General features: G+C 51.6%; 4 protein-coding genes, 1 long non-coding RNA gene and 1 other non-coding gene across 12 annotated transcripts in view; 5 read left to right on the forward strand and 1 right to left on the reverse strand.

Annotated features, from left to right (window-relative positions):
- Positions 1–9,082: 9,082 nt before the first annotated feature.
- On the reverse strand, positions 9,083–24,447 carry LOC104003447 (uncharacterized). Its single transcript, XR_002940706.3, has 3 exons — positions 24,039–24,447; positions 13,024–13,110; positions 9,083–9,812 (listed from the first exon to the last, which is right to left on the reverse strand). It is a non-coding gene; the product is annotated as an uncharacterized LOC104003447 (long non-coding RNA).
- Positions 21,304–31,425, forward strand: MYADM (myeloid associated differentiation marker). Of its 4 annotated transcripts, none has more exons than XM_063802264.1 (3): positions 21,304–21,567; positions 24,891–24,975; positions 28,539–31,425. In XM_063802264.1, the coding sequence occupies exon 3, from the start codon at positions 28,541–28,543 to the stop codon at positions 29,507–29,509; it is 969 nt and encodes a 322-aa protein (XP_063658334.1). In that variant the 5' UTR covers positions 21,304–21,567; positions 24,891–24,975; positions 28,539–28,540; the 3' UTR covers positions 29,510–31,425. The 4 variants fall into 4 exon arrangements, with proteins under 4 accessions (XP_063658334.1, XP_063658333.1, XP_016792252.1 ...); XM_063802263.1 differs by having other exon boundaries at positions 21,520–21,567; positions 24,827–24,975; XM_016936763.4 differs by lacking the exon at positions 21,304–21,567 and adding an exon at positions 22,690–23,092.
- A 2,680-nt stretch (positions 31,426–34,105) lies between these two features.
- Positions 34,106–62,615, forward strand: PRKCG (protein kinase C gamma). 2 transcript variants are annotated; one of them, XM_063802261.1, is made up of 20 exons: positions 34,106–34,323; positions 37,370–37,477; positions 37,976–38,007; positions 38,992–39,074; positions 44,470–44,581; positions 44,718–44,849; positions 46,514–46,670; positions 47,348–47,482; positions 47,829–47,916; positions 48,203–48,232; positions 52,809–52,961; positions 53,295–53,483; positions 55,212–55,303; positions 55,398–55,460; positions 55,590–55,728; positions 58,051–58,131; positions 59,622–59,729; positions 61,294–61,434; positions 61,674–61,858; positions 61,962–62,615. In XM_063802261.1, exons 5-20 carry the CDS (start codon positions 44,569–44,571, stop codon positions 62,002–62,004), a joined length of 1,749 nt encoding a protein of 582 aa, XP_063658331.1. In that variant the 5' UTR covers positions 34,106–34,323; positions 37,370–37,477; positions 37,976–38,007; positions 38,992–39,074; positions 44,470–44,568; the 3' UTR covers positions 62,005–62,615. The 2 variants fall into 2 exon arrangements, with proteins under 2 accessions (XP_063658331.1, XP_016792245.1); XM_016936756.4 differs by lacking the exon at positions 34,106–34,323 and adding an exon at positions 34,492–34,609 and having other exon boundaries at positions 37,274–37,477.
- Positions 62,616–64,246: 1,631 nt separating this feature from the next.
- Positions 64,247–94,441, forward strand: CACNG7 (calcium voltage-gated channel auxiliary subunit gamma 7). Its single transcript, XM_001174727.8, has 6 exons — positions 64,247–64,486; positions 67,781–68,005; positions 69,489–69,575; positions 70,345–70,485; positions 91,975–92,120; positions 92,541–94,441. The coding sequence occupies exons 2-6, from the start codon at positions 67,810–67,812 to the stop codon at positions 92,796–92,798; spliced, it is 828 nt and encodes a 275-aa protein (XP_001174727.1). The 5' UTR covers positions 64,247–64,486; positions 67,781–67,809; the 3' UTR covers positions 92,799–94,441.
- A 14,675-nt stretch (positions 94,442–109,116) lies between these two features.
- The window catches only part of CACNG8 (calcium voltage-gated channel auxiliary subunit gamma 8), a 31,565-nt gene continuing 1,850 nt past the window's right edge, over positions 109,117–138,831 (forward strand). Inside the window, exons 1-5 of one of the 3 annotated variants that reach the window (XM_054672938.2) lie at positions 109,117–110,350; positions 113,144–113,613; positions 128,323–128,406; positions 130,035–130,175; positions 132,521–138,831. The exon at positions 132,521–138,831 is cut by the window's right edge and continues 1,850 nt beyond it. In XM_054672938.2, coding sequence (XP_054528913.2) covers positions 113,433–113,613; positions 128,323–128,406; positions 130,035–130,175; positions 132,521–133,299 — 1,185 coding nt within the window. In that variant the 5' untranslated portion in view covers positions 109,117–110,350; positions 113,144–113,432 and the 3' untranslated portion in view covers positions 133,300–138,831. Of the gene's footprint in view, positions 110,351–110,436; positions 111,229–113,143; positions 113,614–128,322; positions 128,407–130,034; positions 130,176–132,520 lie in introns of those variants that run through there. The other 2 variants (XM_063802265.1, XM_063802266.1) reach the window with 2 other exon arrangements.
- Positions 132,749–132,838, forward strand: MIR935 (microRNA mir-935). The gene has a single exon (NR_036011.1). It is a non-coding gene; the product is annotated as a microRNA mir-935 (primary transcript).

The raw sequence follows: 138,831 nt of genomic DNA on the forward strand, positions 1-138,831 counted from the left end.
CCTTTATATGCATTAAGTTACGTAATCACTCAACAGCCCACGAGGTGCGTATTGTCATCAGTTTCGGTCCACAAAGGAGGAAGCAGAGCGGAGAGGCAACCTGCGCAGGAGTGCGCCCAATACCTTTTGCTGTGTAACAAGCCTTCCCCTCCTGTGAAAGGGCCCTATGTGCAAAGCAGCCCCCAAATGCACATGGAGTTAAGAAACTGAAGAATGAGGCAGACAAATCCAGGTTATCAATATAAAGTTTTGTTTTCTTCTTTATTTGAGATGGAGTCTTGCCCTGACGCCTGGGCTGGAGTGCAATGGTGCGATCTCGGCTCACCGCAACCTCCACCTCCCGGGTTCAAGAGATTCTTCTGCCTCAGCCTCCTGAGTAGCTGGGATTACAGGCGCCCACCACCACGCCCAGCTAATTTTTGTATTTTTAGTAGAGATGGGGTTTCGCCATGTTGGCCAGGCCGGTCTCGAACTCCTGACCTCAGGTGATCCGCCCCTCCTCGGCCTCCCAAAGTGCTGGGATTATAGGCATGAGCCACGGTGCCTGGCCCGTCCCTCCTTTCTTTCTTTCTTTCTTTCTTTCCTTCCTTCCTTCCTTCCTTCCTTCCTTCCTTCCTTCCCTCCCTCCCTCCCTCCCTTCTCTCTTTCTTCTTTTTTTGGAGAAGGAGTCCTGCTCTTTTGCCCAGGCTGGAGTGCAATGGCGCCATCTTGGCTTACTGCAACCTCCACCTGCCGGGTTTGGCGATTCTCCTGCCTCAGCCTCCCAAGTAGCTGGGACCACAGGCGCCCACCATCACGGCACGGCCAACTAATTTTTGTATTTTTAGTAGAGACGGGGTTTCACCATATCGGTCAGGCTGGGTCTGGAAATCCTGACCTTGTGATCCGCCCGCCTCGGCCTCCCAAAGTGCGGGGATTGCAGGCGTGAGCCACTGCGCCCGCCTAGTTCCTGTTCTGAAGTTTTTAATAAACTTTCACTAATGCTCTAAAGCTTGCCTTGGTCTCTTCTGCCTTATTCCCCTCAGTGGAATTCTTTCTTCTGAAGAGGCAAAAATGGAAGTTGCTGCAGACTCATACGCATTCTCAGCTGCTAACATACTTTGGTGCTCTGTGACTCAGATACTTTCCCTACTGACATTCAAGTACAATAAATAAATTAATTAATTAAAATAAAATAAAAGTATGCTAGGTCTCATCCGAAGGCTCTAGGAGAAAATCAGATTAAAAAAAAGAAAAAGGCCGGGCGCAGTGGCTCACGCCTGTAATCCCAGCACTTTGGGAGGCCGAGGTGGGTGGATCATGAGGTCAGGAGTTCGAGACCAGCCCTTATCAACATGGTAAAACCCCATTTCTAATAAAAATACAAAAATTAGCTGGGCATGGTGGCACGTGCCTGTAATCCCAGCTACTCAGGAGGCTGAGGCAGGAGAATCGCTTGAACCTGGGAGGTGGAGTTTGCAGTGAGCTGAGATCGCGCCACTGCACTCCAGCCTGGGCCACAGAGTGAGACTCCATCTCAAAAAAAAAAAAAAGAAAAATCATAAGAAGGAGAAAGTAGTATATTCACTGTTCATTAAGTATAAGTGGATCATCATAAAGGTCTTCATCTTCATCATCTTCAGGTTGAGTAGGCTGAAGAGGAAGAGGAAGAGGAAGGCTGTCTCCAGGTGGCAGAAGAGGAAGAAAATCCCTGGATAAGTGGACCCACACAGTTCGGACCCGTGTTGTTCAAGGATCAACTGTATACACGCTTATATTTCTCAAAAACACCCTATGAGTTCAGAGCTTGCCAGATGTAGAGGACCTCACAGTTGACAACCTGAGTGACAGCTGTCAACTCATGCGCCCCATGTCTCCCAGGTATTTATGGAGAGCCCAGCTGGGCTCCATAACCCAGTCCTTGGGGATCTGTTTCCCAAATGCCTCTCTCCAAACGTTGCCGGCTGCCAGATCTCATGTTTTACTCCTCTTCCCCTCGTTCACTCTCCTCCAGCACAGCGTTCATTTTACTCTTTTTAGAACAGGCAAAACACACTCCCACCTCCAGGCATCCGGATCTGCTATTCCCGCCACCAGAGACGCTCTCCTTGGAGGCATGCGGGCCCCCCATCAAGCACCGTCTCCGGAGAGGCTTTCTCTCGTCGCCTCTCCTAGAATTGCATTGGTTACTCCTGCTCTCATGCCCAGCTTTTTTTCTTTATCACACACGTCACTGTTTGACATAGTGTGACATGTCTGTGTGTTCCTGTGGGTAATTATTGGTCTTCCCTTAAAGTGCAGGAATGCCATGAGGACAGGGACTTTTTTTGTTTTTGTTTTAAGACAGGGTCTGGCTCTATCACCCAGGCTGGAGGGCAGTGATGTGATCACTGCTCACTGCAGCCTTAACTTCCCTGGGTTCAAGCAATTCTCCTGTCTCAACCTCCTGAGTAGCTGGGACCACAGGCACATGCCACCATGCCCGGCTAATGTTTGTATCTTTTTTTTGTAGAGACAGGGTCTTGTCATGTTGGCCAGGCTGGTTTCGAACTCTTGGCTTCAGGTGAACCACTGCCTCAGCCTCCCAAAGTGCTGGGATTACAGGCATGAGCCACTATGTCTGGCTAAGGGGACTTTGTTCTTTTTTTTTTTTTTTTTTCGGAGACAGTCTCACTCTGTCACCCGGGCTGGAGCGTGCAGTGCTGTGATCTCGGCTCACTGCAACCCTCTGCCTCCCGGGTTCAAGCGATTCTCCCGCTTCAGCCTCCCGAATAGCTGGGACTACAGGCGTGCACCACCACACTCAGCTCAGTTTTTGTATTGTTAGTAGAGACGGGGGTTTTGCCATGTTGCCCGGGCTGGTCTTGAACACCTGGGCTCAAGTGATCCTCCCACCTCGGCCTCCCAAAATGCTGGGACTACAGGTATGAGCCACCACGCCTGGCCTAGAGGACTTTATTTTCTTCATGGCTCTATCTGCAGTGCCCGTCTGTAACAGGGCACAATGCACTCTAGGATACTTGCCGAGTGAGGGAATTTCCCATTAGCTAGTGTAGCTTCATCTCTCCTGCTGCCGCCCACCTCCAGGCATCCGGATCTGCTATTCCCTCCACCAGAGACGCTCTCCTTGGAGGCATGCGGGCCCCACATCAAGCACTGTCTCTGGAGAGGCTTTCTCTCGTCGCCTCTCCTAGAATTGCAAGACCACCAGCGTCTTTCCCAAGGACCCCCGTCTTCTGTACCCTGTTCACTTGACATCCTCACCAAGTTGATATCTTTCCGCCACCCAGCAAGATTCTTTTTATTTATTTATTTATTTTTTATTTTTTTTTGAGACGGACTCTCGTTCTGTCTCCCAGGCTGGAGTGCAGTGGTGCGATCTCGGCTCACTGCAAGCTCCGCCTCCCGGGTTCACGCCATTCTCCTGCCTCAGCCTCCCTAGTAGCTGGGACTACAGGCGCCTGCCACCACGCCCGGCTAATTTTTTTGTATTTTTAATAGAGACAGGGTTTCACCGTGTTAGCCAGGATGGTCTCGATCTCCTGACCTCATGATCCGCCCACCTCGGCCTCCCAAAGTGCTGGCCATCGCGCCCGGCCTAAGATTCTTTTAAAAACAGAAACCATATTGTGTCATTTCCAATCCTAACAACCCCTAATTGCTTCCTTTTCCACTTTGAACAAAAGCCAGATTCTTTACGGTGTCCTAAAACGCCTTCCATGATCTGGATCCTGTTAGCCTTGGCTGCTTTCCTTCCTACCTCCAGGTTCCTCAGCTCTCCCTGTCTGATCCACCCCATTAGCCGCTGCGCTGTTTTTCATACACTGGAAAGGATGCCTTTACTCAGGGCTCTTACGCTAACCCTTCCCTGTGTTGTAACATCCAGGCTTCCTTAGGATCTCCAGGTAGCCCCTCCTCCTCATTCTGTAGTTCTCAGCTGAGACATTACAACCGCAGCTTCCTCAAAAAAGTAAAAATAGAAACGTCATGTGATCCAGCAATCCCACTGCTGGGTACGTTTCCAAAGGAAATGAAATCAGTATGTGAAAGAGACGCCTGCACTCCCGTGTTTATGGGAGTACTGTTCCCAGTCACCAAGATGTGGAATCCACCTAGGTGTCCACCAATGGATGAACGCACCAAGAAAACGGGGTGTGTACGCACAATGGAATACTAGGCAGCCTTAAAAAAGAAGGAAATCCTGGCAGGGCGTGGTGGCTCATGCCTGTAATCCCAGCACTTTGGGAGGCCGAGATGGGCGGATCATGATGTCAGGAATTCGAGACCAGCCTGGCCAACATAGTGAAACCCTGTCTCTACTAAAAATACAAAAGTTAGCCAGGCATGGTGGCACATGCCTGTAGTCCCAGCTACTCAGGAGGCTGAGGCAGGAGAATCGCTTGAACCCGGGAGGTGGAGGTTGTGGTGAGCTGAGATCACACCACTACCCTCCAGCCTGGGTGACAGAGCTAGGCTCCATCTTAAAAAAAAAAGAAGAAGAAGAAGAAGAAGGATGTCCTGTCATTTGGAACAGCATGGATGAACCTGGAGGACATAGGTTAAATAAAGTCAGCCAAGCACAGAAAGACATATACTGCATGATGGCACTCATGTGGAATCTGAAAATGTGGCACTCATAGAAGTAAAGAGTAGAATGGGGGTTCCCAGGGGCTGGAGGGAGTCCGGGGGTGGAGGAGGAAGAGAGGGAATGGGAAGTTCTTTTTTGAGACGGAGTTTCGCTCTTGTTGCCCAGGCTGGAGTGCAATGGCATGATCTCGGATCACCGCAACCTCCGTCTCCCGGGTTCAAGCCATTCTCCTGCCTCAGCCTCCCTAGTAGCTGGGATTACAGGCACGCACCACCATGCCTGGCTAATTTTTGTATTTTTAGTAGAGATTCACCATGTTGGCCAGGCTGGTCTCGAACTCCCAACCTCAGGTGATCCTCCCGCCTTGGCCTCCCATAGTGCTGGGATTACACGTTAGCCACTGTGTCAATGGGAAGTTCTTAGTCAGAGAATACAATGTTTCAGGCTAGGCACAGTGGCTCACACCTGTAATCCCAGAACTTTGGGAGGTCAATGTGGGAGGACTGCTTGAGCTCAGGAGTTTGAGATTGACCTGGGCAACATGACAAAACCCCATCTCTACAAAAAATACAAAATTAGCTGGGCGTGGTGGTGCGCACCTGCAATCCCAGTTTCTCGGGAGGCTGAGGTGGGAGCATCCCTTGAACCCAGGGAGTTCAAGGCTGCAGTGAGCCATGATCACACCACTGCCCTCCAGGCTGGGTGACAAAGTGAGACCTTGTCTCAAAAAACAAAACAATACAAAAAGATACAAAGCTTCAGATAGACAGGAGGTATAAGTTTTGAGATCCATGGAACAAGAAGGTAACTAGAGTTAATAATAATGAACCATATTCCGCCGGGCACGGTGGCTCACGCCTGTAATCCCAGCACTTTGGGAGGCCGAGGTGGGCGGATCACGAGGTCAGGAGTTCAAGACCAGCCTGACCAACATGGTGAAACCCCATCTGTACTAAAAAAAATAAAAATAAAAAAATTAGCTGGGCGTGGTGGTGCGAGCCTGTAATCCCAGCTACTCGGGAGGCTGAGGCAGGAGAATCACTTGAACCTGAGAGACAGAGGTTGCAGTGAGCCGAGATCGTGCCATTGCACTCCAGCCTGGGCAATAGAGTGGGACTCTGTCTCAAAAAAAAAAAAAAAAGAACCATATTCTTGAAAACCACTGACAATAGATTTTAAGTGCTCACACCACAAAAAAATATGTGAGGCAATGCATGTGTGAAACCGCTTGATTTAGCCACTCCACAATGTATACATATAGCAATACATTATGTTGTACACCATAAATACATACATTTTTATTTTATTTATTTATTTATTTATTTATTTATTTATTTATTTATTTTTTTTTTTTTTGAGACGGAGTCTCGCTCTGTCGCCCAGGCTGGAGTGCAGTGGCGCGATCTCGGCTCACTGCAAGCTCCGCCTCCCGGGTTCACGCCATTCTCCTGCCTCAGCCTCCCGAGTAGCTGGGACTACAGGCGCCCGCTACCACGCCCGGCTAATTTTTTGTATTTTTAGTAGAGACGGGGTTTCACCATGTTAGCCAGGATGGTCTCGATCTCCTGACCTCGTGATCCGCCCGCCTCGGCCTCCCAAAGTGCTGGGATTACAGGCGTGAGCCACCGCGCCCGGCCTATTTATTTATTTTTTGAGACAGAGTCTTGCTCTGTCGACAGGCTGGAGTGCAGTGGTGCAATCTCGGCTCACTGCATCCTCCACCTCCCGGGTTCAAGCGGTTCTCCTGTCTCAGCTTGCCAAGTAGCTGGGATTACAGGTGTGTGCCACCACGCCTGGCTAATTTTTTGTATTTTAGTAGAGACGGGTTTCACCATGTTGGCAGGATGTTCTTGATCTCTTGACCTCGTGATCTACCTGCCTCAGCCTCCCAAAGTGCTAGGATTACAGGCATGAGCCACCGAGCCCGGCCAACACATACGCTTTTCATTTGTCTATTTAAAAAAATCACTACTGGCCAGGCAAGGTGGCTCTCGCCTGTAATCCCAGCACTTTGGGAGGCTGAGGTGGGCGGATCACTTGATGTCAGGAGTTTGAGATCAGCCTGGCCAACATGGTGAAACCCCGTCTCTACTAAAAATATAAAAATTACGTGGGCGTGGTGGGCGCCTGTAGTCCCAGCTACTCGGGAGGCTGAGGCAGGAGAATCGCTTGAACCCAGGAAGCGGAGGCTGGCAGTGAGTCAAGATCGCGCCACTGCACTCCATTCTGGGCAACAGAGCAAGAATCTGTCTCAAAAAAAAAAAAGGAAAGAAAAAGGAAATCCTTGCCAATCCTGATATCCCAGAGATGTTTCCCAATGCCTTGCTCTTGAATATTTATAGTTTTATCTTTCACACTTAGACATGTGAACCATCTAGAAATGTATTTGGGGTACGGTGTAAGGTCGGGGTCCTGGACCGAATACAGCTCCACAAAAATGTCTGTTCTCGACTGCAAAAAAGCAATGTGACTTTGTGCACAGATCAAGTGCATCTGTTTCTGAAATCTGTAGTGTTCTGTGTCATCAGCCTGCATTTCCATGGTTGCGACAATACCACATTATCTGCCTCATTTCCTACCGCAGTTCCTCAATCACCCTGAAGTCAGCGGCACTAGCCTCATTGCTCTCGGATGAGCACACCTATTGTGTACCACTCAGGGCGCCTGTGTCTGGACCGGCAGCCTTTCTTAGATGCTTTGGGTGGTGGTTCTGTCTTATCCTTCAGCCAGCAGCTCAGACTCCTCCCCTCAAAAGGCCTTTCCCTGACCACTCCATCTAAAGTAGCTCACCCCAGCCTCCTATATCTTTTTTTTTTTAATAATGCAACAGAGAAGGTGATATAGGTGCATTGACAGGCCTTCTTTTATTAGCTTGAGCCATTATTATTATTATTATTATTATTTGAGATGGAGTCTTGCTCTGTCATCCAGGCTGGAGTGCAGTGGCACGATCTCGGCTCACTGCAACCTCTGCCTCCCAGGGTCAAGCAATTCTCCTGCCTCAGCCTCCTGAGTAGCTGGGATTACAGGCGTACACCACCATGTCCGACTAATTTTTGCAGTTTTAGTAGAGATGGGGCTTCACCATGTTGGTCAGACTGGTCTCGAACTCCTGACCTCGTGATCTGCCTGCCTCAGCCTCCCAAAGTGATGGGATTACAGGCGTGAGCCACCGTGCCCAGCCTTCTTCTTCTTCTTCTTATTATTATTATTATTATCATCATCATTTTGAGATGGAGTCTCTACCTGTCACCCAGGCTGGATTGCAGTGGGGCGATCTTGGCTCACGGCAACCTCCGCCTCCCAGGTTCAAGCAATTCCCCTGCCTCAGCCTCCTGAGTAGCTGGGACTTGTATTTTTTAGTAGAGATGGGGTTTCCCCATGTTGCCCAGGCTGGTCTCAACTCCTGACCTCAGGTGATCCACCTGCCTCGGCCTCCCACAGTGCTGGGATGACAGGCATGAGCCACCACGCCCAGCCACCAGTCCCCTATATCTTATGTTCTGGTACATTTTGCTATACAAAAACAAGTTATGTGTGTGTTTGCTGACTCATTGTCTCTCTCTTGCATGTGTGAACAGAGCAGCAGCAATAATGTTTGCATGTCTTGTTCACTGGCCATGTCCCCTGGGCATAGCATACGGTAGGGAATTCACTTTGGATGAAGAAAAATGATCCTGTTGCATCCATTCAGCATGAATGCATTCTACCCTCAGAGTCCTCTAGGGGGCACCCGCACATGAATGCGCCCCTGCAGGGCACAGTTCTTGAGTTGTTTTTGTTTAACTGGCCTGCACCTGTTATTTTGTTTGTGTGTGTGTTTGGGTTTCTTCTTCTTCTTCTTTTTTTTTTTGAGACGGAGTTTTGCTCTTGTTGCCCAGGCTGGGGTGCAATGGCGCGATCTCAGCTCACAGCAACCTCCGCCTCCTGGGTTCAAGTGATTCTCCTGCCTCAGCTTCCTGAGTTGCTGGGATTACAGGCATGTGCCACCACACCCAGCTAATTCTGTATTTTTAGTAGAGATGGAGTTTCTCCATGTTGGTCAGGCTGGTCTCGAACTCCCGACCTCAGGTGATCCGCCCACCTCGGCCTCCAAAAGTGCTGGGATTACAGGCATGAGCCACTGCAACCAGTTTTTTTTTTTTTTTTTTTTTTTTTTTTTAAGATGGGATCTTGCTCAGTTTGTCCAGGCTGGAGTGTAGCGGTGCAGTCACAGCTCACTGCAGCCTCGCACTCCTGGGCTCAAGTGAGCCTCCTGCCTCAGCCTCCTGAGTAGCTGGAACTATAGGCACAACCACCTTGCCTGGCTAATTAAAAAAAAAAATTCTTTTTTTAAAGAGTCAGGGTCTTGCTATATTGGCCAAGCTGATCTCAAATTCCTGACCTCAAGTGATTCTCCCACCTCAGCCTCCCAAAGTGTTGGGATTCCAGGCATGAGCCACCATGCACCAGGTCTGGCCTACAGCTTTTAACTACACATTTAGAAAGAGAAACCACAAGTGGTAAAAGCCTGGGTTCTGCCCTAGATTACCCGAAATGAGCTATTTTTATAGAAGCCTCCTGTGTGCAGGGGCTCATGCTAGGCCCCAAGGGCAGGCAGAGGTTGTTTTTTGTTTTTTGTTTTTTAATTTGTTTCTTTTTGAGACAGGGTCTCACTCTGTCGCCCAGGCTGGATGCTGTGGTGCAATCTCAGACCTGCAACCTCTGTCTCCCAGGTTCAAGGAATTCTCCTGCCTTGGCCTCCCGAGTAGCTAGGACAACGGGGACGCACCACCACGCCCAGCTAATTTTTGTATTTTTAGTAGAGACGGGGTTTCACCATGTTGGCCAGGATGGTTTTGAACTCCTGACCTCAGATGATCTGCCCGCCTCAGCCTCCCAAAGTGTTGGGATTACAGGCGTGAGCTACCGCGCCTGGCCTAAGGCAGAGGTTGTTGACTGGTCTCAGTTGCTGCTTGGAAGGGCCCCAGTCTCCTGCAGGGAGGGAGGCAGGATCCCACTATGGCTCCCAGAACTTTGCTTCCCAGCAAGAGGCACTAAATCAATCCCATGCTTGAGGATGGTGGGCCCTGAGAGAAATGAATCTTGGCCTCCAAGTGTTCAGACTGTGTGGGGGACACCTGCTATTTACATCTGTGAAATGGGGCTGGTGACCTTGGCTCAGCGATGGGCTCCATCTCATCTCCTCCTGGAAGCTTGACGGAGAAAAGCATCTACAGCCATTTGTTATCACTGGGCTCCTTGCCTGAAAGATTATAAATACTTCGTTAAAATACATACATCCATAGTGATGTGTTTTGACTTGGTAATAGATTTCAGGGTAGACGCAAGCCTCCTCAGCCACCCCTGTTTTCCAGTTGCCCAGAGTTCCTCCCTTTCTGTTTTTACTGATTTCTTCTGTATCTTTCTGGAAATATCCATTGCATATATATACACACACAGATATATATATATATGCACGTATAAATGTGTGTGTGTATATATATATGTGTGTGTGTGCCGATATAAGACATTGTTTTAAGTATTTTACGTGCATTGAGTCATGTAATATAAATATACTTTTATATTGCTAATACATTAATATGTTTAAAATAAGAAAATTATACAGGCCAGGTGCAGTAGCTCACACCTATAATACCAGAACTTTGAGAGGTCGAGGCAGGAGGATCACTTGAGGCCAGGAGTTCGAGACCAGCTTGAACAACATAGAGAGACCCCTGTCTCTACAAAATATAAAATGAAATATAAAAAATAAAACCCTGCTAGGCACAGTGGCTTACACCTGTAATCCCAGCACTTTGGGAGGCTGAGGTGGGCGGATCACAAGGTCAGGAGTCCGAGACCAGCCTGGCCAACACAGTGAAACCCTGTCTCTACTAAAAATACAAAAAAAAAAAAAAATTAGCCGGGCGTGATGGTAGGCACCTGTGATCCCAGCTGCTCGGGAGGCTGAGGCAAAGAGAATCGCTTGAACCTGGGAGGTGGCGGTTGCAGTGAACCGAGATCACGCCACTGCACTCCAGCCTGGGTGACAGTGTGAGACTCTATCTCAAAAAATGAAAAATAAAAATAAATAAATTAAGCCCGCCTGGCGTGGTGGCTCATGCCTATAATCCTAGCACTTTAGGAGGCCGAGGCGGGCAGATCACGAGGTCAGGAGTTTGAGACCAGCCTGGCCAACATAGTGAAACTCTGTCTCTACTAAAAATACAAAAATTTAGCTGGGCGTGGCAGCATGCGCCTGTACTCCAAGCTTCTTGGGAGGCTGAGGCAGGAGAATTGCTTGAACCCAGGAGGCGGAGGTTGCTGTGAGAGCCGAAATTGTGCCACTGCACTCCAGTCTGGGTGACAGGGCGAGACTCTGTCTCTAATAAATAAATAAATAAGTAAAACAAACCCTAGCCAGGGAGACAGCTGTGGTCCCAGCTACTCAGGAGGCTGAGGTAGGAGGATCTCTCATACTTAAGAGGTCAAGGTTGCAGTGAGCCGTGATCATACCACTGCACTCTAGCCTGGCAACAGGGTGAGACCCTGTAATAAAATACATAAACAGTGATGTGTTTTGACTTGGTAATATATTTCCGGGTAGACTGTAAGCTTCTCATCCATCCCAGTTTTCCCATTTTCCAGCGTTCCTCCCCTTCTGTTCTTATTGATGTCTTCTGTATCTTTTTGGAAATATCCATGGCATATATATATATATATATACACACACACACACACACACACACACATATACATGTGTGAATATACATGTGTGAATATATATGTACTGATACAAGGCATTATTCTAAGAATTTTTATTTTTATTTTTTTGAGACAGAGTCTCACTCTGTTGCCCAGGCTGGACTGCAGTGGCTGAGGCTCACTGCAACCTCCCTCTCCCAGGTTCAGGCAATTCTTGTGCCTCAGCCTCCTGAGTAGCTGGGATTACAGGCACCAGCCACCACGCCCAGCTAAATTTTGTATTTTTAGTAGAGAAGGGATTTCACTATGTTGGCCAGGCTGGTCTTGAACTCCTGGCCTCAGGTGATCCATCTGCCTCAGCCTCCCAAAGTGCTGGGATTACAGGCATGAGCCACCGCACCCAGCCTATTCTAAGAATTTTATATGCATTGAATCATGTAATATAGATATAATTTTTTTTTTTTGAGACTGAGTTTCATTCTTTGTCCAGGCTGCAATGCAATGGCATGATCTCAGCTCACTGCAACCTCTGCCTCCCCGGTTCAAGCAATTCTCCTGCCTCAGCTTCCCAAGTAGCTGGGATTACAGGTGCCTCCACCACGCCCAGCTAATTTATTGTATTTTTGGTAGAGATGGGGTTTCACCATGTTGGCAAGGCTGGTCTCAAACTCCTGATCTCAGGTGATCCCCTGCCTTGGCCTCCCAAAGTGTTGAGATTACAGGCATGAGCCACCATGCCCAGCCTGATATAATTTTATAAAGCTAATACATTAATATGTTTATTTTTTATTTTTTATTTTTTTGAGATGGAGTTTTGCTCTTGTTGCCCAGGCTGGAGTGCAATGGTGCGATCTCGGCTCATCACAACCTCTGCCTCCCAGGTTCAAGCGATTCTCCGCCTCAGCCTCCTGAGTAGCTGGAATTACAGGCATGCGCCACCACCCCAGCTAATTTTGTATTTTTAGTAGAGATGGGGTTTCTCCATGTTGGTCAGGCCGGTCTCGAACTCCCAACCTCAGGTGATATGCTAGCCTCGGCCTCCCAAAGTGCTGGGATTACAGGCGTGAGCCACTGCGCCCAGCCAATATGTTTAAAATAGAAAAATTATACAGGTCGGGTGCCAAATTTTTTTGTAGAGACAGGGTCTCGCTATGTTGCCCGGGCTGGTCTTGAACTATTGGCTTCAAGCAATCCTCCTGCTTTGGCTTCCCAAAGTGCTGGGATTACAGGCATGAGCTGCCCTGTCCGGCAGGCTCCTTTTAACAATCAGCTCTCATGGGAACGAATAGAGCAAGAATTCACTCATTACCCTAAGAAGAGCGCCAAGCTCTTCATGCAGGATGGGCCCCCACGACGCAAACACCTCCCACAAAGCCACAGGCCTCCAACATTCAGAATAAATTTTCTTTTTTCTTGAGACAGAGTCTCACTCTCTTGCCCAGGCTGGAGTGCAGTGGCGCAATCTCGGCTCACTGCAACCTCCACCTCCCAGGCTCAAGCGATTCTCCTGCCTCAGCCTCCTGAGATCACAGGCACTCACCACCATGCCCGGCTAATTTTTGTATTTTTAGTAGAGAGGGGATTTCACCATGTTGGTCAGTCTGGTCTCGAACTCCTGACCGCAGGTGATCCACCCACCCTGGCCTCCCAAAGTGCTGAGATTACAGGTGTGAGCCACCATGCCCAGCCCAGGATCAATTTTCAACACGAGATTTGGAGGGGACAAATAGGTAAACCATATAAATATCCTTATTTTTATGTTTTCTCACCTGTAAGATTGCATCCTCATGCATCATTGTTCACTTACGACTTCCTCCTAGAAAGCTTTTCATTTAGGTAAACAGAGCTTCCTCATCCTTTTAAGAAGATACAGACAGGTTTGCATTATTGAATCTGCCATCGTTCATCTCACCAGTCCCCTATAAGATGGAGTCTTGATCTATTTCCAGTCTGAGAAGTACATTCAGCAAGGGAGTTTTACAAATCAAATAGATTTCCTTCGTCGTTCCCCCAAAAATGCAGCCTACGTCTTCAAAACCGAAGACTTCAGTCTATTTTGCTTAAGGATGACAAAAGTCACCATCTGTTAATCCAATATGCATCAGGAGAAAAACGAAAATCATCTCATGCGCATGAAACCTCCTCTTGGGCTATGTGAAGGGGAATTCCTGAGGGTCTCTTGCCATGCAGCAGGGAGAGCCTCTGGCTGTGGTGGCTCTTGTTTGCAGACCACAGACATCCTCTCTGGATCCAAGAAGCAGAGGAGGAATGTGTTGAAGGACTTTGAGTAAAAGCAAAAGAGCCGGGCGCGGTGGCTCACGCCTATAATCCCAGCACTTTGGGAGGCCGAGGCGGGCGGATCACGAGGTCAGGAGATCGAGACCATCCTGGCTAACATGGTGAAACCCCGTCTCTACTAAAAATACAAAAAATTAGCCAGGCGTGGTGGCAGGTGCCTGTAGTCCCAGCTATTTGGGAGGCTGAGGCAGGAGAATGGCCTGAACCCGGGAGGCAGAGCTTGCAGTGAGCAGAGATAGAGCCACTGCACTCCAGCCTGGGTGACAGCGAGACTCCCTCTCAAAAAAAAAAAAAAAAAAAAAAAAAAAAGCAGAAGAGCCAGGTGCAGTGGCTCATGCCTATAATCCCAGCACTCTTGCGAGGCTGAGACAGGTGGATCATCTCAGGTCAGGAGTTTGAGACCAGCCTGGCCAACATGGTAAAACCCCATCTCTACTAAAAATACAAAAAAAAAAAAAATTAGCCGGGCATGGTGGTGCATGCCTGTAATCCCAGCTACTCGGGAGGCTGAGGAAGGAGAATTTCTTGAACCCAGGAGGCAGAGGTTGCAGTAAGCTGAGATCGTGCCACTACACTCCAGCCTGGGTGACAGAGCAAGACTCTGTCTAAAAAAAAAAAAAAAAAAACAGCAAAGGATACATGGAAAGGCTACGGAATCCGGCTCAGGAATGTGGCAGGAGGCCAAGAATAGACAGCAGCGAGAATGTTCCTAATATCAGATGCAGCCACACCCCGGTGGGGAAGCCACCATTACCACCACCACCACTGGGCACTGCCCTCCTGACATTGACTAGTGACACCTTTGCCCTTGCCACTGTACTTTAATTTTCTTTCTTTCTTGTTTTGAGACAGAGTCTCACCCTGTTGCCCAGGCTTCAGTGCAGTGGTGCGATCATAGCTCACTGCAGAATTGAACCCACGGGCTAAAGAGATCCTCCTATCTCAGCCTCCCAAGTAGCTGGGACCACAGGTGTACATGACCACACCCAGCTAGTCAGTGTTTTTCTAAAAAAAAAATTCATAGGGCCAGCCGAGGTGGCTCATGCCTGTAATCCCAGCACTTTGGGAGGCCGAGGCAGGCGGATCACGAGGTCAGGAGTTTGAGACCAGCCTGGCCAAACCCTGTCTCTACTAAAAATACAAAAAAATTAGCTGGGCATGGTGGCCAGAGCCTGTAATCCCAGCTACTCAGGAGGCTGAGACAGGAGAATTGTTTGAACTCGGGAGGCATAGGTTGCAGTGAGCTGAGATCACACCACTATACTCCAGCCTGGGTGACAGAGCAAGACTCCATCTCAAAAAAAAAAAAAAAAAAACCCAAAACCAAAAAACACAGATACTACATTTTGTCAAATATTCTTTTAGCATATATAAGATGATCATACTGATTTTTTTTTACTTTGTTAATATGATAAAGCTCATTAATGGTTTTTGAATATTAGCCATTCTGGGCTGGGCACAGTGGCTTATGGGTGGTTTTGGGAAACTGAGGCAGGAAAATTGCTTGAGCCCGGGAGTTCAAGACCAGCCTGGGCAACATGGCAAAACCCTGTCTTTACTAAAAACAGCATGCTGGGCATAGTGGCACACACCTGTATTCCCAGCTACTCAGAAGGCTGTGGAGGGAGGATCGCTTGAGGCCGGGAGGTTGAGGCTGTAGTGAGCTGTGATCACGCCACTGTGATCACGCCTCTGCATTCCAGCCTAGGAGACCCAGAGAGACTCTGTCTCAAAAAAAAAAGAAAAAAGAAAAAGAAAAAGAAAAAGAAAAAAAAGGCATTTTGGCATTTCTGGAATAAACCCCAGTTGGTCACAATGTATTTTTTTTATTCTACCGCTGGAGTCTGAACGCTAATACAGGCTGACACGCTCCAAAACCCAGAGCTCTATTCTGAGCCTAAGGAGTCCACACGAAATGAAGGCTGTGCTACCCGTGCCATAGCCACAAAGAGCACTTGAAACCTGGCTAGTGAGACTGAGAAACCGAATTTTAAATTTTATTATTATTATTATTATTATTATTGAGACGGAGTTTCGCTCTTGTTGCCCAGGCTGGAGTGCAATGGCGCGATCCCGGCTCACTGCAACCTCTGCCTCCCGGTTTCAAGTGATTCTCCTGCCTTAGCCTCCTGAGTAGCTGGGATTACAGGCATGCACCACCACACCCAGCTAAATTTTTTTGTATTTTTAGTAGAGCCACGGTTTCTCCATGTTGGTCAGGCTGGTCTCACACTCCTGACCTCAGGTGATCCGCCCGCCTCGGCCTCTCAATGTGCTGGGATTACAGGCGTAAAGCCCCCGCCCGGTCTATTATTATTATTATTATTATTGAGACAGAGTCTCGCTCTGTCGCCTAGGCTGGAGTGCAGTGGCGTGATCTCTGCTCACTGCAATCTCTGCCTCCTGGGTTCAAGTGATTCTCCCACCTCAGCCTCCCGAGTAGCTGGGACTACAGGCATGAGCCACCACATCTGGTTAATTTTTGTATTTTTATTAGAGATGGCGTTTCACTATGTTGGCCAGGCTGGTCTCAAACTCCTGACCTCAAGAGATCTGCCCGCCTCAGCCTCCCAAAGTGCTGGGATTACAGGCATGAGCCACCGCGCCCAGCCAATAGAGTTTATTTTTAAAAGCATTTTTAGGTTCACATAAAAAATTGAGCAGAAGGTACAGAGATTTCCCTGTCCCCACACATGCACAGCCTCCCCAACTACCACCATCCCCAGCTAGTGGTAGATTTGTTACAGTGGATGAACCTCCGCTGATCTGACACATCATCTTCACCCAGGGTCCACGGTTTACACTGGGGTTCACTTGGTGTCATAGAATCTATAGGTTCATACAAATGTATAATAATCAGTATTTACCACTATGGCGTCATAATACAGTTTCATTCTCCTAAAATATCTCATACTCTGCCTATTCATTGCAACCCCAACTCTCCTGACTTTTTTCTTATTTTTTTTTAAACTTTTTAAAAATGTTGCTACTACTTCTTTGGGAGACTGAGGCAGGCGGATCGCTTGAACTCAGGAGCCTTCGTAACTGAGTGAGAACCAGTCTCTACCAAAAAAAAAAAAAAAAATTAGCCTGGCATGGTGGCGAGCACCTGTAGTCCCAGCTACTCTGGAGGCTGAGGCAGGAGGATTGCTTGAGCCCTGGACATCGAGGCTGCAGTGAGCCGAGATCACGCCACTGCACTACTCCAGCCTGGGCGGCAGAGTGAGACCCTGTTTCAAAAAAAAAAAAAAGAAGCAGAAATGCATTCACAGGCTTTGCTGCTAGGTGGTTATTATTTTTTGTTTGTTTGTTTGTTTTTTGAGAGAGAGTCTCAGTCACTCTGTCGCTCAGGCTGGAATGCAGTGGTGTGATCTCAGGTCACTGCAAACTCTGCCTCCCAGGTTCAAGTAATTCTTCTGCCTCAGCCTCCTGAGTAGCTGGGATTACAGGCATGCACCACCATACCTGGCTAATTTTTGTATTTTTAGTAGAGACAGGGTTTCACCATGTTGGCCAGGCTGGTCTTGAACTCCTGGCTTCAAGTGATCCACCCGCCTCAACCTCGCAAAGTACTGGGATAACAGGCGTGAACCACTGCACCTGGCCAATCACTACTTTGTGTGTCCAGAAAATTTTCTTCCTCCTAAAAAGAAATCTTCTACACTTGTATCATCCCCATCCCTTGAGTGTGGGAGGAATGTGTTACTTTCTTCTAACCAATACCACATGGCAAAGGTGGTGCTTATATGTTGCAGAAGATTTCTTGCTAGCTGACACACCCTAGAGTCTCTCATCACTGACTTTGAAGGAGCATGCACTGATGAGTTGATGAGGTTTTTTTGTTTTCTTTTGAGATGGAGTCTCGCTCTGTCTCCCAGCCTGGAGTGCAGTGGTGCGATCTTGGCTCACTGCAAGCTCCGTCTCCCAGGTTCACGCCATTCTTCTGCCTCAGCCTCCCAAGTAGCTGGGACTACAGGTGCCCACCACCATGCCCGGCTAATTTTTTGTATTTTTAGTAGAGACGGGGTTTCACCGTGTTAGGATGGTCTCAATCTCCTGACCTCATGATGTGCCTGTCTCAGCCTCCCAAAGTACTGGGATTACAGGCGTGAGCCACTGTGCCCGGCTGAGTTCTTTTTTTTTTTTTTTTTTGAGACAGGGTTTTACTCTGTCATCCAGAGGCTGGAGTGCAGTGGTGCGATCTCGGCTCACTCCAACCTCTGCTTCCCAGGCTCAAGTGATTCTCCAGCCTCAGTCTCCCCAGTAGCTGGGACTGCAGGTACCACCAATACCTGGCTAATTTTTGTATTTTTATAGAGATGTGGTTTTGCTATGTTGCCCAGGCTGGTGTCCTGAGCTCAAAACAATCTGCCCTCCTTAGCCTTCCAAAGTGCTGGGGTTACAGGTGTGAGCCACCGTGCCCAGCCCCTGATGAGTTCTAAAGTCACAAGGAAACAAATTCTGCAGCAAGCTGAATGAATTTGGAAGCACGTCCTTTCCCAGTGGAGCCTTCAGATCAAAACTCAGTGCCGGGCCGGGCGCGGCGGCTCACGCCTGTAATCCCAGCACTTTGGGAAGCCAAGGTGGGCAGATCACTTGAGGTCAGGAGTTCAAGACCAGCCTGGCCAATGTGGTGAAACCCTGTCTCTACTAAAAATATGAAAATTAGCCGGGGTGATGGCATGTACCTGTAATCCCAGCTACTCAGGAGACTGAGGCAGGAGAATCGCTTGAACCTGTGAGGCAGAGGTTGCAGCGAGCTGAAATCGTGCTACTGCACTCCAACCTGGGCGACAAGGTGAGACTCCATCTCAAAAACAAACAAAAAACACAAAAACAAAAAAACAAACAAACCCAAAACTCAGTCCTGGCCAATACCTTGATTACAGCCTCACAGAGAACCTGGCTAAACTGTGCTAAGCTCCATAGAAACTGTGAGATAATAAATGCACACATATATATGCATATATATAATATGTGTGTGTGTGTGTATTTTAAATCCAACGAAATATTCTTTGAGTGGGAACACTGACTATCAAAAAGAGAAGAATTGTAACAGCATAGTAAGGTTATGAGAAGAATGTCTTTAGAGATGAAAAAGAGGAAAAGAATTGACGGCTGGGCATGGTGGCTCACGCCTGTAATCCCAGCACTTTGGGAGGCCGAGGCAGGTGGATCACCAGAGGTCAGGAGTTTGAGACCAGCCTGGCTAACATAGTGAAACCCCATCTCTACTAAAAATACAAAATTAGCCGGACATGGTGGCCCATGCCTGTAGTCCCAGCTATTCGGGAGGCTGAGGCAGGAGAATTGCTTGAACCCAGGAGGCAGAGGTTGCAGTGAGCAGAGATCGCACCACTGCACCCCAGCCTGGGTGACAGAGTGAGACTCCATCTTAAAACATAAATAAATAAATAAAAAGAAAAGAAGAATTGACCTGAGATTAAAAAAATAACTTATTTGTTGTTAGAGGACAGTCCTAGAAATGTAGCCAGGTGGCCAGACGCGGTGGCTCATGCCTGTAATCCCAGCACTTTGGGAGGCTGAGGCAGGTGGATCACCTGAGGTGGGGAGTTGGAGACCAGCCTGACCAACATGGTGAAAACCCCGCCTCTACTAAAAATACAAAAAAATTTAGCTCGGCATGGTGGTGGGCACCTGTAATCCCAGCTACTCGGGAGACTGAGGCAGGAGAATCGCTTGAACCTGGGAGGCAGAAGTTGCAATGAGCCAAGACCACCTCTTTGCACTCCAGCCTGGATGACAAGAGCAAGACTCCATCTCAAAAAAAAGAAAAGAAAAAACACACACATTGGTGTCAGACGTGTTGCGAGTGGAAACCACTTCGTAATCTTTATCCCAAGTGAACTCTCCCCCTAAAACCTCTATTACAGGGAATGCTATGATGCCATGTGGTAGATCAGATGACCACTCTGTGGCTCCGGATCAGCCTCTTTCCCTGGCATCCTCAGGGCTTGCTCAATGGGCTCAGGAGCAAAGTGGCTGAGGTGGACTACACCAACTACGTCACTGATGAATGCCCACCTAGCTGGCAGTAGCAAGTGCTGATCCCCCAGTGTGTTACAGTTTCCTAGGAAGACCAAAAAGCCAAATACCTGGGCCCGTGAGGATTACACTGGAGCCCTTTCATCCTGGGTTGGGCAGTGAGTTTTTCCTCCCTCGAATAAACAACTCTGGGCTTGTTATTTGCTTTTCTTGCCCTTTGCACTTCTGCCAACAGCAGCATCTGTGTATGCACTGAATGGCCCTATTCACCCTCATGTTAACCCGCAGAGTATTGCTTCTGATCAAGGAGCTCCATATATTAGGAAGTCAGTGGGGGGCAGTCCATGTACCCCATTACCCCAAAGCAGCCAGCCTCATGGAACAGCACGGCCTGTTTGAGACTGGGTTACAGGGCCAGTTTGGAGTCATCATCTTTGGGGTTGGGGTGCTGTTACAGGACGGGTAACCACTCTGAACCAGGGGTACATCCCAGATGATCCCAGATTACAAAGACCTGTGAACTCAAGAGTGCCATTTCTTTCTTTTATTTCTTCTTCTTTTTTTTTTTTTGAGACGGAGTTTTGCTCTTGTTACCCAGGCTGAAGTGCAATGGCGTGATCTCAGCTCACTGCAACCTCTGCCTCCTGGGTTCAAGCGATTCTCCTGCCTCAGCCTCCCAAGTAGCTGGGATTACAGGCACATGCCACCACGCCTGGCTAATTTTTTGTATTTTTAGTAGAGACGGGGTTTCACCATGTTGGCGAGGCTGATCTCGAACTCCTGACCTCAGGTGATCCACCCACCTCGGCCTCCCTCCCAAAGTGCTGGAATTACAGACATGAGCTGCTGCATCGGCCAAGAGTGCCATTTCTTAGGACCACACCCGATTACTCACTCTTCAAATTTTTATTTGTTTTGTTGTTATTTTTTGTTTTGAGACAGAGTTTCGCTCAGTCACCCAGACTGGAGTGCAGTGGCAATCTTGGCTCACTGCAACCTCCACCTCCTGGGTTCAAGCCATTCTCCTGCCTCAGCCTCTGGAGTAGCTGGGATTACAGGCGGTGCCACAACGCCTGATTAATTTTTTTGTATTTTTAATAGAGACGGGGTTTCATCATGCTGGCCACGCTGGTCTTGAATTCCCGACCTCAGGTGATCTGCCTGCCTTGGCCTCCCAAAGTGCTAGGATTACAGAGGTGAGCCACCGTGACCGGCCTTCACTCCTCAAATGTTTGCTTCCTGTTCCTGCTACCCTGAACCCTGCTGTTGAGGGGTTCTAGTGTCTACAAGGGAACCGCTGCCACCACAAGGAATAACACAGTAAGTTGTGTAAGTGGAGACCACCTCTGGGCCGTTTGGGGTACCTTGAGTGTGTCACTATGGGGTTAGGCAGTGACTAATTTAGGCAGGAAGGGGAAAGATTTGCTGCTACACTTGGGGCCAAGGAGGCCTGTGAATAGAACCTAGAGGCGTCCCAGGGGAGTCTCCAACTAACACCATGTCCCGACTCCCTATCTGTCCACAGCCCTCCCTCCTTGGACAAGGACAAGGCCTGATCTGGGTGCACTGGGACCTCCCTCCCCTATGCAGGGCCCAGAATGACAAAGAGGGTCTGTGTCCCCTTCCCTTTGCAGAAGCACATCAAGCCCGCACACAGGCTCTACCTTCCTCTACCCAACCCCCTCTCCACTCCTGCAGACCCCCGCCTTCCTGCAGGTCCCCCTCCGGCCCCTCCCTGCTCCGTAGGGCACGTAGACCCGGATCCCCAGCTCCCGGACCCCTTCCGACTGCTCCCTTCGCCACTCGCGCGGCTTCCACTCCTGGACTCGGCCTCCACCCCTGGGCTTGGCCTCAAAGCCTCCTCAGTTGTCGGCCCTGGAAGGTGCCCAGCGGCGGCAGCGCCAGACGCGCCCCGTTAGCTCAGCGTCGCTGAGCATCCGCAGCCGCCACCAGGCCCCGCCCAGCGGCCGCAGCCAGCCAGGCCGCGCCCGGGACGACTGCAGAGCGCGGTGAGTGAACGCGGCCAGAGGGAGGGACTCAGGCGTCCCAGGTCCCCGCCCTGCCCCTCCCCGGGGGCCCGACATCCCGACCCTCAGCTCCCTCTTTTTCTTTTGGCTCCGGCAGTCCGTTTTAGGGCCGCAGAGCCGCCTTTTAAAAACACACCCTGCATCCCTTCCCTGCCCTGGGCCTTCGGGCCCACCAGCCCCTTGGATCCCTTCCCCTCTTGCAGGATCCGTGAATCCAGAGCCCCAAGCCCTAGCCCCAGCCCCATCCTCATTAAAATTCTGAGTCCCTCCCTCCATCCAGGAGTCAGGAATGTAGGCCAAAAATATCGCTGCCTTCCAGACCCAGGCAGCTAGGCTTGCAACACCTGCTCGGAAAACCCGAGTCTGAGCTTTAATGGTTCTATTATGATGATCATGATGATTTATTTTTAATAGAGCAGAGTCTCCTTATGTTGCCCAGGCTGGTCTCGAACTCCTGGGCTCAAGGGATCCTCCCTCCTCAGCCTCCCGAAATGCTGGGATTACAGGCGTGAGCCACAGCGCCCAGGCCTGATTGTTCTTTTGAGCCAAGAATCTGGGCCTCAGCCTAGGCATCCTGTGGAGCCCAGGAATCCGGGCCCCCAACTGCTACCGCGCTAGCTCCCAGGAATTTTGCCCCCAACACACCCCACCCCTATCCACTGTGATATCTGAGACCTGCGTCCAGCCCGAGTCCCTTACCCTGCGGCGCCCGGTGCCAGTGGGTACTAGGGGAGCATTTTGCCGCCCCTTCAAGTCCTTAAATACAGGAATCTAGCCTCTGTTTCTTGGGGAGACCCATCAGTCAGGGATCGTAGCCCAGAACCACCTAAAGCCCAGGAATACTGCTCTCAATTCTGCTCTCCCTCAGGGCTCCAAGAGACAGAGATCCTAGCCCCCCCATTGAACTGAGGGGCCCGGTCCCCCAATCCGCTGCGACCCAGGTGTCTAAGGTTTCATCCAGCAAGGAAGGGGTGGGGGCGGAACAGACCAGGAAGGAGGGGGTAGGAAGGGAGCGGAAGAAAGGAGTGAGGTGAGACGGGGGCGGGGACCTGAGCTGGGGGGCTCTGCACTAAACAAACCCTAAACATGCGGGGTTTCTATGGTAACGGTCTTCCCTGGCCTACCCGGGAGACTCCTCTAGGGCTGTGTCGAGGAGGGCAGCCCCCAGGAGTCTCCACGCCGCCAGCTGTTGTGTCTTCCTGTTTTGTCACCACGGCAACGGTGACCTCAGCCCTCCACCCTGCTCACTGGGGTGGGGCGGGAGCTCCACGCTACTTTTACTCTGGGGGCGTGGTCTGCTCTTGGCCCCGCCTCAGGGCGGGGCTGGGATAGCCCAGGCTCGGGGAAGTCCCTGTCCACCGCCCTAGCTGGAGCTGCGCCCCGCCCCGGCCCCGCCCCCGTCCCGCCCGCGCTGGCTCCCCAGCCCTCCAACCCCACCCAGCCCTCAGACCCTTCCAGCTGCCGCTGTCGTCTTTGCTTCAGCCGCAGTCGCCACTGGCTGCCTGAGGTGAGGTTGTGGGGACCCCAGAGGGCATAAGCAACAGTCTAGGGTCTTTATGGCCAGAGGGAGGAATGGGCTGGGTCTCAGAATGTCTGGGTCCCTAGAAAGACTGGGGCTGGGCCAGGATTCTTGGGGTTCTGCAGAGGAGAGGGCTGAGGACCTGGACTGTGGAGGTCATACGTCTGGAAGAGTGGGGAAGGGGACCTGGACTCCGGGGTCTGAGGGAGGAGGGGCTGGGGGTCTGGACTCCCGGGTCCGAGGCAGGAGGGGCTGGGGGGGTCTGGACTCCTGGGTCCGAGGGAGGAGGGGCTGAGGGCCTGGACTCCTGGGTCTGAGGGAGGAGGAGCTGGGCCTGGACTCCTGAGTCTGAGGGAGGAGGGGCTGGGTCTGCGGGAGTAGAGAGATGGGGACTCGTAGGTGCCCTAGTTGGAGGCTGGAATCTGGTACGTGGAGGTCCTTTAGGAGGGGAAGCGCTTAGGGTTAGGTGTCCTGGGTTTGGGAATGAGAATGGAAGGAATTCAGAATTACTGACCCCTCCCCATCCAGGGGACAGACAGAATCGGAACTTTGGGCTCCTGAAAGGCCGAGGGAGGGGGGTGTTAAGATCAGGCCCGTGCTCCCAAAGTGCAGAAGGAGCTGGGAAAGGAGGAGAAGACAGGGCTGCGTCCCGCACCTCTGGGTGCCGAGAGCCGAGGCTGGGGTTCCGGGGCCCGTTTCTCAGCGTGAGCGATGGGTGTGGCGTCTGGAGTGGACGAGGGAGGACACTGAGGGGCTGGGTGTGGCCCGGAGAGTCGGGTGCGCTGCGAGGAATCCCGGAGGGGTGTTTCCTCACCCTCCAGGGTCTGGCTGCGCATTCCTGAGCTCTGATCTCGGGCGATGGCTGGAGGCCCTAAGGGCGGGGTGGACCCCTCCCCTCCCCTCCCCTGCGCGCCCCCCTCCGCGGCTAGCCCACCTTCCGCGGGGGACAGAATGAGTGACGCCCTCGCTCGTCCTCCTCTCCTGCTTGGGACGGGGCAGTAGCCCGCCTTCTAGAGCACGGGACGCTGGGCCAGTCCCGATTTCCTTCTCCTTCGCGGGTCCTGGAGGGGCGTGGGGGCAGGCAGTGTCTGGCTCCGGGTGGAGCCTCCCAGGTGCTCCCGCAAGCCCCGAATGGCGATCAGGGAGGCCGTGGGAGGCGTGGCTGGGCCTCGGGCCTGACTCCAGCACCGCGTGCAGTTTCCGGCCTGGAGCCTGAGCCCCTCAGAGGCCCAGGTCCCTGCCCACTCCGGTCTTAGAGATGCTCTTGGGGGGGCTCTCAGCCCATGTTTATAGGGATCCAGAAATGCGGGCCTCCAACCCTAAGACCTGAGAGTCGGGGTCCCCACCCCCCGGAAATCCGGGAGAGGGCGGGCAGCCCCGGAGGCGGGCGAGGGTCCGGGCACCGCCTCCTGGTCCCTGACACATTCCAGATGCCTGGGCCGACTCGAAGCCCTTATAAGGCGCGGAGACACCGGCTCTGGCTGGGCCGCCCGCCTCCGCAGCCGCCGCCCAGGGTTCTCCCGCCACTGCCGCCCGCACCCCCGCCCCCGCGGGGTTAAGATCACACACGCGCCCACGCCGGCCCTCGGGGCGTGCACTTTCGCTGGGTTCGGTCCGCCGCAGCCCAAACAGTTAACTGAACGGGGAGGGGAGGGGGCGGGGCTTACCCGGGGTCACCGCCAGGGCCCTGCTGGGTTCCACGCCACGTTCCTGTCTCCGCAGGGCGTTAGATCCCTGGAGGGAGGAGCCTGTCCAAACGGACGCTAACGGCCTACCTACCCCTCAGGTGCTCTTACAGCCTGTTCCAAGTGTGGCTTAATCCGTCTCCACCACCAGATCTTTCTCCGTGGATTCCTCTGCTAAGACCGCTGGTGAGTAGGCAGCGGGCCTGGACTCCGGGGTCCGAGGGAGGAGGGGCTGGGGGCCTGGGCTCCTGGGTCCGAGGGAGGAGGGGCTGGGGGCCTGGGCTCCTGGGTCCGAGGGAGGAGGGGCTGGGGGCCTGGACGCCTGGGTCCGAGGGAGGAGGGGCTGGGGGCCTGGACGCCTGGGTCCGAGGGACGAGGGGCTGGGGGCCTGGACGCCTGGGTCCGAGGGACGAGGGGCTGGGGGCCTGGACTCCTGGGTCCGAGGGACGAGGGGCTGGGGGCCTGGGCTCCTGGGTCCGAGGGACGAGGGGCTGGGGGCCTGGGCGCCTGGGCCCGAGGGAGGAGGGGCTGGGGGCCTGGACCCCTGGGTCCGAGGGAGGAGGGGCTGGGGGCCTGGGCGCCTGGGCCCGAGGGAGGAGGGGCTGGGGGCCTGGGCCCGAGGGAGGAGGGGCTGGAGTCTGGACTCGTGGGTCTGAAGGAGGAAGGATTAGGTCCTGGGCTCCTAGATCCTTGGGAGAAGGACCAGGAAGCTTGGGCTCCAAGGAATAGGGTCCCAGACACTGAGGTATCTGAGGAAGAAGCGAGTCCAGGCCCTGGCTCCTTTGTCTCAGGGAGCTGCTGTCCTGCGACTGCCGCGAAGAGGTTAAGGCCTGTGCTACTGCCCTGCAAAGTGCCTGAAGCTGAAAGGAGGAAGTTACTTTCCTGTGGCTAGGAGAGGCCTTGGGTTTAGTCCTGTGGCTGCTTTGAGACAGTTTACACGGCTGCGTTGAGACAGTTTACAGCCTAAGGAAAGAACTGGGCACCTGGTTTCTAAGAGGACGGGCACTTGATTCCTGGGGGCCATTAGGACAAGGAGGTGAAAGCTGTAGGTTTTGCAAGGACTAAAGAAGCAAATTGGTTTTCTGCAGTCTGGGGCATCTGGGATCCTTCAGGCTAAGGGTCCAGGGCCAGAGGTCTGACCCCTTATAACAGGACGGTGATGGCCAGGTGCAGTGGCTCACGCCTGTAATCCCAGCACTTTGGGAGGCCAAGGCGGGCGCATCACTTGAGGTCAGGAGTTTGAGACCAGCCTGGCCAACGTGGCAAAACCCCATCTCTACTAAAAATACAAAAATTAGCCGAGCGTGGTGGAACACGCCTGTAATCCCAGCTACTCAGGAGGCTGAGGCAGGAGAATCGCTTGAATCCGGGAGGCAGAGGTTGCCGTGAGTCAAGATTGCACCATTGCACTGCAGCCTGGGTGACAGAGCGACTCCATGTAAAAAAAAACAACCACCAAAAAACAGGATTGTGAGGCCTAGAGAATGTTCAGTGGAAGGGCCTGGGGTTCCTACTGGACAGTTGGAAATCTGGGGAGCTGAGTTTCCCAGAAGCTGGGGGACCAGCTGGCTGGGTTTTGGGGCGAGAAGGTGGAGGTAGATGGACTCAGTATGCAGGAGTGTGGAGGGGGAGGCTGAAACTAGCTTTTTTGGGTTGCAGTACTCCAGTCCTAAATCTCAGGTGGGAGTTAGACTGAGAGTGAAGGTTGCCAATCTCCAAGGTGGGGGGTAGGGAGAGGAGGAGGCCGCTGAGACTTTAGGCTCCTCGTCAGAAGGCAGGGGAGATCTCTTGGTTTTCCACGGCTGGGATCTGTATGAGAAGATATCGTTTATGGGGAGGTCGGAGCTCTTATTAGATGTGGGTCCCTGAGAGTGGAAGCCCGGGGAGGTTGGGCCGTTTAGAGGCTGCAAATGTCTAGGTCACTGTTCGATGGAAGAAGGAAGTTTGCTCACAGGGTCTGGGGTGCAGAGCTCTGAATACTGAAAGAAAAGGAAGTTGAGAGATGGGGTTTTCAGAGCCTGTGGAAGACAAGCATTTTGTCCTGACACTTGGGTTGTGGCAGGAGGCAGAAGGAGGACGCTTTATTTTTTATTTATTTTATTTATTTTTATTATTTTATTTTATTTTTTGAGATGGAGTTTCACTCATGTCACCCGGGCTGGACTGCAGTGGCGCAATCTCGGCTCACTGCAACCTCCACCTCTAGGGTTCAAGCGATTCTCCTGCCTCAGCCTCCCAAGTAGCTGCAATTACAAGCGCCCACCACCACACCCAGCTGATTTTTGTATTTTTAGTAGAGACGGGGTTTCACCATGTTGGCCAGGCTGGTCTTGAACTTCTGACCTCAAGTGATCTGCCAGCCTCGGCCTCCCAAAGTGCTGGGATTACAGGCATGAGCCACTGCGCCCAGATTATTTTATTTTTTTTGAGGCGGAGTGTGGCCCTGTGGCTCAGGCTGGAGTGCAAGGGTGCTATCTTGGCTCACTGCAACCTCTGCCTCCCGGGTTCAAGTGATTCTCCTGCCTCAGTCTCCCGAGTAGCTGGGATTGCAGGTGCATGCCACCACGCCCAGATAATTTTTGTATTATTAGTAGAGACCGAGTGTCGCCACGTTGGCCAGGCTGGTCTCCAACTCCTGACCTCAAGTGATCCACCCACCTTGGCCTCCGAAGTGCTGGGATTACAAGCGTGAGCCACCACACCCGGCCTATTTGTAATTAAAAAAAAAAATTTTTTTTTGAGTCAGGGTCTCACTGCGTCTCCCAGGCTGGAGTGCAGTGGTGCATCACAGCTCACTGCAGCCTTGACCCCACAGGCTCAAGCAATCCTCCCACCTCAGCATCCCGAGTAGCTGGGACCACACGCACACACCACCACCCAGCTCATTAAAAATTTTTTTTTTTGGTAAATGAGGTCTCCCTAGGTTGCCCAAGCTGGTCTCCAACTCCTGGGCTCAAGCAATCCTCCTGCCTCAGCCTCTTGGAGTGCTGGGATTACAGGCATCAGCCACACCTGTGCCTGGCCAGAGGGGTGGTGCTGTAGAGTACAGAGTGCTAAATGGCTGAGCTACTGAGTCCCTGGGGGAGGGAGGGAAAGAGGGAAGCACGGTATCTGGAGTGGGAAGCAAACAGTGTAGTTGTACAGTAGTTAGGTCTTGAAAGAGAAAAGGATCTCTTGAGAAGGAGGAAAATAGGGGCCTAGACTCCTGGGTTCTGATACGGGTAGGGGAGGAGTGAGCCTTGAACAGGAGGGGACAGGCTCATCCCTGTATGCCCAGGACTGTCCCCATTTGAAAACCCAAGGCTGGGCCCGGTGGCTCACGCCTATAATCCCAGCACTTTGGGAGGCCAAGGCCAGCGGATCATGAGGTCAGGAGATCGAGACCATCCTGGCTAACACGGTGAAACCCCGTCTCTACTAAAAATACAAAAAAATTAGCCGGGCGTGGTGACACATGCCTGTAATCTCAGCTACTCGGGAGGCTGAGGCAGGAGAATCACTTGAACCTGAGTAGCAGAGGTTGTAGTGAGCTGAGATTGTGCCAATGCACTCCAGCCTGGGCCACAGAGCAAGACTCTATCTCAAAAAAAAAAAAAAAAGAAAGAAAAAAAAGAAAACCGAAAGCCCCACATCTTGGGAACTCCCTAACTAGAGCTCATATTATTTGTCCCTGGGGTAGGCAATGGCTAAGGGACCTGGATTCTTATGTTTGTGACCGTATAAGGACACTGTCTTTCCCCTTTCTGCAGCCATGCCAGTGACGGTAACCCGCACCACCATCACAACCACCACGACGTCATCTTCGGGCCTGGGGTCCCCCACGATCGTGGGGTCCCCTCGGGCCCTGACACAGCCCCTGGGTCTCCTTCGCCTGCTGCAGCTGGTGTCTACCTGCGTGGCCTTCTCGCTGGTGGCTAGCGTGGACGCCTGGACGGGGTCCATGGGCAACTGGTCCATGTTCACCTGGTGCTTCTGCTTCTCCGTGACCCTGATCATCCTCATCGTGGAGCTGTGCGGGCTCCAGGCCCGCTTCCCCCTGTCTTGGCGCAACTTCCCCATCACCTTCGCCTGCTACGCGGCCCTCTTCTGCCTCTCGGCCTCCATCATCTACCCCACCACCTATGTCCAGTTCCTGCCCCACGGTCGTTCGCGGGACCACGCCATCGCCGCCACCTTCTTCTCCTGCATCGCGTGTGTGGCTTACGCCACCGAAGTGGCCTGGACCCGGGCCCGGCCCGGCGAGATCACTGGCTATATGGCCACCGTACCCGGGCTGCTGAAGGTGCTGGAGACCTTCGTGGCCTGCATCATCTTCGCGTTCATCAGCGACCCCAACCTGTACCAGCACCAGCCGGCCCTGGAGTGGTGCGTGGCGGTGTACGCCATCTGCTTCATCCTAGCGGCCATCGCCATCCTGCTGAACCTGGGGGAGTGCACCAACGTGCTACCCATCCCCTTCCCCAGCTTCCTGTCGGGGCTGGCCTTGCTGTCTGTCCTCCTCTATGCCACTGCCCTTGTTCTCTGGCCCCTCTACCAGTTCGATGAGAAGTATGGCGGCCAGCCTCGGCGCTCGAGAGATGTAAGCTGCAGCCGCAGCCATGCCTACTACGTGTGTGCCTGGGACCGCCGACTGGCTGTGGCCATCCTGACGGCCATCAACCTACTGGCGTATGTGGCTGACCTGGTGCACTCTGCCCACCTGGTTTTTGTCAAGGTCTAAGACTCTCCCAAGAGGCTCCCGTTCCCTCTCCAACCTCTTTGTTGTTCTTGCCCGAGTTTTCTTTATGGAGCACTTCTTTCCCCCGCCTTTCCTCTGTTTTCCTCTTCCTGTCTCCCCTCCCTCCCACCTTTTTCTTTCCTTCCCAATTCCTTGCACTCTAACCAGTTCTTGGATGCATCTTCTTCCTTCCCTTTCCTCTTGCTGTTTCCTTCCTGTGTTGTTTTGTTGCCCACATCCTGTTTTCACCCCTGAGCTGTTTCTCTTTTTCTTTTCTTTTCTTTTTTTTTTTTTTTTTTTAAGACGGATTCTCACTCTGTGGCCCAGGCTGGAGCGCAGTGGTTCGATCTCGACTCACTGCAACCCCCACCTCCTGGGTTCAAGCGATTCTCCTGCCCCAGCCTCCCAAGTAGCTGGGAGGACAGGTGTGAGCTGCCGCACCCAGCCTGTTTCTCTTTTTCCACTCTTCTTTTTTCTCATCTCTTTTCTGGGTTACCCGTTGGCTTTCTTATCTGCCTGTTTTGCAACCACCTTCTCCTGTGTCCTTGGGAGCCCTGAGACTTCTTTCTCTCCTTGCCTCCACCCACCTCCAAAGGTGCTGAGCTCACATCCACACCCCTTGCAGCCGTCCATGCCACACATTGCCAAAGCATGCCTGCCCACCCTCGCTGTGCCTTAGTGTGTACGTGTGTGTGTGTGTGTTTGTGTTTGGGGGGTGGGGGCTGGGTAGCTGGGGATTGGGCCCTCTTTCTCCCAGTGGAGGAAGGTGTGCAGTGTACTTCCCCTTTAAATTAAAAAACATATATATATATATATTTGGAGGTCAGTAATTTCCAATGGAGGGGAAGGCTTTAAGCACAGACCCTGGGTCCCTAGGCCCCGCCTGGCACTCAGCCTTGCCAGAGATTGGCTCCAGAATTTTTGCCAGGCTTACAGAACACCCACTGCCTAGAGGCCATCTTAAAGGAAGCAGGGGCTGGATGCCTTTCATCCCAACTATTCCCTGTGGTATCAAAAAAAAAAAAAAAAAAAAAAAAGGAGTCGGGGCCGGGCGTGGTGGCTCACGCCTGTAATCCCAGCACTTTGGGAGACCAAGGCAGGCAATCATCTGAGGTCAGGAGTTCAAGACCAGCCTGGCCAACATCGTGAAAACATGTCTCTATTAAAAATACAAAAATTAGCTGGGCGTGGTGGCGGGCGCCTGTAATCCCAGCTATTTGGGGGGACTGAGACAGGAGAATCCCTTCAACCCAGGAGGTGGAGGTTGCAGTAAGTCAAGATGGCACCACTGTGCTCCAGCCTGGGCGACAGAGCGAGACTCCAGCTCAAAAAAAAAAAAGGAATCGGACGAAGAACCACAGGATGTTGAAGAGAACTGTCTGAAGTATTTGTGAGGGACAGTGATGTGGCCCTCTGTGTTAAAAATAACGTGTCCTGCTTTGGCAGAGAGAAGAAAATGGCCACTGCCCGCTTTCAAGGCAAGATCAACCTTTTTTGTTTTGTTTTGTTTTTCTTTCTTTTTCCTGGCCATGAGGACAAAAATTACTGAGTGGCCCTTAAAGAGGGAAGTTTGTTTTCAGCTGTTGTCTTTTGCCCGTAGGTGGGAGGGTGGGGATTGCTGCGTCCTAGCTAGAAGAATGGCTTTGCTTGAATGTGTAGTGCACACGCACGGGTGTTTCTGTGTGCTAGTTGCTTCTTGCTGCTGCTTCCTGCTTGTCTGGGACTCACATACATAACGTTATATATATATATATATATATATAAATGTATAAGTATATATTTTATTTTTTTTTAATTCCCTGGAGCTTCTGGTTCCTATCAGTTCCTGTTGTTAATTGTAAAACCGTTGTCCCTTCCCCCATTCCCGTATCCATCATGTTCTTTTTCTTTTAAATATAAATATAAAGATAAAAGAAGGACTCGTGCTTTCTTAATGAGGAGGGCGGCCGAGCACGGCGGGCGGATCACTTGAGGTCAGGAGTTTGAGACCAGCCTGGCCAACATGGTGAAACCCCATCTCTACAAAAAAAAAAAAGAAAAAGAAAAGTGGGGGAGGACCCTCGGAGAGGGGCAAGGGCCAGATTCTTGGGTCTAGTGGGAGAATGGGGTTGGTGCCAAGACAACCTTGGCCTCATCATAAGGTACTAGCTGAATCTAGGTCTTCTAAATGACTTCCTCAAACCAGGAGGGCTGGGTGGGAGAGGAATGAACTAGACTTCTCCCTCCTTGGAGTCTGTACCCTGAGCACCTCACAAATACAATGTCCTAATTTGAGTGAAGGAGCTTTCCTCCCCAGTCACCTCGTACTCCCAGGTTCCCCATTTCAGTAATAGCCTCTCAGAGCTGAGAACCCAAGCACATGGTGGTACCTTCCCCCCTCTACTCAGTCAGTCCCTCATCAAACACTGTCTATTCTTCCTCCTAAATACCATTTCTACCGCCCTCTTCTCCAGGTTCCTGGTCCAGCTCAAGTTCCATTTTGTTTCACCTGAGCTACTGCCCCAGCCTCCTCCTCCTCCATCCCACCCTGGCTCCAGAGGGATTCTTTCATCATGCAGATCTGATCCTGCCCTTCCCTGCTGAAGTCCTTCCGTAGCCCATTGCCTATAGGCACTATCAAAGCCCCTGGGTCTGGCCTTCACGATCTGATCCCGCCTCCATTCCCACTATCAGCTCCCTCCTTACCCTCCAATCTAAGCCTCTGAATATACCTGGTCAACAGAAGACCTTCATAAAGATCAAATGAGCTACTGCAACCAATCTCTGTCCCACAGAAGGCCATCTTGTCCATTTCTGTAGGCTCCAACCCTATGGGGCTTAGCAGGTGTTCTCCCCATGTGCAGAGATGAGAGATTGTAATAAATAAAGGCACAAGACAAAAATAAAGAGAAAGCAGCTGGGCCCAGGGGACCACTACCATCAAGACGCAGAGACCGGTAGTGGCCCATAACGGCTGGGCTCGCTGGTATTTATTGCATACAAGATAAGGGGGCAGAGTAAAGAGGGTGAATCTTCGAAGTGATTGACAAGGTGAAGCAAGTCACGTGATCACGGGACAGGGTGCCCTTCCCTCTTAGGTAGCCGAAGCAGAGAGAGAAGGCAGCATACGTCAGTGTTTTCTTCTATGCACTTCTAAGAAAGATCAAAGACTTTAAGACTTTCACTATTTCTTCTACCGCTATCTACTATGAACTTCAAAGAGGAACCAGGAGTATGGGAGGAGAATGAAAGTGAACGAGGAGTGTAAGCATTGAAGCACAGCACCACAGGGAGGGGTTTAGGCCTCGGGATGACTACTGGCAGGCCTGGATACTATCCAGCCTTCCACAAGAAGCTGGTGGAGCAGAGTGTTCCCTGACTCCTCCAAGGAAAGGAGACTCCCTTTCGCGGTCTGCTAAGTAACGGGTGCCTTCCCAGACACTGGCGTTACCGCTTGACCAAGGACCCCTCAAGCGGCCCTGATGCGCGCGTGACAGAGGGCTCACCTCTTGCCTTCTAGGTCACTTCTCACAATGTCCCTTCAGCACCTGACCCTATAACTGCCGGTTATTCCTAGCTTACATTAGTAATGCAGCAAAGAGTAATATTAAAAGCTAATGATTAATAATGTTTATAATAATGATTGATAATTGTCCATGATCATCTCTACATCTAATTTGTATTATGACTATTCTTATTCTAACTATTTTCTTTATTATACTGAAACAGTTTGTGCCTTCAGTCTCTTGCCTGGGCACCTAGGTAATCCTCCGCCTACATATTTCCCGGACCTCAGAAGAATCACAAATACACAAATAAATATAAACCCTACAAAATTCCCAGATCAGGCCCGGCGGGTGGCTCACGTCTGTAATCCCAGCACTTTGGGAGGCTGAGGCGGGTGGATCACGAGGTTAGGAGATCGAGACCATCCTGGCCAACATGGTGAAACCCCGTCTTTACTAAAAATACAAAAATTAGCCGGGCGTGGTGGAGTGCGCCTGTAGTTCCAGCTACTCGTGAGGCTGAGGCAGGAGAATCGCTTGAACCTGGGAGGCGGAGGTTGTAGTGAGCCGAGATCGCGCCACACTGCACTCCAGCCTGGGAGACAGAGCGGGACTCCGTCTGAAAAAAATATATATATATATATTCCATGATCAGCCGGCGCGGAGGCTCACGCCTGTAGTCCCAACACTGGGAGGACAAGGCGGGAGGATCGCTTAAGCCCAGGAGTTCAAGACCAGCCTGGGCAACACAGCAAGATCTCGTCTCTATTAAAAAAAAAGTTTTAAAGAAAATTCGATGATCACAGAACCCGCTATCTGCATCTACATCCGCAAAAGCAATTGGGGAGAGATGCCGCAAGGGAGGGAAGGGTTCCCCTGGAAGGGGAGAAGGAAAGGCCAGCTGGGGCACACACTGTCGTTGGATGAGGAAAGGCCTCCTTTTCATTTCTGCAGCGTCCACTCTTGAGCTCCAACCCACTCCATCGCTGTCTTCTTAAAGGACGCCTCGCCCACCCTTCTCTCCCATCCCATGCCTGAATCCCTTCTGGAAGGCATCCGAAAGAACAGCTATAGAACTCTGGGGTGATACGTTGGTTAACTCGGGAAAGAACTCAAGGACACTGGACTAGAACGTGGTGGGATTCCTAGGTCGGTTTCGGGGCCATCCCCGCCTCCTATCCTTCGCCCTAGGTCACCTGGAGGTGGCTGGAAGGCCAGTGGACTCCACATTTAGGGAGAGTGGTTACAAGAGGACTCGGATTCCCCCACCTTCCCTTCGGCTTTGGGAATCCCAGGAAACCCGCCCTGAACCCCTGAAAAGTCCCAGAGAAGGTAAGCTGGGCGTCCAGAGTCCCTCCCAGACGCCGCCGCAGCGTCCCGCCCAGCCTCGCGGGGCACGCCGGGAGGCGGAGTTCTCGGTCGTGTCCCGAGAGTGGCTGGTCCGCAGGCTCGGACTACCAGTCCCAGAATGCACTGCGCCCGCAGCCCGGGGCGGGCCGTGGTTGCCCCTGGCAACAGAGAGGGTCTCCCGGGAGCGGGGACTGGGAAGCGCTCCCGAGCCGGGGAGGGGCAGAGCCCGACCAGAGAGAGGCGGGGACGCGGGTAGAGCGACCGAGAGGTGTGGAGGCCGGAAGAGACTGACCGCGCCGGCCCTTGGAGAGACCCCTTTCCTGAGAGGGGGCGCACAGAGAGGATGCCGAAGCCAGCGAGATCTAGAGAGAGGGAGACAGGGATTGAATCACAGAGACACTTAGAGGGAGGGAGAGACCTCAAAGACAGAGAGATTCACAGGGCCAGGGAGACACGTAGAGTGGGTCAGAGAAGAGGACAGAGGACAGAGACATAGAAAAGACAGGAGGGAGAGAGACTGAATCACAGAGACACAGGGAGAGAGGGAGAGACCTCAGAGATGGAGAGAGACTCACAGGGCCAGATAGACACATGGAGTGGGTCAGAGAAGGGGACAGAGAGAGACAGAGACACAGAAAAGGGAAGAGGGAGAGAGACTGAATCACAGAGACACAGAGAGGGAAGTCTCTATCTAGAGACCCTCGACAGAGAGTCCTAGAGCCAGAGACAGAGATTCAGAGAGCCAGAGACACAGAGAGATTCATAGAGACATATAGAGAGATTCAGAGAGCCTGAATCACAGAGATTCACAGAGCCAAAGAGACAAACAGAGAGGTTCATTGAGCCAGAGACAAAGATTCGGAGAGTCAGAGAGACATAGAAAGAGATTTATACAGCCAGAGACACAGAGATTCAGAGAGACATAGAGATTCATAGAGCCAGAGACACAGAGATTCAGAGAGTCAGAGAGACATAGAAAGACATTCATAGAGCCAGAGACACAGAGAGATTCAGAGTCAGAGAAACATAGAGATTCATAGAGCCAGAGACACAGAGAGATTCAGAGTCAGAGAAACATAGAGATTCGGAGAGTCAGAGAGACATAGAAAGAGATTCACAGAGCCAAAGAGACAAACAGAGAGATTCATAGAGCCAGAGACACAGAGGGATTTGGAGAGTCAGAGAGACATAGAGAGACATTCATAGAGCCAGAGACACAGAGAGATTCAGAGTCAGAGAGACATAGAAAGAGATTCATAGAGCCAGAGACACAGATTCAGAGAGTCAGAGAGACATAGAAAGACATTTATAGAGCCAGAGACACAGAGAGATTCAGAGTCAGAGAAACATAGAGATTCATAGAGCCAGAGACAGAGAGATTCAGAGTCAGAGAGACATAGAGAGACATTCATAGAGCCAGAGACACAGAGAGATTCAGAGTCAGAGAGACATAGAAAGACATTCATAGAGCCAGAGACACAGATTCAGAGAGTCAGAGAGACATAGAGAGACAAATAGAGATTGGGTCAGAGAGAAAGGGACAGAGACAGAGAAGAGAAGAGGGAGAGAGACTGAGTCATAGACAGGAGAGAGACCCCCCTAGCGTCAGAGAGAGAGAGATCAACAGAGCCAGAGAGGGACAAGTACAGAGAAACAGATGGAACCAGAGAGATATAGGAAGAGACAAACAAAAACAGAGACGGAGTTGCAGAACCGGAGGAAGGGAGAGAGACAGAGACAAAGGCATTTATAAAGATGGGTGGAGGTGAGGAGAGAGAGGGAGAGACAGGGGCAAGCATTTAGAGAGTGACTCCCAGAGAGGAAGACAGAGACGGACTCCCAAAGAGATCAAGTTGCAGAGGGAGGGAGAGACAGAGTCACAGCCTGAGAGAGAATAGAGATTCACAGAGCCAGAGAGACAAAGACAGGGAAAGAAACAAACTCAGGGAGACAGAGGCGGAAGAATTTATCAGACGTAGAGGGAGAGACAGAGGGAGACTGATTCACAGTGAGGCAGACCAAGACCCCGAGAAGAACCACGACACCAAGACCCAGAGATGGCGACAGATACAGATGGAGACACACAGCAGAGGAAATAGAGAAATAGAAAGAAATAGAAACAGCATTTCTCGGAGACAGGGAAAAGAAAACAGATCCACTGAGAGGCAGAAACAGAGACACATCGAGAAAGCTCGCTCCAGGAATAGAGGGAGAGGGACAGAGGTCACAAGAAAGACACACGTAGGCAGAGAGCTACACAAATAATGGAGAGGCCAGGGGAAGAAATAAAGACTCAGCCGGCATCGGAGAAAGTGAGAACCCCAGCACCCTGCCTGTCCACTGCTGGACCCCTAGCGTGGAGCATAAAGTTTGTTGAAGGAAGGAGAGGGGCAGGGTCAGACACAGGGACCCCAGGGCGCCCACAGGACACACGAGGCACCCTAGTGGGGGAGGAACACGGGGCAGGATGACAGATTGCAGGGTGGTGGGGGGGAGCCAGGCTCAGAGGATGCCCCTCCCTCCAGCCAGCCCCCGGAGTGGGTGTGTGCACGTGTGGGGGGCGGGGAGGGAGGACATTTGTCCCGTGTCTCCGGGAGGGGAGCGCCTTTAAGCCGAAACCCCGCCCTCTCGGTCGTCCTGGCAACGCCTCCCCCCACCCGGGGCTCCCACATTTCAGCAGGTGCCGGAGCTGGAGCTCCCACCGCCGCCGCCCGTGCCTCCGGCTGCCGGCGCCCCTGCCTTTGGCTCTTCCTCCCCACTCGCCCGCTCCCCCTGGCGGAGCCGGCGCGCCCGGGGTGCCGCTCCCTGCCTGGCGCGCTCCGCACCTGGAGGTGCCTTGCCCCTCTCCTGCCCACCTCGGAATTTCCCTGTGGCTCCTTTGATCCTTCGAGTCTCCAGCTCCTCTCCCTTCCACCTGTTTCCCCCAAGAAAGACAGGATCCTGGTCCCTGCTACGTTTCTGGGGCCATGGCTGGTCTGGGCCCCGGCGGAGGCGATTCAGAGGGGGGACCCCGGCCCCTGTTTTGCAGAAAGGGGGCTCTGAGGCAGAAGGTGGTCCACGAAGTCAAGAGCCACAAGTTCACCGCTCGCTTCTTCAAGCAGCCCACCTTCTGCAGCCACTGCACCGACTTCATCTGGTGAGGGAAGGGGGCTGGGGGACTGGGGGACGAGGGGACTAGGGGTGCAGACTCCTATCACGCCGACCCCTGTGGAAGGAAGTAGGAGGGGGCTGTAGCCCCGACTCCCAGGTTCTAGGATGGCCAGGGAACGCTGGGAGCTTCGACTCCTGGGTTTCAGTGAGGAGGAGCCTGGTTCCTGGAGTCCGGGGTCCGAGGGAGGAGGAGGCTGGAGAACAGAGGTCCTGGAGTCTTGGGTCTGAGGGAGGAAGGGCCTGGGGGGCTGGGAGCCTGGATTCATGGGTCTGAAGGAGGAAGAAACTGGGGGCTGAACTCCAGTCTAAGGGAAGAAGGGCTGGGGGCCAAAATTTCTGGGTTCTAGAAAGAGGAGGCGGCCGGGGCTTGGACACCTGGGCCCTGCGGGAGGAGGGTCAGAGAGCGCAGGCCCCCTGTGGCTCGCAGAGGTTGGGGGTCCAGGTACCCCTTTCTGCACTGACCTAGGATCCCTGACTCTTCCAGGGGTATCGGAAAGCAGGGCCTGCAATGTCAAGGTAAGAGCTGGGGACCGGAGCTCCTGGGACCCTCAGGAGGGTGGAGGCTGGGGCCCCACAGCTGAGGCTGCTTGACACACGTGTTCTCTGGTCCCCAGAGAGGCGCGGGGGAGCCCGGGGCGGGGGGTGTGGCAGAGACACAGCCTGTGGTGGGGAGGGAGCTTTGATGGTGGGGCCACCGCGGAGGTGGTGCTGGGGGCCCCTCCCTCGGCCGGCTCCAGGTGGGGACAGATATTTGGAGAATCTGTTGCCATGGGAACAGGGAGATTTGGAAAAGGGGAGCTGAAGGGGGGAAGGGGGAGGGGGCTGGAGATGCAAAGTCAGAGCCCCCCCCCCCACCCCAGGCTGCTGTCGCCATGACAACACCAGCCCTCCTAGGCAGGGGCAGGCCTAGGCAGGGGCAGGCCGGGTGGGGTCACCAATGGGCGAGTGGGGGCCGGGCGGGGCCGGCAGTTCTGGGGGGCGGGAGAGGGGGGCGAGTCCTTGAGCACCAGCTGCTACTGCTGAGAACAGAGTGAGTCAGGGTGGGGGGCGGGCCGGCAGCAGCGCCCCCAGACTCACTTCTGCCCAAGTTGCTGCTTCCTGGGCTGCGTCTGAAGATATTTCGGTTTTCGCTCTTTGAATCTGTCTGCCTCTCTCCTGGCTTTCTGATCTCCGTCCGTGGGCCTGTGTCTGTTTGTCAATGGGATCCTATTTTCTTTCTCTCTTTTTCCATCTCCCTTCCCTGAGCTCTGTGCTCTGTGTCTCTCTGTGAGTCTCTGCGTCTCTGTTTCTGACTCTGAGCCCATCTCTTGGGTTTCTGTCTCCTGCTTCTCTCTCTGGCCTCCGATTTTCTCTCTGTTGGACTCTCTGTGTTGAGATCCCTCTCTTTCTGGTTTTCTCTGTGTCCGAGTTCCGCTCTCTCTTTCCAATTTTCTGTCTGCTGGGGTCTCCCGCTGGACTAATCCATGCCTCCGTCTGTGTCTCTATGATTTTCACCTATAGTCTGCAGCTTTGTGGTTCATCGACGATGCCACGAATTTGTGACCTTCGAGTGTCCAGGCGCTGGGAAGGGCCCCCAGACGGACGTGAGTGCTCGGACACCTGGTTCTCCTCCTCGGGCCGCGCCCCCGCCCTCACCCCCTCGGCGTCCGTCCCAATTTCTCCTGCTATTTTTATGGCTGGGAGGGGAGGGGGGCTGGAGAGATAGGGGGAGCTATCTGGCCCAGATTCCTTGCCCTTGGCCTGGAAAGGGGGAATGCGAGGGGGACTGACAGGCTGGGGACACAGGTGGGGCACAGAGAGGAGGCCGGGGTGAGGAGACTGAAGATGGGTGCTGCCGGGGGTGGGCTGTGATCCAGGGGTGAAGGGATTTAAAAATTGAGAGCTGAGGGGCACACAGAGAAAAATATCAGTGCAGGTGCGGAGATGCCAACATAAGACAGAGGGAATCTCAGAAAGAGGAACAGAGACACAGAAAAAGACAGAGACCTAGGAGAGACTGAAGCTGAGGCAGAGAGAGAGAGAGATGGAGCAGAGAAAGAACCAGGGAGAAAGAGGGGAATTTGGAGGCACCAAAAGATGGACAGAGAAACTCCAAGAGACGGAGACGCAGACACCTGGAGAAAGAGACTAAAATAGAAAATGGTGGATACAGACAACAGCTTAGGAGATGCTGAGAGGAGACCCAGGGAAGTCCCACAGTACACTTGCACACATGTGCGTGCATGTACAGATGCCCCTGTCATCACAGATGTGCAGCACGCAGAGACACACAGCCTCTCCCCACCCCCTCTCTCTCCATCAGAGGCTCACAAGACCAGTCAACCCTGAGTGCCCATTCCCGTTCCCTTTTCTGCTTTATCTCTGAGCCTCAGTTTCCTCCCCTATAAAATGGGGCTGATGATGTAGCATTGACCAACAGAACTGTCTACAGTGACGGAAGCATTCTGTACATGCACTGTCCAATAGGCAGCCACCAACTCCATGGAGCCAGTGAGCACTTGAAACAGGGCGACTGTGGCTGAGGATTAGAAATTCCATTTCATGTCATTTGAATTGGCTTAAATTTATTTTTTTATTTTTATTTTTTGAGACGGAGCTGCGCTCTGTTGCCCAAGCTGGAGTGCAGTGGCGCAGTCTCAGCTCAATGCAACCTCCGTTTCCCAGGTTCAAGCAATTCTTCTGCCTCAGCCTCCTGAGTAGCTGGGACTACAGGCGCATGCCACCACACCCCGCTAATTTTTTTTGTATTTTTAGTAGAGATGGGTTTTCACCATGTTGGCCAGGCTGGTCTCGAACTCCTGACCTCGTGATCCACCCGCCTCAGCCTCCCAAAGTGTTGGGATTACAGGCGTGAGCCACCGCGCCCGGCAGAACTGACTTAAATTTAAACAGCCACATGTAGTTAGTGGCCACCGAATGGGACAGCACACATCTGGACACTTCCAGGCTTGTTTTGAAGTCAGGTGGGTTCAGAGTTTCGCCCAGGGTTTGACACAAGATCGGAGACAGTTTTATGATGTACAGATGGAGAGAGAGGCAGAGAGAGAGAGAGAGAGATCCACAGAAGTCCATGAGGCGTTTTACCACCCTCTCAGCTGAAAATAACAGAAGTCTACATTGAAGATGTGACTTCATAGAACATATATTGAGCACCACTGTCTACCAGCACGTGTATGTGATTGATGACCCCCCTCGTCCACTTACCTCCGCCACCAACACCAGATAAGTCTGATGCATCCAGTGCTCATTGGGTACACTCATCAAGATTTTTTTGTTTTGTTTTTTGCCTGTAATCCCAGCTACTCAGGAGGCTGAGGCAGAATTGCTTGAACCTGAGCGGCAGAGGTTGCAGTGAGCCAAGATCACGCCACTGCACTCCAGCCTGGGTGACAGAGCAAGACTTTGTCTTGGAAAAAAAAAAGATTTTTTTTTGTTTTTGTTGTTTTGTTTGATTTTGGAATATTTTTTAGATGGAGCTTCACTCTGTCACCCAGGCTGGAGTGCACTGGTGCAATCTTGGTTCACTGCAACCTCTACCTCCCAGGTTCAAGCGATTCTCATGCCTCAGCCTCCCGAGTAGCTGGGACTAGAACAGGCACGAGCCACCATGCCCGGCTAATTTTTATATTTTTAGTAGACAGGGTTTCATCATGCTGGCCAAGCTGGTCTTGCTCCTGACCTCACATGATCCGCCCACCTCGACCTCCCAAAGTGCTGGGATTACAGGCGTGAGCCACCACACCCAGCCGATTTTTGGGGTTTTTTGAGACAGGGTCCCACTCTGTCACCTAGACTGGAGTACAGTGATGGGATCATAGCTCACTGCAGCCTTGAATTCTCCAGGCTCAAGTGCTCCTCCTGCCCCAGCTTCTCAAGTAGCTGGGACTATAGGCACAAGCCACAACACCTAGCTAATTAAAAAAAAAATGTTTTTGTAGAGATGGAGTCTCACTCACTATATTGCCCAGGCTGGTCTTCAACTCCTGGTCTCACTCGATCCTCCTGCCTCAGCCTCCCAAAATGATGGGATTACAGGCGTGAGCCACTGCACCTGGCCTCAAGTATTTTGTATACAGTATAGGTTGGATCCACACAACAGCTTATTTGGTTATTTTTCCTGTCCCTATCTGGTTTGAATCCCAGCTCCACCACTTTTTGGTTCTGTGACATTTCCTGAGTTAATTTACCTCTCTGCACTTGTTGAATGCCTTGTCTGTAAAGTGGAGATGATAATTATGCTCACTATGGATTGTTTTGAAGATTTAGTGAGTCAGACATTTGGGATGGTTTCTGACACATAGCAAGAGCCAAAATATTATTTTTTATTCTTGTTAAAATTATTATTATGACCAATGAGGAAACGAGTGAATAGTGAGAAGGAGATGTTTCCTCTGCATCACTTGGGGTTTTTTTTGTTTTTGTTTTTTTTTGCTGTTGAGACAGGGTCTTACTCTGTTGCCCAGGCTGGAGTGCAATGGTGCTATCACTGCTCACTGCAGTCTTGACCTCCAGGGCTCAAGTGATTCACTGCTGGCAGTTGATCTTCTTAAAAGTAACATGCAGGCCAGGCACAGTGGCTCACGCCTGTAATCCCAACACTTTGGGAGACCGAGGCGGGTGGATCACCTGAGGTTGGGAGTTCGAGACCAGCCTGACCAACATGGAGAAGCCACGTGTCTACTAAGAATACAAAATTAGCTGGGCGTGGTGGCACACGCCTGTAATCCCAGCTACTCAGGAGGCTGAGGCAGGAGAATCACTTGAACCCAGGAGGCGGAGGTTGCAGTGAGCCAAGATTGTGCCATTGCACTCCAGCCTGGGCAGCAAGAACAAAACTCTGTCTCAAAAAAAAAAAAAAAAAAAAAGGTAACATGCCTTGACCAGGCATGGTGGCTCATGCCTGTAATCCCAGCTCTTTGGGAGGCTGAGGCAAGCGGATCACGAGGTCAGGAGATCGAAACCATCCTGGCTAACACGGTGAAACCCCGTCTCTACTAAAAATACAAAAAATTAGCCAGGCGTGGTGGCACGCGCCTGCAGTCCCAGCTACTCGGGAGGCTGAGGCAGGAGTATCGCTTGAAGCCCGGAGGCAGAGGTTGCAGTGAGCCGAGATCGCACCACTGTACTCTAGCCTGGGCGACAGAGTGAGACTCCATCTCAAAAAAAAAAAAAAAAAAGTAACATGGATCAAGATTTGGCAAGTATGATTTCATTTAGTCCCCAGGGAGGGCACATGCCCCCACTTTTCAAGCGGTAAATCTGAGGCTTTGAAAAGGGGCAGGCGTGGTGAGGCCACCTAGCTGGGTAGGGGGTAGAGGCAAGATTTGAACTCTGATGTATGTAACCACAGCCTCCGTGCTGTCTCCTTTTTAACAGCGACGTTCACTTTTGAGAATAAGAACAGCAGCCTCTGTCTGTGGATGGTTTGTGTGTCAGGCAGCCTGCTGAGAACCTTCACACACAGCATCTTATTTAGTGCGGCAGGAACCCTTTGAGTTAGGGTCAGCGGAGATATTTAGAAGCCCAGCACATTGAAAAGGATCCTGGAAACTGCCAACACCCTCCTCTACCCAAATATATATTCAAACTAGAAACCCCACTAACATGGATGAAAATCCAAGAATGGCCTAAATTTTCACCCTGTGATAATCCTTTTAATGGATTCTTAGAATCGAGTTATTTAACAAGCAGATATTGTCCCGGGGGTAGCGGGTGGCAGGGGAGAAGGAGAAGCTTCACTGATGACCTGCATTCATGCTTAATGGACTCTGGAAATTTAGCATTGCTTCAAAATATAGATTATTTATTTCCACTTGACAGAGGAGGATGCTGAGGCTCAAAACCGGGAATGAACTTGCCCCAAATCACACAGCTGAGAAGCGGCCTAGCTCTTACTTACATTCAGGGCTATGTAGGGACTTCAATAAAATCCCTAACAATAACCACAGTAATAGTATTGGGAGCATCTAACATGGTAGGCACGGCTATGTTTTGTACACCAATTATTTTATTTAGGCCTCCTGGGTTCCTATTATAACTGAGAGGTCATGTTCTCCATTCCACCTGGAGCTCAGAGAAGGCATACCATATGGACACTGACAGAAGCTGCCAGTGAAGGAGCTGGGGTTCAGGGTGGCCCACAAGTCCTCAAATAATAACTTGTGGGAGTTGGGGGGATGGGAACTATGGGAGGTTGGAAGCTCCTGCCTCCTTCATGTTCTGCCCAGATATCATTTGGTCAGCGAGGCCCCCTTGCCACTCCCCCTACACACACACTGTTTTGTTGTTGTTGTTGTTGTTGTTGTTGTTTGAGACAGAATCTTGCTCTGTCACCCAGGCTGGAGTGCAGTGGCACAATCTTGGCTCACTGCAACCTCGGCCTCCTGGATTCAAGCAATTCTCATGCCTCGGCCTCCTGAGTAGCTGGGATTACAGGCATGCACCACCATGTCTGGCTAATTTTTGTATTTTTAGTAGAGACAGAGTTTTGCCATGTTGCCTAGCCTGGTCCGGAACTCCTGAGCTCAAGGCAATCCGCCCACCTCGGCCTCCCAAAGTGCTGGGATTACAGGCATGAGCCACCGTGCCCAGCCAGGACCACCGTATTTAAAATTTCAATCCCCCAACTTCTGGTGGTCCCCATCCCTGCCTCATTTTTTCTCCAGAGCACCCATTACCAACCATCAAACTATATGTTTTATTTATTTACCATGTTTACATTCTGTATCCCTCCATTAGGAAGTAAACTCCATGTGGCAAAGAGGTTTTTTTTTTTTCATTTGTTTAATGCTGGGTCCCCACACCAAGAACAGTCCCTGGCACACAGCAGGTGCTCAATGATTATTGGTACATAGAGTGAAAGAGATGGAGCCTCAGGCTGACCTAGAGAGCAAGGCAGGAGGAAAAGATAAAAGGGCCCCTCCCCTGGGGTTTTAGGACCCTCCCAACGCCCCCTAAGCCAGTCTTCTCTGCCCCCAGGACCCCCGGAACAAACACAAGTTCCGCCTGCATAGCTACAGCAGCCCCACCTTCTGCGACCACTGTGGCTCCCTCCTCTACGGGCTTGTGCACCAGGGCATGAAATGCTCCTGTGAGTGAACTGGGCCTTGCCAGGGCCCTTCCAAAGCGCCCGGTCTGGGTTCCGGGAAATGCCCGGGATGGGGTGGGGGGTGGAGTCTTGGCTTGGGGGCGGGGCCTGAGGTGCTACCCGCAGCTTTCCCCTCCAGGCTGCGAGATGAACGTGCACCGGCGCTGTGTGCGTAGCGTGCCCTCCCTGTGCGGTGTGGACCACACTGAGCGCCGCGGGCGCCTGCAGCTGGAGATCCGGGCTCCCACAGCAGATGAGATCCACGTAACTGGTGAGGCCCCGCCCCCTCGCCTGGCCCCGCCCCTTCCCCAAGTGTGAGGCGGGGCTGACCCAAGGCACTTGTGCTGGCCCAGCCCTACCCCAAAGATGGGGCCACGCCTCTTTCAATGGTCACGCCCACACTCCTGACCCCACCCCAAAGGCCGAGCACACCCCGCCACACCCCTTTTGGCTCGAAGCCCCGCCTCCAACCTGGCTTCTTGCAACTTTCTGCACCTGTTAATGACTTTGACTTTCTTTTTTTTTTTTGGGACGGAGTTTCGCTCTTGTTGCCCAAGCTGGAGTGCAATGGCGCGATCTCGGCTCACTGCAACTTCCGCCTCCCGGGTTCAAGCGATTCTCCTGCCTCAGCCTCCCGAGTAGCTGGGATTACAGGCGCGTGTCACCAAGCCTGGCTAATTTTTTGTATTTTTAGTACAAACGGGGTTTCACCATGTTAGCCAGGCTGGTCTCGAACTCCTGACCTCAGGTGATCTCCTCGACTCGGCCTCCCAAAGTGCTGGGATTAACAGGCGTGAGCCACCGCGCCTGGCCAATGGCTTTCTTTTTTGTTTTTATTTTATGTTTATTTTTTTGAGATGGAGTCTTGCTCTGTCACCCAGGCTGGAGTGCAGTGGTGCAATCTTGGCTCACTGCAATCTCTGCCTCCGGGGTTCAAGGGATTCTCCTGCCTCAGCCTCCCGAGTAGCTGGAATTACAGGCGCCTGCCACCACATCCGGCTAATTTTTTTTTTTTTTGAAACAAGATCTCGCTCTGTTGCCCAGGCTGGAGTGCAGTAGCATGATCTCAGCTCACTGCAACCTCCGCCTCTCAGGTTCAAGCGATTCTCCTGCTTCAGCCTCCTGAGTAGCTGGGACTACAGGTGCATGACACTGCACCCAGCTAATTTTTGTATTTTTAGTAGAGACAGGGTTTCACCATGCTAGCCAGGCTGGTCTGGAACTCCTGACCTCAGGTGATCCACCCGCCTCCGCCTCCCAAAGTGCTGGGATTGCAGGGGTGAGCCACCGTGCCCGGCAATGGCTTTCCGGGTATAAGGATCTTGAGAAGGGAGAGTACCTGGTTCTGAGGGAGGCTGTGGTTCAGTACTGGTGACATGGCCAGGGTCCAAACTCTGGTTCCTAATGGAGAGAAGGGCTCTGGATCTGATTTCAGGGTCACTGGTTGCGGAAAGGGCTCTATGCCCTGTCTTCTGGGTTCTGGAGAGGTAAGAAGTCATGAGAAACGAGACTGAGAGCTTGGAATTCTTTTTTTTTTTTTTTTTTTTTGAGACGGAGTCTTGCTGTGACGCCCAGGCTGGAGTGCAGTGGCGTAATCTCGGCTCACTGCAAGCTCCAACTCCTGGGTTCACGGCATTCTCCCGCCTCAGCCTCCTGAGTAGCTGGGACCACAGACACCTGCCACCACGCCCAGCTAATTTTTTTTTTTTTTTTTTTTTTGGTATTTTTAGTGGAGACGGGGTTTCACCATTCACAGGATGGTCTCGATCTCCTGACCTTGTGATCCGCCCACCTTGGCCTCCCAAAGTGCTGGGATTACAGGCATGAGCCGCCGCGCCTGGCCAAGCTTGGAACTCTTGATTGCTGACTGGAGGAGGGCTGGGAGCCCCTTCCTGGATCTCTAACCCGTCACACTCTTCCTCACTCCCCGTTTAGTTGGCGAGGCCCGTAACCTAATTCCTATGGACCCCAATGGTCTCTCTGATCCCTATGTGAAACTGAAGCTCATCCCAGACCCTCGGAACCTGACGAAACAGAAGACCCGAACGGTGAAAGCCACGCTAAACCCTGTGTGGAATGAGACCTTTGTGTTGTGAGTCTGGGGTGCAGGGAAGGCAAGACAGCTGACAGAGAATGATCTGAGGGTCCTAGTGGCCCCCAGAGAGCAGCTGATGGGAGGGGTTAGGATAGAGGGAACCCAGAAAAGGGCAGAAGAAGATGGTGGGAAAAGGGAATAGAGTGATTGAGGGAGTGGGATGGAGATACGGAAACGGAGAGACAGCCAGACCACTGTATAATTAGTCTCCATTGAAGCCCCCAACTTTAGAGTTAGACAGAGATGAGAGAGAGAAGAGAGAGTCTCAGAAGAGGCAGAAACCCAAAGAGAGACACAGATGGAGAGGGAGGGGAGAAGATGGGGGATGGCAGGAAGACAGAGATCAGTTGACAGGAAGACAGAGTGATAGAGACCCAGAGAGGAGAGAAGGGTACAGAGACTCAGAGAGAGAGATCTCGAGAGACAAGAGACAGAGATGGGAAGGGGCGGAGAATGCAGGAGGAAGGGAGAGGAAGAGCTCTCTAGGTTTACTTCAGGCCCCAAAGCCCTAGCTGGAGAGAGAGCCCCGCTGGGAAGGTCAGAGGTCGGAGACCGACAAAGCAGGAGAGGAGCCCCAGCTGGCTGGGTTTGCCCCCACCTCCAGCACCAAGAATGGGGAACCGAGGGGAGCCATGAGCTCGGCCCTGCACCCCATCCACCCCACCTTCCTGCAGCAACCTGAAGCCAGGGGATGTGGAGCGCCGGCTCAGCGTGGAGGTGTGGGACTGGGACCGGACCTCCCGCAACGACTTCATGGGGGCCATGTCCTTTGGCGTCTCGGAGCTGCTCAAGGCGCCCGTGGATGGCTGGTGAGGAGCAGGGCTGGGGCCTGGGGATGGAGCGCAATATTACCATCTCCATCTGTGTGTGGTCTCTCTCCTCCAGGCCACTGTCCTTCCCTCTGCCTCCCAGCATGCGCACACACACACACACACACACGCACACACACACACACGCACACACACACCCCTCTCTCTCTATTCTTCTCTTCTTCTCCCCTCCCTTTCTCCCTCTCCCTCTCTTTTTATCTCACTCTTTCTCTCTTCCATCTCTGTGTCCGTCTCTCTGTGTCTCTTTCCTCCCTTCCAATGTCTTTGCCTCTCCCATGGGTGCCCCATCCCCGCTGCCCGCCTCTGGTCTCCGTCTGTATGTCAGGTACAAGTTACTGAACCAGGAGGAGGGCGAGTATTACAATGTGCCGGTGGCCGATGCTGACAACTGCAGCCTCCTCCAGAAGTTTGAGGTACCCAGACCCTGGCTTCCTCAAGGGAGCCCAGCCCAGCCTCCCACAGTTCAGAGCTGGCCTTTCCTTCCACCCCTGAGTGCCCGCTGGTCCTGGGACTACAGTTCCCAGAAGACCCTAGGACTCCCTCCTCTGCTCTTCTAGGGGACTCGAGCCCCAGGGTCTGATGGGAATTATAGTTCCTCTCTATCGCCATGGCTTGAGGGTACTAGGGGCCACCAGCCCCTGTTCTAGGGCGATCCCCTGCATCTCTTGGGACCCTGACTCTCTCTTTCTTTTCTCCCAGGCTTGTAACTACCCCCTGGAATTGTATGAGGTGAGTAGAACCAGGGCGTTGAATGGAGGCAGTTTTTGCCTACGTCTCTGATTTCTTATTCCTCCTCTGACTTCTGTCTTCAATTCCCCACACATGAGTTGAGCACACATTTGTGCTAGGCCTGTCTTGTGCTTGCTGAATAATCCAGGATCCAGAGATGAATCTGACCCTCAAGCAACTCTCCAAGGTAGGGACACAGTCACAGATACTTAAAATACAGGAAGATGTGCTAAATTAGAGGTAGCCCAGGGCACTGAAGAGGCCTAACGGAGGCACTAATCCAGCCTGGGGGAGGGTGGTCAGGGAGGACTTCCCTGAGGAGGTGACGCCTGAATTGATTCTTGAGGTTTTTAAAAATTTTTAAATTTAATTTTATTTTTATTTTTATTTTTATTTCTGTCGCCCAGGCTGGAGTGCAATGGCACAATCTCGGCTCACTGCAACCTCCAGCTCCCGGGTTCAAGCAATTCTCTTGCCTCAGCCTCCTGAGTAGCTGGGATTACAGGTGACTGCCACCACACCCAGCTAATTTTTTTTTTATTTTTAGTAGAGATGGGATTTCGCCATGTTGGCCAGGCTGATCTCAAACTCCCAACCTCAGGTGATCCGCCTGCCTTGGCCTCCCAAAGTGCTGGGATTACAGGCATGAGCCACTGTGCCCGACCAATTCTTGAGTTTTTTATTTTTTTTTTGAGACGGAGTCTCGCTGTGACGCCCAGGCTGGAGTGCAGTGGTGTGATCTCGGCTCACTGCAAGCTCCGCCTCCTGGGTTCACGCCATTCTCCTGCATCAGCCTCCTGAGTAGCTGGGACTACAGGCGCCCACCACCATGCCCGGCTAATTTTTTGTATTTTTAGTAGAGATGGGGTTTCACTGTGTTAGCCAGGATGGTCTCGATCTCCTGACCTGGTGATCCACCCGCCTCAGCCTCCCAAAGTGCTGGGATTACAGGCGTGAGCCACCACACCCAGCCGATTCTTGAGTTTTAAAAAATCTATCAAGCATGATGATCTTAATCTCTCCATTCATTCATTCACTCATCAAATATCCTTCTCTTTCTTTCTTTGTTTCTTTGTTTCTTTCTTTCTTTCTGTCTTTTTTTTGAGACAGAATCTCCCTTTGTCACCCAGGCTGGAGTGCAGTGATGCAGTCTCAGCTCACTGCAACCTCTGCCTCCCAGATTCAAGTGATTCTCCTGCCTCAGCCTCCTGAGTAGCTGGGATTACAGGAGCGCACCACCACACCTGGCTAATTTTTGTATTTTTAGTAGAGATGGGGTTTCGACATGTTGGCCAGGCTGGTCTCGAACTCCTGACCTCAAGTGATCCACCCGCCTTGGCCTCCCAAAGCGCTGAGATTAGAGGCGTGAGCGACCACGCCCAGACGAATACCCATTTTCTAGGGTGTCATAAGCCAGGCCCTGTTCTGGGAATAGAATCAGGCCATTCCCTGGTGGAACTCTTCTTCTAGTGGAGGACAAAGTTACAAACCCAGACATTCACAACGAGGAGCAATGCTGCTGTAATGGAGACAGCCTCAGGCACTGGGGCGTCCCTGGCACAGCCTGAGTCAGAGAAAGCTTCCTAGAGAGGTGAGACCTGGTAGAAGGGCGGGATTTCCCAAAGGAGAGACCAGATTTTCAGGCAGAAGGAAGTAATGCTCTCTCCCTCATTTACCCTTTCAAAAAATACTTTACAGAGCATCTTTGTGTGCCAGGCATGGTTCTACTCACTGGAGATATAGAGAAAGCAGGGAAAGAACAAACAAACAAACAAAAAAGTTCCTTTCCTTATGGGATTTACACAGGGAGGAAGACATTAAACAAAATATATAAGCATATGATAGACTGGGCACGATGCCTCATGTCTGTGATCCTAGTAAGGCGGGCGGATCACCTGAGGTCAGGAGTTTGAGACCAGCCTGGCCAACGTGGCAAAACCCCATCTCTACTAAAAAATACAAAAATCAGCTGGGCATGGTGGAGGCGCCTGTAATCCCAGCTGCTCGGAAGGCTGAGGCAGGAGAATTGCTGGATTCCAGGAAGTAGAGGCTGCAGTGAGCCAAGATCGCTCCACTGCACTCCAGCCTGGATGACAGAGGGAGACTCTGTCTCAAAAAAAAAAAAAAAAAAAAAAGAAGACAAGAATCTTCAAGATTCAACAACAGCAACAACATGTTATAGTCTTTACTGGGCTCTTACAGAAACTTTCACCAGAGTTTTTAATGTTGTGTGTGTGGGTTCACCTGCATCAGAATTCCTAGAGTGCTTGCTTTTAAAAGCACATTCCCCAGCCTTTCTGCAGACCTACTCAGTGAGGATCTCTCTGATGCCTCAAATGTCTGCCTATTAAATTAATTCCTCAGGTGATCCTTTTGCAAAGTTAAGTTTGAGAATGGGCTCTGCGGCCGGGCGCAGTGGCTCACGCCTGTAATCCCAGCACTTTGGGAGGCCAAGGCGGGCGGATCACGAGGTCAGGAGATCGAGACCATCCTGGCTAACACGGTGAATCCCCGTCTCTACTAAAAATACAAAAAAATTAGCTGGGCGTGGTGGTGGGTGCCTGTAGTCCCAGGTACTCAGGAGGCTGAGGCAGGAGAATGGCATGAACCTGGGAGGTGGAGCTTGCAGTGAGCCGAGATCGTGCCACTGCACTACAGCCTGGGTGACAGAGCGACACTCTATCTCAAAAAAAAAAAAAAAAAAAAAAAAAAAGAGAATGGGCTTTGCAGGAGACAAGGGTACCAGCGGGAGGACATTCTGAGCCAAAGAGGTAGAGTCTTTTGAGATCAGCAGGGATGATCCTCCCGTACAAACCCAAGAAACCCAGCAGGGCAGATGGTGGGCAAAGGCCTAGAGGCAGGGAGTGTAGGGTGGTGTGTGTGCCTGTTGTGGCTCACAGCACTCTCCCACAGTTCAGCAGGCACCACTTAATATTACCAATGAACACCAACTATGTGCCAAGCCTTGAGCTAGGTACGGGGCTAACAACACAGCAAACAAAACAGCCCTGATTATTTATTATTATTATTATTATTATTATTATTATGTATTTATCTATTTGAGACACAGTCTCGCTCTGTCGCCCAGGCTGGAATGCAGTAGAGCGATCTCAGCTCACTGCAACCTCCACCTCCCGGGTTCAAGCGATTCTCCTGCCTTGGCCTCCTGAGTAGCTGGGACCACAGGCATGTGCCACCATGTCCTACTAATTTTTATATTGCTAGTAGAGATGGGGCTTCGCCATGTTGGCCAGGCTGGTCTTGAACTCCTGACCTCAGGTGATCTGCCCACCTCGGCCTCCCAAAGTGCTGGGATTACAGGCATGAGCCACCGCACCCAGCCCTCAACAAATATTTATGTAGCCTCAATGAGGTAGGCAGTGTTACTGTGTCTTAGCGAACAAAGCAGACCCCTGCCTTAGGGAGCTCACAGGCAGAAAGCAGATAGTCACACAGATAGATGTAAATTACTAAGAATAAAAGTGCCAGGAAGGTGCTGTCCATGGTGACCAAGGGGTGGTAAGAGAGGCATCTGACCCAGTTTAAAAAGTCAGGCGAGGCCTCTATGAAGTGATGCTTGAGTCAAGGTCTAGAGAGTGTTTGGGAGACAACTAGGAGGGGAGGGGAGGGGAGAGCTTTACGGGAAGACCTAACGGCACATCCAGAGGCCCCGAGGTGGGAGGGAGGACAGTGTGTGTCAGGCCAGGGTGGCTGGACCATGGAGCCCCTGGGAGAGAGAAGAACAACCTGCAGGGTCAGTCTCAGCCTGGCTCTGCAAGTCATGTGGAATAAAATCTTAACACAGAGAGAGCAGTTAAAGGGTTTACAAGCATAGGGGAGACATGACCTGGTTTATTTATTTTTAAATTGGCTCCTGTGCCTGCTGAGTAGAGAATGCATTAGAAAGGGCAGCCGTCCATGTAGAGGGACAAGTGTGGAAGCTGTGACAGCAGCTTAGTCTTGGGCCCCCTCCCTGGGGGGCCAAGGCAGGAAAAGGTAGAGAAGGGACCCTAGCTGAAAGCCAGGTGTGCTCCCTGGACTGGCAGCACCCTTGTCACCCAGAAGCTTTTTACACATACCGATTCTCAGGTCCCACCCCAGATTTATAGAGTTAGAAAATCTGGCAGTGGGACCCAGCAATCTGTTTTACCAAACCCTCTAGGGAATTCCGGCTTAGAGGCTAAGAGCAACCAGATTCTAGAGCTGGACTGCTTGGGTTTCATTTCTGGCTCTGTCCTTTACCCGCTGTGTGACTTGGGGCAAGTTACTTAACGTCTCTGTGCTAGTCTCCTCTTCTGTAAAATGGAAACGATAGCAGGGTTTTCTGGAAACAGCATATGATAAGCTATCTAAAAAAAAAAGAAGAAAAAAAGAGCTAAGTGTTTGTTGAATAATAAACCCTCCAGGCTATGGGGAGTCAGAAAATTAAGCCAAGGACAGGGTAGGAGGGTGGCCATTTTCCTCTGTCTAGCGATTCTCATCCTTTCCTTTCTTGGGTGCTGTGTCTCTTGGGAGCATTTCCTTATCGCTGTATAAGGTCTAACTGCCTCTGGCTCTTTCTTTCTCCTTTCCACAGCGGGTGCGGATGGGCCCCTCTTCCTCTCCCATCCCCTCCCCTTCCCCTAGTCCCACCGACCCCAAGCGCTGCTTCTTCGGGGCGAGCCCAGGACGCCTGCACATCTCCGACTTCAGCTTCCTCATGGTTCTAGGAAAAGGCAGTTTTGGGAAGGTTGGATTCCTGGGGTTCTGGGGGAAAGGGAGGATGTCTGTGGGAAGGTCAGATTTCTGGTTCTTAGGGAGGAAGTGGGGGTGGGAAGAGACTGGGCTCCTGCCTCTTCAAATATGGTTAGGTTGGGCCGTTCAGGTTCCTGGAGAGGAGAGGTTTACAGATGTGGACACTCTCCTTGAGGGGACGGGCGGCAAGTCAGGGCTGTCAGTCCCTTAAGAGATGGAGGAAGGGCCTGGGATCCCGTTTCCCTGCGTCCCTGAAAGGGGGGGGGGGGCAGGTCCTGTACCACTGGGTTCCCAACATGGACTGGCCCTTTTGGAACTGTGCGCATAGGTGATGCTGGCCGAGCGCAGGGGCTCTGATGAGCTCTACGCCATCAAGATCTTGAAAAAGGACGTGATCGTCCAGGACGACGATGTGGACTGCACGCTGGTGGAGAAACGTGTGCTGGCGCTGGGGGGCCGGGGTCCTGGCGGCCGGCCCCACTTCCTCACCCAGCTCCACTCCACCTTCCAGACCCCGGTAAGGATGGAGAGGGCGGAGGCTGGCCTCCGGGCCCTGCCTTATCCAGTTCTGGACATCTGCGTTGGGATTCTGAGTTTAGGGCGAGGCAAGAGAACTTTGTGCTCTCTGAGTGGGCGAGGCCAGGCGGATTGGCTCCTCAGGGGGCGTGGCCAGGGGGAGGGGGCCCTTGGGGGCGTGGTCAGGCTAAGGGACTCATCGGGTGCGTGGCCAGGCGGAGGGGCTCAACGGAGGCGTGGCCGGGTGGAGGGGCTCCTCGGAGGGCGTGGCCAGGTGGAGGGGCTCCTCGGAGGGCGTGGCCAGGTGGAGGGACTCATCGGGGGCGTGGCCAGGCCAGGGGCTCGTCGGAGGGCGTGGTCAAGCGGAGGGACCCATTTGGGGGCGTGGGCAGGCGGAGGGTCTCCTCAGGGGGCGTGGCCAGGCAGAGGGGCTCTTCGCGGGGCGCGGTCAGGCGGATGAAATCTTTTTGGGGGTGATTTAGAGGGGCGGGCTTTGTCAGGCGATGGGATCATTAATAGGCGTGGCCAGGCAGATTGGCTCCTTGGGGGCGTGGCCAGGCAGATGAGGTTATGAATGAGCGTATCCAGGCAGGTAGATTCTTCGGAGGGCGTGGTCGGGCGGATGAGCTCCTCGGGGGCGTGGCCAGGCGGTGAGTTCCTCGGTGGCATGGCCTGGCCAGGTGAATGGGTCCTGCGGAGGTGTCGTGAAGCGGCTGAGCTCCTTGGGGGCGTGGCCAGGTGGATGGGCTCTTGGGGGGAGTGGCCAGATGCCTGTTTCCCTGGGGAGCTTGGTCCTGAGTGGCTGTAGCCAGTGCTCTGGAATTTTGAGCAAAGGGGCACAGTGGAGGAGGGTGCCTTCCTAGTGGGCCTGCCCAGAATTGGGCTCCGAGTGACGGGGTCATCACTTTTGGATTCTGACTGAAGGACACATCAGAAACAGGACATTTCCTTAGGATTGCGACTTAGGGGCAGAGAGTCAGAACCTGCAAGATTTTAAGAGGGCGTGACTTTACTTCCAGGGGCTCCGAATGAGAGTGGCCAGCTACCTGGATTAAAATATATGTATGAGCAACTTTGATTCCTTTTTTTTTTTTTTTTTTTTTTGAGAAGGAGTTCGCTCTTGTCCCCCAGGCTGGAGTGCAATGGCGCGATCTCGGCTCACTGCAACCTCCGCCTCCCGGGTTTAAGCAATTCTCCCGTCTCAGCCTCCTGAGTAGCTGGGATTACAGGCTCCCACCACCACACTCAGCTGATTTTTGTATTTTTAGTAGAGACCGGGTTTCGCCACGTTGGTCAAGCTGATCTGGAACTCCTGACCTCAGGTGATCCACCCGCTTCGGCCTCCCAAAGTGCTAGGATTACAGGCGTGAGCCACCACGCCCAGCTGCAACTTTGATTCTTAGGAAGCCAGAATTGCATCTGTGTGTGAGTGGCTGTGGAAAGAGATTGTGGTGTTCCCGGATTTCGAGCGAATGGTGGGCTTCAGTCTTCAATTCTGAGAAGGCGGGGCCAGAACATGTGGTCTGATAGTTGGCGGTGGTCTGGCGGGTGGAGATTCTGAGGTAGCAGGGTTAGCACCTTAGGGCCCTCCCAGGGATGTGGCTAGGTGCTCTGAATTTCTGGTTGGGTGCATCTGGAACCTTCCACGTCTGTCCTGAGTGATCAGGAAAGAAATTCTCCTACCCTGGGTAGATGGGTCCCGCCTCTAAGCCCATGCACTTCTCCGCAGGACCGCCTGTATTTCGTGATGGAGTACGTCACCGGGGGAGACTTGATGTACCACATTCAACAGCTGGGCAAGTTTAAGGAGCCCCATGCAGCGTGAGTCTCGGCCAACAGAGAATGGTCGGGGTGGTGGAAGGGGGCAGGATCCAGCCACTGACCTTCTGACGTCCCCACCCACCCCGTCCTCCAGGTTCTACGCGGCAGAAATCGCTATCGGCCTCTTCTTCCTTCACAATCAGGGCATCATCTACAGGTGAGCAGCCCCAGGAATTTCCGTGGAGGAAATCACGCCCCTGGAAGGGAAGGGATTTGAATATGCGGCTCTAGACTGCTGAACTCAACCCTTCTTGCAATTCCTGCCCCACACCCCTGCATCGTCCAGGGACCTGAAGCTGGACAATGTGATGCTGGATGCTGAGGGACACATCAAGATCACTGACTTCGGCATGTGTAAGGAGAATGTCTTCCCCGGGACGACAACCCGCACCTTCTGCGGGACCCCGGACTACATAGCCCCGGAGGTAACCCCAACCCTGCTGCTCTGGTCACGCTTTGACATCCCTTAGAGGGTGTGGCTGATGGTCCAGTATTCACCACGGGTGAGGCCTGACCCTCAGACCTTGTCATGAGTTGTGGCCTTCTTACACAGCCAGGCGTTCCTCCAGCCTCCAGCACAGGTGAGCTTGTGCACTGAGCCTGCCAGGTGGGCCCAGCTGGGTCTCTAAATAGGTAAGGTGGGCAGCACCTGTGGGTGAATGTTCCAGGAGCGTGGGACCAGCTCGTAGGAATTCCAAGTAGGACCTGACCCTGGATCCTTCTGAGAAGGGGCAGACGATTTCTAGTGTACTCTGAGTGGGTGTGGCCTGTCCCCGGCCAATGCTGAACATGTCCGGACTATCTTCTCAATACTTTAAACTGGGCAGGGCTCTCCCTGGAGTATTCAGTTGGATGGAAGCTTATTTCCTGTGCTGTACGTGTTTCTCTGATCTAAGTGCACTGGACTTCTGTGCTGCATTTTTCAAGAGGGCAGGATCAGCCGGGCGCGGTGGCTCACACCTGTAATCCCAGCACTTTGGGAGGCTGAGGCAGGTGGATCACTTGAGGTCAGGAGTTTGAGACCAGCCTGGCCAACATGGTGAAACCTCATCTCTAACAAAAATACACAAATTAGCCGGGCGTGGTGGCATGCGCCTGTAATCCCAGCTATTCGGGAGGCTGAGGCAGGAGAATCGCTTGAACCGGGGAGGCGGAGGTTGCAGTGAGCTGAGATCACACCACTGCACTCCAGCCTGGGTGACAGAGCATAACTTCATAACTTCATCTCAAAAAAAAAAAAAAAAAGCCGGGTGCAGTGGCTCACACCTGTAATTCCAGCACTTGGGAGGCTAAGGCGGGCAGATCACAAGGTCAGGAGTTTGAGACCATTCTGACTAACATGGTGAAACTCCATCTCTACTAAAAATACAAAAATTAGCCAGGCGTGGTGGCGGGTGCCTGTAGTGCCAGCTACTTGGGAGGCTGAGGCAGGAGAATTACTTGAACCCGGGAGGTGGAGGTTGCAGTGAGCTGAGATCGCGCCACTGCACTCCAGTCTGGGCAACAGAGTGAGACCCTGTCTCAAAAAAAAAAAGAAAAAGAAAAAGAAAAAGGGCAGGGTGAGGTCCCTAAGGTTCTGGGAGAGCAGATGCTGTCCTATGAGTATTTTAAGTGGGTGGGGTATTACCCGACTTTGTTAAAGGGGTGGGGCTGATGTTCTGAATGTACGTATAGATGGATAAAGCACATCCCTGTAGTCCCAGCTACTTGGGAGGATGTGCCTGACTTGTGCCCAAATAATCAATGTCAGTGATCACAAAACCTGGCTGGTAATCAGAATCATCTGTAGAAAATTTGAAAACTGAGGCCAGACATGGTGGCTCATGCCTGTAATCCCAGCACTTTGGGAAGCTGAGGCAGGCAGATCACTTGAGGTCAGGAATTCAAGACCAGCCTAGCCAACATGGTGAAACCCCGTCTCTACTAAAAATACAAAAATTAGCTGGACATGGTGATGTGTGCCTGTCAACCCAGCTACTCAGGAGGCTGAGGCAGGAGAATCACTTGAACCCAGGAGGTGGAGGTTGCAGTGAGCCAAGATTGCACCACTGCACTGCAGCCTGGGCTACAGAGTGAGACTCCATCTCAAAAAAGAAAAAAGATAAGAAAATTTGAAAACTACACACATATTCCTGACTCTGACACAAATATTTTAGGTGGGTGGAACCAGTGACTTGGCCGTTAGGTAGTCTTTCTATTTGAGGCCAAATGAATGTTTGAAGTAGGTATGCTTTGTTTCCAGAATATTCCAAAAGTTAGATCGCTGGCCAAAATATTCAGAGTGGAGGCTGGGCGTGGTGGCTCACTCCTATAATCCCAGCACTTTGGGAGGCGGAGGCAGGCAAATTGCTTGAGTCCGGGAGTTTGAGACCAGCCTGGGCAACATAGTGAGGACCTATCTTCACTAAAAGTGCAAAAATTAGCCAGGTGTGGTGGTGCACGCCTGTAGCCCACCTACTTGGGAGGCTGAGGTAGAAGAATTACCTGAGCCTGGGAAGTTGAGGCTGAGTGAGCCGTGATCACACTACTGTGCTCCAGCCTGGGCAACAGAATGAGACCCTGTCAAAAAAAAAAAAAAAAAAAAAAAAAAACGAAACAAAAAATCACCTGACGAAATAAATATTCAGAGTGGGAAGAGCTTGTGCTGAAAGCACTTAACGTGGGTAGAGCTCCCAGGGGGTGAGGCCAGAGGGGTCCTAGGCTTCTTAAAAAACGCATCATGATTCCCTGCCTTCCACCTCCCCTAGATCATTGCCTACCAGCCCTATGGGAAGTCTGTCGATTGGTGGTCCTTTGGAGTTCTGCTGTATGAGATGTTGGCAGGACAGGTAAGGGAAGGTGGGGAGAAGCTGGCTTGGCTAAAAGAGGCAGAGAGGGGCACCTGGATCTCAGGAGGAGCCAGTTAGAAAGGAGCCCAGAAGGTTGTGCCCAAATAGCGCTGTCCATGGTTCTGAAGTGTTGTCTTAATGTAGACCAGGTGTTTTGTTTTGTTTTGTTTTGTTTTGTTTTGTTTTGTTGTACCATGGATTCTTTCTCCCTAGATGCTAAAGTAGCAGTCTGGTTAAGCCTATGGATCCCTTCTCAGAAGAATGTTTTTAAATGCACAAAATAGAATAATACATACACAGAAAACCAAGGTTCAAATCCTCACTTTGCCACTTACTGGCTGTGTCAGCTTAGACAATTACATACATTCTAAATCAGCTTGATTGGATTCCTGGACTGCTGAGTGTACTACAGCTAAAAAAAATTGGTTACCACCCTCTTGATCATCTTCTTAGCTGGCTATGGTAGTGGGCACCTATAGTCCCAGCTACTGGGGAGGCTGAGGCAGGAGGGTCACTTGAGCCCAAGAACTCAAGGTTACACTGAACTATGAGTATGCCACTGTGTTCCAGCATAGGCGACAGAGCAAGACCCCATCTCAAAAGAACAAACAAACAAAAAGAAATCAATTATTTTGAAAGATAGTCACCAAAACTTTTAAAATTTAATTGAATCTAACAACCAACTAAATTCAATGTATACAGTTGTCTAAATATTTAAAATTGGAAAATGGACATATGTGCAATTTCTTATTAATTCATTAAGTAGTAAGTTCTAATGGTAGTAAAGTAAAAAGGAGCTCTAACAGTAATTTTGATGTAGCAATGACTAATAATTTGGAATATCTGCAACTCTCATGTGATGAGAAAATACCTGTGATTACTATTGATAATGAAGCCACAAGCACTGCTGCTGCCTGCATTCATAACTGAAGGGAATGCTAAATTTTAGTTAGAAGTTAAAAAAAATTTGGCCGGACATGGTGGCTCACGCCTGTAATCCAAGCACTTTGGGAGGCCGAAGTGAGCAGATCACTTGAGGTCAGGAGTTTGAGACCAGCCTGGCCAATATGATGAAACCCCATCTCTAAATCTTTGCCTTGGTATCATTTTTTGTAACCTCAGAAGACTGTGAACTACTCATCCAACCAGGAGAATGCTTTTAGGGTGTTTCCTGCAGTTTTTCCTCTCTTCTATTTAACTGACATGTTGCATAATTAACAGCCTGCTGATTTACATAGCAGATAAAGAGAGGCAGAATAGTACAGAGATGCACAGATCTGAGGCATCCGAGATAGGAAATGAGAGAACCTGAGAAGGAGAGAGATCAAGCTTTGGTGGTTTGGTCCGATCTCTCCTGAGGGTGTGGTCAGGTGTGCATGTGGGGCGTGTGATGGGTCAGGCATGTTCCCGGTGGGGTGAGGAGGGTGTGGAAGGTTTGGGGAAAGGCAGTTGGGCACGTCCCTGACTCTCTATCCCCTCCACTTTGATAGCCTCCCTTCGATGGGGAGGACGAGGAGGAGCTGTTTCAGGCCATCATGGAACAAACTGTCACCTACCCCAAGTCGCTTTCCCGGGAAGCCGTGGCCATCTGCAAGGGGGTGAGAGCCCCCTGACTCCCAGCTTCTCCAGGCTCACAATCCACACACCCCATTGCTGTCTCTGTGCCTATTAGAAAAATGCTCCCATTCCTGAAGTCACTTTACTTCCATCTGTTGGAAAAGTTGATATGATGCATAGGTTTTGTTAGAACAATGATTTCCGGCCCTGTTGCCACGAGGCCTGGAGATGGCCTCTGTCTCATCCTTCTCTGTGACTCCCACTCCCCAGCTCCCTGCTTGCAGGAAGCGCTGAAAGTCCAGGGTGTCTCTCTGTCTAGAACTGGGTGGGTCAGGTAAACCCAACTTCTGCAGCTTTTCTTCCTGTGGGATCTTGGGTGAGTCACCAAAACTTTGTGAGCTTAACTCTCTTCAGGGGTTATGGAGTTGACACAGAAGAAAGCACCTGGCCCATAGCAGATTTTCAGCCCATGTCAGCACGTTCTGCGTCTAGCTGCTCTCTCTGCATCTCCCTGACAGTCTCTCTCTGGTTTCTGTCTCATGCCTCCCCTCCATCTGCATATGATGGGGCTCTCTGTGTTTCTTCCTTTTCTCTGTGTCTCCTTCTGCATCTCTGTCTACACTTTTGGGCCTTTGTCCAACCCCCCTACCCCCCGTCTCTGTTCCCTCCTGTGTCCACTCTCATACACACACATGCTACATCTCACCCTCCTCTCCTGCTGGCTTTCTGTCCTCCCTTTTCTCTGGGTCTCTGTCCCCATATTTGGTCTTTATTCCTCCCTCTGGGTGTGTGTTTCCTGGGTCTCTATCCTTCTCTCTTTCTGAATCTCTGTCCCCCTGGGTTTCCTCTGTCTCCTCCCTTCTCTGGGTTTCTGCCTTCTTACCTGGGGTCTCTGTACCACCCTCTGAATTTCTATTTCCCCTTTTCTCTGGGTCTGCAACCTCTCTTCCCCCATTCCCTCCCTCTTCCCCTTCATCTCCTCTACCCTTCCCTCCCTCCCCCTACCCACCTCCCTCTGTCCTTCACTCTCCCCTTTCCTCCCTCCCCCTACCCTTCCCTCTCCCCGTCCCTCTCTCCCCTTCCCTCTCTCCCCCTACCCCTTTTCCCTCTCCCCTTCTCCATCTCCCTCATGATTTGTTCTGTTTCTCTGTGTGTCCCTGGGTCTCTGGGTATGAATTTCATCTGCTATCATTTTCATGTATCCTCTCCCTCTTCCTGTCTCTCTCTCTCTCTCTCTCACTCACTCTCACCCTCTGTCTGTCTCTCTCTCTGTCCCTCTTCCTCTCTCTCTCCTCTCTGTCTCTCTCTGTCTCTCTCTCTGTCTGTCTCCCTCCTCCTCCTCCTCCCCCTCCTCCCCCTCCCCCTCCTCCTCCTCCTTCTTCTTCTTCTTCTTCTCCTTCTTCTTCTTTCTTCTCTCTCTCTCTCTCCTTTCTTTTCCCTTCCTCCCTCCATTTGCCTGTTTCCCCTGGCTGTTCTTATCTCTCCGGATCTCATGCCTGTGTCTCTTGGTTCCTCCATCTGCCTGTCTCTGTCCCTCTTTCTCTGGGTCTACCTGTCCGGCACTCTGTCTGTTTGTCTGTCTGTCTCTCTCTGTGTTTTCCACAGTTCCTGACCAAGCACCCAGGGAAGCGCCTGGGCTCAGGGCCTGATGGGGAACCTACCATCCGTGCACATGGCTTTTTCCGCTGGATTGACTGGGAGCGGCTGGAACGATTGGAGATCCCGCCTCCTTTCAGACCCCGCCCGGTCAGTCACCCTCCAGGCAACAAAAACTTGGTCCCTGAAGGGGTGGGGTTCCCCTGGGCCTCAATATACCTGTATGTGGGGGTGGGGTTCCCTCTGCAGAGCCCCCCGCCCCCAACAAAAGGAGGTGCAGACACCATGAAGCATGAATAGAGATTCTGCAGGAGACAGGAGATGAGACTGGGGTACACCCGAGGAGCCCTCGGAGCTGCTTAACTTTCCCTCCCCCACGTCTCCCACAGTGTGGCCGCAGCGGCGAGAACTTTGACAAGTTCTTCACGCGGGCGGCGCCAGCGCTGACCCCTCCAGACCGCCTAGTCCTGGCCAGCATCGACCAGGCCGATTTCCAGGGCTTCACCTACGTGAACCCCGACTTCGTGCACCCGGATGCCCGCAGCCCCACCAGCCCAGTGCCTGTGCCCGTCATGTAATCTCACCCGCCGCCACTAGGTGTCCCCAACGTCCCCTCCGCCGTGCCGGCGGCAGCCCCCACTTCACCCCCAACTTCACCACCCCCTGTCCCATTCTAGATCCTGCACCCCAGCATTCCAGCTCTGCCCCCGCGGGTTCTAGACGCCCCTCCCAAGCGTTCCTGGCCTTCTGAACTCCATACAGCCTCTACAGCCGTCCCGCGTTCAAGACTTGAGCGGAGCCCGATATTCTCCCTGAACTTAGCGTTCTGGACTCTGCCCCAATCGGGTCCAGAGACCACACCACTAACCATCCCCAACTCCATGGGGTTCGAGACTCCATCTTGGTAGTTCTATGCCTCCCCCCAGACCCCTGGGGAAATAGCCTCACGGGGTTGGCTGTTCCAGACTCAGGTTCCAGAACAGCCCTCGGCCTCCGAGGCCCCCCGCCTCCACTCTAGTTCTAGATGAGTGGGAGGCGTGCCCCCCTCCTCCAGTACGTCCCGCTGCTGTGCTCTGGGGATTTCTGGGATATATGGAGGATTCTTTCCCCAGAGGCTCCCAATCAGCTTTTGTTCTAGACTTACCCATCCCGAAGCCATCACTTCTCCCCGCAGCCCGCCTGCCGTGCATGGCTCCTGTCTGGCTCGGACCCACCCCAACCCTCCCCAGTGCCTGCCACTCTCTGGGACTCTCCTCCTCCCCTCCTCTTCCCTTAGCCTCTCCCACCCGGCCACAGCTGCTGGAGAATAAATTTGGGATGCTGATGCTGAAGTGTTTGGATATTTTCTTGTAAGCTTGGAGAATGAAGGGGGTGTGGAGGCGGGACAGTGACTGTACATAGATACAAACAGAGAAGGAAAGCATGGAGACCCACAAAGTGAGAGGGGAGACACCCACTGCAGGGGAGCAAGCAGAGAAGCGCGCGCAGACAGAGGCAGGAGACCCAGACAGACAGAGACAGGGAGAGAAAATATCACAGAGGGCACCAACGTGGACAGTGCACAGCGAGAGAGGGGCACGGAGATCACTGAGAGTGCCAGGTGGCGACCCCCGCGCAGAGACCCAGCGCGTCCGTGTTCACCAGAGCAGCCACGCAAGCTCACATGCACACCCAGGCTCAGACACTGGGGAGAAGTCCTTCCCAAGCGGGGAGATCACAGTCTGGCCTCTTCTTGAGAGACCTAGAGACCTGATCAGAGGAAGAGACCCCCACGCCAGAGCAACCAAAAACAGCCAGAACCCGAGAGCCTAGGAATCGGCGACGGAGGCACACGGCAGGCAGACGCGCCTTCTGGGCCTCTTTCCCTTGACCCACTTGAGAGTCTGGGGAGTGCCGGGGACCGTGCAGATGGACTACATTTCCCCGCAGGCCTCGCGGCAGACCCTTCCCCCAAGTGCGGCTCCTTGCCACCAGGGCTGATGGGAAATGTAGTCTCCGGTCAGGGCCAGACCAGCGGAGCGGTGTGCCTTGTCTGTGTGTTTGGAGGGGACTGAGCCCCAAAGCTTCGCAGTCTTCCTTGCGGACCCGGGCACGTCTTCTTCCCTGCAGTCTCCTGGGTTTCCATGACCCGGTCCAGGTGGATGCTGGGGCTGCCCCTCTCTCCCTCATCACCGCCGCGACACCCCCATCCAGTGCCCGCAGGCCCCAGCCCCCGCTCCGACCCTCGGCGGGCGGCCTGCCCCTTTAAGAGTGGCCCCGCTGACATCACGGCGGGGGGGGGGGGGGGCGGGGGCGCTGGCCCGGCTCCTGGCTCCGCGGCGGCTGCAGGACCCGACTCCGCTCTGCGCCCGCCCGCTGCTGTAGGGACCCCGGCCCGGGACGCCCCCTCCCGCTTCCTGCAGCCGTCCAGACCCCAGGCTCCGCCCCAGGCCTGGCTAGAGCCCCAGTCCTCGTCAGGGGACCCCCAGGATTGTCCCTGCTGTCTCTCCTTCTCAGAGTCTCTCTCTGTCTCTCTCTGTCTCTCTGTCTCTCTGTCTCTGTCTCTGTCTCTTCTCCAAGCTCAAGGTCTCTGGGTCTCAGCATCTCTCAGCCCCAGGCCTCTGGGCGTCCCCCTGTCTCTTTCTGTCTCTTCCTGGTCTCTGACCTCTCCACTTCCCAGGCCTCAGAATCTCTGCGCCTAGGTGGTGAGGGGTGGTCTTAAACTCTGTCTCTCTCCCTCTTTGTCTCTCTCTGTCTCTGTGTCTCCTTCAGTCTCCAGACCTGAGTCCCTGGATTTCTCGGCCTCAAGGTCTCGGCGTGACTTTCTCTCTCTGCCCTGTCTCTCTTTGTGCCTCTGCCCCTCTCGGGCTCTCTGCCTCTGTTTCTATTCTCTCTCCCTCTCTGCCTCCCCCATCCTCAAGGCCCATCTCCCTCCCTCGCTGCATCCTTCCCCCCTTCCCTCCCCGCCCCTCCCCTCCTCCGCAGTAGCCAATGAGCGGCCGCCGGTTCCTGCTCCCGGCTCCGTCCGCCGAGTGAGGCCGCGGCCGCGGGGGGTGGGGGGTGGGAGGCCGGGAGGGGGCCGGGACGCCGGGCTCCGGGGCGGGGGCGGGGGGCGCGGGCACCGGCGACCCCGGTGGCGGCGGCGGCGGCCGGGGGAAGCCTCGGGGCCGGTCATGCGGCTGCGGGGCCCGCGGCCCGGAGCGTCCGCCCAGCCCTGAGCGAGGTGAGCGCTAGCGGAGGGTCCTGGGAGGAAGAAGGGGCGCCCCTCGAGGTGGCTGCGAGCCGGGTTTGGGGCAACAAGGGACCCGAGTGGCTCCAGGGGTGGTGAGATCCTGGCGGTCGGGACGCCCGAATTCGAGCGGCTATGGGGGATGCAGGGACACCTGGGCCTGGCGATCCCGGAGGACGGGGTCCGAGGGTCCCGGAGTGGGAAACTGCACTCCTCACGTCCGAGTCGCAGCGAGCGTGGGCTGGGGAGGGCAGAGGCCGGGTCCCTGAGGAAGGCGAGGTACGGGGCGAGGGCGGAGGACCCAGGCCCGGCCAGAGCAGGGTGTGGGTCTGGAAAGGGGTCCCAGAAAGGGGGAGTTACGGTCTCCCGAGAGATGGAAGAGAGATGGAGTTTGGGCTTAAGACTTGCAGATGGGACCCCGGAAATTCAAATGCCTGAATCCGGGAAAGGGTGGGAGAAAGAGGGAGAAGAGGAGGCTCCAGGCCTGGGGGGAGGGTCCCAAAGGAGGAAAGGCTGGAGGAATAAGGAGATCTGGGCGGGCCAGTGAGAGTGAGGAGGAATTGGAGCAAGGTTGGGTTTTAAAACGGGGTGCGAGAATGTGGAGAAGGGACGAGGTCCCAGCGGAGAGTCAGAGGGACGAAAGGGGGAAGCTGAGATCGGCTACCTGGGATGGAGGCAGCCAGGGTGGCCAGGGTGATGGTGCCCGTTTCCGAGCCCACAGGGCTGCGAGAGGACCAGGCAGCTCGCGGTCAAACCCCTGAGCCGCCAGGCGGGGGATGGGAGGAAAAGCTGGCCAGAGCGTTCCCTGACTCCGGATCTCGGAGGCCTCCAAGAGGTTGGGGGGGGAAGGAGGGGGGATCTGGAGGCTGGGAGTGCGGGGTGGAGCGGGGAGGAGTCTCAGACTCCAGAGTCTTTATTCAGGTGGAGCAGAGTTGCAAGGCTAGGAGAATTCTGGTTGAGGAAAGTGGAGTTTTATGTCTTGATTAGTTTGTAGGGGAGAATGTTGAGGGGTCTCAACCTTCATAGTTAAAAAGATCCCAGGTATTCAGGGATGTAGAGGTCTCTGGTTGATAAAGGCTAAGGGTCCCAAGTTGAGACCCCCAAATCACGGGATTGCGTGGCTTGGGGAAAAATCTTGCAGGGGTCGGGGGAGAATCGCGGGTAAGGAATTTCAAGTCCTTGAGATCTGGGTTGAGGAGCTCCCTCGCTGGAATTTCTAGGTTCCTAAGTGGAATTGGGGAGGCCACAGAGATGAACTGGGGATCTCCTGTTTGGAGTCTAATGTTATGAAATCGGGACTCCATGCTGGATGTTGAAGAAGATCTGTGATTGGAAGTCCCAGCATGGGAAACCGGGGTCCAGAACCTCTGGTAGGAAGTTTCAGATCGTGTGTTAGGGGAGGGGGTTTTGGGACTCCTGCTTGAGATTTTAGAGTTCAGGGCACTGAATCCTAGTTGGAAGGATGAGAGTCCGTTGTTTGACTGGGGTGCTCTGATGAGGATGCTGGATTGGTGGTGGTGGTGGTGGTGTCCAGCTCATTCATGATTTTTTTTTTTTTTTTTTTTTTTTGAGATGCAGTCTCACTCTGTTACCCAGGCTGAAGTGCAGTGGTGATATCTCGGCTCACTGCAACCTTGCCTCTCAGGTTCAAGCTATTCTCCTGCCTCAGCCTCCTGAGTAGCTGGGATTATAGGTGTGAGCCACCGTGCCCGGCTAATTTTTGTATTTTTAGCAGAGACAAGGTTTCACCATGTTGGCCAGGCTGGTCTCAAACTCCTGACCTCAAGTGATCCACCCACCTCAGCCTCCCAAAGTGCTGGGATTCCAGGTGTGAGCCACCTCACCCAGTCTCAGCTCCTGATTTTGACGTTCTGGAATCTCTAATCGAGATTCTGGTTCTATGTCTCTGGGTTCCAATGTTCTGGGACTCAGCAGCCTGTGAAGATGTTCCAGCATTCCAGGTCCAGGAGCCTGCCTAGATCTGGGAGGGTGGAATTAGGGTTCTGGAGCTAGGTTCTGGAGTGAGGAGGAATTGGAGCAAGATTGGGTTTTAAAACGGGGTGCAAGAATGTGGAGAAGGGACGAGGTCCCAGCTGAGAGTCAGAGGGGCGAAAGGGGGAAGCTGAGATCAGCTACCTGGGATGGAGGCAGCCAGGGTGGCCAGGGTGATGGTGCCCGTTTCCGAACCCACAGGGCTGCGAGAGGACCAGGCAGCTCGCGGTCAAACCCCTGAGCCGCCAGGCGGAGGATGGGAGGATGTCACGGGTGGTGTCATCTTAAATTGGGGTATCAAATGAGGTCAAGGCACAGGATCAGAGTTAGAAGGTCATGGGTCAAGTTCTTGGTGTTAGAATTGGGTGTTAGGCTCAAGATACAAATCCAAGAGGCTAAACTTCAGTGGGGGCCTCTGCTCAAACTCTTAGATAGGGCTGAGGTCAAGGGTGTGAAGCCCTGGTACGGGGTTAGAGATCCTTGGTTAGTGACCCGCTTTGGGAATTTCTGGGTGTAGTTCAGAGACAGGGTGCAAGAAAATGTATCAGGGCATCAGATTAGGGCATGGAGTTAAGACTGGGTAGCCTGGGTTAGAGTTTCTGGCCAGCTCAAGTTGTAGAGCATCCAGGGTTCAAGCCCAATGCCCTGTGCTCTGGGATCTAGGTCCTGGCTCAGAGTTGAGGTTATTGATTCTTGCTGGAGTCTGGTGTTCACAACCGGGGGCTTCGATCGTCACACAGAGACAGGGCTGTAGGATGCCAGGTCCTAGAGCTGAAATCATGGATCTGCCTAATAGTTTCTGAGTCACTGATCCACACTCAAGGTTAGGGACTCTGGTGGCATCTGATTTCTAAATTAGGGTCTCAGGTCAGCAGGTGAGGTTAGGTTTTGGCAGGGGGACCTGGTTCTGGGGTTAAGAATCTCAAATTAGAATTTCTGCTCGGAGTCACAGTATTTGGGACCCAGGTCCAAACACGGTTGGAGCCAAGATTCAATCTCTGGGCCTGGGCTGAAAGTTATGATTAGAAATCTAATTCTGGGGTTGGGGATCTGGATCTGGAGCTAGACCACAGGCAGCAGGTTTGGGGAGCCCAGCCCTGAGGCTGAGGCTCAACAGTTGGTGTCTCTGGTCAGACTCTAGGGTTGGGGTCATGGGTCAGGCCACGGAGGTCAGATCTGAGATTTCGATTTGGGAGTCAGTGTCTCTCGCTAGGGCCCAGCATCCCGGGTTGCTGCATGGGGTCAAGCACTCTGGTCGGTCCCATGGAGCTCTGCACTGTAGCTTCCCTTCCACAGGCCCCGCAGGGCGCCCCCTGCCTCTGAGGATGAGTCACTGCAGCAGCCGCGCCCTGACCCTGCTGAGCAGCGTGTTTGGTGCGTGTGGCCTGCTCCTGGTAGGCATCGCGGTCAGCACTGACTACTGGCTGTACATGGAAGAAGGCACAGTGCTACCGCAGAACCAGACCACCGAAGTCAAGATGGCCCTGCACGCCGGCCTCTGGCGAGTCTGCTTCTTTGCAGGTACAGCCCTCACCCGTCTTCCACTCAACAGTTTCTGCCTTGCCTGGGGTCTGAGAGTCTTAGCCATAGTCCCATCCCTTGAGTTCCAGAAATCCAGAAACGGATCCTGATTGTCTCCTGGAAGTTCAAATTTCTACGTGGACCCCCAGTGACTAGCCCTTTATTCCTGGATCTAGGAGCCCCAATGCTCCAGGCCCCTAACCCCTAAGGAATTCTGGAGTCTTCCTTTAAAGTTTGTAGTCTAGGTTTAGAACTTGTCTCCTGCACAATTTCAGTGCCGAATGGGCAAGATTAAAAAAAAAAAAAATGCATGGGACGGGCGCGGTGGCTTATGCCTGTAATCCCAGCACTTTGGGAGGCCAAGGCAGGAGTATCCCTTGAGCTCAGGAGTTTGAGACCAGCCTGGCCGACATGGTGAAACACCGTCTCTACTAAAAATACAAAAATTAGCTGTATGTGGTGGTGCACCCCTGTAATCCCAGCTACTTGGGAGGCTGAGGCAGGAGAATCACTTGAACACGGGAGGTGGAGGTTGCAGTGAGCTGAAATCACACCACTGCCACTGTGCTCCAGCCTAGGAGACAGAGTGAGACTCCATCTCACTCTCCCTAGCTCTGACTGCTGGCGTGCACCTGTAGTTCCAGTTATTCAGGAGGCTGAGGTGGGAAGATTACTTGTGTCCAGGAGTTCGAGGCTGCAGTGAGCTATGATGGTGCTGCTGTACTCCAACCTGGGTGACAGAGCAAAACCCAGTCTCTTAAAAAAAAAAAAAGAAAGAAAGAAAGAAAATCTATACCTCCCAGGGACCACAAAGACCAATTCATTGTAAGAATCCTGGCTCCCCAGACCTTGTCCTCTTTAGGGACCACGAGTTCTGATCTACAGCCCCTTCGTTGCTTAGGACCTAGAGTTCCAGCCTTGTCCTCCTTCAAGCAGGAGTCTCTAGGGCAGTTAGAAAGAGGAGTTCCAGGCCAGGTGCAATGGCTTATGCCTGTAATCCCAGCACTTTGGGGGGCCAAGGCAGGTGGATCACAAGGTCAGGAGTTTGAGACCAGTCTGGCCAACATGGTGAAACCCCGTCTCTACTAAAAATACAGAAATTAGCCAGGCATAGTGGCGCATGCCTGTAGTCCCAGCTACTCAGGAGGCTGAGGCAGGAGAATCACTTGAACCCGGGAGGCAGAGGTTGTGGTGAGCCGAGATCGTGCCACTGCACTCCAGCCTGGGCAACAGAGTGAGACTCCATCTCAAAGAAAAAAAAAAAGAAAAAAAAGAAAAAGAAAAAGAAAAGAAAGAGGAATCCCAGACAGACATCCACCCACCCGCTTTCCCAACACCCCTGGAGTAGTACAGCTCGTAACCCTTGGGTTAGGCCTTGCTCCCCCATCCTGGGGTCTCCCCTCTATCTGTCCTGCCCCCACCCCCAGCCTCTCTAGAGCTTAGGAGCCTCTCATCCAGCCCTGTCTGTTTCTCTTCCCCCCAGGTCGGGAGAAAGGTCGCTGTGTGGCCTCAGAATATTTTCTTGAACCGGAGATCAATTTGGTGACGGAAAACACGGAGAATATTCTGAGTGAGGGGATGTGGGGGCACCTAGGCACAAGACAGCAAGATCACAGCCAAGTCGTGGAGTCCTGGGAGGGGGCAGGACTAGGGAAAGGGTGGGGTCCAAGTGAAGGAGGGGAGGCTTGAAAGAAGGCAGAATGGGCCAGGCATGGTGGCTCACACCTGTAATCCCAGCACTTTAGGAGGCTGAGGTGGGTGGATCACCTGAGGTCAGGAGTTCGAGACCAGCCTGGGCAACATGGTGAAACCTTGTCTCTACTAAAAATTCAAAAATTAGCTGGGTGTGGTGGCGCGTGCCTGTAGTCCCAGCTACTCAGGAGGCTGAGGCAGGAGAATCGCTTGAACCTGGGAGGTGGAGCTTGCAGTGAGCCGAGATTTCACCACTGCACTCCAGCCTGGGCAACAGAGTGAGACTCTGTCTCAAAAAAAAAAAAAAAAAAAGGAAGAAAGAAAGAAGGCAAGGCAGAGTGGTGGTTAGATAAGGAGAAAGAGCAAGGTTGAAAGTGTGAGGTCCGGTTGGTGAGGAGCGGTCAATCAGAAAGGGGGCGGAGTTAAGCCCAAGGAGGTGTGGCCTGTGTGAGGGGGCGTGGCAGGCTTGTGTCTGCCGAGGAAATATCAGGGGAAGGGGAGGAGTCAGTGGGGAAGGGGAGGAGTCAGTGGGGAAAGGGAGGAGCCCAACAAAAAGGCAGAGGTGGTGAGAGCAGAGGTCAAGGAATGGGGAAGTGTCCCACTGGAGATTCTCCCCTCACCCCTGTCTCTCCCCATCCCCTCCCCAGAGACAGTGCGCACGGCCACCCCCTTCCCCATGGTCAGCCTCTTCCTCGTGTTCACGGCCTTCGTCATCAGCAACATCGGCCACATCCGCCCGCAGAGGACCATTCTGGCTTTTGTCTCTGGCATCTTCTTCATACTATCGGGTGAGCCTAAGGACTTGGGAGCTGGGGGACCATTTCCAGTTCCGGGACCTGTGGTTCCTTTTCCACTTACCCACTTCCTTGCTGTGTGGCCTGGGAGGAGTTGCAGACCCTCTCTGAGCCCCACTTTCCTTCTATGTGCAATGGAAATAGCAGTGCCCATTGCAAAGCGTCCTTCAGAGGACCACATTATAGCGAGGGCTTACTGGGTGCTAATTAGGTACCAGGCTCTATTCTCAACTCGCAACAACCTTGTGAGGTAAATCCTATTAATAGCCCATTTTACAGATATGGAAACAGATACTCAGAGGGATGAAGTCATTTGCTCAGGGCCATACAACTAGTGAGAGGCAGAGCTGGGAATGAAACTCACGCAATTCGCCTCCGGAGGCTGTATTTTTAACCACTGCTGATAAACTGCAATTAACAGTTTACAAGGCTGCTTATTTTCTGTGCAATATTTTGTTTTAAATTTTTTCAAATAAATGGAAAAGTCCAAAGAATTGTATAGGGAACACCCATGTAGCCACCACTTAGAGTCAACCATTGACAGGTCACTAGACTTGCATGATCTTGCGTCTGTCCATCTGTCTATATGTCCAACCATCCATCAATCCACCTTATTGTCTAGATGCATTTCAGAGTAAGTTTCAGGCATCAGTACACTTCACCCTACTTACGTCATCATACATGTGATTAGCTAGAGTTCAATATTTGTTTACAGTTTTTTTTTTCTTCTTTTGAGGCACAAGCCTCTTTTGCATATGTGATCTCACACCCGTCTCCTAACATCGCTACCCAGGAGTTATTATTAGCACTCACTTGATAACATGGGGGTACCAAGGCCCAGAATTGCATAGAGAGTTGCCCAAGATACTAGTGTAAACTATTTCCAGAGGACTTCAGTGTCCAGAGTTCCAGTAAAGCCTTTTTTCTTTTTTCTTTCTTTTCTTTTTTTTTTTTTTGACGGAGTTTCGCTCTTGTTGCCCAGGCTGGAGTACAATGGCACGATCTCAGCTCACCACAACCTCTGCCTCCCGGGTTCAGACAATTCTCCTGCCTCAGCCTCCCAAGTAGCTGGGATTACATGCATGTGCCACCACGCCCGGCTAATTTTCTATTTTTTTTTTTTTTTTAAATAGAGACGGGGTTTCTTCATGTTCGTCAGGCTGGTTTCAAACTCCCGACCGCAGGTGATCTGCCCACCTCAGCCTCCCAAAGTGCTGGGATTACAGGCGTGAGCCCCTGCGCCTGGCTTTTTTTTTTTTTTTTTTTTTTGAGACGGAGTCTCCCTCTGTTGCCCAGGCTGGAGCCCACTGGCGTGATCTCGGCCCATTGCAACCTCTGCCTCCCGGGTTCAAGCGATTCTCCTGTCTCATCTTCCCGAATAGCTGGGATTACAGGTGTGTGCCATCATGCCCAGCTAATTTTTGTATTTTTAGTAGAGATGGGGTTTTGCCATGTTGGCCAGGCTGGTCTTGAACTCCTGGCCTCAAGTGATCCTCCTGCCTTAGCCTCCCGAAGTGCTGGGATTACAGGCATGAGCCACTGTGCCTGGCCTAAAGCCTTTTTTCTTGAGTGTTACTCTCCTCCAAATTTCAACTCAGTCCAATCCAATTCAGTCCAATTCAGCTAAAATCAGCCCAAATCAACTCAGCTCGAGTACATTTAACTCCATCCATCCAACCCAGCTAACCCCAATTCATTCTGACTCAATTCTTCAGTTCAATTCAAATGAATTCAACATAATTTAATTAAACTCAAATCAGGTTCTTGTAATTCAGTTGATAGTTTATGAACAAACCCCACTGCATGTCTCATCTCCATTCTGTCCCCTGGGGCCGGCACTCAGCTCCCTCTTTTCAGTGGCTGTGCAAATAGTTGAAAAGGGATCCTCCAACTAAGCAACTAAGATCGAAAGCACCTGATCCAATATCCTCTCCTCCAGTCTCTGCTCCTCACCCAGGCTCCTCTTGGTGCAACCTCCCCCATGCCTTCAACCTAACCTGAAGAGACCTTTTCCAGGGAAAGCAGGGTGCAACCTCCGTGCAAACTTGAATCACAGCGGGTGGAGCCCAGACACTGAGCTAAAATAAGACACGGAGAATATCACGATCCTAGAGTGTCAGAGCGGAAAGGTCTCATCATTTTTCAAATGGAAAAATAGTGGCCTAGAGAGAAAAAGTGGGGCAAGAGTAGATAGCATGGGGATTTTTATTCAACCTGTCAAAATCATTATAAGGAAAGTCCCATTGTTTGCGGTTCACAGGAATGGAAACGGGCTCGAAGAGGCGACATAGCTTGTCAATGGCAGAACTGGATTGGAATCTAGGGTATTCTGATTCCTAAATCCATGCTTATACCACCCACTGAACCAGGAACTGACTGCCCAGGGTCACGCTGAGGATCAGTGGTGCAGGCAGGCTGGAAGTCACGTCTCTAGGGTAACAATAGAGTAATTTGGAAGAGATTGAATCCAACTGCCTGAATTCCTTCCTAGCATTCATTTCACAGGCTATGACCTATGCACTCCACCCCAAGGTATCCAGGCATGTGCTGCCAAGCTTGGGGTGTATAGTGGCTGAAGGCCACATGTTGTAAACCTAGGAAGAACTGGGTTCAAATCTTGCCTCTACCACTTACGGTTTGAACCAAAGCCTTCTTTTGTGGAGTTATTGAGGGGACAAATCTTGATCAGTGGTTTGCAAGCTTTTTCTGCTTAGGGCCAGATAGCAAATATTTTAGGCTACGTGAGCCGTAGGTTCTCCGATGCAACCATTCAACTCTACTGGGATGCAACTTGGCCACTGTAGTACAAAAGCTGCCAGGTGTAAGCAAATGGGAGTGGCTATGTTCCAGTGACTATTTGTGGACTCTCAAATTTGAGTTCAATGTAATTTTCATGTGCATGAAATCTTCTTCTTTTGATTTTTTTTTAAATCAAAAGAAGAATAATAGGTAAAAATCCTGCTTAGCTCACAAACCATACAAAAGCAGGCAATGGGCCAGGTCATCATTTGTCAACCCCTCATTTAGATCATGAATGTAAAGCATCTGACCCAGTGCCTGGACTGTAACAGTAAGCGCTGAACACTTGTTGTTTTAAGTAAATAAATAAATGTAGTAATAATAGTAGTACTAGCGGTGGTGGTGCTGGTGCTGGTGATAGTAGCAGTAGTAGCAGTATGAGTAGTAACAAACAATTTTTGAATTTTTATTTTACTTTTTTATTTTTTATTTTTTTGAGATGGAGTTTCGCTCTCGTCGCCCAGGCTGGAGTGCAATGGCGTGATCTCGGCTCACTGCAACCTCCGCGTCCCAGGTTCAAGCGATTCTTCTGCCTCAGCCTCCCGAGTAGCTGGGATTACAGGCATGTGCCACCGCACCCGGCTAATTTTTTGTATTTTTAGTAGAGACGGGGTTTCACTGTGTTAGCCAGGATGGTCTTGAACTCTCGACCTCAGGTGATCCGCCCGCCTTGGCCTCCCGAAGTGCTGGAATTGCAGGCGTGAGCCACCGCACCTTGCCCTTATTTTGCTTTTTAAATTTTTCTCCCCTTCTGGCCAAATTTCAAATTTTTCCAACCCAGCCTCCTCACCATGGCATTATGCTGCCCCACCAAGATTAAGATCACAAAAAAGAAGGAGATTTAAAAGGAGAAGTTAAGGACAGAAATAGTACCAATGCCTTGGGACTTGGAATGGAATAGCCTGGGGTGACTGCCTCCTGTTCGCAATGAGGAAACCAGGCCTCAGAGAGAGAAAGATAGGGATTCCCCGAGGCCTGGTCATTGGTGGAGTTGTCCCCAGGCCTGGTCATTGGTGGAGTTGCCCAGGTCTGGTATTGGTGGAGTTGCCCCAGGTCTGGTATTGGTGGAGTTGTCCCCAGGCTGGTCATTGGTGGAGTTGCCCCAGGTCTGGTCACTGGTGGAGTTGCCCCAGGCTGGTATTGGTGGAGTTGCCCCAGGTCTGGTCATTGGTGGAGTTGCCCCAGGTCTGGTCATTGGTGGACTTGCCCCAGGTCTGGTATTGGTGGAGTTGTCACAGGCTGGTCATTGGTGGAGTTGCCCCAGGTCTGGTCATTTGTGGAGTTGCCCCAGGTCTGGTATTGGTGGAGTTGCCCCAGGTCTGGTCATTGGTGGAGTTGCCCCAGGTCTGGTTATTGGTGGAGTTGTCCCAGGCTGGTCATTGGTGGAGTTGCCCCAGGTCTGGTCATTGGTGGAGTTGCCCCAGGTCTCGTATTGGTGGAGTTGCCCCAGGTCTGGTCATTGGTGGAGTTGCCCCAGGTCTGGTCATTGGTGGAGTTGCCCCAGGTCTGGTATTGCTGGAGTTGCCCCAGGTCTGGTTATTGGTGGAGTTGCCCCAGGCTGGTTATTGGTGGAGTTGCCCCAGGTCTGGTATTGGTGGAGTTGCCCCAGGTCTGGTCATTGGTGGACTTGCCCCAGGTCTGGTTATTGGTGGACTTGCCCCAGGTCTGGTCATTGGTGGAGTTGCCCCAGGTCTGGTCATTGGTGGACTTGCCCCAGGTCTGGTCATTGGTGGAGTTGTCCCAGGCTGGTCATTGGTGGACTTGCCCCAGGTCTGGTATTGGTGGAGTTGCCCCAGGCTGGTTATTGGTGGAGTTGCCCCAGGTCTGGTATTGGTGGAGTTGCCCCAGGTCTGGTCATTGGTGGAGTTGTCCCAGGCTGGTCATTGGTGGAGTTGCCCCAGGCTGGTCATTGGTGGACTTGCTCCAGGTCTGGTCATTGGTGGAGTTGCCCCAGGCTGGTTATTGGTGGAGTTGCCCCAGGTCTGGTATTGGTGGAGTTGCCCCAGGTCTGGTATTGGTGGACTTGCCCCAGGTCTGGTCATTGGTGGAGTTGCCCCAGGTCTGGTATTGGTGGAGTTGCCCCAGGTCTGGTATTGGTGGACTTGCCCCAGGTCTGGTCATTGGTGGAGTTGCCCCAGGCTGGTCATTGGTGGACTTGCTCCAGGTCTGGTCATTGGTGGAGTTGCCCCAGGCTGGTTATTGGTGGAGTTGCCCCAGGTCTGGTATTGGTGGACTTGCCCCAGGTCTGGTATTGGTGGACTTGCCCCAGGTCTGGTCATTGGTGGAGTTGCCCCAGGCTGGTTATTGGTGGACTTACCCCAGGTCTGGTCATTGGTGGAGTTGCCCGGGTCTGGTCATTGGTGGAGTTGCCCCAGGTCTGGTCATTGGTGGAGTTGCCCAGGTCTGGTCATTGGTGGAGTTGCCCCAGGCTGGTTATTGGTGGACTTGCCCCAGGTCTGGTCATTGGTGGAGTTGCCCAGGTCTGGTCATTGGTGGAGTTGTCTGAGGTCTGGTATTGGTGGAGTTGCTCCAGGTCTGGTCATTGGTGGAGTTGCCCAGGTCTGGTCATTGGTGGAGTTGCCCCAGGCTGGTTATTGGTGGACTTGCCCCAGGTCTGGTCATTGGTGGAGTTGCCCAGGTCTGGTCATTGGTGGAGTTGCCCCAGGCTGGTTATTGGTGGACTTGCCCCAGGTCTGGTCATTGGTGGAGTTGCCCAGGTCTGGTCATTGGTGGAGTTGTCTGAGGTCTGGTATTGGTGGAGTTGCTCCAGGTCTGGTCATTGGTGGAGTTGCCCCACGTCTGGTCATTGGTGGAGTTGTCTGAGGTCTGGTCATTGGTGGAGTTGTCTGAGGTCTGGTCATTGGTCGACTTGCCCCAGGTCTGGTATTGGTGGAGTTGCCCCAGGCTGGTCATTGGTGGAGTTGCCCCAGGTCTGGTATTGGTGGAGTTGGCATTCAATTGTGGAGAAACCAGTGGAAGGGCTCGGGCAGGAGGATTACGGTCACAGCTGGGCATTAAATGTCTCACAGGGACCTGTGCTGGGGATGGACTAGAGGGAAAGAGACTGGAAATGTACAAACTGAGGAGGCTTGTGTAGTGGCCCAGGCCGTAGCAGATAAGGTCTGTGCTGGGGCTGGAGATGTGAGGAAAAGGCAATTGGATGGCCATGTGAGAGAGGGATATTGATGGAAGAATCAATAGAATCAGATGACTGACTGGATGTGGTTGGTAGAAGTGGGAGGAAGCTAGACAGGCATTGGTTTTTTTCCAGGTCATAAGAGGCATGTGCATGCCTGTCCCACATTAGCCCCTGATCATTAAACATGATCTGTGGATATGCTTATTCATTCAGTCTTCAGATGTCCTGTATACCAGGCCCTGTCCTTGGCACAGAAGACACAATTAAATCTCATGTGTAGCCCATGTGCACTCACTCACAGAACAGCTCCCGACTACCTGTCAGTCAAAGCTTTTCACACTTTTTCTTAAATCCCTTCAATAGATCCCCATTGCACTTAGAATACACCCAAATGCCTCAGTCTGTCCTCCAACGTCTTCTATGATTTGGCTACTGCTCAGATCTCTGACCTCATCTCCTCACCCACTAGCACTCTCCGCATTGCTTGTAACTTCAGCCACACTGGCCTCATTCTTCTCCTTGAAAATGCTAATCACAGCCTCACCTCAGGACTTTGTACACTCATTATTCCTCCCTGCTTGGAAGTCCTTTCCCCACCTCCAACTCCACCCGACCCTAATTCTCAGAAGCCTCAAGCTTTTTATCTTCAGAGTTGCTTTCTCTGACAACAGTACCTAGTATTCTCTTACCCTGGCGATACTATCACATGCTTTATTTCATATTTTTTCATAGCGTTTATTGCTACTGTTGTGCCATTTGTTTTTTGTCTTCTTGTATCAGAATGTAATCTTCAAAAGGGCTGGGACAGGCCAGGTGCGGTGGCTCATGCCTGTAAGCCCAGCACTTTGAGAGGCCAAGGTGGGTGGATCACTTGAGGTCAGGAGTTCGAGACCAGCCTGGCCAACATGGTGAAACCCTATCTCTACTAAAAATACAAAAATTGACTGGGCATGGTGGTGGGCCCCTATAGTCCCAGCTACTTGGGAGGCTGAGGCAGGAGAATCACTTGAACCTGGAAGGTGAAGGCTGCAGTAAGCCAAAATCATGCCACTGCACTCTAGCTTGGTCGACAGAACAAGACTGTCTCAGAAAAAAGAAGAGTGAGGGGGATGCTGAGACCTTTTCTTTCTTTTTTCTTTTTTTCTTTTTTTTGGAGACAGAGTCTCACTTTGTCACCCAGGCTGGAGTACAGTGGCGTGATCTCCTGCCTTAGCCTCCCATGTAGCTGGGATTACAGGCACCTGCCACCATGCCTGGCTAATTTTTGTATTTTTAGTAGAGACGGGATTCCACCATGTTGGCCAGGCTGGTCTCAAACCCCTGACCTCAAGTGATCCACCCACCTTGGCCTCCCAAAGTTCCGGGATTACAGGCATGAGCCACTGCGGCCCAGCTGGGCTGAGACCTTTTCAAACATGTTCTTGTTTGTATGTTAGAGCCTAGAGGTGTTGTTTGTATGAAGTGCAAACTGAAATATTTCCAGAATGAGTGAGGGCAGAAGGGATGAGTGACAGTCTTGCATATTCTGAGAAAAGGGAAGATGCATTAACCTGACATAGTAGGGTGCTCTGGGGAGGGTGAGAGAGACCAGGGAGGGCTTCCAAGAAAAGGTGACAGCTAAGTTGATGCCGAAAGGGTCAGGGGGAAATTTTCAAGTCCGGAAAGAGAAGAGCCTGGTTTGGAGATGGGATTCACAGCGTGCGATAAGGTCCTAGAAAGGAGCTAGGACAGGCCAGGCATGGTGGCTCATGCCTGTAATCCCAGCACATTGGGAGGCCGAGGCAGGCAGGTCACCTGAGGTTAGGAGTTCGAGACCAGACTAGCCAACATGGTGAAACCCCGTCTCTATTAAAAACACAAAAATTAGCCAGGCCTGGTGGCAGGCGCCTGTAATCCCAGCTACTCAGGAGGCTGAGGCAGGAGAATCGCTTGAACCTGGGAGGCAGAGGTTGCGGTGAGCCGAGATTGCACCATTGCACTCCAGCCTGGGCAACAAGAGCGAAACTCCATCTCAAAAAAAAAAGGAAAGAAAAAAAGAAGGCAGCTAAGACAGAGGTCAACGTCAGTGCACCTGTCCATGGTCCTGAAACCCAGTTGTTCTCAAGCCAGGATGGTTCTATTCAGCTTGGAATGTAGGTGACTCTTGCCTACTGTGCTTTAAGAATTACAAAGCAGATGTAGTTGAGGGGGTGGGAGGAGAGTAAGAGAGTTGGATTGCAGAGATAGAAAGGGGGAAGGGAGGGAGAAAAAGAGAAAGGGAAAATAAGGTTATTTTTGGAGAACCAGGGCTAATGCAAAATGGCCAGAAAGAAAAAGCAACGATAAGAATGACTTACTACAAAGAAAAAAGAAAACAAAATCTCTTCCTCGGTGGAAATATTTCTTTCTTTCTCATCAGACCCTGGTCCTGATTCTGCTTATGGAGATTGGTATTTATTTATTTATTTACTTATTGAGGCAGGGTCTTGCTCTGTTGCCCAGGCTGGAGTGCAATAGTGCAATGTCGGCTCACTGCTACCTTTACCTCTTCGGTTCAAGCAATTCTCATGCCTCAGCCTCCTGAGTAGCTGGGATTACAAACGTGCACCACCATGCCTGGCTAATTTTTTTTGTATTTTTGTAGAGACGGGGTTTCACCATGTTGGCCAGGCTGGTCTCGAACTCCTGACCTCAAGTGATCTGCCCACCTCAGCCTCCCAAAGTGCTGAGATTACAGGCATGAGCCACCGCACCTGGCAGAATGTTTGTTATTTAGAGCCGTAATGTGAAACTTGGACCTTAAGTCTGGGGTTGGAGTGAACTATGAGGCAGGTGTTGTCAGCAGGAACCAGATCACAGACAGCCTGGAACGACAGGCTGACTTGTTTCTCCTGTGGACAATGAGGAGCCAAGGAAGAGTTCTGAGCCTGGAGGGATAGAGTCTGCTTTGGGTTTCAGAAACGGAGATGAGGATTTTGGAACAATGGTACAAACATACAGAATAAGGCCTGAAGGCCGGGCACGGTAGCTCACGCCTGTAATCCCAGCACATTGGGAGGCCAAGGTTGGCAGATCACGAAGTCAGGGGTTCGAGACCAGCCTGGCCAACATGGTGAAACCCCATCTCTACTAAAAATACAAAAATTAGCCGGGCATGGCGGCGCACGTCTGTAATCTCAGCTACTCAGGAGGCTGAGGCAGGAGAATCACTTGAACCCGGGAGGCAGAGGTTGCAGTGAGCCGAGATGGCGCCATTACACCACTCCAACCTGGGTGACACAGTGAGACTCCACCTTAAAAAAAAAAAAAAAAAAAAAGAGAATAAGGCCTGAGCTGGGGCAAGGGACTTGGGGAAGCAAAAAGGGGGTTAGATTTATGAGGAATTCAGGAAGTAAAGCAGACATAATTTGATTGTCCTTCAGTGACCATCCCTGATGGATGAGAGAGAGAGAGGGAGAGAGAGAGAGGAAAAGAGGAGTGAAGCTGATTCCCCTGCATCTGAGTTAGGCACTGCAGTGAATGTGATTTCTGGGCTTCCTTCAATCTTCCTTTGCTATAAACCTGCTCATATTTCAAGACCAATCTCAGGTGCATTTTCACCATGTAATGCTTCATGATCACTCTCTTTATTTTTGTATTTTTGTATTTTTTGAGATGGAGTCTCGCTCTGTCGCCCAGGCTGGAGTGCAGCAGCATAATCTCAGCTCACCGCAACCTCCACCTCCCAGGTTCAAGCGATTCTCCTGTCTCAGCCTCCCGAGTAGCTGGGATTACAGGCACCCGCCACCATGCCTGGCTAATTTTTGTATTTTTAGTAGACAGAGGGTTTCACCATGTTGGCCGGGCTGGTCTCAAGTGATCTGCCAACCTTGGCCTCCCAAAGTGCTGGGATTCCAGGCCTGAACCACCACACCCAGCCTATAATCACTCCCTTACTGCGTCTCAACATTATGGAATACTAGAAGTTGAAAGTGTTATGGAAGTTCAGAGCAAGGAAAAGTTAATTCTTGGAAGGGATAGAGGAATGGTGGGATCTAGAGTGAATGGGCTTTTCTAGATGTTCCAGCTGCATAGCAAGTATGTTCTTCATCCATTCAAAGAGAATTGACTACTTGCTGGAGAATAATAAAGACAAGGTGGACTTGTTTCTAGCATCATGGAGTTCCTAGCATCTAACTGGGGATGGAGGAGATGTCTAATAAAAAAGTAACAAATAGATAATATAATGTTAGATGGTGCTACATGCTACAAAAAAAAAAAAAAGCAGGTTAGGAGGAGAGTGATGGGGAGGGGTTATTATATTATCCCACCCACCTGAATAATCCAAGGTTTTTAAATGTTTTTCTCTCTATCTCTCTATCTTTCCCTCCTACCTCACCATTTTTTTTTTTTTTTTCTCGAGACAGAGTCTCACTCTGTCACCCGGGCTGGAGTGCAATGGTGCCATCTCTGCTCACTGCAACCTCTGCCCCCTGGGTTCAAGCGATTCTTCTGCCTCAGCCTCCCGAATAGCTAGGACTACAGGCGGGCACCACTACGCCAGGCTAATTTTTTTTTTTAATTTGAGACGGAGTCTCACTCTTTTGCCCAGGCTGGAGTGCAGTGGCTCAATCTCAACTCATTGCAACCTCCACCTCCCAGGTACACAAGATTCTCCTGCCTCAGCCTCCCGAGTAGCTGGGATTGCAGGTGCCTGCCACCATGCCCTGCTAATTTTTTGTACTTTTAGTAGAGACGGGGTTTCACTGTGTTAGCCAGGATGGTCTTGAACTCCTGACCTTGTGATCCGCCCACCTAGGCCTCCCAAAGTGCTGGGATTACAGGCCTGAGCCACCACACTGGGCCAATTTTTGTATTTTTAGTAGAGATGGTGTTTCACCATGTTGGCCAGGCTGGTCTTGAACTCCTGACCTCAGGTGATCTGCCCTCCTCAGCCTCCCAAAGTGTTGGGATTACAGGTGTGGGCCACTGTGCCCGGCCCCACCTCACTTTTTAAACACACCACACACAGATTTTTTTTGGCTTTAGCATTTGAAAGTAAATTGCAGACATGTTGATAGTTCATCTCTAAAATTAAGTGTTAGTATGCATCCTTTAAGGCTAAGGGTCGGGTGCTGTGGCCTCACTTTGGGAGGCCGAGGTGGGCAGATTACTTGAGCTCAGGAGTTCAAAACCAGCCTGGGCAACATGGTAAAATCCCGTCTCTCCAAAAAATACCAAAAGTCAGCCGGGCATGGGGCATGCACCTGCAGTCCCAGCTACGCAGGAGGGTGAGCTGGGAGGATGGCTTGAGCCCAGGAGGCAGAGGTTGCCATAAGCTGAAATTGTGCCACTACACTTCAGCCTGGGCAACAGAGCCAGATCTTGTCTCTAAATAAATAAATAGAATAATAATACATTCTTCTACGTAACTACAACAACATTATCAGACCTGGACATTTTATAATTCCATAATACAATTTAATACATTTTTAAACTGTCCTGGCTATTTCAAGAATGTCTTTTATAACTCTTTCCCTAGAACCAGGATTCATTCTAGGTCCATGCATGACATTTAGTTAATAAGTCTCTTTTTTGGCTGGGCGCAGTGGCTCATGCCTGTAATCCCAGCACTTTGGGAGGCCGAGCTGGGCAGACCATTTGAGGTCAGGTGTTTGAGACCAGCCTGACCAACATGGTGAAACCCCATCTCTATTAAAATACAAAAAAGTTAGCCAGGTGTGGTGGTGCATGCCTGTAGTCCCAGCTACTCAGGAAACTGAGGCAGGAGAATCGCTTGAACTCGGGAGGCAGAGGTTGCAGTGAGCTAAGATCACACCACTGCATCCAGCCTAGGTGACAGAGTAAGACTCTGTCTTAAAAAAAAAGAAAGAAAGAAAGAAAAAAAGCCTAATTCCACTACTATTTGTTTTTAACAACGCTGACTTTTTTTTTTTTTTCTTTTTTTTGAGACGGAGTCTGGCTCTGTCGCCCAGGTTGGAGTGCAGTGGCACGATCTCGGCTCACTGCAAGCTCCGCCTCCCGGGTTTGTGCCATTTTCCTGCCTCAGCCTCCCGAGTAGCTGGGACTACAGGCGGCCACCACCACGCCCGGCTAATTTTTTCTATTTTTAGTAGAGATGGAGTTTCGCCATGTTAGCCAGGATGGTCTCGATCTCCTGACCTCGTGATCCGCCTGCCTCAGCCTTCCAAAGTGCTGGGATTACAGGCGTGAGCCACTGTGCCCGGCCAGCACTGACTTTTTAAATATATCTCATTATTAAAATATAAAAAGAAGCCAAGCACAGTGACTCGAGCCTGTGGTATTAGCTACTCTGGAGGCTGAGGTGGAAGAATCGCTTTGAACCCAGGAGATGGAGGCTGCAGTGAGCTATGATGGTACCACTGCACTCCAGCCTGGGCAACAGAGTAAGGCCCTGTCTGAAAAAAAAAAAAGAATTAAAAAATAAAATAAAATATAGAAAGAATAGTATAATGAAATTCATGGATCCTGTACTCAGTTTCAACAATTACCAACATATGGCAAATCTGTTTTTAGTCATATTGCCATGTCCTCTTCTGCATTTCACTACATTATTTTAAAGCCAGTCTCAGACATCATTTGATTCACAGATATTTCAGTATATCTCTGAGTTATAAGTAGTCTTTTATTTACTATAACCACAATCCCATGATCAAGCCCAAGCAACTAAGAATAATTACTTAATATTATCTCATATCTAGTTAATGCTCACTCTTCCCCATTGGCCTCATAAATGCCTCTTTCTAGTTCATTTGTTGCAAATCCAGATCCAAGTTCCACATGTACATTGAGTTGATAGATCTCTGAAGCCTCTTTCAACCTAAAACGGTCCCTCTCCTATTTTTTTCTGGCCATTTATTTTTTTGAGAAATTTGCATTTTTGTTATGTGGAATTCCCACATTGCAGTTTTCCAATGGAATCTTCTGTTGTCGTTTAATATGTTCATCTATTTCAGTGTTTTCTTTTCTCTCTCCTTTTTTTTTTTTTTTGAGACTGAGTTCCGCTCTTGTCGTCCAGGCACTGCAACCTCCGCCTCCCAGGTTAAAGCGATTCTCTGGCCTCAGCCTCCCGAGTAACTGGGATTACAGGCACCTGTCATCACGCCCGGCTAATTTTGTATTTTAATAGAGATGGGGTTTCGCCATGTTGGCCAGGCTGGTCTCAAACTCCTGACCTCAGGTGATCCGCCCGCATTGGCCTCCCAAAGTGCTGGGATTACAGCACTTTGTGCGTGAGCCACTGAGCCCGGCCTTTTCTTTTTTTGAGACAGAGTCTCACTCTGTCACCCAGGCTGGAGTGCAGTGGTGCAATCTCGGCTCACTGCAACCTCCACCTCCTGGGTTCAAGTGATTCTCCAGCCTCAGCCTCCTGAGTAGCTGGGATTACAGGTGCCCGCCACCACGCCTGGCCAATTTTTTTTTTTTTTTTTTTTTTGAGATGGACTCTTGCTCTGTCACCAGGCTGGAGTGCAGTGGTGCGGTCTCGGCTCACTGCAACCTCTGCCACCCAGGTTCATGCAATTCTCCTGCCTCAGCCTCCTGAGTAGCTGGGACCATAGGCGCCCAACACCACACCTGGCAAATTTTTGTATTTTTAGTAGAGAGGGGGTTTCACCATGTTTTGGACAGGCTGGTCTCAAACTCCTGACCTCAGGTGATCCACCCGCCTCAGCCTCCCAGAGTGCTGAGATTACAGGTGTGAGCCACCACACTCAGCCTATTCCTGTGTTTTCTTGTAAGCCAAGATCTAAAAGAAGCTTAGATGGATGCAGGTTTGATTTTTTTTTTTTTGGCAAGAACACTTTATACATAGGTGGTGCTATTCACATCCTGTTGTGTCTATTACATCAAGAGACACAGATTGTCTGATTGTCTCTCTTTTTGAGATATTAGAGTTGAGCACTGGTTTGAGTGTCATTAGCTTGCTCCATGTCATCGTTTTTCTGAAGACTGAGGGACAGGGTATCCTGGTGAATGTCCTGCATCTTGGGTTTATTGTTTAATTTTTATTTATTTATTTTGATACAGAGTCTCGCTTTGTCACCCAGGCTGGAATGCAATGGCGCAATCTCAGCTCACTGCAACCTCCATCTCCCGGGTTCAAACAATTCTCGTGCCTCAGCCTCCCAAGTAGCTGGGATTACAGGCCTGCACCACCACGCCTGGCTAATTTTGTATCTTTAGTAGAGACAGGGTTTCTCCATGTTAGTCAGGCTGGTCTCGAACTCCTGACCTCAGGTGATTCACCCACCTCAGCCTCCCAAAGAGCTGGGATGACAGGCGTGAGCCACTGCTCCCAGCCGCATCTTGAATTTATTTGTTTCTTCATGGTAACACTTCATTTGTTCCTCTTTCCTTGTATTTTCTGTAACCTGGAAGTTCTGTCTGGACTAGAGGCTTGATAACATTCACGTTAAACATCATTGGCAAGAAAAGTCAGAGGTGCCGCTGCATACTTTGTATCACGTTACTCCAGGGAGCAAATAATGTCAGGTTGTCCCACAGTGAGTGGTACCAGCTTGAACCCTTGGTAAAGATGGTGTCCATCAGAGCTCCCCATGGAAAAGGTAGGTTTTTCTTTTTACAATGAAAAAGCAAGGCCAGGCACAGTGGCTCATGCCTGTAATTCTAGCAGTTTGGGATTCCGAGGCGAGAGGATTGCTTGAGCCTAAGAGTTTGAGACTGGCCTGGTCAACATATTGAGACCCTGTCTCGTCAAAAAAAAAAAAATTAGCCAGATGTGGTGGCGCATGCCTGTTGTCCCAGCTACTCCAGAGGCTGAGACAGGAGGATCACTTGAGCCCAGGAGTTTGAGGCTGCAGTGAGCCATGATCATGCCATTGCACTCCAGCCTGGGCCATAGAGCGAGACCCCATCTCAATAGATAAATAAGTAAATGAAATACTAGCGTGCAGGTAATACTTTAGCATTTTGAAAAAAAAAATCTCGGCTTGGGATACTCATATTTTACATTTTTTATTTTGGAGAAAATTTAAGACTACAGGACGCTTGTAAAAATAATACAATGAACTCTCATATCTTTCACCTAGCCCAGTTTTTCAACATTTACAACATTTGCCTTTCTCTCTCTCTCTCTCTCCATATATATATAGATCTATATACACATATATGTATACACATATTACATATACATATATACCTATGTATACACACGTTATATATACATATATACACACAAATATATGCATATGTGTGCACAAAAAATATATATGTACACACATTGGTGCAACCACTTGAATATAAGTTGCAAACACTTCACTAGTTCAGCAAGTATTTCCTAAGAACAAGGGCATTCTTTTACCTAACCACAGTACAATAATCAAATTCAGGAAGTTTAAGGTCTATAAAATACTATAGCTAATACCTAGTCCTACATTTAAATTTCACCAATGTCCCAATACTGTCTTTTTTTTTTTTTAATTGAGACAGTCTTGCTTTGTCACCCAGGCTGGAGTGCAGTGGCTCAATCTTGGTTCACTGCAACTTCTGCCTTCTGGGTTACAGGGATTCTCGTGCCTCAGCCTCCCAAATAGCTGGAACTACAGGCTAATGCCACCACGCCTGGCTAATTTTTGTGTTTTTAGTAGAGACAAGGTTTCACCATGTGGGTCAGGCTGGTCTCAAACTCCTAAGCTCAAGTGATCCACTCACCTCAGCCTCCCAAACTACTGGGATTATAGGTGTGAGCCACCGCCCCCACCCTCCAATACTGTCTTTTTTTTTTGAGTTGGAGTTTTGCTCTTGTCACCCAGGCTGGAGTGCAATGGCGCGATCTCGGCTCACTGCAACCTTCTGCCTCCTGGGTTCAAGCGATTCTCCTGCCTCAGCCTCCCAAGTAGCTGGGATTACAGGCACCCACCGCCATGCCCAGCTAATTTTTGTATTTTTAGTAGAGACAGGATTTCTCCATGTTGGCCAGGCTGATCTCGAACTCCTGACCTCAAGTGATCCACCTGCCTTGGCCTCCCAAAGTGCTGGGATTATAGGCGTGAACCACCATGCCTGGCCTAATGCTATCTTTTTACTGTTACTTTTTCCTGATTCAGAATCCAATCTAAGATCACGCTTTGCATTTCCCTATTGTGTCTCTTTAGTCTCCTTTCATTTTTTTTTTTTTTTTTAATACGTGGAGGATGCCATGTGAAGCTTTCATTTTTTATGGAGCTCTGCTGCCTTTTTTTTTCTTTTTCAATCTTTCATGTTGACGTTTTTGAAGAGTGCAGCCAGTTGGGCTGTAGAGTGTCCCACTGTCCTCATGAGTGGATTCAGGTTACGCATTCTCAGCAGGAACACGACATAAAGGAGGTAGCGGCTTGCTCAGCTCTCTTCTCCGGAGGCCCGTGGTGTGGGTCTGCCCTGTTGCTGGTGATGTTAACTTCGATCGCTTGGTTAAGGCAGTATCTGCCAGGTTCTTTCACCATAAAGGAAGCTTTTTATCTCTGTAATAATTAATAGATCTTCTGTGGGGAGATTCTGTCATCCAGCGATCGAGCATCCCCTCGTGACTCTTGCCTGAATCTAACATTACTACTAGGATTGCAGAATGGTGTTTTCTTCTAACTCCATTATTCCACCTACATGGATAAATTGGTGTGCTACTGAAAAGAACTTTCTCTTTTTTCTTATTTTAAATATGTATCAGTGTGGACTCATGTATTTTATTCTATTTTGTTTTTAATTTAGTTTTTGTTTTTTTGAGACGGAGTCTCACTCTGTCGCCCAGGCTGGAGTGCAGTGGTGGGATCTTGGCTCACTGCAACCTCTGCCTCCTGGGTTCAAGCAATTCTTGTGCTTCAGCCTCCCAAGTAGCTGGGATTACAGGCACCCACCACCATGCCTGGCTAATTTTTGTATTTTTAGTAGAGACCAGGTTTCACCATGTTGGCCAGGCTGGTCTCAAACTCCTGACCTTAAGTGATCTGCCCACCTTGGCCTCCCAAAATGCAGAGATTATAGGTATGAGCCACCGTGCCCAGCCTAACTTAATTTAGTTTTTTGAGACAGTCTCCCTCTGTCACCCAGGCGGGAGTGCAGTGGTGCAGTCATAGCTCACTGCAGCCTCGAACTCCTAGGCTTGAGGGATCCTCCCTCCTGAGCCTCCCAAGTAGCTAAGACAACAGGAACTAATTATTTATTTTTAGTAGAGATGGGGTCTCACTATGTTGTCCAGGCTGGTCTTGAGCTGCTGACCTCAAGTGATCTGCCCACCTCGGCCTCCCAAGGTGCGGAGATTCCACGCATGAGCCACGGTGCCCAGCCTCCATTATTTTTCAACGGCAAATCATGCTGCGATAAATCAGCCTGTGCATGTGTGGTTTCCCATCACGGGAGAGATATCCTCAGGATAAATTCCTGGAAGTGGGATTGCTGGGTTAAAGGATAGATCCGTGTGTGATTTTGTTAGATGCTACTAAATCCCCTTTCACGTGGCGGCACCGTTTTGCATTCCCACCAGCAATGTAGAAGAACGTCCATTCTCTCAGCCTCCCCAAAAGAGTGTGCTGTGAAGCTTTTAAACTTCTGACTACCCGGTTGATGAGAAGTGGTAGCTCATCATATTTTTCATTTGCATTTCTCAAATTTTGAGTGAGGGAAATCTACTTTTTTCAACAGGGAGATCATAAAAGTCTCCTCCCCCTTCCCCTCCCCTCCCCTCCCCTCCCCTCCCCTCCCCTCCCCTTCCCTCCTTCTCTTGTTGCCCAGGCTGGAGTGCAGTGGCACGATCTTGACTCATTGCAACCTCTGCTTCCTGGGTTCAAGCAATCCTCCTGCCTCAGCCTCCCGAGTAGCTGGGATTACAAGTGTGTGCCATCGCACCCAGCTAATTTTTGTATTTTTAGTAGAGATGAGGTTTCACCACGGTGGCCAGGCTGGTCTGAAACCCCTGGTCTCAAGTGATCCTTTCACCTGGGCCTCCCAAAGTGCTGGGATTACAGGCGTGAGCCACTGCGCCTGGTCCATAGAAGGTCTTTCTAAAGAGGCAACAAGTGAGGAGAGATCTAAGTGACAGAGACAGACATGGGGAAATCTGGGGGAAGAGCATTCCAGGTAGAAGGAATGGCAAGACCAAAGGCCCTGAGGCAGAAGTGAGCTTGAGGAGTTCAAGGAAGAGCAAGAAAGTTAGGTGTTCTAGGCCGAGTGTGGTGGCTCACGCTTGTAATCCCAGCACTTTGGGAGGCCAACATGGAAGAACTGCTTGAGCTCAGGAGTTCGAGACCAGCCTGGGCAACATGGGGAGACCCTGTCTCTACAAAAAAATGCAAAACTTAGCCCCGCATGGTGGTGTATGCCTGTTGTCCCAGCTACTCAGGAGGCTGAGGTGTGAGGATCGCTTGAGCCAGGGAGGTGGAGGCTGCAGTGAGCTATGATTGCACCAATGCACTCCTGCCTGGACAATAGAGCAAGACCCTGTCCCAAAAAGAAAAAAAGTAAGGAAAGTTAGGTGGTCTAAGAAGAAGAAACAAGGAGAAACTGATCAGAGATGGTGTGGGCAGGTACCGGACCATTTACATACTGCAGTCTAAGAGGTCAGCGAAGTTTTCTGGAAAGAGCCAAATAATAAATACCTTCAGCTTTATTGGCCACCCAGTCTCTCTTGTAACTGCTCAGCCTTGTGGTTGTAGCAAAAAACCAGTCACAGGCAATATGTAAACAAATGGGTGTGGCTGTGTTCCACTATCATTTGTAGAAACCAAAATTTAAAATTAATGTACTTTAAAAAGTTGAGATATAAAGCCAGGCACAGTGGCTCACGCCTGTAATCCCAGCACTCTGGGAGATGAGGTGTGCAGATCACTTGAGATCAGGAGTTCGAGACCAGCCTGGGCAACATGGCAAAACCCTGTCTCTGCAAAAAATACAAAAAATTAGCCGGGCGTGGTGGTGTGCACCTGTAGTCCCAGCTACTAGGGAGGCTGAGGTGGGAGGATCACTTGAGCCTGGGAAGTGAAGGCTGCAGTGAGCCATGATTATCCCAGTGCTCTCCAGCCTGGGTGACAGGGCAAGACCCTGTCTTCAAAACCAAACAAAACAAAAAAGGCCGGGTGTGGTGGCTCACACCTGTAATCCCAGCACTTTGGGAGGCCAAGGTGGGCAGATCACTTAAGGTCAGGAGTTTGAGACCAGCCTGGTCAACATTGTGAAGCCCTGTCTCTACTAAAAATACAAAAATTAGCCAGGCATGGTGGCGGGTGCCTGTTAATTCCAGCTACGCAGGAGGCTGAGGCAGGAGAATCGCTTGAGTCCAGGAGGCAGAGGTTGCAGTGAGCCGAGATTGCACCACTGCACTCCAGCCTAGGTGACAGAGCAAGACTCTGTCTCAAAAAATTCCAAAAAACAAAAAACAAAATTGAGATGTAATTCACATACTATAAATTTCATATAATTCAGTGATTTTTCAGTACATCCACAAGGTTGTACAACCATCTCCATTAGCTAATTTCACAACATTTTCATTATTCTCAAAAGAAACCTCACATACCTTAGCAGCCAGACACAATTTCCCCCTCCATCCTATTCCCTGGCAACCACTAATCTGTTTTCTGTCTCTGTGGATTTGCCTATTCTGGACATTGCATATAAATGGAATCACACAATATGTGATATTTTGCATCTGGCTTCTTTTAGCTTGCTTTCTAGGTTCATCCCTATGGTAGCATGAATCAGTATATCGTTCCCTTTTTTGGCTGAATAGTATTCCTGTATATGGATATACCACATTTTGTTTATCCATTCATCAGCTGATGGGCATTTGGGCTGTTTCTGCTTTTTGGCTATTACGCATAACGCTGTTACAAACATCCGTGTATGAGTTTTTGTATGAACATATGTTTCCACTTCTCTTGGGGACATACCTAGGAGTGGAATTGCTGGGTCATATGATAATTCTATCTTTAACTTTTTGAGGCGCTGCCAAATGAAATTCATATACTTTTTATGTGCCACAAAATACCAGTCTTGTTTTGATTTTTAACATCATTTACTTATGTGAAAGCCATTCTTAGCTGGTGGGCCATACACAATGAGGGGGTGAGCTGGGTTTCGTCCATGGACCATGGTTTGCCGACCACCGGCGTAGACAGCGGAAGGAATTTGGGCTTATTCTGTGTGTGGCACACAGAATGTAGGATTCTAGGGGAAGAGGTTGATAAGGATTAGTTAGATACATTTAAGGCAGGGAACTTTATAGCCTCCTTAAGCCACTCTTGGCATGGTTACTGTTTAGAGGAAATTTCATTTGGAGAAAATGATAATCGCCTCTTAGAAATTCTCAGATTGGACCTCTCTGCACACTGTCCGTATGCTCTATTTCCTCAATTGTAAATGGTGTTAAAAATGTACCTCCTTCAAAGAGGTGTTGTGAAGTTTGAATGAATGTATATATATACACAACACCAAGAACAGTGCCTGGCACAGACCAAGACCTATATAAGTCATTGCTATTATTATTGCTATTGTTGCAATTATTATCCACACAGCCTCAGCTCAGGCCTCATCCTCTTCCCCCTGGAATATGTCTCCCTCCAGTCTGTTCCCAGCATCAACCAGCCCCCAAAGTTTCTTCTAACACTGGGATCTGGCCCTGTCCTTCCTCTGCTACAAACTTTGTGTAGCTCCCTAGTACCCTTGGTGTCAACGCCCAGCTCCTGGGCCCGGCATTCGAGGCTCACCATGGCTATACCTTCCCCTTTCTCTAACCTCATTTCTTGTGGCTACAGCTTATGTTACAGCTACATGGGTGGACCAGCTCTATTTTCCCTCCTTCCGAAACCTTTGCCCATGCTGTGCACTCTGCCAGTGTGCCCTTGTTCTTCTCTGGGCCTCATCCTTTAAGGCCGGGCGCGGTGGCTCACACCTGTAATCTTAGCATTTGGGGAGGCCGAGGAGGGTGGATCACCTGAGGTCAGGAGTTTGAGACCAGCCTGGCCAACATGGTGAAACCCCGTCTCTACTAAAAATACAAAAAAAAATTAGTCGAGCTTGGTGGCGGGCGCCTGTAATCCCAGCTACTTGGGAGGCTGAGGCAGGAGAATCGCTTGAACCTGGGAGGTTGAAGGTTGCGGTGAGCCGAGATCGGGCCACTGCACTCCAGCCCAGGCCACAGAGTGAGACTCCATTTCAAAAAAAAAAAAAAAGAAAGAAAAGAAGACTTGAACAAAGAAATCTTTCCTTCATTTCTCTTGCCCCTGCCCCAGGCAGGTTTGGCACTCCTTCCAGAGTCCCACACAGCGTGCTACTTCCTTGTAGCACCTATCACCTTATATGTGACTTAATCAGTGTGTTCCTATTTTCCTTCTCCAATTGTATTGTGAGCTCCTGGATGGCAGATTTAGGGGGATAAAGGGGGAGGTGGTTGTTGATTCATCTCTGGGCTCCCTGCACCCAACCAAGGCCCAGCATACAAGGGGCTTCAGGGAAGTTAGTCCAGGACAGAATGGGGAGGAGGGGAAGGCAGTGAGGTGGGGCTGGGGCTGGGAAAAGGGGCCCACTTCTAATGGACGAGGGCACCCCCTCTGCTCCCCTAGGCCTCTCCTTGGTGGTGGGCTTGGTTCTTTACATCTCCAGCATCAACGACGAGGTCATGAACAGGCCCAGCAGCTCTGAGCAGTATTTTCATTATCGCTACGGGTGGTCTTTTGCCTTCGCCGCTTCCTCCTTCCTACTCAAAGAGGTGACGTCCGTGGGACCTAGACTCTAGAGTTCTGAATGGAGAGAGGTCTTGGGGGCCTGGTTCCTGAGTCCAGGAGGAAGGAGAGGCTGGAGATGCAGACTCTGGCGTCAGAGGGAGGTGGTAGCTGAGGGTCTAACCCCTGGGTCCTGGAGGAAGAGGGGTCTGAGAGCTCCAACTTTTGGGATCCTGGGGGAGGAGGGGTCTGGAGACTGGGACTCCTGGGTCTTGAGGGAGGGGCCAACCTGAGGGCTTGGACTCCTGAGGTCCTGGGGAAAGAGAGGGCTGGAGCCCTGATCCTGGGTCCTGGGATAGGAAGGGGCTTGGGGTGGGGACTCTGAGTCCTGCAGTGAGAGGAGATGAGTCGGGGTCCGGGGATGCGCAGGGGGGCGCCCCTGGGACTCTGACCTTGCCTTGCCGCAGGGGGCCGGCGTGATGTCCGTGTACCTGTTCACCAAGCGCTACGCGGAGGAGGAGATGTACCGTCCACACCCGGCCTTCTACCGCCCGCGTCTCAGCGACTGCTCCGACTACTCGGGCCAGTTCCTGCAGCCCGAGGCGTGGCGCCGCGGCCGGAGCCCCTCCGACATCTCCAGCGACGTGTCCATCCAAATGACGCAGAACTACCCTCCCGCCATCAAGTACCCGGACCACCTGCACATCTCCACCTCGCCCTGCTGAGGCCCGCCCCTCGGAGCTCCCCCTGCCTCCTCCTCCTAGTCGTCTTAGGGGGTCTCCCTGCAATGCAGCGCCCCCTTCCGTCCTCGGGACTCCTCGCTCCCACCTGGAGGAGGCTGCGCCAGCTTTAGGCCCCGCCCTCTTCCCAATGGCTCCGCCCACAGACTCCCTTATTTCAATGGCCGCGCCCCCTTTTCCCGACCTCTCCTTTTCATTGGTCCCTCTCACTCCCAAATGACTCCTCCCCTTCGTTGGCCCGCCCCTTTCCTCTGGCCCCTCCTCTCCAAGAAAATTAGCTCCTCCCTCGTTCTCCACCTGCTCTGAGCTGGGAGCAGCCAGAGGCGGTGCAGGCGCCGAGCTCCCCAGAGCTCCCCAACCTCGGACCTCACCGCAGCGGCGCTGGGCTGGAGAGCAGGTTCAGGCAGCCGCCGGGAATACCGACTATCCTCTTCTCCCTTCTGCCCTGGGCTTCCTTTTTCCCTGCCTAATCTCACCTCCTGACCTGCTGGGTCGTCCGGTGCAGTGGGAGGGCCGGCTTGCTCCACCCGCAGCCCCGGGGTGGCGTAGGGAAGGGGGCTGGAAGCCACGGGTACGGTTAACCTGGCCCTTCCCTCCGCATCTCCCCTACTTCCCTGGAAGGTCCCATTCTTTCTCACCGGCTGGGCTCTTTTCTGCTTCCTGAAGGTTACCTGCCTTTTAGGGGGCTCTTGTCTAAAGGATCTTCTTGCTTTCTCAGCTATCCTTGGCTTCGTCTTCCTCCTCCTTTAACTCTTTCTCTCCTTTCCTCCCTTCACCCGCTCGTCCCAAGCCCTTGGGTGCATCCCGCCCTAGGCGCACACCAGACGGCCAGAATGGGGACCCTAGGGTGGAGGGAATTCCCCCGCGCCATCTCCGCACCTGTGCCCGCCTCTCCCCCCTCGAGGCCCCGTCGAGGGAGGGAGGGGCAGTAGCGGGGGTCGACACCCCCCCCAAACCTCTAAGTCTTCCATTTTCTGGCTCTCCTCCTCATTGACGTCCCTCTTCCCCCCTCAGAACCCCAACTCTGGCCTCTTTCAAGGGCCCGTCCGCCCCGTTGGACAGATTTTGGGGGGAGAGGAGGTCACCAGGAACTCGCCCACCCCCCCCCTTATTAGGGAAAGAGGGGCGAGGTAGCACAGTGCTGTACACGGAACCAGAATGGCCCTCGGGGTGGGGGGAGGGGGGCAGGGGAGGGACGGGGGCTTTTAGTTTGCATCTTAGGTGGGAGGGGGGAGGGGGGACCCGCCGCAGTTAACCTGACTTTACGCAGCGATTTTTAACGAGGCTGGGGGGAGGGGGGCACTGGGGTGGGGACAGGGTGGGGTGGGGGGCCTGGCTCTGTTATTTACCGTGTATCATATGTAAATATCGACAGAAACTTCAATAAACTTTATTTCAAACACGTCTCCGCCTGCCCGGAGGGAAGGGATTGGATAGAGGGGGCTTAGTCTAGGTCTCTGCTTCTAGGGTTGCAGGCCTAAAGTACTGCAGAATAACGTTAGATGAGTCGTTGTTAAATGACTTAATCATCATAATTATCAACGGCAGCGCTTTATACTTCAGTCCGTGTAAAGCATGCAGGACCGTAAATGATACTGGTCAGGATCAATAAACGCTTTCTCCTGGTATTATTATGACCACGTAGAGTACTGTTACTATGACTCGCCTTCCTTCGACATTCATTGCTTCTTTTAACTTTCCCCCCAAGGCTGCACGGTCAATTTATTGGCCTCATTTTGCAGATAGGTCCAGAGAGGTTAAGTGACGTATCCAAGATCACACAGGTGGAAGTTGGCAGAGCCATTTGCTAAAGCCAAGTTTAGGCCTGGTGCGGTGACTCACGCTTGTAATCCCAGCACTTTGGGAGGTCAAGCTGGGCGGATCACTTGAGGTCAGGAGTTCGAGACCAGCCCGGCCAACATGGCGAAACCCTGTCTCTACTAAAAACACAAAAAAAATTAGCTGGCCACGGTGGCTCACGCCTGTAATCCCAGCTATTCGGGAGGCTGAAGCAGAGAATCGCTTGAACTTGGGAGGCGGAGGCTGCAGTGAGCCAAGTGCACTGCACGCCAGCCTGGGCGACAGAGTGAGACTCCATCTCAAAATAATAATAAAACCAAGTTTATCTGGTTCTGAAGCTCAGGCTTCCTCCCCCTTGCACTAGGCAGTGGTGGGTTTTCCCAATGCTTGGCTCAGTCCCTCTGTTAAGAAATGACTGCTACCATTTACTGCGCACCTACCCTGAGCCAGACGCCTTCCTTCCTTACATGATCTCATTAGACATTCACAGCAACCCTGTATGTAGGAATTATCACCCCATTTTTGCAGGTGAAGGAGGCAGGCTCGGAAAGTGGGTGCCACAATCTGCAGTCTCACCCACTATACTGAGAGACTGAGAACAGCCTAAATGTTTGATAAGCTTATACTTGCAGCGTATTGTAAAGGAAACACCGTGCCAGATCTTCCCTTCTTTGCCTTGTCTAGATTTGGCCTCTTAAGGATCCATCAGAATAACTTTTGCTGTTACAGTCACAAGTGTTAACAACCAAGACACATTTATCAGGTCATCATTAGGGTATCAGACACTGCACTAAGCACTTAAAAAAAAAAAAAATAGAGACAGGGTATCCCTGTGTTGCCCAGGTTGGTCTTGAGCTCCTGGGCTCAAGGGATCCTCCTGCCTCGGCCTCTGAAAGTGCTAGAATTACAGGCATGAGCCACCCTACCCAGCCTGCACTAAGCACTTTTGATTTATTAGCTCATTGAATCCTTCCAACCATCCTGCGAATCAGGCATCCCAATTAGCCCCATTTTATAGATGAAGAAACCGAGGCTCAGGGAAGTGAGGCCACCCAGCTGGTAAGATGCGGAGGAGAATTCATGCCCAGCCTGTCTGACCTCAGAGCCCACACTCTTAGCTGCTATAATTTACTACTATGGGTTTGGTGCAAACTCATTCTGTGACCTTGAGCAAATCTTTGAATCTCTGGGGCTTCAGTTTCTTTTTCTATAAAAAAATAAAAAAATACCGAGGGCAGTGGTTGGTTTAGAAGGATTCCAAATCCCTCTGGAATAGGGAGGTTGGTGGGGGTAAGTTAGCAGGAAAGAGTTCTGAATCAGCAGGACTGGACTCCTGGAGGGAAATATTCTGAGTCATTTTCAATAATTTCACCAATTTATGGAGGTCATGCTTGAGATTCGGGATGGCAAATCATGTTTCAGCTTCGTTGTCAAAACTAAGTGATTCGTACGGGCTGCTTGGAGCCCGGTGTTAGAAGGATTCTGAACATCTGCTCAGTGGGAAAGAGTGTTGCCATTGATTGGTGCTGTCTGCCGTGCTGCTCAATTGGTGCTGTCTGCCTTGCCTGCAGGATGGGCTGTGGTGACGCAAATGCTAGATACTTGCTAACACTATGGGGAAGTTAACAACCTAAAATCCTAAGGGTTGTGTTCTTTTAAAAAATCAAGCTAGTTCTTTTGTTTATTAAACTTTGAAAATGGAATGTAATCCCACAGTTCGAGATTGGTGAGTTTTTTGTTTTGTTTTAAAGAAATGCTGTGAAAAGTTCCACCTTTATTTATCCAAAGTAAGTCAAGATGTCCTAACATTCTGAAATCCTCCTCTTCCTGAGGCATTATTAGTTTTCAATGTATAATTTCAGGAATACTCTATGCATATTCAAGCATATATGCATGTGTTTAAATCCACATACAGATGAGTATGTGGTATACATATTTTTATTTTATACATTTATCATGTAATGCATATAGTTCTGGGCCTTCCAGTTTCAAATGAGAATGCGTGGGGCTCATTTAGTATGTTATATAACTCTACTGTTTTCCAAGGCTGCTTAATAACAATTGTTTGCATAAATTAATTGCATAATTTATTGAGTGCTTACATGCCAGCTACTTTGTGTTTCAGTCCTAAGCCTTTTACATTCTGTAACCTCAGGAGGTTTAGTACTCTTAGTATCATTCTCACTTTATAAATGAGATCCTGAGACACAGAGAGGGTAATTAGCTTTCTCCTGGTCACACAGCTAGTAAGCGGTCAAGCTAAAATTTGAATCCTGGGAGTCTCTTGTGTCGACAATACTTATCCGCTAAGCTGTATACCTTTGTGTGTGTGTGTGTGTATATATATACTGCCCTCCTTGGCCTCCCAAAGTGTTGGAATTACAGTTGTGGGCCACCATGCCTGGCCCTCTGTGTATATTGAAGCCACCTGGTTCCATCTATTTATCTCTCTCTCTCTCTCTCTCTCTCTCTATATATATATATATATTTTTTTTTTTTTGAGATGGAGTCTTTCTCTCTTGTCCAGGCTGGAGTGCAGTGGTGCCATCTTGACTCACTGCAACCTCTGCCTCCTGGGTTCAAGCAATTCTCCTGCCTCAGCCTCCCGAATACCTAGGACTACAGGCACGCACCGCCACGCCTGGCTAATTTTTTGTATTTTAGTAGAGGCAGGGTTTCACCGTGTTGCCCAGGCTGGCTGCGAACTCCTGAGCTCAGGCAGTCCACCTGCCTCGGCCTCCCAAAGTGCTGGGATTACAGGCGTGAGCTACTGTGCCCGGCTTTTTTTTTTTAAACGAATCTCGCTCTGTTGCCCAGGCTGGAGAGCAGTGGCATGATCTCGGCTCACTGAAACCTCCACCTCCTGGGTTCAAGCAATTCTCCTGCCTCAGCCCCCAGAGTAGCTGGGATTACAGGTACAGGCCACCACCCCCAGCTAATTTTGTATTTTTAGTAGAGACAGGGTTTCGCCATGTTGGCCAGGCTGGTCTCAAACTCTTGACCTCAGGTGATCTGCCCTCCTTGGCCTCCCAATGTGCTGGAATTACAGGTGTGGGCCACCATGCCCGGCCCTCTGTGTATATTGAAGCCACCTGGTTCCATCTGTTTATCAATGACCTATATCTCCCTATTGCCCTTAGGAGTAAATCTAAGCTCCTCACCTATGTCCTTTTGCCAAGAGCACAAGTCTCAACATATGCTGTCCCCACTGCTGCCTCCTGCAGACTGAAGTTGTCTTCCCTACCATTCCCAGCTCCTTCCTGTTCTGAGGGTTTCCTTCCGAGGAATCCCCTTCCATCTCTCAGCCATATGGCAAAACCTCTATCCACTCTTTTTTTCTTTCTGAGACAGGGTCTTGCTCTGTCACCCAGGCTGGAGTGCAGTGGCGCAATCTTGGTTCACTGCAGCCTTGACTTCCCAGGCTCAAGCCATCCTCCCACCTCAGCCTCCCCAGTAGCTGAGACCACAGGCAAACACCACCAGACCTGGCTATTTTTTTTTTTTTTTTTTTTTTGTATTTTTGGTAGAGAAGGGGTCTCATCATGTTGCCCAGGCTGGTCTCAAACTCCTGAGCTCAAGCAATCCGCTGACCTGAGCCTCCCGAAGTGCTGAGATTGCAGGCATCAACCACCACGCCGGGTTCTGTCCACTCTTGAGATTCAACTTACATGCTCCTTCCACCAGGAAGCCTTCCCTGAGCTCCCAAGCCTGCATCAGGGTCTAGCTAAATGCTTCCACCCTACCCTATACTGCCCCCCTTAGACCACACTGGTTTACAGGACAATACCACTACCAGTGCTTTTCAAAATGTGTCCTGGGGAGCTGGAACATCCCTGAGACTCATTTAGGAAGTCCACAAGGTCAAAGGCATTTTTATCGTAATACTAAGATATTTTCCTTTTTTTCATTCTTATTCTCTCATGAGTGTATAGAGTCTGGAGGCTTCACAGGAAGTAAGAACATGACTGAACACAGAAGCAGATATGAGACTGACTTTCTTCTGTTGAGTCAAATGTTAAATCTATTTTAAAAAATATAAACCAATACCATTATATAATTTTTTTATTTTGGAAACTAGTTATTTTTATTAAAGTAAGTTGCTTATGTAAATATACAATAAGCTGATTATTTTACTTAAATACATATTCTAGATTTTCTTCTCAGTTTGAATTGCAAATATGCAAAATATCAATAGACATAGCACAAATTTAAAAAGCTCTTTGGGGTCCCCTACAATTTTCTTTTTTTTTAATTTTATTTTTAGAGACAAGATCTTGCTCTGTTGCCCAAGCTGAAGTGCAGTGGTGTTATCATAGCTCACTGCAACCTTGAACTCCCAGGTTCAAGCAATCCTCCCATCTCAGCCTCCTGAGTAGCAAAGACTACAGGTGCGCACCACCATGCCCAGCTAGTATTTTAATTTTTTTTTGTAAAGATGGAGTCTCAAACTCACGGCCTCAAATGATCCTCTCACCTTGGTCTCCCGAAGTGTTGGGATTACAAGTGTGAGCCACCAGCTCTCTACAGTTAAGTGTACGGAGGGATCCTGCATTCAAAGGTTTCAATGCTGATGCTGTATGTCACAGAGTTAGTAAGATTTACCTAATTCCTCTAATGACTATGTAGTGGTCCATTGCAGAGAGGTAATTTATTTGAACAATAAACTCATTTTAATTACGAATTTATTTATTTATTTATTCTTCTTAATTTTTAATTTTTTTCTATTTTAATTTTTTTTCTATTTTTATAATAAATTGATTAATTTATTTGAGACGGAGTTTCACTTTTGTCACCCAGGCTAGAGTGCAATGGCATGATCTCTGCTCACTGCAACCTCCGCCTCCCAGGTTCAAGTGATTCTCTTGTCTTAGCTTCCCAAGTAGCTGGGATTACAGGCATGTGCTACCACGCCCGGCTGATTTTTGTATTTTTAGTAGAGATGGGGTTTCACGATGTTGGCCAGGCTGGTCTCAAACCCCTGACCTCAGGTGATCTGCCCGCTTTGGCCTCCCAAAGTGCTGGGGTTACAGGAGTGAGCCACCGTGCCTGGCCCTGAAATTTAATACTCAGTCACGATTTAAAAGTTTCAGCATCAGAGAAGGGTATAAAGAAAGTAGCTTTTGGCTGGGCATGGTGACTCACGTCTGTAATCCCAGCACTGTGGGGGGCCAAGGCGGGTGGATCACTTGAGGTAAGGAGTTCAAGACCAGCCTGGCCAACATAGTGAAATCCCATGACGTAGCCTCTACTAAAAATACAAAATTAGCCGGGCGTGATGGCAAATGCCTCTAATCCCAGCTACTTGGGAGGCTGAGGCAGGAGAATTGCTTGAACCCCGGGAGGCAGAGGTTACAGTGAGCTGAGATTCAGCCTCAGCAACAAGAGTGAAACTCCGTCTCAAAAAAAAAAAAAAGAAAAAAAAAGAAAAAGAAAAGAAAAAAGAAAGTAGCTTTCTCTTCACTCTTCTCAATTCCAGCCTCATTTCCCAGAGAGAGTGACTGTTGCCACTTTGTTCCCACTTTCTTCCTTTAGGACAGTGGCTCTCAACTGGAAGTCATGTTGCCCCCAGGTTGCATTTGGCAATGTCCAGATATATTTTTGTTTTTGCTTTTTTTTGTTTGTTTGTTTTTTGTTTTGAGATGGAATCTTGCTCTGTCGCCCATGCTGGAGTTCAGTGGCTCAGTCTCGGCTCACTGCAAGCTCCGCCTCCCGGGTTCACGCCATTCTGCCTCAGCCTCCCGAGTAGCTGGGACTACAGGCGCCCGCCACCATGCCCGGCTAATTTTTTGTATTTTTAGTAGAGACGGGGGTCTCACCATGTTATCCAGGATGGTCTCGATCTCCTGACCTCGTGATCCGCCCGCCTCGGCCTCCCAGAGTGCTGGGATTACAAGCGTGAGCCACCGCGCCTGGCTGTCCAGAGATATTTTTGGATGTCACAACTCAGGGCTGGGGGGAGTGAGGTGCTACGGGAACCTAGCAAGTTCTGGAATAGCCCCTGAAATGTGCAGGAAGGCCACCCATGGCAAAGAATCATCTGGTCTCCGATGTGACTGGTGCGACAGTGATTGAGAAAGCCTGTGCCAGACTTTTATCTAGAAATCAATAAATAGAAATATCTTTATGAAGATATTTCTTTTGCGGCTGGGCGCGGTGGCTTACACCTGTAATCCCAGCACTTTGGGAGGCCAAAGCAGGTGGATCATGAGGTCAGGAGTTCGAGAACAGCCTGACCAACATGGTGAAACCCTGTCTCTACTAAAAATACAAAAAAAATTAGCTGGGGGTGGTGGTGGGCACCTGTAACCCCAGCTACTCGGGAGGCTGTGGCAGGAGAATCATTTGAACTCGGGAGGCGGAGGTTGCAGTGAGCCAAGATCACACCATTGCACTCCAGCCTGGGCAACAGGGCAAGATGCCGTCTAAAAAAAAAAAAAAAAAAAAAAAAAAGATATTTTTTTTTTCTTTTTTACCTTTATTTTTATGGACACAAATGAGATTTTCCTAAATTGATTCATAAGCTGTGATTCTTTTTTTAATTTTTATTTTGAGACAGGGTCTCTCTCTGTCGCTTGGGCTGGATGGAGTGCAGTGGCACGACCTCGGCTCACTGCAGCCTCAACCTCCTGAGCTCAAGGCACCCTCCCACCTCAGCTTCCTGAGGAGCTAGGACTACACTCCTGGTTCATTTTTTAAGAGTTATTTTTTGGCCGGGCATGGTGGCTCATCCCTGTAATCCTAGCACTTTGGGAGGCCAAGGCGGGTGGATCACCTGAGGTCAGGAGTTCAAGACCAGCCTGGCCAACATGGTGAAACCCCCATCTCTACTAAAAATACAAAAAATTAGCCGGATGTGGTGGCGGACGCCTGTAATCCCAGCTACTCAGGAAACTGAGGCAGGAGATTCACTTGAACCTGGGAGGTGGAGGTTGCAGTGAGCCAAGTTCGCGCTACTGTACTCCAGCCTGGGCAATAAGAGCAAAACTCCATCTCAAAAAAATATATATATTTTTTGTAGAGTCGGGGGCCTCCCTAAGTTGCCCAGGCTGGGCTCAAGCAATCCTCCCGCCTCAGCTTCCCGAAGTGCTGGGATTACAGGCATGAGCCACGGCGCTCTGCCAGCTGTGATAATCTGCAGGAGATTAGGGACCTCTTGGAGAGTCAGATAAAAGCTACGGACCCCCAGGAAAAAAATACTCATACTCACAATATTCTGTACATAATATCAGGGGCTTCAGTGACATCCCATTAGCTCTGGCAGAATGCCTTGGATGTGTGATTTCGAATCACAGTCTCAACAAGAGAGAGATCACTAACGGTATCCCTCTTCCCCTTCTACAGATGAGAGAATGAGAGAAGGAAGCTGCAGTGAGAACCAAGCTTTGGATCCGGGTTCCTTGGGGAGGCAAAGAAGAGCCGGAGTTGGAACTCCAGCCACCTGGCTCCCCAGCGTTGGAATATTTCCACTTCACCCTGAATGAGGACGTTTAAGAAACGCTGATCGACGCTTCCTGGTACAGCAGGAAGACATGCCACCACCACCCTGTTCCTCTTGAGGAAACACAAAGGCCCCAGCTGTTGTTGATGAGAAACACTCGCGCACCTGGGAAAAACCACACACTCAGGATATGAGGCAGGGAGAAGGGTTGGATAGGGACAAGAGGTTGGAACTGGCTATGTAGAGGGTGGAGACCCTAGAATATGTATCCACTCATTCCCTGACTCATTCATTTTCTCATTCATTCGTTCATTCATTCATTCATTTGTTCATCATCCCTGGACCGAGGGCTCCTGTCCATCAGGGCTGAGCTGGGATCTAGGGGACACGGAAGTAATTCAGACCCGTGCCTGTCCTTGAACAGCTCCGGCACCAGTGCGGAGAAGACCGACCCACAGGTCAATCACAATATAGCCTTGCTGTGGCTTTAAGGAGCCAGTGCAGGCCGGGTGGGAGCACTGATGTAGACCCTGATGCAGGCTTGGGAGGTCAGGGAAGGCTTCCTGGAGGAAGGAGCGTGTAAGTTGAATCTCAAGAGTGGATAGTGCCAGGTGCAGTGGCTCTGTAATCCCAGCATTTTGGGAGGCTGAGGTGGGCGGATCGCTTGAGCTCAAGCTTTTGAGACCAGCCTGGGCAACATGATGAGATCCCTTCTCTATCAAAAATACAAAAAAAAAAAAAAAAAAAAATTGCCGGGGGTGGTGGTGCTTGCCTGTGGTCTCAGCTACCGGGGAGGAAGAAGTGGGAGGATGGCTTGAGCCTGGGAAGTCAAGGCTGCAGTGAACCAAGATTGCGCCACTGCACTCCAGCCTGGGTGACAGAGCAAGACCCTGTCTCAGAAAGAAAAAAAGAGTGGATAGAGGGTTTGCCATATGGCTGAGATGGAAGGGGATTCCACGGAAGAAAACCACCCAGGAAACCCTCAGAACAGGAAGGAGCTGGGAATGGTAGGGAAGACACCTTCAGTCTGCAGGAGGCAGCAATGGGGGCGGTATACGATGAGACATGTGCTCTTGGCAAAAGGACATAGGTGAGGAGCTTAGATTTACTCCTAAGGGCAATAGGGAGACATAGGAGAATTTTATTTTATTTTATTTTTTATTTTTTATTTTTTTGAGATGGAGTCTTGCTCTGTCGCCCAGGCTGGAGTGCAGTGGCGTGATCTTGGCTCACTGCAAGCTCCGCCTCCCGGGTTCACACAATTCTTCTGCTTCAGCCTCCCGAGTAGCTGGGACTACAGTCTCCCGCTACCTCGCCCGGCTAATTTTTTTGAATTTTTTAGTAAAGACGGGGTTTCATCGTGTTAGCCAGGATGGTCTCGATCTCCTGACCTGGTGATCCGCCCGCCTCAGCCTCCCAAAGTGCTGGGATTACAGGCGTGAGCCACCGCGCCCGGCCGAGAATTTTATTTTATTATTATTTTTTGGGAGACGGAGTCTTGCTCTGTTGCCCAGGCTGGAATACAGTGGCACAATCTTGGCTCACTGCAACCTCCACCTCCCAGGTTTAAGTGATTCTTCTGCCCTAGCCTCCCAGGGAGCTGGGATTACAGGTGTGCGGCACCACACCTGTATTTTTAGTAGAGACGGGGTTTCACCATGTTGGCCAGGCTGGTCTCGAACCCCTGGCCTCAAGTGATCCGCCTGCCTTGGCCTCCCAAAGTGCTGGGATTACAGGCGTGAGCCACTGCGCCTGGCGAGCTCTGGGTCTCACAAGGCTGAAGTTAAGATGCCGGCTAGCTGTGTCCTCTGCTGGGGATTTGGCTAGGGAGAGAACTACTTCCAACCTCCCACAGGTTGAGCAGAATTCATTTCCTTGTAGTTGTTTGACCGGGGTCTCTGTTTTCTAGTTAGCAGTTGCCACTCACTCTCAGGTCTTTGCCATGACAAGACAGTTTGCTTCCTCAGGGTTCTCAGCAACTCCTTTGCTTTGGTTATTTCTGACGTCTTGATCCTTTCCTAAGAGATCACCTGATTAGGCCAGGCCCACCTGGGATAATTTCTTTTCTTTTCTTTTCTTTTTTTGAGACGGAGTCTCACTGTTGCCCAGGTTGGAGTGCAGTGGCGCGATCTCGGCTCACTGCAGGCTCCGCCCCCCCGGGGTTCATGCCATTCTCCTGCCTCAGCCTCCCGAGTAGCTGGGACTTCAGGCACCCGCCACCTCACCTGGCTAATTTTTTGTATTTTTAGTAGAGACGGGGTTTCACCGTGTTAGCCAGGTTGGTCTCAATCTCCTGACCTCGTGATCTGCCCACCTCAGCCTCCCAAAGTGCTGGGATTACAGACGTAAGCCACCGCGCCCAGCCAGATAATTTCTTTTTTAATGAAGTCAACTGATTAGGGACCTTAATTATATTTACAAAATCCCATACCTTGCCATATAATGTCACATAATCATGGGGACTGCATTACCTCCTAGTGACAGCTCTTGTCCACACTCAAGGGAAGGAGATTCTCTTGGGTGTGTACACCAGGTGGTGGGAATCTTGGAGGTTATTTTAAAATTCTGCCTATCACAGTTGGAAGTGAGGACCGAGGACCTTCTCAAGGGAAGGGATTAGCAAACCTATCTCTAAGTCTGCAGGCTCTAGGTCTCTGGGTCAAGCCCAGCAGAGGCCTTGGCTAATGTGAAATGAATATGTGAGCAAATGTAGAAATGAGATCTTATAAAAGTCCACAACCTGCTTCTTCTGTGACACCCCTTCTGAAGGGGCCTTCCATGAGCTGAAGGAGTGATCAGTGGGTTCAATACTCCCATCCATCTTTCTTTCTTTCTTTCTTTCTTCTTTCTTTCTTTCTTTCTTTCTTTCTTTCTTTCTTTCTTTCTTTCTTTCTTTCTTTCTTTTTCTTTCTTTCTTTCTTTCTTTTTGAGACAGAGTCTCACTCTGTCGCCCAGGCTGGAGTGCAGTGGCATGATCTCAGCTCACTGCAAGCTCCGCCTCCCAGGTTCACGCCATTCTCCTGCCTCAGCCTCCCGAGTAGCTGGGACTTCAGGCGCCTGCCACCACGCCCGGCTAATTTTTTTTATTTTTTATTTTTAATAGAGACGGGGTTTCACCGTGTTAGTCAGGATGGTCTCGATCTCCTGACCTCGTGATCTGCCCGCCTTGGCCTCCCAAAGTGCTGGGTTTACAGGCATGAGCCACTGCGCCCGGCTTTTTTTTTTTTTTTTGAGACAGAGTTTCACTCTTGTTGTCCAGGCTGGAGTACAGTGGCACGATCTTGGCTCACTGCAACTTCCACCTCCCAGGTTCAAGCGATTCTCCTGCCTCAGCCTCCCAAGTAGCTGGGATTACAGGCGTGCACCACCATGCCTAGCGAATTGTTGTATTTTTAGTAGAGACGGGGTTTCACCATGTTAGCCAGCCTGGTCTCGAACTCGCGACCTCAGGTGATCTGCCCGTCTCGGCCTCCCAAAGCGCTGGGATTACAGGCGTGGGCCACCACACCCGGTAATACTCCCATCTTTCAAAATGAAGTGAAGAGATGCTATCTCATTTCTTAAACTCATTCTACAAGTTCACTGCCAGGTATGTGCCCAAGAGATATGAAAAGATATGTCTACACAAAAATGTGCACACAAATGTTCACAGTAGCATTATTCGTAATAACCAAAATGTGGAAGAAACTCAAATGTTCATTGATACATGAATGGATAAATAAAATGTGGTATCTCCCGCTATACCATGGAATGTTATTCTGCCATAAAATGGAATGAAGCACTGGCTCATGCTACAACATGGATGAACCTTAAAGACGTTACTTACTTAGCCTGAAAGCAGCCAGACACAAAGAACCATACATTGTATGATTCAATTTCTATGAAATGTCTAGAATGGGAAAATCTATACAGACAGAAAGTACATTAGTGATTGCCTAGGGCTGGAGTGGGTGCTTAGATTGGGGGTGATGGCTAAGGAGTATGCAGTATCTCCTTGGACTAATGAAAATATTCTAAAAGTGATCTGAAGTTGATGATTGCACAGCTCTGTACAATTAAAAGCCGTTGAATTGTACACTTTGAGTGGGTGAATTGCATGATATGTGAATTCGATCTCAATAAAGCTGTGAAAAAAAGAGATATACTCTTTAGTTGTTGAAATAAATCATGATGTAATCATGCGTCACTTAGTGTCACAAAATTACCAATAGAAGAACTAACACTTGAGGAAGAAGGGAAGGAAAAGCGGGGGCTGCATGAATTGATTTGTTATCTATTAGAGAAAAAATATCTATAAATAATGTATAATTTTGATTCCAAAAGAAAATCATTATTTAGGGATGTCAAGGCAAGTAAGAGAAGAAATAGCTAAGAATATTAATAGACGGCCGGGTATGGTGGATCATGCCTGTAATCCCAGCACTTTGGGAGGCCGAGGCGGGCAGATCAAGAGGTCAGGAGATCAACACCATCCTGGCCAACATCGTGAAACCCCATCTCTACTAAAAATGTAAAAATTAGGTGGGCATGTTGCTGTGTGTCTGTAATCCCAGCTACTCGGGAGGCTGAGGCACAAGAATGGCCTGAACTCGGCAGGCAGAAGTTGCAGTGAGCCGAGATTGCGCCATTGCACTCCAGCCTGGCGACAGAGCGAGACTCCGTCTCAAGTAACAAGAACGAAAGCAAAAACAAGAATGTTAATAGACTTTTCCAATAAGGAAAAGGACTTGAGGTGGAACAGGCTAAATTATTTTTATTGTAGTCCCTTGTGTACCATTTGATTTTTTTCTTTTCTTTTTTTAAACCATGAGCCTATATTGATTTGACTAGGAAATATATTTTCATTTAAAATAAAATAAAGAGGTTTCCCCCAGTTGCTAGTTCGTATAATTTAATAGTTCTTAACAGGGGCGATTTTGTTCCCCAAGGGACATTGAGCAATGTTTGGAGACATTTTTGGTTGTCCCCAAATGCTATTTTTAGGGTGCTATTTGGAGGTGCTATTGGCATCTAGTGGATAGAGGCGAGGAGTACTGCTCAGCATTCTACAATGCACAGGACAGCCTCCACCACACAAAATTATCCAGCCCAAATGTTGAGAACGTTGAGGTTGGGAAACCCTGGCTTTAAAAAATTATCTTCATAGTCGTTCTCACCAGTGCAGTTATATCAGCATAGGCTCTGGAATTTGATGTCCTGATGAATTTCCTCCAATACAACTGACCTCTCAACCTCAGTTTTCACATCTTTAAAGTGGGGGCTGCTAACAGAACCCACTTCTTTTGAAGATGGAACAAATACCCTCAGGCTCCTTGGAGTCTGTAATATTAAATGCCCAGTTTGTTTTTATTTTTATTGTTTTCGAGACGGAGTTTCACTCTTGTTGTCCAGGCTGGAGTGCAATGGTTCGATCTCAGCTCACTGCAGCCTCCATCTCCCTGGTCCCAGCGACTCTCCTGCCTCAGCCTCCCAAGTAGCTGGGATTACAAGCATGCACCACCATGCCCGGCTAATTTTGTATTTTTAGTAGAGATGGGGTTTCACCATGTTGGTCAGGCTGGTCTCAAACTCCTGACTTCAGGTGATCCGCCCGCTTCGGCCTCCCAAATTGCTAGGATTACAGGCATGAGACACTGCACCCAGCCTAAATGTCCAGTTTATATTGGTTATCATCATTGTTTGCTGATGTATCTCCCCCCGCACCCCCCAGCAAAAGAGCAGAAAATAATCAACTTTCCTCAAACAAATGAATTCCAGACCCCTTCCCTTGGGGGCTGTGTTTCTTAGCTTCTAAACCAGGAGTGTTGGAATGCATGTCTAAACTTTCTCCCATGGGGCGGGGAGAGAATTAAGTGAAACGACCTAAAGAAATTTCAGTAGAAATGTGAGATGCTGGGGACTGAAAGATATCGCCCCTCCAAAGGAAGGAACCAGCAGGAGCAAACACTAGGTAAATAGATTTAGGGAACACAGGTTATTCCTGTTTCTGCCAGCCCCCAGGAGGGAGCAGTAAAGGTGTGTTGGGTTAAATGACTATGAATTTCACCTATTGTTGGCCGCCCTCCACCCCCATAACCCCTATTGTCTCAGAGCCTCAGGTTACTCATGGATAATATAGGAACATTGGTGCCCACACTGCAAAGATTCTGTAGGACTTCTGTAAGACAGCGAAGCATGCCAACAGCCTTCAATCAGCCATGGCTACTAGTTCTTAGTTTCTGATAACATTTTTACGAGGATCGGGTCTTGAGTAAACGGCTTGCCTAGAGCCACGTGCAAGCCCACTTCCCATCCGCGTTCTCACTTGATTGGAGGCAGCTTCTGTGCCCTTTATAACCAAGAGCAACTGAGTATAGAGGAGAAGAAGTGTTTTGTCCAAGGTCACACGAAGCCTTGGGAGCATCCGTGAAATTTGGACCCAAGACCGAACTTTCAGACTCTGATCTCAGACTTTCCACCTCCAATTGTTCCACTTCCCCAACCTACTAGCTAGTTCCAGAACGGACAGATCCATGCTTCTCAAAACTGTTGCATAGACCCCTACCCAGTCCCAGACAAGTTTCTCTAAGACATATTTGCACCCAAGCTTTTGGCATTCTACTCTCCTTCCCAGCCCCAGCCCCATCTCGGGGGCATCTAACTCTACCCCTTCTTCCCCATCAGGTTTGAACTAGGGGAGGGGAGGCTGATGAGAAGAGAAAAAAAATTGTTGGTGAAAGTCAAAAGGCTTGTTAACGTGGTAAGTTCAATATTGTTTTATTTGGGGTGGGGGGGCGGGAATCTTTGCCCTCGCCACTTGGAGGAGGAGCGGTGGGAAGACCCCGGGAAGTTGCGCTTTCCCTTGGATTTTGGGAAAGGGGAGCATTCCTGGGGTCCTTTTGAAAAGGCCCTCCCCTCATTTCCGGCCGCCGCTGCCAGCCTTGGCTGGGCGCCTGGATCCTGTTGCTATGACGACAGGAAGAGGCGGTGGCGGCGGCAAGCGATGCTGAAGAGAGATGGAGGCTAGTGGGGGTGGGGGTGGTGGCATTGGAATGGGGGAGGGGGCAGGGATCCGGGGCTGGGGACGCGGGAGGGGGCGGGGGCAGGGGTATCCTTCATCTCTGACCTCCTCAGGGCTTCTCAGCCTCACCCCTCTCCCGTTATTTTTTCTGGGCTTCCTTCGGGTGCATCCCCAGTCTCTGTGTCTGCCTCTGTTTCTCTGGATCTCTCTCTCTTCCTGTCTCAGTCCCTCTCCGTCTGTCTCTCTCTGGGTCTCCCTCTTTTCCTGCACTTGCCTTTCTTTCCCCAGGTACCTTCTGCCATCCAGGCCCTTCTACCCTCCATTTCTTTCATTTACTATCTTGCTCCCCCGCTCCCTCTCCGCATCTTCTTCTCTCTTTAAAGCTTCCTTCTCTCTAGCAAGACCTTGCCCCCATCCCCAATTTCTCTCCCTACCCGCTCTCCATTTCATTCCCTCTCCCCCCTCTCTCCCCCATCCTCTCAGTCTCTCTCTTTCTGTCTGTCTCTCCCCATCTGTCCCTCCTCCCTCCTCTCTGGATGACTCTCTCCCTCTCTCTTCTTTCCTTCTGTTTCCCAGATCCTGACCCCCCCACACACTTACCCCAGCCCTCCCCCACCCCCTCCCCCCCAGCCCCTGCGTTTCTCTCTTTGAGTCTCTGTCCCTGTCCCCTTCTCTCTCTGGATATTTCTCTGTGTGTATCTCTCCAACTTCCTTCTGCTTCCAGCCGCTGCCTCCCCCAAATTTCTCCCTCCCCCATTTCTGTTTCGCGGTCTCTGGGTCTCTCTCTTTCCGTTTCTCCTCGTCTCTCTCTGTCTCTCTCCCTCCCTCTCTGGATCTCTCTCTTCTTCTCCGGCTTCCTTCTGCCACTCGACCCTGCCCCCCTCTTTCCCTTCCCCCATCCATCTCCTCTCCGAGGCTCCCCATCCCTCAGCAGCTCCCCTCCCCCTCCCTCCCTACTCCCTCCCTCTCGTCCTCCAGCTCCGCACTTTACCCAGCGACACGAGAACCAAATTGTCTCCTCACCTTTTTTTTTAAATATATATATCCCGACCCTCACTCCCTTGGGGCCCAGGCTCAGAGCTGCCCCCCAGCCCCAGCCTGGCCTCAGCACCCCCATTCCCCATACGCCTCCTCATCTCCACTCCCCGAACCAGGTCGGACGCCTGGGTCCCTCACTGCTGGGGGAGGGGGAAGCAGCGAGAATTGGGAGCCAAAAGGTTTTTCTGGGGGGGGTGCCAACAGGGGGGGCTCGACGTCCCCTCCTCCGTGCATCGGAGAGTTGACCTATCATTAACAGAGGTGAGACAGATCTTTTTATTAATCGGAGGTGGGTGGAGGTAGAATTAATGTTCTGTGATCCCCCCCCCCCCCGAATTCTGGAGAAAAGAGCTGGTCCCCTTCCTAAGGAGAAAGGAGAGTGACCCCCTCATATCCGGAAGCTTTAGAATTGGGGGTCCCCAGCTCTCTTCTCCCTGGCAGCTGCTGAACGATGGACTAAGAGTCCCTGAAACCAGATTGTGCCCCAAATTGACAAAATGAAAAGATCTTCGAATCTTTTTTTTTTTTTTTTGGACGGAAGGAGAATTTCCCTCCTTTCCGTCCTCTTCCCTTCCCCTCTTATCCCAGGTTGTTAGGGGCCTGGGGTCACAGGCTTACCCCACTGAGAGCAGATATCTGTTAAGACAGGGTAGGTGTCCCTGCTGGTGGTGAGGGGCACCAATTCGGGGAGAAGAGGCCAAGAGATCAAGAAGAGAGGAAACTCAGCATGCGGACAGAAAAGAGAGGAAGGGGCCGGCGCCCAGGCCGCGAGGCCGGGGGTTGCCCTGTCCAGCGGGCTGCTGAACTGTGGCCTGAGGAAGGGCTGTGTGTGGGCAGAAGGGAGTTGAGGTGGGGGAGGGAACACAACGTGTGGGGCACTAGGCCCAGTTGCCATGGAGACACCCCCCATAGACAACCTTTTTCCACAGCCCCTCCTCGGAGCAGCCCCAGTCTGAGGCCAGCTGATGGGGGCCAGTGGAGACGGGGAAGCAATCAGGAGGCCAAGGTCACCCTGTACTGGGACCTAGGTTCTGGTTTTTGTTTTGTTTTTTTTTTTAATCCCCCCTTCGTCTAAGGTTTCCAGGCTCTTAACTATAGTGGGTTTGGGGAAAGAAGTTGAAGAAGCAGTGTGGAAGCAAGTAAGGAGTACATCCCCCAGAGGACAGTTGGGGTGGGGGAGACAGGCAGGGCTGGGGGCATGTTGGTCGGGGGAGAATGTGGAAGAGAGAAATGAAGGAGCCACGGGGCAGCGGGTGCAGGCTGGGAAAGTATTCCAAATTGAAAAGAGAGTTGTAGTCTTGCGGATCACATTTTTCAGAGGGACACAGTCTACTGGGGGGCTCTTTCTGCGTGTGGAAGAAGATGAGGGGCTACAGTGTGTGTTCCTGTACAGGTGAAGTCGTAGAGGGGAGTACTGGGGGGCGTTCCCAAGAAGGGAAGCCTGTGGGGGCCTGCGGAGGGGATTTTCCGGGGCAGAGGAGAAGCTGGGAGCTATAGCGGTGGAGCAAGAGGAAGTGAGTCAAGGGAATTCTATATGATGAGAGAGAAGTTGGGGAGGATGCTTCCTGGTACATTGAAGAGAGAGTGGGGTTCAAAGTGAGTTAGGGGGATCTCAAGTTGGGGGAAACAGTGTGCTGAAGATCCCGTGTGATGATGAAGGGCTACGAGGAGGGGATTTGGAGGCAGTGGGAGCTGCTGTGAGTGCAGGGGGGGTGGGGTGGGTGGTACAGTGTGCCCCCTGCTATGGGAGTACAGGGCAGAGATTGGAATGGTCCTGAGTGGAGAGACATTTGGGGTCTGGAGGAAGCCACTCTTGCGAGTAGAAAATGCCGTGGAACTCACGGAGGAAATTTTTCTTAATGGAGGAGAAAACGATGGTTATGATATGAATTCGTTTAAGTTGTAGGGGGGGTGGCGGGTGGGGGAAGATTCAGAAGACTCTTCTAAAGCAAAAGAGAGAGTGGGGGTTTTCCTGGAGTGAAGGCATAGTATGGGGTGCGGAGTGAGTGGCTTGTGGGGAGACAGTGGGGGCTGTGAGAGGGAATGGGCTGGAGATGGCAGGGGGCAGCTTGCAAACCAGTGGGTCTGATGTTGGGTGCATTAGAATTCCCCAGGGAGCTTTTAAAAACTTAGATGCGCAGGCCACACTGCAGACCAACCATGTCGGACTTTCTCAGGTGGGACTCAAACATCCGAATTTTTAAGGTCCTCGGGTGATTTCCAGGTGTGTTGGAGGCTGCCCGAGGCAGGAGGGGGCTTCCAGGGAGAGGAGACTGACTGCGGGTGGCTGGTGATTCTGAGTTGCACAAACTGTGAGGGTCAGCTGGGATTTTCTTTTTCTTTTTCTTCTTCTTTTAATTTTTCCTTTTTAGTTGAAGAGAGATTGAGAGCTTTATTTTTCCTAAGGAGAGGAAATTGTGGGGGACCATTTGGAGTGATGGAATGACAAAAGCCAGACCGGAGGGGGCTCGCGGAGGTTACTCCCACGGAAGTGGTGCTACTCGGGCTTCTTAAGTTGTGGAGACGCTCAGGGAAAAGTTGGGCTGACAGGGAAGGGTTCTAGCGGGTGGAGAGGTGGGGCTTGCAGGGGAAGAGTGGGGAGAGCTGGTGGGAACCGAATGGTGATGGGGCGGGGGTCGCTAAGGAAGGAGGAACGCGACAGGGGCTCCTGGGGAGGAGGCGGCGGCGTGGGGCTTGGCATCATGGCGGGGGGCGGCTTCCCAGGCGACGAGGACCGTGGAGCCCCCTGGGGCGGAGGCAGCGCGGGCTAGGGGCGAGGGCTGCGAGTGTGAGCGGTGGTGGGGACTCCTCCGAGTGGGGTTAGTGGGATGGTGGGATGACTTTCTTGGGCAGAAGACAAGAGTGGAGAGAGATTTTATTTTATTTATTTATTATGATGATGATGATTATTTTTGAGAAAGAGAAGCAGTGGAGCCCCGAGTGGAAGGAGTTTCTGGAGCTGAGGCAGGGATTTTAGGGGGGGGCGGGGACTGGGGGAGGTACCTGTGTCTTCTTCTCCTCTAATGCGAGATCTCGCTCCTTGCCCTCCACCAGCCGCCGACCATGGCCGCGCTCTGACCCCCTCCCCGGCCGCAGCCTCCTCCTCGCCGCCCCCTCCCCAGCCCCGCCGGCCCCGGGCCCCCCGCTTCTGCCTGCGCTGTGACCCCCCCCAGCCGCCGGCACGGCCCCGCCCCCGCTGCCCCGGTGGTGGCCCACGGCCCCCCGGCTGCCCGTGGTCAAACTGGAGTCGCTGAAGCGCTGGAACGAAGAGCGGGGCCTCTGGTGCGAGAAGGGGGTGCAGGTGCTGCTGACGACGGTGGGCGCCTTCGCCGCCTTCGGCCTCATGACCATCGCCATCAGCACTGACTACTGGCTCTACACGCGCGCCCTCATCTGCAACACCACCAACCTCACGGCCAGCGGCGACGACGGGACCCCCCACCGCGGGGGCGGCGGCGCCTCGGAGAAGAAGGACCCCGGCGGCCTCACGCACTCGGGCCTCTGGAGGATCTGCTGCCTGGAAGGTAGGGTGCGGGTGGCCCTCCCCGCAGCCCCCGCCGCTCCCCTCCGAGACACCCTGAGCCTCCCGGGGCTGCCTGTCCCTGATCCTGGGGCCCCCTTGGGCACCCCTCCTCCTCTGCCAGAGGGGCTTCTGCGCCTTCCCACTCGCGCCCCTGACCTCCTCTCCCCTCCTTCCCACTCCTCCCTGCGTCCTGGCACCCTGCGGAATTCCTCGGCATGCTCCCTCTGCAGCGCCTCTGCCTCTCCGCTGAACCCCCTTATCCTATCTTTCCCTAGTCCGTGTCTCCTGCGCTGCCCCATCACACCCCTGCATCTTCCCTCTCTCCAGTACCTGGGGCTCCTCCTGTTTCATTTCTTCCACTCTGCCCTGTGCCTTTTCTCTTTTTTTTTTTTTGACAAGGTCTCACTCTGTCGCCCAGGCTGGAGTACGGTGGCACAATCACAGCTCACTGCAGCCTCGAATCCCTGGGCTCAAGCCATCCTCCCACCTCTGCCTCCTGAGTAGCTGGGACCACAGGCATGAGCCACTGTGCCCAGCTAATTTTTTTCATTATTTGTAGAGATGAGGTCTCCTGTTGCCCAGGCTGGTCTCGAGCTCCTGAGCTCAAGAGATCCTCCTGCCTTGGCCTCCAAAGTGCTGGGATGAAGGGCATGAGCCACTGCACCCAGCAGCCTCTTTCTCCCTCTTTCCCCTCAGTTCATCTTGACCCTGCTCCTCCGCTCCACCTGCCCCTTCATTTCCTCTCCCTCGTGCCCCGTGACATCTTCTCTCTACCGACATTTCCCCCCAGTCCTCTGAAGTCCCCTGCCTCTCCCGCCCCCTTTCACGGCTCAGTCTTCCGGTCTGTCTCTTTCCCCTTCTCTTTGGCTGCTGCTCCCCTGAAACTTCGTGCCTTAACTCGCCCTCACGCATGACTTTCTCTCTTTTCTGCCTTGTGCTTCTCCTCCTGTTCATCTTTCTCTTCCCATCAGTGCCCCCTCCCATGTCTCTCCCACCAGGATGCCCTCCAACCTCCCATCCTGGTCCTTTCCTCCTTTTTCCTTTAGTGGACTCCACTTCCTCTTCCTTCACTCATGCCTCGTTCGACGTCTTCCTGACTCGATGCCTCATGCCTTCACGTTAAGGCTTCTCGCTCCTGCCCCTGCTACCTCCTCGGATCTTCGACTTGGTTCTTTTCCTCTGTCCTGTTCTCCCTCTCACAGCTTCTCTCCTAGCTCGGCTCCCTGGCTCTCGACTCCCCCACTTCTCCAAGACTCCTGCCCTCTGCTGCGCCAACCCCTTCTCTCTCCCACTCTTAGCATCAGTATTTCTTTCCTGAGTATCAAGTAGCTACGGGGCTGGGAAGCAGGAGTCTTGGGTGCCAGTTCTGCTGCATATCTGCCCTGCTGTGTGACCACTGTCTTCCCTCCTGCACCCCAGCCTCACAGCCCTTGTCTGCAACGTGAAGGAGTGGAACCAGCCATCCTGATGCCCCCTTCGGCCAAAAGATTGAAATCTCTTGCTTCTCTTTTTCATCCCCCTCTATTTCCTCTGCCCCTTCTTCCTCTGTTTTGCTGAGTGTTCACGACAAGCCGGGAACGTTATCTTGTTTAATCCTATGAGGTGGGCACCACCTCGCTGTTGGGGATGGGTAAACTGAGGCTCAGAGAAGTGAAGTCACTTGCCCAAGGTCACCTAGCTGAGAAAGGGGCCGAGCCAAGAGCAGAACTCGAATCCCATGGATGGGATTCACAGATGCGCTCTGTCTAGTGTACAAAGTGTTTAAAACTGAAAGCAAAATCTGAATCCATTGCCAACAGTTAAAAATAGGGAGGCTTCCCATTGTAGTTCTGATTTCCGGCTTCTTCTGAGCTAGCGGAAGATCTAGCACAAGCCTGTGTTCTACCCTGACCACGATGGGCCGGATCTGAGCAGCAGCTGGGGGGTCTCCACTTCCCCACAGTCACCTCCATCCGCTCTGTCTCGCCTCCCATTCCTCCCACGGCTCTCGTGATGTTCTTTGCCTCTCCTGTGGAAGTTTGAGTTCATGTCCATTCACTGGTCTGACCAAGTACCAGGCATAGAGCCAAGTGTGAGGGCTCCCATCATGGAAGCCCTAGGACAGCACGTGGCATCTAGTAGGGATGTCATTCATTCATTCATTCATTCAACGTCCCATTTTTATTGAGTTTATATTATGTGCCAGGCATTGTTCTGGATTCTGGGGCTGCAGCAGTGGAAAACAAACAGACAAAACCTCCTGTCGTTATATATCTTATATTCTAAGGAAGAGACAGATAATGATGGAGGTAAAGTCAACCTTTAGGGTATTAGATAGAACTGAGTGCTAAGGAGGACAAGGAGTTGGGGGAGGGGATGGGAGGTGTCAGGGATCCCCGTGGGAAGTAGATAAGGAATCTAGGAAAAGCTTCCCCGAGCAGGTGACATTTGATCACAGGTCTGAAGGAAGTAAGAGATGGAGGAAAGTGCTTCAGACTGTAGGAATAGCAGGCGCAGAGGCCCTGAGGTGGGAGTGTGGCTGTGTGTTGATCAAGCCAGTGTGAGGTCAGCGTGGCCGGGGCAGAGTGGGTGGCGGGGAACGTAGGAGTAAGAGGTGCAGTCGTAGGGGTATCAGGGTCCCCATCCCACAGGTTCTGTTTTTAAAAAATTATTTTATTTATTTATTTATTTATTTATTTATTGAAACAGAGTCTTGCTTTGTCCCCCAAGCTGTAGTGCAGTGGCGTGATCTTGGCTTACTGCAACTTCGGCCTCCTGGGTTCAAGCGATTCTCATACCTCAGCCTCCCGAGTAGCTGGAATCACAGGTGTGTGCCACCACGCCCGGCTAATTTTTGTATTTTTAGTAGAGACAGGGTTTTACCATGTTGGCCAGGCTGGTCTCGAACTGCTGATCTCAAGTGATTGGCCCGCCTAGGCCTCCCAAAGTGCTGGGATTACAGATGTGAGCCACCACGCCTGGCCAGCTTCTGTGTTTGTTTTTGTTTTGTTTTTCTTTTTTTGTTTTTAGGCAGGGTTTTGCTCTGTCACCCAGGCTGGCGTGCAGTGGTAAGACCATAGCTCACTGCAGCCTTGAACTCCTGAACCCAAGCCGTCCTCTTGCCTCAGCCTCCCAAATAGCTAGAACTACAGGCACATGCCCCCATTTTTTGTAGACACAGGGTCTCACTATATTGCCCAGGCTGGTCTCAAACTCCTGGGCTCAAGCAATCCTCCGGCCTCAGCCTCCCGATGTGTTGGGATTACAGATGTAAGCCACTGCACCCGGCCTCACGGCTTCTTATACATCCCAGAAAGCACTTTGCTTTAGATTCGGAGATGGGAGCCGTTGAAGGTTCTTGAGCAGAGGAGTCACACGAGCTGACTTACATTTTTGCGGTATGTTTCTTGCTGCTGTGTTAACAAATGACCGAGGGGAAGGCAAATGAGACGAGAGGCTCATCTAGGGTGGGGGCAGCAGGGTTTGGGAAGTTGTTTGAATTTTGAGTATATTCTGGAGCTATCGTGGGCAGGAGTTGCTGATGGAGCAGTTGTAGGATATGAGAGAGAAGAGCCAGGGGCGTCTCCAAAGCAGGGTTTTTCCACCGCAGCATGGTTGATATTTTGGGGTGGATAATTCTGTGTGGAGGGGCCGTCCTATGCATTGTAGGATGCTGAGCAACAGCCTTGATCTCTCCTACTAGGATGCCAGCAGCGCCCTTCCCAGTCGTGACAACCAAAATTGTAAATTGTGTCTAAACATTGTCAGCTGTCTCCTGGGGGATAAAATCGCCCTGAGTTGAGAATCAGCGCTCTAAGGCTTCGGCCTGAGCTCCTGAGAATAGGGGAGCCATTCATAAGATGAAACAGCAGCTGTTTTATTTATTTTCTCTTATCAAATTTATTATGAAGGAGAGGGACCATGGGCTCAGTTTTGGGCATGTTAAATTTACGATGCCCATTAACAGATAACATCTGGACAGAGGTCAGCACGGTGAAGGTCCTATAAAGTGCCATATAGTAAAGATTTCAGGCTTTGTGGAGCAGTCTCTATCACGACTACTCGTGAAAACGACCAAGACAGTCTGTAAGTGAGTGTGGCTGTGTTCCAATGAGACTTCATTTATGGACACTAAAATCTGAATTTCACCGGGTGCAGTGGCTCACACCTGTAATCCCAGCACTTTGGGAGGCCAAAGCAGGCGGATCACCTGAGGTCAGGAGTTCAAGACCAGCCTGGCCAACATGGTGAAAACTGGTCTCCACTAAAAATATGAAAATTAGCCAGGCGTGGTGGCACACACCTGTAGTCCCAGCTACTTGGTAGGCTGAGGCAGGAGAATCGCTTGAACCCAGGAGGTGGAGGCTGCAGTGAGCCGAGATCGCATCACTGCACTCTAGCCTGGGCAACAGAGAGAGACTCTAAGAAAAAAAAACTTTTTTTTTGAATTCCATGTCATTTTCACATGCCACAAAATCATCTTCTTCTTTGACATTTTCTCAATCATTAAAAACACATAAAACCCATTCTTAGCTGGATTTGGCCTGTGAGCCATAGCTGGCTGACCAGTGATTTAGGCTGCTAGAGATATGATGTAGGAGGCCAGAGGCTGGGCTGGAGATATCAGTTTGAGGGGCATCATCATATAGATGAATCAGATGGATGGAATCACTTAGAGAAGAGACAGTTGGGTGCAGTGGCTCACACCTATAATCCCAGCACTTTGGGAGGCCAAGGCAGGAAGATCACTTGAGCCCAGGAGTTCGAGACCAGCCAGGGGAAAACAGTGAGACCTTGTCTCTACAAATAATTTAAAAATTAGCTGGAAGTGCTGGTGCGTGCCTGTGGTCCCAGCTACTCAGGAGGCTTAGGTGGGAGGATTGCTTAAACCCAGGAAGTCGAGGCTAAAGTGAGACATGATCATACCACTGCACTCCAGTCTGGGCGACAGGGCAAGACCCCATCTCAAAAAAAAAAAAAAAAAAAAAAAGAGAGAGAAGAGACCAGAACAAATGATAAAATGTCCTTATGTCATTGAAGGCTTAAGCTTTCGGCCAGTCTACTATTAAAATGTGAGGGAGATGGCCGGGCGCGGTGGCTCACGCCTGTAATTCCAGCACTTTGGGAGGCTGAGACAGGCGGATCACGAGGTCAGGAGTTCGAGACCAGCCTGACCAACATGGTGAAACCCTGTCTCTACTAAAAATACAAAAATTAGCCGGGCGTGGTGGCGTGTACCTATAATCCCAGCTACCTGGGAGGCTGAGGCAGGAGAATCCCTTTAACCCTGGAGGTGGAGGTTTGCAGTGAGCTGAGATCGTGCCACTGCACTCCAGCTTGGGCAACAGAGCGAGACTCCATCTCAAAAAAAAAAAAAAAAAAAAGGGAGGGAGGTGAGAAGTCATCAAAGGAGTGGAGAAAGGAGTGGCCACAGGTTTGGGGAAAAACAGGTCCTTGGATGTCTTGGAAGCCAAAGGAAGTTAGCGTTTCAAGGAGAGGAGGAATGAAGGCTGACTCTGTTGTTGTTGTAATTGTCATTCATTTGTCACTGGATGCGCACAATAACCCTGCAAAGTAGGTACTTTATTTATTTATTTTTATTAATTTTGTTTTTGAGACAGATTCTTGCTCTGTCGCCCAGGCTGGAGTGCAGAGGCGCGATCTCAACCCACTGCAACCTCCACATCCCGGGTTCAAGCAATTCTCCCGCCTCAGCCTCCTGAGTAGCTGGGATTACAGGTACCCACCACCACACCCGGCTAATTTTTGTACTTTTAGTAGAGACGGGGTTTCACCATGTTGACCAGGCTGATCTCAAACTCCGGCCTCAGGTGATCTGCCCGCCTTGGCCTCCCAAAGTTCTGGGATTATAGGTGTAAGCCACCGCGCCCAGCCGGTACTTTTATTATTCCCATTCTAAAAGAAGAAGTGAAGCTCAGAGAGGTGAAGTGAGTTGCCCAAGATCACACAGTTAATATGCAGTAGGGTCTGGATTTGTTTTTGTTTCTGATTTGTTTACTTTGTTTTTTTTTTAGAGATGGGTCTCACCACATTGCCCAGCCTGGTCTAGAACTCCTGGGCTCAAGCAATCCTCTCACCCCCGGCCTCTCAACGTATTGGGATTAGAGGCGTGAGCCACCCTGCCCGGCCCAGCATCTGGATTTGAATCCAGGTGTGTCTGGTTTTCTAGCAGAATGAAGCAACAAATCCACTTGCTTTCAGCCCATCGGGGCTCCAGGGGTGTAGAAACTGGGTCCCCCTGAGTCATCGCCTCCTGCAGCCACTGTGCCCCTGGGAACCCTCGGGCTCAATCTCCATCTCCCTTTGGAGTGTGTCTGAGAGATGCAGTAGAATGTAATGATTGAAACAAGCTCGGAGGCTGCTCTGCCTAAGGAGCGGCCGTTCTTTATTCCTTTACTGTCTTTAGTAAACTTGCTTTCAGCTGGGCGCGGTGGCTCACACCTGTAATCCCAGCACTTTGGGAAGCCGAGGCGGGTGGATCACCTGAGTCCAGGAGTCCGAGACCAGCCTGGTCAACATGGTGAAACCCTGTCTCTACTAAATATACAAAAATATTAGCCGGGGCTGGTGGCAAGCGCCTGTAACCCCAGGTAATCAGGAGGCTGGCAGGGCGCGGTGGCTCATGCCTGTAATCCCAGCACTTTGGGAGGCCGAGGCGGGCAGATCACGAGGTCAGGAGATCGAGACCACCCTGGCTAACACGGTGAAACCCCGTCTCTACTAAAAATACAAAAAATTAGCCAGGCGCAGTGGCAGGTGCCTGTGGTCCCAGCTACTTGGGAGGCTGAGGCAGGAGAATCGCTTGAACCCAGGAGGCAGAGGTTGCAGTGAGCCGAGATGGTGCCACCGCACTACAGCCTGGGGAACAGAGTGAGATCCCAGAGTGAGAAAGAAAAAAGAAATACAACACAAGGATGGGCCAGTGGCTCACGCCTTGTAATCCCAGCACTTTGGGAGGCTAAGGTGGACGGATCACTTGAGGTCAGAAGTTCGAGTCCAGCCTGGCCTATATGGTGAAACCCCGTCTCTACTAAAAATACAAAAATTAGTCGGGCGTAGTAGTGGGTGCTTGTAGTCCCAGCTACTTGGGAGGCTGAGGCAGGAGAATCGCTTGAACCCAGGAGGCGGAGGTTGCAGTGAGCTGAGATGGCGCCACTGCACTACAGCCTGGGCAATAGAGTGAGATTCCAGAGTGAGAAAGAAAAAGGAAATATAACACAAGGATGGGCCACTGGCTCACCCCTGTAATCCCAGCATTTTGGGAGGCCGAGGTGAGAGGATTGCTTGAGTCCAGGAGTTCAAGGCCAGCCTGGGCAACATAGGGAGACCCCGCCTGTGTAAAAAATTAAAAATTAGTTGGGCATGGTGATACACACCTGTAGTCCCCACTACTAGGGAGGCTGAGGTAGAAGGATTGCTTGAGCCCAGGAGGTCGAGGCTGCAGTGAGCTGTGACTGTGCCACTGCACTCCAGCCTGGGTGATACAGCAAGACCCTATCTCAAAAAAAGAAAAAAGAAAAAAAGAAATATAACATGGGTGACCATATATAGTTAAAATTTTTAGGCTGGGCACGGTGGCTCACACCTGTAATCCCAGCACTTTGGGAGGCCGAGGCGGGTGGATCACGTGAGGTCGGGAGTTGGAGACCAGCCTGGCCAACATGGTGGAACCCCGTCTCTACTAAAAAAACAAAATTTAGCCAGGTGCAGTGGTGGGCAACTGTAATTCCAGCTACTCGGGAGGCTGAGGCAGGAGAATTGCTTGAACTCGGGAGGTGGAGTTTGCAGTGAGCCAAGATTGTGCCACTGCACTCCAGCCTGGGCAACAGAGCGAGGCCCTGTCTCAAAAAAAAAAAAAAAAGAAAATTAAAATTTTTCTAGTAGCTACATTAAAATAAATAAAAAGGAACAGGTACCCAGCATAGCCAAGATATTATCACTTGAACATGTAATCAATATAAAAATTATTAATGAAATATTATACATAGACACTCTCTCTCCCTTTTTCCCCATCCTGAGTCTGAAACCCAGTAAATATTTTACCCTCACAGAACCTCTCCATTGCCACATTTCAAGTGTTGGGAGCTGGAGGCATCTGCATGGGACAGCCCAGCTTGTGCCCCCTCCTCAGGGATTTCAGCCACACCCCCAGGTCTTCTCTCAGGACTCGAGTCTGGGCCCACAGCCCTATTTATTAGTGCCGACCATACAGAGCCCTTTTGCTAGCACTTTGCCCTGCTTATTATCTCATTAAGCCCTCGCCATTTTGCCAGGGGAATGTATTATTAGCAGGAATCTGATGGCCAGAAAGGGGAAGTGGCTCAGCCTGGACTACCCAGCATGTGAGGGGCAGAGTGGGTTGGATCCCAGTTCTCCACGTGTCCGCACTGCAAGAAAGCTGCCCCTTAACCCTTGCATGCCCGGGTCTGCACTAGGCAGCCCCTGGCAGGAGACTCAGGGCCATGACATCACCATCCATGCACAAGAAAAACTCATAGCTTGATCGGTGGCATTAAGCATAACTACTGTGAATTCTGTGCCTAACTTCCTTTTTTTTCAGACGGAGTCTCGCTCTGTCCCCCAGGCTGGAGTGCGCTGGAGTGCACTGGCATGATATCGGCTCACTGCAAACTCCGCTGCCTGGGTTCAAGCAATTCTCCTGCCTCAGCCTCCTGAGTAGCTGGGATTACAGGCACCCATCACCACGCTGGGCTACTTTTTGTATTTTTCAGTAGAGACAGGGTTTCACCATGTTGGCCAGGATGGTCTTGAACTCCTGACCTCAGGTGATCTGCCCACCTCGCCCTCACAAAGTGCTGGGATTACAGCTGTGAGCCACTGCGCCTGGTCTTCTGTGCCTTTCTTTCTTCCTTTCTTTCTTTTTTTTTTCTTTCTTCTCTTTTCTTCTTTTCTTTTTTTTTTTTTTTTTTGAGACAGAGTTTCACTCTTGTCGCCCAGGCTGGAGTGCAATGGTGTGATCTCTGCTCACTGAAACCTCCACCTCCCAGGTTCAAGCAATTCTCCTGTCTCAGCCTCCCGAGTAGTTGGGATTATAGGCACCTGCCACCATGCCTGGCTAATTTTTGTATTTTTAGAAGAGACAGGGTTTCACCACATTGGCCAGGCTGGTCTCGAACTCCTGACCTCAGGTGATCCACCTGCTTTGGCCTCCCAAAGTGCTGGGATTACAGGCGTGAGCCACCGCGCCTGGGCTTCTGTGCCTAACTTTCACTGAAATTTCACTGAAGCCCTCTAAAGTCACACTACCATCCTCAATTTCCCAATGAGACAGCAGAGGCTCAGGGACAATCCGGTTCCAAAACCACGCAGCTGGGAAGTGGTACGTTCGGATGTGTGTCCAGAGAGTTGGATTCCAGAGCCCACGATCAATAACCCCCACAGCCACCAGACTCTACTGTCTTAAATATGCTGACCTCCCAAACCGAGCTGTGCTGGAAGGAACCTCTCCCCATCACTCACCCCCAATAGGGCTTTGGGCAACTTCTTCAACTCCCTATGCCTCCATTTCCTCATTTGTAAAGCAAGGATGCTGTCACTGCCTACCTCCGAGGGTTTGTCCTAGGGACTGAGCAAGTTATTAACCACCTGTCAAATGCTTGGAGCAGTACCTGGTGCACGGTTAGTGCTCAGTCAGAACTAGTTATTATTACTGTCACCACTAACCTGTTCAGCAATCCGGTGTGCCATGTGGTTTACATGCTCAGTCTCATTTAATCATCACGAATATTTTGAGAGAATTACATGATCCCATTCAAGAAAGGAGGGACCAGGCTGGGCGCGGTGGCTCATGCCTGTAATCCCAGCACTTTGGGAGGCTGACGTGGGTGGATCACCTGAGGCCAGGAGTTCGAGACCAGCCTGGCTAACATGGTGAAACCCCATCTCTACTTAACATACAAAAAATTAGCCAGGGGTGGTGGCAGGTGCCCGTAATCCCAGGTACTTGGGAGGCTGAGGCAGGAGAATCATTTGAACCTGGGAGGGGGAGTTTGCAGTGAGCCGAGATTGTGCCACTGCACTCCAGCCTGGGCAACAGAGTGAGACTCTATCTCTTAAAAAAAATAAATAAATAAAAACTGGACAAGATGGCTTACCCCTGTACTCCCAGCACTTTGGAAGGCCGAGGCAGGAGGATCGCCTGAGGTCGGGAGATCGAGACCATCCTGGCTAACACAGTGAAACCCTGTCTCTACTAAAAATACAAAAATTAGCTGGGCATGGTGGCACACGCCTGTAATCCCAGCTACTCAGGAGCTGAGGCAAGAGAATGGCTTGAACCCAGGAGGTGGAAGTTGCAGTGAGCCGAAATCGAGCCATTGCACTCCAGCCTGGGCGACAGAGTGAGACTCCATCTCACAAAAAAAGAAAGAAAGGAGGGACATTGAGCTTGTCATCTTACCTACCACACCATGGTGGAGGTGCTGATGGGTTAAGAGTTTGTATGTGGGAGTTGTATATTCATTCACTCATTCACTCATTCATTCGTTCATTCATTTTGATAATTGTAGTAAATTATACATAACATAAATTTACCATCTTCATCATTTTTAAGTATGCATTTCAGTAGTGGTAAGTGCAACCAATTTCCAGAACTCTTTTCATCTTGCAAAATGGAAACTCAGTACCCGTTAAATAACTCCACATCCCCCCACCCTCCAGCCCTGGCAACTACCATGATACTTTGTCTCTATGAATTTGATTATTCCAGGAATTTCATATAAGTGGAATGACACAGTATTTGTCTTTTTGTTACTGGCTTATTTCACTGAGTATAATGTCTTCAAGGTTTATCTATGTTTATAGCATGTATCAGAATTCACTTCCCTTTGAAGGCTGAATAATATTCCATTGTATGTACATAGCACATGTTGTTTATCCTTTCATCTGTCGACGGGCACTGGGGTGTTTCCGCTTTTTGGCTATTGTGAAAAATGCTACTATGAACATGAGTGTATGAATATCTATTTGAGTGCCTGCTTTTAATTCTTTTGGGTCTATCACCAGTACTGGCATTGCTGGATCATATGATGATTCTATTTGTAGTTTTTGAGGAAACTCGACACTGTTTCCCATAGCCACTGCACCATTTTATATTTCTACCAACAGTGCACAAGGTTCCAATTTCTCCACATCCTTCATAACACGTGTTATTTTATTTATTTATTTATTTAATTTATTTATTTTTGAGACAGAGTCTCGCTCTGTCACCCAGGCTGGAGTGCAGTGGCATGATCTTGGCTCACTGCAACCTCCACCTCCTGGGTTCAAGCGATTCTCCTGCCTCAGCCTCCCAAGTAGCTGGGACTATAGGCACACACCACCATGCCCAGCTAATTTTTGTATTTTTAGTAGAGACAGGGTTTCACCATGTTGACCAGGATGGTCTCGATCTCTTGACCACATGATCCGCCCACCTCGGCCTCTCAAAGTGCTGGGATTACTGACGTGAGCTACCGCACCCAGCCTATTTTATTTTATTTTTTTATTTATTTAGAGATGGAATCTTGCTCTGTCACCAGGCTGGAGTGCAGTGGCGCTATCTTGGCTCACTGCAACCTCCACCTCCCGGCTTCAAGTGATTCTCCTGCCTCAGCCTCCCTAGTAGCTGGGACTACAGGTGCACACCACCATGCCCAGCTAATTTTTGTGTTTTTAGTAGAGACGGGGTTTCACTATGTTGGCCAGGATGGTCTCGATTCTCTTGACCTTGTGATCCACCCACCTCAGCCTCCCAAAGTGCTGGGATTACAGGCGTGAGCCCCTGCGCCTGGCCTATTTTGCTTATTTTTAATAGTAACCATACTAACGAATATGAGATGGTATCTCACTGTGGTTTTGATTGCATTTCCCCAATGATTGGTGAAATTGAGCATCTTTTCATGTGCTTGTGGACCCATTCAATCATTCTTTTTTTTTCTTTTTTGAGACTGAGTCTCGCTCTCTCGCCCAGGCTGGAGTGCAGTGGCGCGATCTCGGCTCGCTGCAACCTCCGCTTCCCAGATTCAAGCAATTCACCTGCCTCAGGCTCCCAAGTAGCTGGGACTACAAGCGTATGCCACCACACCCGGCTAACTTTTGTATTTTTAGTAGTGATGGGGTTTTACCATGTTGGCCAGGCTGGTCTCAAACTCCTGACCTCAGGTGATCCACCCACTTGGTCTCCCAAATGGCTACGATTACAGACGTGAGCCACCACACCTGGCCCATTCAACCATTCTCTCATTAAAAATACTTATTAAGCACTCAATATGCACTAGGCACTGTTCTAGATGCTGGTAATACAGTGTCGAACAGCCCAGATGCTCACATTCATGATGTGTGTTTGAGTTTTGTTGCCACCATCAGCTGCGAAATGATGACCCCTTTCTGTGCCTCAGTTTCCACGTTTGGGTAATGGGTGCCATACATCAGCTGCTGTCAACCGAGTACTTAATTGTGTTCAAGGCAAAGTGCTAAATCTCCACCTAGACCCAATCCCTCATATCAGTCCCATGAGGTAGGTCCTGTTCTCTGCATTTTATAGGTGGGGAAACTGAAGCAAGTTGGCCTATGTAACACCAGCAAGGACACAGAATAAGGAAGTGGTGGAGGCCAGCGCAGTGGCTCACGCCTGTAGTCCCAGCACTTTTGGAGGCTGAGGCGGGCGGATCACTTGAAGTCAGGAGTTCAAGACCAGCCTGGGCAAAGTGGGCAACATGGGGAAACCCTGTCTATACAAAAAATGCAAGATTTAGCTGGGCATGGTGGCGCAAGCCTGTAGTCCCAGCTACTCAGGAGGCTGAGGCAGGAGGATCACTTGAGCCCAGGAGGTGGAGGTTGCAGTGAGCCGAGATTGTGCCACTGCACTCCAAACTTGGGCAACAGAGGGAGACCCTGTCTCAAAAAATATAAAAAATTAAAAAAATGGAGACGTTCCAATACCTAACATTTGGTTGCCACAGCACACAAACCACATGATCTATTTCATAGGACTCTTGGGAGCATCAAATGAGTTGGCCCACCTAGCAAGCACCAAACGCACATTAGCTCTTGGCAGTAGTACTCACTCCCTTATATTAATTCTTCCCAGTTCCTCCTTTATCTCTATTCTTTCCCCTACTTTCCTTTGCTGGTCATGGTCTGCCTGTGATCTCACCTTCTGCTATGCTTATATTCATTCATTAATTCATTCATTCATTCTTCATTCAACCCTCATTTCTTTCTCTCTCTCTTTTTTTTTCTTTTGAGACGGAGTCTCGCTTTGTCACCCAGGCTGGAGTGTAATGGTGCGGCCTTGGCTCACTGCAACCTCCACCTCCTGGGTTCAAGTGGTTCTCCTGCCTCAGCCTCCCGAGTAGCTGGGATTACAGGCACCCGCCACCATGCCCAGCTAATTTTTGTATTTTTAGTAGAGATAGGGTTTCACCATGTTGGTCAGGCTGGTCTTGAACTCCCGACCTCAAGTGATCCACCCGCCTTGGCCTCCCAAAGTGCAGGGATTACAGGTGTGAGCCACCGTGCCCGGCCTCAACCCTTATTTCTTGAGGTCTCCCGTGTGCCAGGCCTACTGCCAAGAAATGCTGGGACACACAGAGGAATCGGACTCCCATGCCCTACCCCCTCCAGGAACTCTCAGCTTACCGAGGACGAAGAAGATCATCTACCAACTAATGCATGTCCTACGGGGCACCTCAGAGCAGGAAACTGACCCAAGTTCGGTGGGAGGAATGAGTGTGCATGTGTGTCTGTGTGTGTCTAGGGAAAGCCTCCTCAAGAAGGTGCCTCCTGAGCTGCCTGCTGCAGGTAAAGTACTACATCAGCAAAGAATGTGAGCTGGAATGTTCCACAGCATGGGCAGAGGTCTGCAGAACTGGACAGAGCTGGGCAGTTGAGGAAACTACATTATTTATACTTATATTTTTAATTTTTTTCTCCAGCTATGTGCTAGAGGTGGTAAAACATTAACTGTTCCCAAGGATGAGAAAATAGCTGAGGATGAGCATCTTAGGAGGGGAAGGAGATGAGGATGCATGACCCCTAGAGGCATACTCCACCCCTCACACACCTCTGCTTGCTTCAACTACTCCATCTCTCTCCAGAAGGTTCCAGGTTCCCTGCAGAAAGAGACTGGAACCTCTCTCTCTCCCCCCCCCCCAATCCCCACAGGACTGGAGACTACAACTCCCATGATCCACTGCGGCTGCTCTTCTCACAACTGGACTCCAGACTTCACGGGGTCTCATGGGAAATGTAGTCCTCATCGGCTTCCGCATCACTTTCCTTGTTTTTTTTCCCACGCATTTCCAGACTTTTCAACCAATTGAGAGGTGGGAAGCGCCTTGCTATTATTGAAGCCAACAACACCCTCTTTCTTACAGAGGTGGGAGCCGGAAGTCCAGAGTGCTGGAGCAACTTAGCGCAGCTTACAGGACCAAGGTCCTGTAGCCTTGCAGTGAGTGCTGCAAGGATGTTAGACTTTGGGTTTTTTTCCTTGCTTTTCTTCTTTTCTTTAACAGGCGGGGAAACAGACCAGAGAAGTTGAAAGTTTGTCCCATATCACGAGTCGGGCTCAGGAGCCAGGACTTGCGGTCTCCCAAGCAGCCCAGAGAGAGAAGGGGTTTGGGGAAGGGAAGGGTCGGTGGTCAGTGGGGTTGCCCCGCCCCCAACCCTGAAGTATCCGCCCCCACCACTGCCCTCCCCGCTCCTCCAGGGTTGAAAAGAGGCGTCTGCGTGAAGATCAATCATTTCCCGGAGGACACGGACTACGACCACGACAGCGCGGAGTATCTACTCCGTACGTGGGGGTCCGGGACAGACATGGGGAGTGGGTCAAATCGCGGGGCCTGGAAGGCGTCGGGGTGGGTGCCGGGAAAAGGCACTGGGACTCCGGCACTTGGATCGACACGCCGAGGTTAGCCTCCCAGCCAATCCGAGTCCAGATAGTGAGATCCTCTGGTCCCCGATTGGCTGACTGATCTCGTTCCCGCCCCCTCCTCTCACCTTGGGGCGGGCTGAGGGAGGATCCTGGGCGCTAATTGGCCGCTTTGCTCTCTTTGGCCCTCGCGGCGACTCTGCGCCGTGACTGGTTGTGGAATCCCGGACTGGGATTGGCCACCGCGCCGCAGAGCTGTGGGGCAATCTGCGGCGGTGACGGGCCACTACTGGGAGCCGGCTGGGAAAGCCTGTGTTGCCATTGGTAGCTACCCCGAGAACGCGGCAAATCCTAAATGATGATTGGCTGCGGCCTCAGCCAGGTTCCGAAATCGCAAAATCTAGTTGCCTGGGGTTTTAGAGGTGGGTGGAAAGGAAGGACTGCAGAGAAAAAGAGGAGGGCGGGGCGGGGAGTGGGGGCGGGGACAGAGAGATAAGGGGAAGAAGGGAGGGAGGAAAAGAGGGAGAAAGAGATAGATGAAGTCAGGCCTAAAGGGGGTAGGGAGGGAGGGAAGGAGGAAGGGAGAGGAAGGGAGTGAAGAGAAGAGAAACCTGGAAGATTGAAGAAACCAGGCAGAAAAGGAGGGGAGAGAGACCCAGGAAGATAGAGGAGGCCAGGCGAAAAAAGGGGTGGGGTGGGGTGGGGAAAGACCTAGGAAGACAGATGAGGCCAGGCAGAAAAAAAAAGAGGGGGGAGACACCTAGGAAGATAGGTGAAGCCAGACAGAAAAAGTTGTGGGTGGGGGTGGCTAGGAAGACAGATGAGGCCAGGGAGAAAAAGTGGGAGAGAGACCTAGGAAGACAGATGAGGCCAGGCAGAAAAAGCGGGGTGGGGGGGGACCTATGAAGACATACGAGGCCAAGCAGATAAGAGGAGAGAGGGGAGACAGAGCCAGAAAGATAGAAGAAGCCAGCAATAAAACGGGGTGGGGTGGGGGCGTGAGGAGAAGAAGGGAAGAGAAACTCAGAAGTAGATTCAGCCTGGCAGAAAAGGGAGGAGGAGGAGGAGGGAAGGAATGTAGAGAGAGAGAGAAACCCAGATAGATGAAGCGAGGCAGAAAATGGGAGGGGGTGTGGAGAGAGGTAGTAAGTGATTTGCGGGATATGGAGAAAGAAATTCGCAGACGAGAGGAAGGAAGGGACGAGAAAGAGAAAGGGAGAGGATCCATGGAGAAGTTGGGAGAAAAACAGGGAGAGTGATTTCGATAAATAAAGAGGGGGAAAGATATTCCAGGAGAGAGAAAAATAGTCCGAAGAAGAAAGAAAAGGACAAAGAAAAAGAGGGAGAGAAAATCAGACCGAGAAATAGAGAAATTTTAAAAACAGGAGAGAGAATGAGGCAACAGTAAAATAAACCAGAACAAAGCCGGAGAGAGAGAATCACAGAACTGTCGGGAGGCGCCGCGAGATGGGGGGCCGGGAAGGGGGCGCAGGCGGCCGCGTCTGACCGCCCTCGCTCTCCCTCCTTTTCCTTTCCTTCCTCCCCCGCAGGAGTTGTCCGGGCCTCCAGCATCTTCCCCATCCTTAGCGCCATCCTGCTGCTGCTCGGGGGTGTGTGCGTGGCGGCCTCCCGCGTCTACAAGTCCAAGAGGAACATCATTCTGGGCGCAGGGATCCTGTTCGTGGCAGCAGGTGAGAGGCAGAGGGAGGGGGCGACCGGGGCGGCCCACCTGGGCGCGCACGTGTGTGTGTGTGTGCGCGCGCGCGCGCGTGAGTGCAAGTGCGCGTGTGTGTGGCTGCAAAGCCACCTTGCCCCGAGCACCCCCGGGGGCCCGGAGCCTTCCTAGGCGGTCCCCAAGCTCCATCGCCACCCGCTGGGTAAGGTGGGTGTAGTTCTCGCGTCGCCTTCGGAGGAGTAAACCGACACAGACAGGTGTCTGGCGCGTAAGACGCCGGGCGCTTAGGATCCTAAGCCCGCCGTCCTGGAGACGGAAGGGGAGGAGCTGGGGAAGGGGTGGGACCTTGAGACACAACTGGGCTCTTGAGGATAGAGAGGCGGGGCTGGGTCTTGGAGGGCGGGCCCAGGAGAGGTAGAAAGTGATCTGAGCGCCGATGAGGAGCCTGCTTTAAGGGGCGGGCCTTTGGAGACTTTGGTGGATCCAAGAGGGGGCTGGTCCTGGGAAACCGTCCAGGGCCGGGAAGTGGAAACTAAAGGGGCTGGGTAAGGGAGACTGAATCGGCCCTTGCCCGTTGCCATTTGGAGAAGGAGAGGCTAGAAAAGACGGGGCGATGCCTGGAAAAGCCAAAGGGGGAGGGGTTATGTCCTTAAGGGCACAGAGAGTCAACCTGGCTAATTGAAGCAAGAGGCCGACCAAAGCCAGTCAGTACCTGGGATTGGCCGTCTCAAGAGCTAGGGCCTAGACGAGCAGAGAGCTAGGACTGGAACACTTAAGAGGCACGCAATTAAGGGGTAAGGCCCCCTTTCTACCCCGTATGAGTAGCATTGGGAAATTCCAGGGGCAGAGCTTTTTTGGAGGAGTAGAATACAGAGAAGAGGGAGGGCTTTGCATATTTGAAGAGCAGGGTGTGCTTTGGGGATGGGTCTAGATCTGCAAGGGGTGGGGCTTGGAGGATCTGAAAGGCCGGAGTAGCTGGACCTGAGACCGGCAAGGACCCGAGACCGGCAAGGACCCTGGCCAAGATCCGCACGGGGCGGGGTTTGGTAAGCTGGAGGTGGGGCCTAGAGTAGAAGGCGGGGCCTGCTTTATTAAAGGCAAATTTTTGACCAGTAGGGGAGGGCCTAGAATGGATACTCCGGCAGGAATTATATGAAGAGAGATTAGATAAGTGATAGGCAGGGCCTGATCACAGCAGGATGACATCATTAACAGAGTTCAAAGGAGCAGAGGGAGGAGGCTTGGGAAAAACCCAGGTTTATAACGTTAAGGGTGGAGGTAGACTAACTAGGGCAGGGCCTGGAAACTCATCTCATCAAAGGTGGGTTTTAGACCAGTCAGGGCAGGGCCTGGACTCGCTGGGAGTGGGGCTTAGGCCACCTAGGGGTGGGGCCTGGACCGCTTGGGGTGGAGTTACCACCAGCCAGGGTGGGGTTTAGACCAGCAGAGTTGGGACCTTAGCTAGAGGAGTGGGGTTTATGCCATGTGGGGGCAGCCCAGACCATCTGGGGGTGGGTCTTAGACCACGTAGGGCCGAGTTTAGACCAGCCAGGCCTGGGTTAGACCAGCAGAGATGGGGCTTGGGTTATCGGGGGCAGGACCTGGACCATCCAGGGCCGTGTCTTGTCCATTTAGGGCAGGGCCTCGACCACCGGGGGGTGGAGTTTAGACCATCTGAGATGGGACTTGAACCAGCCAGGGCCAGGACCGTCTAGGGTGTTGTCTGGACCATTTGGGGTCCTAGACCACCTGGGGGTGGAGTTTAGATCAATGGGGGGTGGGGGTGGGGTCCTAGACCACCTGGGGCAGAGTTTAGACCAGCCAAGGCTGGGTTAGACCAGCAGAGGTGGGCCGTGGGCTATCTGGGGGCAGGACCTGGACCATCCAGGGCCGTGTCTGGACCATTCAGGGCAGGGCCTGGACCACCTGGGGTTGGAATTTAGACCATCTGAGGGGGTGCTTGAGCCTGCCTGGGCCAGGACCACGCATGATGCAGTCTGGACCATTGGCGGCCCTACACCACCTGGGGGATGGAGTTTCGACCAGCCGGGGTTGGATTAGACCAGCAGAGGTGAGGCCTGGGCTAGCTAAGAGTGGGCCGGAGCCCTCTGGGTTGGAGCTTAGACCAGCAGGGAAGCGCCTAGAGCATCGGGCGGGGAGTTGTGTTCACTTCTGGCAGGACTTGGGTCAGCCAGATCCAGGACGGGGGTCTAGACCACTCGGGGTGGGGCCTAGACCGCCTGGGGGTGGCGCCTGGGCCCGCTGGCGCAGGCGGGCAGGGGTCGGGGCCAGGGGTGGGGCCGGGGTCGGGGGCGGGGCCGGGGGTGGCCTCGAGGCTCCCGTCTGACCGTCCCCGCCCAGGCCTGAGCAACATCATCGGCGTGATCGTGTACATCTCCGCCAACGCGGGCGAGCCGGGCCCGAAGCGGGACGAGGAGAAGAAAAACCACTACTCGTACGGCTGGTCCTTCTACTTCGGCGGGCTGTCGTTCATCCTGGCCGAGGTGATAGGCGTGCTGGCCGTCAACATCTACATCGAGCGCAGCCGCGAGGCGCACTGCCAGTCTCGCTCGGACCTGCTCAAGGCCGGCGGGGGCGCGGGCGGCAGTGGCGGGAGCGGCCCCTCGGCCATCCTCCGTCTGCCCAGTTACCGCTTCCGCTACCGCCGCCGCTCCCGCTCTAGCTCCCGCTCCAGCGAGCCGTCGCCGTCGCGGGACGCGTCTCCCGGCGGCCCCGGGGGCCCGGGCTTTGCCTCCACGGACATCTCCATGTACACGCTCAGCCGCGACCCCTCCAAGGGCAGCGTGGCCGCGGGGCTGGCGGGGGCCGGCGGCGGCGGCGGCGGCGGCGGCGGCGCCGTGGGGGCGTTCGGCGGCGCGGCCGGGGGCGCCGGGGGCGGCGGCGGAGGCGGCGGCGGGGCGGGTGCCGAGCGGGACCGCGGGGGGACGTCCGGCTTCCTCACGCTGCACAACGCCTTCCCCAAGGAGGCGGGCGGCGGCGTCACGGTCACGGTCACCGGGCCGCCCGCCCCGCCCGCGCCCGCGCCACCCGCGCCCTCTGCGCCCGCCCCCGGGACCCTGGCCAAGGAGGCCGCCGCCTCCAACACCAACACGCTCAACAGGAAAACCACGCCTGTGTAGGGGCGCGGCGGGGGAGCCGAGGGGCGTGTCCGGGGCGCGTGCGCGGGCGCGCGTGCATCGAGGCTGCCGGGGTCGGGGGCGCCCCCGCTTTCCCCCGTGAGCGCGCTGGAGACTGCTGGGCCCGCCCCACGCCCACCCTCCCCGCCCCCCTCCCCCTCCGAAGCAGGGACCCCGAGGGAGGGGGCAGGGGAGGGAGGGGGCCGCTGTGAGGGAGCGTCGTGTTTTATTTTTTTGGGGGATCTATGGGGAGGGGGGAGGGCCATGGTGTTTTTTGCAGTTTCGAGATGTTTTCTTTTTCATGTTTTGCTGTGTGCATGGGGGGCGGGGCGGGGGGAGGGGAGGGAGGGACTCCCAGCCCAGCCCAACTCCTGGAGAGGGGCCCATAATACACGAATACATAGTTACACCCACAAACTATATATATGCCCTATATAAAGAGACACAGCGAAGGGATGCAGAAAGGCAGAAAGAAGGGTTGGACGCGGGCATTCATTCATTTTTTTCATTCATTATTCCACAAGGGCTTATTAAGCACCTACTGTGTACCAGGCACTGGTACATAAGAAGGCATTGGAGCAGGGGACACGAACGAGGCACAGAAAGGGCCTTCTCATTCATTCATTCATTACCGGCAATTTATTTGTGCGCCTTAAAAAGCTAGGCATTGTGCTCCGTGCTCAGCGTGCAGGAGGCAGGAAAACAGCCAGGGGCCCCGACGTCTCATAGAGTAAACATCTTGTGCATGAGACAGGCATTAATCGATCATGTACATACACAATAAATTACAGTTAGGCTATAGGAGAAACGAGATGCTATGAAATGCTGCATCAGGGGAGCCTAACCCAGTTGTGAGGAAGAGATTTCAGTGGACAGTGAAAGGATGAGAAGAAGCCAGCAGGGCGGAGCTGGGGCAGGAGTGTGGCAGGCAGAGCAGCACGTGCAAAGGCCCCGGGGCAGGAAGGAGCTTGCAGCGAGGGCTGAAGGGTAGTGAGGCAGGTGAGCGGGGATCAAGGTGAGGCCGGAGACACAGACAGGGCCAGATTGTGCAGGGGCTCGTAGGTCAGGAGTTCAGATTTTATTCTAGGAGTGGTGAGGGCCGTGGAACGGGTTTAAGCAGGACGCTAACGTGAATGGTGTACAAAGGGAAGACAGGAACTCGGAGGCAGGAGTAGGAGGCAGAGATGTGCTGAAATACAGCATCAAACACGGGCACGGGCCCTTGGAGCTCACACTCTTGTGGGAGGAAGCACGTAATTACACAGATGCTGAAGCATAGACATGGTGTCTGGTGTGCAGGAGAAGCCGTGGGGCTTAGAGACTCATGTGTCTGTCACTCGTTCATTCAGCCACTCACCCGTTGCCATTTTTGGTCATCTGCTAAGGTACCAGGAAGTGTGTTAGGATCCAGATCCCCAGGGGTGAAACAGACTCTAGCCCTGCTCTCAAGCAGTTTATTGTCATCAAACACCGCCATCCAGGCAGGGCAATCGGTGCTGGAACCCGGACCACCGTGGGTACCGTGGCACACGGTGGACAGAGTGACCAACTGCCAGGAGTGAGCAGCACTTGGGGGAGGCTTCCTGGAGAATATGATGCCCATTCTGGGTCTTGAAGAAATGATTGGGCATCTTCTGGGTGATGAAAGGCATGAGAAAGGCTTGTGGGGCCAAAGAACAACTTGGGTGAACACGGGAGGAAGTGAACGAGCATGATGTATTGGGGTCAGTGCTAACAGTTCTGGGATGCTGATGTACAAGGTGGGGCTGGGAGATGAGGCCGGGAAAGTAGCCACAAGCTAGAGTGTAAAGGTACCAGGGTGGCCGGGCGCGGTGGCTCATGCCTGTAATCCCAGCACTTTGGGAGGCTGAGGCTGGAGTATCACTTGAGCCCAGGAGTTTGAGACCAGCCTGGATAACATGGCGAAACCCTGTCTCTACAAAACATTAAAAAAAATTAGCCGGGCGTGGTGGAGCACACCTGTGGTCACAGCTACTCGGGAGGCTGAGGGAGGAGGACCATTTGAATCCAAGAGTTCGAGGCTGCAGTGAGCTAGGATCGCGGCACTACACTCCAGCCTGAGCAACAGACTGAGATCCTGTCTCAGAAAAAAAGAGAAAAAGGTGCCTGAGTTCCAGGCAGAGGGACTGAGGCTCTTCTAAGGATGGTGAGAGAGGATGACAGCTGAGCGGGGGCAAGGGCTGTGCGGTGAGAGGAGGGGATGGGTTTGAAGTTCACTGAGAAGGCAGAGGGGACAGCGCCCAGTAGGCTTCCCTTCCATATTTGCTCAGCAAGTGTTTCCTGAGGCCTCCCCCGAAGCCTTGTGCTGGGCGGTGCTGGGAGTGGAGAGGTGATTTTGATCTTGCCCTGCTCTCAAGGGGCTCCCAGTCTGGTGGGAAAACAGGCACAGACGCAGCTTGAGGAGGACGTGGCAGCGGTGGTGCCATGCTGCCAGGGGCTCTGCGTGCCCTTATCTTGAGCATGTGGGGCTGCGGAAGGGTACAGATCAGAGCTGAGTGTTCAGAATTTCTCTCCGAGGCCTGTGTGGAAGGACCAGGAAGAGAGAGACTGAAGGTCCCTAGGAAGAATTCTGACAAGGCGGTTTCAGGAAGAGATGCTGGGAAATGTAGGAAAAGGAATACAAATCAGTGAGACGGAGAAGCGCTGAGGGAGAGAGACGGATACGTGGAGAGAAGAGGGATGCCGGAGCGGGTGTTAAAACAGACAAATCTGGCCGGGTGCTGTGGCTCCTAATCCCTGCACTTTGGGAGACTGAGGCAGGCGGATCGAGGCAGGCGGATTGAGCTCAGGAGTTCCAGACCAGCCAACATATTGAAATCTTGTCTCTACCAAAAATACAAAAATTAGCCGGGTGTGGTGGTGCACGCCTGTAGTCCCGGCTACTCAGGAGGCTGAGGCGAAAGGATCTCGCTTGGGCCTGGGAGGGTGAGGCTGCAGGGACCCGTGATGGCACCACTGCGCTCCAGCCTGGGCGAAAGAGCGAGACTCTGTCTCAAAAAAAAAAAAAAAAAAGTTGAGAGAGAGACAGCAAATATTTGCTGGAAGAGGGAGAGGGAACTGGTTAGGGGAGAATGGATTCTAGAGTCTGAAGGCCAAACAGAACGAGAGAGAGAGAGAGAATGAGGTTGAGGGTAGGCAGGAGGAAGAGCAAGATGGGGAGGGAGGGGGAGGGCAGGAGAGACCAAACTAGTAGAGTCACAGACAGAGAAAAAGTCAAAGACAGGAAGGTGATACAGAGGAGAGAGAAGAGGAAGAGGAGAGAGAGACTGACAGGTGCACAAATCAGAGAAGTCCCAGAGATAGCAGAAACACACACAGAGACAGAGATAGAGAGGGAGAGGTAAGCCGGAGACAGACTCAGAGATTCGCACAAAAAGCAACGTGGAGACTCAGAAGCAAGCGCAGCGTCAAGGAATGCTGCATTTCTGGTGTGTTGTTTTCCCAGTATTCAAGAAATATTTATTGAGTGCCAACCTGTTCTAGACCCAATCTAGGCCAGGGGATGTGGTGGCAAATAGACGGACAAGGGTCTGCTCTCCTGAAACTCACTGGAGAGATAAACAATAAATAATATCATTTCAGTAACCAAAAAGTGCTTTAAAAATTAAGCTGAAGGCCGGGCGCAGTGGCTCATGCCTGTAATCCCATCACTTTGGGAGGCCGAGGCTGGTGGATCACTTGAGGTCAGGAGTTCGAGACCAGCCTGGTCAACATGGTGAAACTCCATCTCTACCAATAAATAAATAAAGTAGCTGGGTGTGGTGGTGTGCCTGTAGTCCCAGCTTCTTGGGAGGCTGAGAAAGAAGAATCACTTGAACCCAGGAGGCAGAGGTTGCAGTGAGCTGAGATCGCGCCACTGCACTCCAGCCTGGGCGACAGTGAGTGGTAACAGAATGACAGAGCAAGGATGACTTTAGATGAGGTGCTTGGAGTAGACCTTGTGGCAGAGGTCACAGAGATGTGGATTGTGAGCAGGAAAGAGAGGTGAGAAAGTCTGGGGGCCAGGCCTTCCACCCACCAGAGGCAGCCCCAAAGCCCAGAACAGTAGCAGGTCTTCGAGGAGGCCTGTGCGGTGAGCAGATCCACCATAGGACAGAGGCACAGGGTAGGGGCTGATCAGTTAGGGCCTTGGATCCTTGGGAAGAAATCTGAATTTTATTCTAGATCTGATGGGAAGTGCTTGGAGGGTTTTGAGCACAGGCATGCCATGATCATATTTTTATTTTCTTATTTATATTTATTTTGAAAAAGAGTCTTGCTCTGTCTCAGGCTGGAGTCCAGTGGGCTGATCTCGGCTCACTGCCAACCTCCGCCTCCCAAGTTCAAGTGATTCTCCTGCCTCAGCCTCCTGAGTAGCTGGGATTACAGGCATGTGCCACCACGCCTGGCTAATATTTTTGTATTTTTAGTAAAGACGGGATTTCACCGTGTTGGCCAGGCCCATCTGAAATTCCTGGCTTCAAATGATCCACCTGCCTTGGCCTCCCAAAATGCTGGGATTACAGGAGTGAGCCACTGCGCCCGGCCTCATATTTTTATTTAAACAAGAACAGCAGAATTACATTGCTGTGCTGAGCATACGTAGACTTCAGGAGTCAAAGGGGAAGGAAGGAGGTAGCGGGCTGTTGCCTTCCTCTGGTTGCTGGAGGCCTGGACCAAGGTGGAGTTAGTGGGATGGAGGAAGTGGAAGAAGGCATGGGATTTTGGAGGCTAGAGCCTGCATTGGTGGTGAACTGGATGTCATAGAGGAGGGAAGGAAAAGGAACCAGGAAGAGAAGAACTCTCTGAATTGGGCACGCACATCTCTGATGGGCACCGATGAGGATTGTTACCAGGAACGAGGAGACTGGGATCAGGAAAGCGGCTTTGGGAGCGAGGAACCAAGGCTTCTCTTTTGGATGTGTCAAGATAGATCTGCCTTCGAGAAATCCGAGTTGTGGTATCAAATAGCCAGTTGGATATGTGAGACTGGAGTTTGGGGGAAAGAGAGGCCGTGGCTCAAAAATGTAAGTTTTGGAAACGTCAACATAAAGCCACAGGACTGGGTGACGTGGCCTAGCAGGGGGGTGGGGACAGAGAAGTGACCCTGGCCAGAGCCTTGGGGACCTCTACATCTGGGGGAGAAGGGGATGTAGCAAAATGAGCTTAGGAGTGATCTCGAGGTAGGCTGAAACCAGGAGGGTTACAGAGGGCAAATGCACCTTTGTGTTTCAAGAAGGAGAGGAGACAGCCAGCTGTGCCAAGGGCTGCTGAGACTTGGACAAGGATGCAGAGAGCAGAGTGACCATTAGGTTTGATGACATGGACAGGGTTGGTGATCTTGATAAGATAAGATGTCAGTTCAGTGCAGTGGTGGGGACAGAAGCCCTGCTGGAGTGGAGGGGAGAGAGAATTTGGGGGGAAGACAGAAGGAAAGGGAATTCAGGCATGTGTGTGTGTGTGTGTGTGTGTAACTGACACAAAGGCCAGGTGCGATGGCTCACGTGTGTAATCCCAGCACTTTGGGAGGCCGAA

This window comes from Pan troglodytes, chromosome 20 (assembly GCF_028858775.2).
Source record: "Pan troglodytes isolate AG18354 chromosome 20, NHGRI_mPanTro3-v2.0_pri, whole genome shotgun sequence".
Lineage (NCBI taxonomy): Eukaryota > Metazoa > Chordata > Mammalia > Primates > Hominidae > Pan > Pan troglodytes.

Coding starts and splice junctions, on each gene's coding strand:
- MYADM (XM_063802264.1), top strand. CDS start 28,541: ATGCCAGTGACGGTAACCCGCACCACCATCACAACCACCACGACGTCA.
- PRKCG (XM_016936756.4), top strand. CDS start 37,308: ATGGCTGGTCTGGGCCCCGGCGGAGGCGATTCAGAGGGGGGACCCCGG. Junction 47,917..48,202: donor GCCTCCTCCAGAAGTTTGAG/GTACCCAGACCC, acceptor CTTTTCTCCCAG/GCTTGTAACTACCCCCTGGA. Junction 48,233..52,808: donor ACCCCCTGGAATTGTATGAG/GTGAGTAGAACC, acceptor TCCTTTCCACAG/CGGGTGCGGATGGGCCCCTC.
- CACNG7 (XM_001174727.8), top strand. CDS start 67,810: ATGAGTCACTGCAGCAGCCGCGCCCTGACCCTGCTGAGCAGCGTGTTT. Junction 69,576..70,344: donor AAACACGGAGAATATTCTGA/GTGAGGGGATGT, acceptor TCCCCTCCCCAG/AGACAGTGCGCACGGCCACC. Junction 70,486..91,974: donor CATCTTCTTCATACTATCGG/GTGAGCCTAAGG, acceptor CTGCTCCCCTAG/GCCTCTCCTTGGTGGTGGGC.